Below are 128,409 nucleotides of genomic sequence, written 5' to 3'. Positions count from 1 at the left end.
GCCTGTCATTTAAACAGGAAAAAAATGAACTTCGCCGCTTCCACTTCCGAAGTTGTTATTTCGCAAAGTGAAGTTGTCACTCGTCAAACAATAGTAGAAATACTGTAACTTCATTCGAAAAAATTGAAGTTCATGTATCGCTTAACCGGAGTTGTTATTTAGCATACTGAAGTTGTCAGATGTTAAACAAAAGTGGAAATAGTGTCATTTCATAAAAAAAAGGTACTTCATATATTGCTTAATGGACTTGTTAATTGGCATATTGATGTTGTCATACGTTAAAGAAAAGTGGAAATAGCATCACTTGAACACAATTTCAATGATGTCAATAAAAATGTCATTTCACCATTACTAATTGTCATAACTGGGTAGCAGACAACAAGTTCACTACACATAATGATAACGCAGTAACATTATCTACAGTCAATGTCCTTCATGGCCCAAATTCTTTTTCTATAGGGACTTTCTCCTCCTTTTGGACGTTCGCCCCTTCTGTGGATGTGGAATAAGATTCAGCGCATCCTCACGGCATTCATTGTTATCATGGTTCACCAGCCACCACATCAGATCACGCCGAAAAGCTGCCACATCTCCCTGCAAAACAGATTCAACAACAAGTTAATCTTACTTTGCCCCTTTACCAGTCACAACAATTAAGCAAACCACATCACCTGGGTGTATTCTAGTGGAAGATTGGGTTCCCATCTGCTGAGCCATATTAGGACATGCACCCCACAGTCCCTCCTAGGAACAACACCACCATCACAGTTTAACAATTCGAGAATAAATATAGGAAATCAGCAAATTACATGTGCAGTGTATGTATACTCACAAATTACTCTGTTGAGGTACATCAGGCGCACAATTTCCAAATTTGGCATTTTCTCAGTCAAATCTGGCCTAACCATGCCAATAATGTCGTGGAACCTTTCTCTCTACACATATATCAGATATTCATCAACATCACTATAATTTCAGACAATAATAATACAATGTAATATGCCCAGGTGATTCTTACACATCCTGCTATGGCCATTTCCTGAGGGTCATAGGTGACTGCTTGCTTCTTCTTAGTTGTGGTCTTCTTAGACTGAACAGTTCCTCGCATGGAATCCAGGACATAGAACTTCATGGTGTTGGGTTCAAGGGCAAAGCAAAACCAGTGCTCACCAACAAGTGCAGGACCCATAACCAAGTCACAGTCACCTATGTTGTACCCGACAAATTGAGGAATTATTTGTCGTGCATGGTAGTTAGGGTCCCACCGAGCTGGGTCACGGATCATTAACTCCTAATAAAGAACACAAATTGATTTTGTCAGTTTACAATTAGTTTCTTTAGACGGTTATTTGCCTTAACAGTGTTGTTACTTTATATACTACACTTGTCATTTGCCTTTGAGGACTTGTAATTTTCATATACAAACTTATCATTTCACAAACTAATGAAGAAACCTCACCATGAAGTCCGCATAAAAAATATGCCTCCTTACACGCCCTCCCACAGCCTGTTGCTCATCCACCACGGCCTTACAAACTAATGACATGACCCTGTTACTAACTTTGTTATTTCCCCCAAGAGAATGCAGCAAGCGTTGGGTAATATCTTCATCATACATTTTAATCAAAGGACTGACAATGGTTGAAGTGAGTTAGCATATGGGTTATGTTAACAAGTGATAACAAAACCCCATCACAAAAGCTGAGTATCACAATACTTACTAGTCGCCTTCATCACCTTTCACACTTCGGCTGACAATGGTGAAGAAAATGTCTTTATCCTCTGCAGGCCTCTTCAACCTTGTTTGTGCCTTCAACTCCAACCAAGGAGACTTAATTTTGTTGAAGCGAACCCTGCTAGATCTCCTTACTTGTTGTGCCTGCACACCTTCAGCTGCTGTCAAAGGTTCCACCCTGATGGGGTTTGCCTCTCAACAGGGTCAACATATTTGAAATTGCTAGGGGGGATATAGTGACGGCTCTGTCACCTTCGCATCATCACCTTCAACATTAGATGACAGGTTTATGGGGGTAGTAGGCGTGGGTATGTCACCCTCCATTTCATCATTGTCCTTCTGTGCACTCTGTCCCTCATCCTTGTCCTGACTATCTTCATCATTCTCTCCATCATCCTTTTCCTTGCCTTCCTCCTCACTTGTCCCATCATCACTCCCCCTGTCACCTTTCTCCTTGTCCTCCTCCTCCTCCTCTCTTGTCTCATCATCACTCCCCTCGTCATCTTTCTCCTTCTCCTCACTACTCTCACCATCACTCCCTCCATCATTCTTTGCACAGCTTCACTAGTCTCACCAGCATGCTGTCTCTCCTCTTCATCGTCATCTTCAGACCCACTAACAATTGATGCGAGTGTCTCAGCAGGAGCCTTTCCTTTTCTCTTCCCATCTGCCTCTCTTGGAATGTGCACCTTCAACAGCTCCTCATCTACCATATTCATCAGCCTCTGATGGCTTTCTTCTATCCTCTTCATTAATCGTGCACGCAACTGCTTCAGCTCCTGCATGACAATGGCGTTTATCAATTTACTAGCAACATAATTATACCACATCATGATCTCACTATTGCAGATGACAAGCTCACTTTACCCAATGACAAGTTAAATATTATAAATAACAACTTCAGTATATGAAATTACAAGCTTACTACACTATAACAAATTACAACCTCTCCCTATTGCGAATAACAAGTTCATCAGTAGTATAAATAACAACTTTGGTATGTCAGATAACAACTTTACTATATCAAATGACTAGTTCAGTTTAGCCAATCACAACTAATAAATTATAATTAGCAACTTTGATACATCAAATAACAACTACATTGTAACAAATGACAGGTTCACTTGACCACATCACAACTCAGGCATAATCAATAACAACTTTATCAAATAACAACCCAAACCTGAACTTTACCGAATGACAAGTTCACATTACCCAATCACAACTTTGGTACCGTTTTTAACAGGTTAAGTTTATCAAGTAACAATGTCAACTATAACAAATGACAACTTCACTAAACCTAATCACAACCTAAGTTTTATATATACCAAGTCAATTTATCAAATGACAACGTAACTATCACAAACAAGAAGTTCACCAAGAATATCACTCTACCAAAGATATACATACCGGGTCCAGAGAATCAACATTTATCCTCTCGTCTTTGCCAGACACAACATCACTCCCTTTCTCACCATACAACAGCCCCCTAACGCTCTTCCTCTCAGTATTTGCCAATTCTTTGATCTTCTCATCTGTCCAGTATTGGATAGCACTGGTGGAGCCTCGCTGTGAACCTTGAATGAGGTTAAAATGCTCACAAAAAAAAAGCTGCAACACCACATATCATCACCAATTACATTGTTCATATTGCCAATAAAGTATTGCACAGTGAGAAACAAAATAGTCATACCAGAAGCAAGTATACGCAGCCACCAACAGTACTGCTCCCCTGCCCATCATTACCCTGTCTATACAGCTTCACAAAGTCAGCCATTTCTTTCCATAGGTCCTCCATAACATGTGTTGCCCAATCATACTTTCCAAAGTCATCCATCGTGGAACGCATGACTCTCACCAGCCGCTCACTCACTTCTGAGCTAGATGACGGACATAGAAAGGTACCCAGCGTGTATAGGACAAACAAGAATTCAAATATGTGATCTTCCTCCCCAGAAATAATGTCATCTAGTATTTTGCTGAATGGCACTCTCCGATACTGATTCTTCAAGTTCTTGTACATTTCATCATCCTCCGAAACTTCAATTTTAATCTTCTCCCCACCATGGCGTATTCCTAGGAGCTTGTCAACATGTTTTGCTCCTATTTCCTCAGTTTTCCCCCGTATTGTAAATTGATGTGTTGGTGGGTCATATGATCTTAGCATAGTCACAAGGAGATCGCGGGGAAGTCTCTTCAATCCAACCTTCAACAAGCTTCCAAATCCTATCCTCTCCACCCTATCCCTTAACTCATCATTATTATTCACAAAGTGCAGTAATTTCTTAAAACCTTTCAAGGACACTCGGGTTAAAAATGATGGTACATATTTCTTTTTCTTCTCCTCTTCAATCTTTTCTGGCCTTCTTTTCTTCGCCTCCTCTGTGTACCTCTTCCTCTCCTCATCAGACAAAGCTCTCCATGCCTTTGACACAGCGTCTCTTTTTTGTTTGCCTCTGATATCACTATCACCTAATGTTGCCAAATACTCCCTTCTGAATAGCAACCAGCCATTGTGTGCCGGCTTTGATCCGGAGGCTCCCTCAGATGCCATGTCCTTTTTCCTGCAAAATATTCAACATACAATAGTTCACTAACACAACTTATTAACTGACTAACAACAATTCTGTCAATACTCGTTCTGTCAATCAAACGCCTATGATAAACTTGTTATTCTCTCTACAAAAGTTGTCAATTCTTTAAGCTCAACTTGTTATTCCCACATACTTATCATAATTGTTATTTCTGATCATACACTAGTAGTTTAACTTGTCATTTGAAATGATAAACTTGTCTTATTGTCATACTCAGCTTTGTTATTCAAACAAGTCATTTCCTATTATCAAATTCTTACTTCCGCATACAAATCTTGTTATTCACTGTTATAACCTTGTTATTTCCCATTACCAACTTGTCAGTTTCGCATTGACATCTTCTGATTCCCAATTAATCAACTTGTCATTTCCTATTCTTAAATTATCATTTTCGTTACAGAACTTATCAAATCCCACCGTCCACCTTCTCATTTATAACAAAACACACTTAGTACCTCTTCAATTAAATTTACCCTTGACTATATCCTATGTCGTTATTTTCCCTACTATTATTGTCATCTACGAAACTGATATTGTCATTCCCTCCCCACATAAATACCATTCCCACAGGTTATTTAACAGAAAAAACCTATATTTTTCTGTTAAATAACATTCTTCATCACTCAATCAAAATTTGGGTACTTCTACTTTCCTACCCTAAACTCTTTTACTCTCACCAATCATTCGCACATTCTTGCAGCAACCAATCCAAACAAAATTAGCCAACAAACTTACTACAATCAATCGCCCAACGTAGCTGCTAACTCTGATCACCTAAAGCGATTGCTGCCGCACTATTCAACGATGCCTTCGACTTCTCTGAACCCTTCCACAATGCCGATAAACCACTGCTTTGTTCACCTTTGTCACAGCAAATATGCTCTTCACCGTCTCAACACTCCTCTCCACACTACTCTTACGGCAAAATGGCAGTACGCAGGTGCGCGAAAATGGAGACAATAGGGAGAATGTAGAGAACAGTGGGAAGTTGTCGATAGTGGGGGGGACTACGTGCCGCGGGTTCAGCAGGTTCAAATCACTGAGGGGCAATTTTGTCTTTTTACCAACATTTGCTATTTGCAATTTGAAACCGGGTCCCTCATGGTAATTTGGCATATTCAGGTGACCATAGAGTGATTTTGCTAATTCGAGGGTCTTTATTTGTGATTTCCCCTAAAAAAAATGTCAATCAAGTCATCTTCTTGCTTTTTTTTTTCTGTTCTATTATTTTCCAATGAAATCATCGAAAACAAATCAGCAGTTAGCTGTGATGCAGTGGATAAGATTGAAAAGTATTAAAATAAAAAGAAGTATCTCAGCCCCTTGACCAAAAGGCACAGCATAGAATGATAGAATAGAAGACAAGAAGAGATTATGGCGACCTCAAGAAATCTAAATCAAAATGATTAAAGCATTTGGGATGCTTTTATTATTATCAAGTAAGTAACCTGTGACGTTCATGGTGGTGGTCCTCTTGTATGGAATGTGATTAGTTGTCCCCCAAAATAATCAAAAGAATGTGATTGCATTTTAATATTTTATATTTCCATCTTCTATTAAAATGAGTCGTTTAAAAATAAATTTCGCAAAATGATATCAGGCCTATTTGGGATAGCATTTAAAAATATTTATAAGCACGTTTTATATTAACCGAGATAAAACTCTTTTCATATATTTACCTCATGTTCTCATGTTCTATAAGTTACGATTAAGAAATTATTTATAATCAAAGGTTACAAGAAACTATGGCCATTGCTCTTTTTTCGGAACTTGTAATTGTAATTTTGGCTATGAAACTATGAATTTGAATTTGGCCCATGTAAATTATGGAAACTTATTTTTGTTAATTATTTAAAATTTCTTGAATTTTAATGATGTTATATATTTTATTTTTTAAAAAACAAACAAAAAGTGCGCTAATTTTAATTTAATTTTGGTTTAGCTAGATTTAATTATTTTCTACCATTTTATTTCTATTTTTATTTTTCAAATTAGAGGAGTTTAAACATTTGATTTCTGCTCAAGTTGTACCTTTAGCAACTATGGCCAAAAGTGGCTCACTACTATAGGAATTCACGATTCTATTTGAGGTGCAGTGGAGAAAAAAATTAAATGTTATAAGCAACTAAGATATAACGATTTACAACACAAATTAGATAATTTGCAACACACATGTGAGAATTCACAACTCTATTTGAGATAGTGGAGAGAAAAATAAAATGTCAATGGTTATGAATTTCCGTATACTTTTTGAAAGTTGCCTAATTTATGTTGTGAATCATTTTATTTCAGTTTTTCATATGTAACTCTTGACATCTAATTTTTCTCTTCATTGACAAATCACTTAATTTGTATTGTAAATTGTCTTATTTTAGTTGTTCATGCATATTTGAACATTTATATTTGTTTCGTTATATATATTTTTCTTTCCATTATACAATTAAATTGATTGAGTGGTTTGGTGGTTACAATTTTTTAAGTATGTCAAGGGGTTATGAGTTCAAGCAATCCCTTTGGCTATCTTAGTTTTTTAATAAAAAAAAATCCTTCAACCATTAGACTGGTGATCAGCCATGTGAGGTCAGAGTTCCAACAACTAGTCATTAGAAATCCGATAAGATTGATTTATTTTTAATAAATAAAATTATACAAGTGTATAATTATATTTTTACTTATAACATTTAATTTTACTTTAGTCAAACGGGGTGAAATAATGTTTCAAAATGTTACGGGTTGTTTGAAATTAAATTGCTTAATTGAAACTCTCCCCAAAAAAATTGATTACCCAGCGAGACCTGCGAGTCGTGCAATTTGGTATTCTCTCACAACCAATTAACCAACGTCTCTGATCGGTATTCTCTCTCCTCTCTAAAGACCAGAAGCCTCAGCCTTACCAGCGCCCAGCTTTTCTTTTGGTCATTCCTCGTACTCCTCTTTTGCTGCTGCCGCTGCCGCTGTCTGCACGACTCGTCTGGCCCCCCTCTGAGGTAAAATCCCTCCTTTCTCCTTTTCTTTCCCTCTTTCATCTTCTACTTGCTGAAATATTCTTCCTGTTTGGACCCATTTCTCTTTTCAACCACCCCTTGAATTTTCCTTGGAGCTTATTGTTGCCAATTAAGTTCTCTGATGGAGACTTGCCGCTGTTTTCCTACTCTTTCTTTCTTAGTTTTGTGTTTGGTGAAATTTATCAATCGATTTCTTGTTTTCTTAATCTCTTCGTCTGGAATGCTTTGAAGTCTTTTCCTGTGTATCTCATGGTTCACGTGCAGTGGATTCTCTCAGTGTATAATTGGCTCTATGGGATGCAAAGGTTTTTAATTCTTGAAGAAGGATAATGAAAAGAGGGACTTTGAACACTTTTTAGGACCAAAGCTCGAGTTTTTGCGGGGTATTGGAAGATAGATGACAATGGATCGGGGTCTTTGGAATTTTACCGATGCCAGAAGGGAACAGAAACCGGAGAATCGATCTGTACCGATTCTCCAGCAGAATCAGGGTTTTGAAAAGGCTTTCTTTGCTCACAGAAGGGAATTTCATTTCCTGCAATCTGATCAATTACCAACCAATACACCTTCTTCCTCTACCGTGACCAACGACAACGAGGAGCAATCTCCGGAAGATTGTGATTTTTCTGATACTGTTTTGAGTTACATAAATCAGATCCTGATGGAAGAAGACATGGAAGATAAGACGTGCATGCTTCAAGATTCTTTGGATCTTCAAGCAGCTGAAAAATCATTCTATGAAGCACTGGGCGAAAAATATCCACCTTCACCTGCACAAAACCATCCAAGTCATATGATCAATGAAAATGATGGAGGCATGGGAAATAATTTCCCCAGAAATTACAGTGATTATCACAGTAATAACTATGGTAATTTCAACGGAACTTTCATTCGTCAGTCCTTGTCTCAAAGTCCTAGTGAGTTTCCCTTGCAACGTATCCGAGGTAATGGTATTTCTCAGCCATCTTACAGCTCTTCAAGCAGTGTTGTAAGCGGTGTGGAAGGGCCTGTGGATTCTCCAAGCAGTATACTTCAGGTTCCGGATCCGAACAGCGAGAGCCAATCGATTTCACAATTTAAAAAAGGTGTTGAGGAGGCTAGTAGGTTTCTTCCAAATGGAAACAAGCTGTTTGCTGATTTAGGTGTGTTTAATTTATCACCAGAAGAACCAAAAACAAGAACTCATGAGATATCAGCCAAGGTGGAGAAAGATGGAGGGGATGATATTCATGGTGGGTCAAAGGTAAGAAGGCAGCCGCACAGGGGAGAGGAAGATGATGAAGAAAAGAGTAGCAAGCAAGCAGCAGTTTATACAGAACCAACACTACGTTCTGTGATGTTTGATCTGGTGCTTCTTCATACTGATGGGGAAGGTAAGAACCATTACACTGCTCGTCGTGAAGCTTTGCAGAACAAGACCATGACGGCAGTGATGGCAAATGGTCAGGCAAAAACTCCAAAGTCTGGGAGGGGGCGTGGGAAGAAACAAAATGGGAGAAAAGCAGTGGTGGATTTGAGAACACTTCTGATTCTGTGTGCACAAGCTGTTGCAGCAGATGATCATAAGAATGCACAGGAGTTGCTAAAGCAGATCAGGCAGCACTCAAATCCTTTTGGGGACGGAAATCAAAGGTTGGCACATGTGTTTGCTGATGGGCTCGATGCACGCCTGGCCGGCACCGGTAGCCAGATTTATAAGGGACTCATCAGTAAGAAAAGGTCAGCCGCTGATCTACTGAAAGCCTATCATCTCTACCTTGCCGCATGCCCTTTTAGGAAGATATCTAATTTTTTGTCAAATGGCACAATAAGGACAGCTTGTGCGAGTTCACCGAGGGTCCATATTATAGATTTTGGTATTCTTTACGGTTTCCAGTGGCCAACTTCCATACAGAGACTGGTAATAAGCACAGGAGGGCGACCACCAAAAATTCGAATAACAGGAATAGAATTTCCACAACCCGGTTTTAGGCCAGCCGAGAGAATAGAAGAAACAGGAAGACGGTTAGCAGATTATGCAAAATCTTTCAATGTTCAATTTGAGTATGTTGCCATAGCAAAGAAATGGGAAACTATCAAGCTTGAGGAACTCAAGATTGATAGGGACGAGTTCCTGGTTGTTAACTGTTTATACAGAGCAAAGAACTTGCTAGATGAATCTGTGTCAGTGGAGAGTCCTAGGAATGCTTTCCTGAATCTGATAAGAAAGATCAATCCTGATATATTCATTCACGGCATCATCAACGGGGCCTTCAACGCGCCTTTCTTTGTCACCAGGTTTAGGGAAGCTTTGTTTCACTACTCATCACTGTTTGATATGCTGGAGACAATCGTGCCACGAGAGGACTGGGAGAGAATGCTGATCGAGAAGGAGATATTCGGGAGAGAAGCTTTGAACGTGATAGCGTGCGAGGGATGCGAGAGATCAGAGAGACCGGAGACATATAAGCAGTGGCAGGCTCGTATTCTGAGAGCAGGGTTTACACAGATTCCTTTTGCTCGAGATCTAGTGCGGAGGGCGATGGATAAAGTAAAGGGTAGCTACCACAAGGATTTTGTCATCGATGAAGACGGCAAGTGGGTGTTACAAGGTTGGAAGGGACGAATCATCTATGCACTTTCTTGTTGGAGGCCTTCCTGACAAATCCGGATAGATTTAGGTTGTCTGATGGTGTTCATGACTGAATAGGTTGCATCCATTTTGGTCGACAGTTGTGTCTGTTGAGTAAAGCATCAGTTACTGAGTAACCTTTTGACAAAATACGCTCGGTTCCACTGACGGTTACAACCTTTGGCCAAAATATGTGAAGAGAAGTTTGTAGTTAGAGTAGCTGATTCAATGAAGATGTTCGTTTGTAATTTTCATCTTTCGAAATCAAATGTAATTTTCTGATCAAAATCTTCTCTCAATTTCGGTCTCGTGCAGTTTGGCTGTGTTTAAGCTTGGTTGCCTTTGTACCAAAAAAATAATATAATATCTTTAATATAAGACCTAATTGACTAATTTGAGTAGATTGGAGATGTTACTTAATTTAGTTAATTTGTAAAACATCATAAACATCTTTTTTAATTCTTTTTTTAATTCTCTTAATTGATTATTATTGAGAAAATATCAATAATAAAGTTAATTTAAAAAATAAATTGATAAATATACGAATTATGTCTTATATATAAGATTAACATTAACTCTAATTAGGCCCTATATTAAGGCCAAGAAGAGTATTTATTATGCTTGGTTTGGTTGGAGGGAAAAAAACTGGAGAAAAATAAGAAGAGAATACTATGATTGAAACTTTCAAATATAATAAAAAAAATTATTAATTTAATAATTTTTTCTCTCAGTATTCTTTCCTCACAGATTGAGGTTGACATCGCGCTCTATTTTTATAGGTCTAGAATTCTTTTTTTTTTTTTTCAAACGAGTTTAGCTTATAACCAGGACTGATGAAAAGGGCTATCTTGTTATCGTTTCAACTTACTTACTATATTAAAAAAATGTCAATCAAATCATCTTTTTTTTTTTTGTTCTATTATTTTCCAATGAAATCATCGAAAACAAATTAGCAGTTAGCTGTGATGCAGTGGATAAGATTGAAAAGTATTAAAATAAAAAGAAGTATCTCAGCCCCTTGACCAAAAGGCACAGCATAGAATGATAGAACAGAAGACAAGAAGAGATTATGGCGACCTCAAGAAATCTAAATCAAAATGACTAAAGCATTCGGGATGCTTTTATTATTATCAAGTAAGTAACCTGTGACGTTCATGGTGGTGGTCCTCTTGTATGGAATGTGATTAGTTGTCCCCCAAAATAATCAAAAGAATGTGATTGCATTTTAATATTTTATATTTCCATCTTCTATTAAAATGAGTCGTTTAAAAATAAATTTCGCAAAATGATATCAGGTCTATTTGGGATAGCATTTAAAAATATTTATAAGCACGTTTTATATTAACCGAGATAAAACTCTTTTCATATATTTACCTCATGTTCTATAAGTTACGATTAAGAAATTATTTATAATCAAAGGTTACAAGAAACTATGGCCATTGCTCTTTTCTTCGAACTTGTAATTGTAATTTTGGCTATGAAACCATGAATTTGAATTTGGCCCATGTAAATTACGGAAACTTATTTTTGTTAATTATATAAAATTTCTTGAATTTTAATGATATTATATATTTTATTTTAAAAAAAAAACAAAAAGTGCGCTAATTTTAATTTAATTTTGGTTTAGCTAGATTTAATTATTCTCTACAATTTTATTTCCATTTTTATTTTTCACATTAGAGGAGTTTAAACATTTGATTTGCTCAAGTTGTACCTTAAGCAACTATGGCCAAAAGTGGCTCACTACATATTTTTGTAACCATATTTGTGGGTAATAATTCCCCAGTCATTTCTATTTTACTAGGTAATACAGATATATATTATAAAAAAAAACATTTTGTCACATTTTACTTCGATTGGCTAGGTTTATAATTCTACCAATAAAAATTATCTAATTTAATCATTTCTTGTTAAAAGGAGGGATGTATGGATAAAAGGGATACTGTTCAAGGAATAGGTTGGCGCAAAACTGCGTACGAAGGGAAAAATACATGAGTTTTGTGACAAATGCTAACAAAGTGTTGAATTGAGTTCATGATTAAGTATCACAAGTAATTAAAAGTTTATGATGCAAAGTTTGAATTAATTGATTAATCAGTAATCCATCCTACATTTCCATAACACGTTGATGAGTGTTCTTGCTTAAAAATCAAGCACTATGATTAGTGGGCAATTATTGACTATGGATTCCCTAAACTTCTAGAAACATGCCAATCTTTCCGGCTCTTATATTTGTCCGTCATTTCACTATTTTCAATTATTGGCCCTTTGAACTAATGAAGCACTCCCAATCATCCATATCAATTAATAAAAATAAAATTCGTAACAGACCATACTATTCATAATTGTAATACGGGTTAATATAATTTTTTGTCTTTAAAATTTGATTCCATTTTGATTTTAGTCCATAAAATTTTAAACTTGTAGTTTTTATCTTTAGAATTTAATCCGTCTTAAAATGTTAACCGGTGTAATGATGTTCAAATCTATTAAAATATCATAAATAATATTAAAGTAATGACGTAGACTTCTCAGAAGATACTTAGTTAGATCTTATGTGAATAATAGATGATGAAAAAAGAAGATATCCTCAAAACAAAGCTATTGAGCCCCCCATTTTTTTCTTCCTCCCTATTCGTTTCTAAAAATGTTCATTGTATTCTGTTATTCACTATATTAGTCACACAAAATCCAGTTAGACATCACCTGATGAGTTTATATTACCACTTTTAATATCACTGATAACACTTTAGCAAATTTTAATACAGTTGTACCTTCAAGGACTAGTAATATAAAACAAACTAGATTTTAAGGACTAAAATTATGGGTTCAAAACAACCATTCATAAAACAAAAATTATATTAGCCCAAATAAATAATAAGCGTTGTCTCTCAAATTCTATGCAAAATAGATAATATAGTCGACGTATATAATATGATTCAAGCATCAGTGCATCTTTGTTCCTTTCGTTCATAGAGGAAAAAAATCATGTCCCAAGAAGAAAAATCAAAACTTGAGAGCGTACAAACCAAATCATTTTGTTAAGGTTAAAACAATCTTTTAGCAGCGCGCGAATGATGAAGCAAACATATCTTGCTTGAGGTAGTTCTAGTGACAACAGAATCCATCACAAAGGAACTTTGAGAATAGGATGATATAGATTGAGGACATGGCAGATGAACTTGAAAATCAAAAGCGAGTGGTGATCTGAGAAAACAAAGCCTTGAAGTCCTTTGTGGGTGCACCTGTTCCCTCTGGTTTTGATGCCAAGTCAAATGCCTTGAATTTAGCCTCCTCAAACTTCAGTGCCTGTTCAACCAAATGAGACAACAAATCAATATCTGACGCAGCCATGACAGATTTTTTCCCCCCTTCAATAGATTCGATTTATTGAACAATATACACAAATCAGAAAGAAAACTGAAAAGAAAAGGTGACGCCTGTTTCATTTTGTTTTTGTTTGTGAAAAAAGTAGGTAAACACAATTGTCCAAAGACGTCTTAAAGCAAGACAATTTAAGTTCAAGCCCCTGCCCCATCATATAAAGAAGGTACCTTGTTCATGCTTTTGCGTGAGAAAACAGAAAATAAGAAGAAAGAAAAACTCCGTGTGCCTTTTGTTTCTAGTATTTTCAGTTGCTGAAAGTAGAAATAGATTTTGAAAAACATCACCAAAGAACTGTGTTCAGAATCAAGAACCAGATGCTCACAACTTTTCTTTCTTAGGGGAGTAGAGGAGTATGTATCTCATTATCTCACTGGTTTCCAAATAAAATATACCTGAATGCAGACTTCTGCAACATCAGCTCTAGGTATGGCTCTGGTATCTGTCTGAAGAAGCTCATCATCCTTCCCTGTGATTAGTTCTCGAAGACCACCTTCCTTATCTTGCAAGCCACCAGCTCTGATTGCAAATAGAATGTGAGAATAGATAAGTATGAAAGCAGAAACAATCTGACTATTATCTTGCAAGCCACCAGCTCTGATTGCAAATAGAATGTGAGAATAGATAAGTATGAAAGCAGAAACAACCTGACTAAAACAAAAACAAGACTTGGCAACCAGAAGATGAGGCATGAATGTGGCACGTATAAAACCAAATGAGAGGTTGAATGATGTTGCCAAACATCATATAAAGTTAAATACACACCTAGAAATATATTCCCACCAATTGCAAAAGCCTTATCCCTAAATTGTTCAGTCTTTTCAGATAGTAGCAGCACATTAAGCAACAACTTTAGTCATACTTCTTATTTTCATTTGTGCAAATAACCCTCGCATTTTTAAGCTAGAATTCAACCAACCTTCGACCTAAAAGGACAGTAAAGTGAAATACATACACAATTTCTTTTCAGTGTAGTTAGAATCTCACTTCGAATCGTGCAATTCGAGACAAAGTAGCCAACGAGAGATTCAAATCTCTCATTATATCTTTTTGTGGCCTAAATCATGCAATTCACACTGGAATCATATGATCCAGGAAATGTCGAGTCATGCCACAACCTGACACACAAAAACTTTTTTCATTTTTTCTGATTTTATTTTGGTTATTTTTAGAAGGTAATCTGCCATATAAATACTCCGTAATGCATTTATCACTTTCAGCTAATCAAATATTAATCAAAACCCAAATTTTTTATTCCCTAATTGATTTTGGAGACTATTTGCCATTGAAATTTGATATGTATGGGCTCTTTTGATTTTTTGGGAAGTGTATCTACAAACCCTAATTTCTTATGATTCATGATCGATTCAAAATCAGGAAAATAGGCTTTTCGATTCACAATTCGTATCCTGATCTTATAACTTGTTTCTTTTAGCTAACACATGCCAAAGAGATCAACTTTCCAATACAAAATGACACTTCCATTAAAAACGACAGAACCTAGAAGAACTGTTTGTTTCTGCATCAACAGAAAATTATGCACCTTATAATTGTGTATGGAATACCGGAATCAGCCAGATACTGCTCCGCCTTTCTCTTCCAAACCTGCATCAAATATAAACAAACGAACTATTTTTTAACACAAGGGAAACAAATATATTAATACATGGAAGAAAAGAAATGCAATATCTCAATAAACTTGGTTTTCTAAAATGAGGAGCACGCTTATTCATACAAAAGCAAGAGATGAATGCAACAAAAGGAGGTAATTTATTGAGTTAGAGAGAAGTTGGTACGCACCAGTATATTTCCATTACCCAATTTGTTCAAAGGATGATCTGGATTCGTGCCACCCATAGACCCAACCAACACAATCTGCTTCACTCCGGCAGCCTTAGCTGCTCAAATAGAAAATATAATTTCAACATCACAAGCATCAATGAGTTTGTAACTTTGTACTAGAATTCAAGTAAAGGAAGAAGATTTTCATACCAGCATCTATTTGATTTTTCTGCCCAATCCAGTCAACCTACTATGCAAAAATTTCGGTATAACATCAGCTGAGCCAGATAAACATCATTAACTACAATGCAACATAGGAACTATGTAACAGTACCTGTTCAGGGTACGCCCCATCATCAAAATAAAACTCAGGCCTTCCACCTTTGGTTGGATCAAAGCCTGGCTTCATTAGGGGAACAGCACTTGTGAGAATTATGAGAGCATCTATACCTTCGATTGCAGGAACAATACTTCCAACATCTCTTATATCTCCGATAAAAACATCATCTGCACCACCAATTTTCTGTTTACTTTCTTCTGTTCTAACTAGACCTCTGGCAACATGTTGGTCTGACCTCTCCTTTAATTTCCTATGGACTATTTGACCTGAAAAGTAACCAACGAAAGAACAGAAAGAATTATCAGTTGATGACCAAGGCCAATGCATATGAAATCTGAAAAACCAAATGACCATTTATCCTTATGGCTTACTCCGCTTGATCAGGGGCAGTGGTCTATCTGGACAATGGCACTAAAGTGAATATGGACTATAGCCACCCAAGAACCGGTACAAAGGCATTTGATTTTTCAATTCGTATGTGAGGCTCAGAAAGCATATCTAATATGAAAAAGATTCACTCCCTGAATTAAAGTAGAGTTTTCTAAGGAATTACCGAACTTAAAGTCATCCAATTCTAATCCACTTCAATCCGTTTTGAAGTGTACCTACTTCATTCAGTATACATATCAGAACGTTGAGCTTTATGCTTCTTTAGTAACACCATTTTTTTTTTTAATTATTAAGGCGCGAATATAAAAGTGCGTCTAAAAGTTAGAAGAAACAAACTATAGAATTCTATGCAATAAATCCCAAGTTCACAAGCTGAACAACCCGGCAACTACTAAATCCCGATTAAAAGGCATCAACTTTCCCCTAGCCCGATCCTCATGTTTCGCAAAACCTCACACAGCCACAGCGCATGAGTTTTAACCCGTACCCACCATCGAACCGTACATCCTACTAAAGCGTTATTTTCTGGTCCATTTCCAAAACTTAAACCAGTCAAAAGGCTCAATTAGAAGAGACCCATCAAAAGGAATGGAGGGAGGGTACCTGTTCTTCCACCAGCTCCAGTGACGAGGACAGTGCTCCGAGACGAATCCGCCATGGCTGCAACAACCGCACCGATTCCAACCCGCTTTCTCGACAATGACAGCGACGAAGATGATGGGCGAGTGATAAAAGTAACACAAAAAGGGGTCTTTGGAAGGCTCCTTAATGAGGAGGAAGAAATAGGTAGGTGTTGGAGAGACTGTGACATCGAACCGTATTTATGACAATGACCTGGACGAGGCGTGGCAGTGGAGACAAAAGGGACACGTGTACACATCCCCATTACGGTAGTTCGCTCAGGCGCATAATGCCATCGGTGAGAGTAGAATCCGGTGACTCGCACGCGGCACCCCCACTCTGTGCGACTCTGAGAGCGAAGGAGAGCCTGCTCCGAATACTTCCGATGCCTCCAACGTCGTAACTGTTAAGCTGGTCCTCGCTGTTACCGTTATTATATTATTATTACGTTTTCGTCTTCTCTTCCGTTTGTCCTCAGATTCTCTTATCCTTTAACCTTATCTGAATTTTTTGTTTGCTTTGTAGGCCGATGGTCTTAGCAATACAGAGGCCCACGATGGCAGAAGGCCCAAGTCATGTCAAACTAGAAGATTGTCCAAAGTGGGGATGATTTTGTCAATGTACATTTTTTTCTTGTGTCCAATGAATAATTATTTTCATAAAAAATAAAAATAAAGAAAGAAAACTAAAAGATATTAAAAAAAAAATCTTCATTGTGTCCAATCCTCCAGTGAATAAAATTCTTTTTATTTTCCTGCCAAGCCAAGCCAAATGAATTGACTTCGTATAACCTTTTTTTTTTTTATATTTTCCTGCCAACAACTTCTCATAGCTTTTCAGAATACATTGATTGCCCAATTTACAACCTTCAAACTATTAAAAACATAGATACCTTTAATAACAAGTAAGCCCAACGAGGCCCAAAAGTGTTATTTCCCCCCCTGTTTTATTCTGTTTCCCATTTTGTCAAGTTAGTTATGGACTGCGCATGTCCGATTCGGGCCCATATATCTGGGCCTGTGTTTAATGGCAGAAGGCCTAGGTAGTCATGTTTTAAAATTTGGAGTGACTGTGATAGATCTCTGAGGTTTTGCAGTTTTGCTCATAATTTGCACTTATAAAGTTATGTATGTAACTAATTAGAAATAAAACTAGAGGGAGGCCCCCTCCTTGCGTGCAGCAGACACAAATTAAAATAATGAATCCGTTTACATCATCATTGGCTTCTTCTTCCTCTTAAAAGAGATTATTGGTCAAATCCGTTATAAAATAATTATTTGGTAAAATAACAATCTTTCCTGAGATTTCTCATTTGTGTAGGCCTCGTCAGAAGTCACCAGTTTTAATGACTTATTCTCTTTCTTTGGCCAAAAAATTAAAAATAAAACGACTTTGTCAAAAGTCAAATTGCTTAGCTTCCAATTTGTAGTTTCTACGAAGATGAATGCAAATTTCTACCTAACTTGTCCTCATTGAATCAATCGTGGATCGATTAATTAATTACTCCTTCCAATCTTTTATGAACAAACACAACTTCGCTGAAATTGTTGTATTATTAACCTGGGGAAGACGTAACGAAATTAAAACAAGACCTTGACACGAATTGGTCATTGTTAAACTATATTTTATATAATGAGATTGATGAGTTCAAATTGCAGAGGAAAAGAAAAGAATCCAGGAGGTGATGGAGGGGAGAGAGTTTGGCAGAATGGAAATTGGCTTCTGCATGTGAATTAAATATTTAAAATAATGGGGGATGCATCAGAGAGACACTGATATTGTAAATTTAAATTAATTAGGTGAAGTAATGTGAAACTTCTTATGTTGTTTTTACTTGGTTTGAGTCAACAGCAACGCAGCTGGCTTCTCCCTCGTCTTAGCTGCACAATTAAACTGTGTGCGTGTTTATTTGGACTAATTCAGCTACAAGATTATATTTAGAGGCAGAGATATAAAGTGACCGTGACATCAGATATATATATATATATATACTTATCCGATCCTTAATATAAGACCTATTTAACTAATTTGATTAGATTAAGAAAATTAGGTAAGTTAGTTAATTATAAGAAATATAACATGTTTTTTCTTAAAACACCATAATTAGCTTTCTTAAAATCCCCTCCTCTCTTCTAGTTGATTATAGTTGAGAGAGTATCTATAAGGATAATTTAAAAAAATTGATAAATATGAGAAATAGATCTTATATTTAAGATTAAAATTAACTCAATAATCAGGTCATATATTAAGGACCGGAGGAGTATATATATATATATATATGGCAAATATTTAACTCATTGGTTAAACTCATTAGTTACCAGTTTCTTCTTTTCATCTAACTCTTAGGATTAATTAAGCAGCTAGGTAGGGCCTAATAATTAAATAAATTAAATGGCCACCACAGCTACTCCCATAATTTAAACCAGTAACGCGAACAGCGTGATAAATGTGGCGACATACTAAACTAGGGCAGGCCCAACACGTCAAATATGTTTCGCAAAAGCAATCACGCAAGTAATTAGTAATATAATTCCATTGAAACTATATCCTTATTTATATATATTTTATGACTTCCATTTAAATAGGCAACACATGTTGAAGACAGGCATAACACATTTCTTTGTCTATATATGCTCCTTCCAGCTCTGAGAGAGACGTGGCCCCATAAGCTCTGGTATTTAGTTGAGACGTACTTGAGAGAATTATTACTTTATGGTCATCAAATAATTTGAGAAATCTAATATTGAATCAATCCAAACTGCTTCATAATACTACCTCTTGATTTAAGAGATAATTAGGAAGTTAGACTTGGTTTTAAATATAAGATTTTAATTCACTTTGTCTTCTACTTTTTTTTTTTTAAAATATCCTTATTGATTGTAAAAAATTCCCACCAAAGAGTATTTGATAAACATTATTAAAGAAAATAGTTTAAAAAAGTCAACATACATTTGTGACTAGTAGCTAACTTAACTAATTTTTTTTTAATATTTTTAAATTATTTATCTAGCTTTTATACTAAGTACAGGAGGTAATATATATGTAAGCAGAATGGAAGGATAAAACCGTAACTGTACACATTACTTGGTTTTGTTAATTACTTTAAGGTACCTACGGGGTTTTTCCATAGAGTCGAAGAGGAGGAAAGGAAAAAGATTTATTGTGTAATACTCCTAGTTGTTATATTTTTATTTGATACTACTAGTATATATTCATCTCCTTCCCTCATCCCTTTGAAATAAAGATCAAGAACGCTATTTGACAGTTCACTTACTAATTTTCTGCTTTGATTTTCTTTCCTCTGCATCAGTCATGTTATAAACATTTTCTTTTCTTAAAAATAGAAAATAAGTTCCCATAAACCTAAATCACTTACATGAACTGATGAATGAAACAAAACTAAGGTCTAACGGCACGGTCAACTAAGAAACTCCTTAGAATATCATTTTCATGCTTTAAGAAACTTTCACATATTTATATTATCTCGTATTATCTAAACTCACATAAAGTAAGTTAAACCAAATACTCCTTAGGTATCATTTTCCTGTCTAAAACTAATAAGGAGAGGGTACTTAAACTGGCAATTCTAAACTCTATATATAAGTTATTATGGGCCCGTTTGAAACAGCTTATAAATAGCTTTTTAATATTGATTTATAGAATACGAGGCAAGTATGTGAGAAAAGTTTTGTCTTAACTTACGTAAAATGTGCTTATAGGGAATTTCTTATGCCCTCCCAAGCAGGCACTATATTGTCTTCCGGACATACTTTCTAATCACTCCTGCAAATTAAAACTTACCACCTTCTAATCAGAATGAAACTTCTGAAGATTAATTTCTTGTTAAAGAAAACTGGCAGAAATTACATTGATGATTCCATAGTCGTGACCTGTAACTCTATTTTAATATTTGGTTACAATTAATTAATGAGAAAAATCTGTTCTAAGTAGATTTTTGTTTGGCTTGATGAAAGGAGCACATTTCCACGTGATAATGGTTACATGTCACGTGATGAAGACAACATGGTGGTGGGGATTTTGTAGTGTGAGATTGCTTTCTGTCAAATCCATCGTTTTCTTTTTAGTTAATTCCATGGCTTATTATATTATATTCATCAATAATCAACAATTTTTGAGAGATTTCAATCCTCTCCCATTATTTTATTTTAGTTGCGTGACATAAGATGCAAAATTATTGTACTATTATTCATTATAAAAATTAATCTACGACTTTCTCTTTCATTCCATCATTGTTGCTTTCAGGAAACAAATTAATACCCATCCATTTCTTTTAACGGGAGTGTACTTTCATTTTTAAATATGTAAGACACATTTTATTTTTTTCTCAAATATTTATTATATTTTCCACTGATATTCTTACTAAGTATGACATTTCTCTTGTATTATCTTGCACATACAAGATAATTTTCCACTGATATTCTTACTAAGTATGACATGATTCTCTTGTATTATCTTGCACATACAAGAGGAGACAGATTTCTTGAGGATATTATTACTGCAAAAGAAGTATGTCCGCTCCCTGCTCAAAGATTTTGACTAAGTTAACCCACTTTTCTTAATGTTGGGAAAGTAAATATTTAATTGTAATAAGAAGAAATTGATCCGATACGAATCTATTGTGTATATTATTGATTGATTGCGTGATGATAAGAATGTTTCTTTATTAGTCTGGAGGATTCATAATCCTTTGTCAGAAATTTTTAAAGGAAGTGGATGCTATGTAATTCTTAGTTTGAACTCTACATATCTCGCAATGAATAATTTAGAGGCAAATATAATATGAAATGAACCATAGTAATTAATTAATTATTGATTTTAGTTATAAAGTAATAAACAATTTATTACTTTCGACTTTAATTAGGATGTTTTCGCGAGACAACTCAGTCGAAACGTTTTAAAGGTTTTGCAGCACACACAGTACACAGACTATAATTAAGCATATAATTGCTCGTTCTTTCTTATTTAACCTTTAGTTTTATAACTTTAATCACTTACAATTTTTTATCAGTAAATTTCATTTCAATTTAAAACAGTCTCTCTCTGTCTATACGTTTGATAATTTGTGTGTTGTCACTTGCAAGAAATGAGATATATTAAATCATCGATAGGACAAAATAAGCCAGTAAGGAGCGTACGGAACAAGCAAAGGAGTTGTCCATTTCTAGAACAAGGGGTCTGGCCACTTTGTTCAATTCTCCACCAGATTTTCATTCTTTATTTTTAATAATTTCTTTTAAAAGTCCATTGTTTTTATATTCACAACTGAGGCTGAAATTTTTTAAAATAAATTTCGATTTCAATTGCGGAATTTTCCATATCAACGTTTATCATTAGATACTCTGTACTTTCCTCTTCAAGAGTTCTTCATTTGCTTAGCCTATTAGTTTAATTACCATCCTGACAAAGGAAGGCCAGAAAGGAGCACTTTGCTTATTTTGGAATATTATTAATCAACTTATTATAATCTGAGCAAAGCATCTACATCATTTTCTACTGATTACTACGGCATAATTATCTGGGGAATCTCCAAGGGCTTCTTCTCCTTCTTTCTTCTGATGGTTGGATTTTCCCTTTTTTTTTTTTTTGGGTGGGTTTGATTTTAACATGATCAATGACTGAGAAAGAGATTTGATTGCACAGAAGAATGATTCTTAGGCAGTAACGGAAGTCTCCACAGCAAGCTTTCCAGGGTATGCAACTTCTGATTTTATATCAGCTTCCCATAGCTCAGGCACTGCCTCCCTAAGGTTATGAATGCTTTCTAACGCATAATCTGCTCCTTTTGCCCTCTGAGATGCACCGACCTGCATAAAATTCTCAATAATTTAGACCCTCAAAATAAGTAAATAATTATATAACACTTTGTCACAAATATCTTTCTCTGCATTATGTTCTGTCTCAGTCCCTACCTGTACGGTGTGAAGGCCCAGACGCTTTCCAGCTTGAATGTTCCGGACACTATCCTCAAAGAACAACTGCAAGTGAAAGGCACAGTGTTAGCAAACAGAAACCTTCAACTTTTTTTCCTTGTAAACGGTTATCAAAGCCTTTTTCTTTTCTTTTTTTTCTTTGGTTGGGTTCTTACAGTTCTTTGTGGGTTTAGATTTGCAATCTTGAGAGCCAATTCAATGGCATTTTCTGATGGTTTGCAGATGACTGGTGTCTTGGGCAACACTGAGGTGTCAGCATTGGGTTGAGCAAAGTGGCCTATAATGTCAAATATTTCAGATCCATTGTTGCTTGTTGTGGGACTTGTGTTGGTCTCAAACTCATCTTCATCTTCTGTAACATTATTCTTGTGGATGGGATTGAGGGTCTCAAAGCATATAATCCCTTCAAAGCAATCCTCTAATCCAAGTCTGCTCAGTGCCTTCGCTGCGTGGACCTTGTCCGCATTTGTGAATATCTGCATAATAAATGAAACAGAGAAATTTAGGACCGTCAGAACCATCCTATAAAACAACATTAACATAAGGAGTCCTCTTATAATTAGATCACGTTCAGAACTTTGGATGGTTGTTTGTAAAGTAGTAATTACCAGTTTCCTATATGGCAGGCTCAGCAGAAGGTTCCTCAGAACTGGGTCTGGTTTCAAGTTCTCATAAGGCAATCTTCCATGGACAAAACTGCAATAGCAGAATTCCAAAAATCAACATCACCCTTTCAAAATGTACAGACAAATTGTTGAAATGGACACAAACACACGATTTGAAGTGTTCATTCTAATCTAAATTGTCACTGGTGTTAAGTGCATGTGGGGGGAAAAAACTAAAAAAAGAGAAGAGGTCCTGTACCTGTGATATTCATCATAGTCGAAGTCATATCCAATTGCCTATATTGAGCACAAAACAGATCAAGCAAGGTGAGTCAAATTGCTGTGAATAAAAGAAACCATTTTGAGGAAGCGAAATGACGAGCAAAAATGAACCGTACCCTAAGACCAGCCATGGTTGTCCCATAGTTTCTGTACAGAAGGTTGGACAAGTCATCAATCTTGCTTCTGTCTATGCCAAGCTTCTCAACCATATAATCTACAACAATGGTAGAAATCAAACACGGGTCATGGAGGTGAAACAGGGAGAAGTGCTATATGGAAAAAGATTTCTTAGTTATTATAATCATACCTTTGATGTTCTTGAGGCAGGATTTTGCAAGACCAGTGCTAAGAGGATACAAAGTATCATCTAAATCTGCAACACGAAATCACAGTTATAGTCATGTCCAAAACAGTGAGAACTTCGTTCATTAATTCATGTTCTGTTTTAAGGGCTTTACCAAAAAGAAGGCAATCGTATTTCGGTCTCTGAGCCTGTCTGAAGTGACCCTCGTACTCCATTTCAGACAGAAGAGAACCTAAAAGAAACAGAACAATACAGCAGTGAATAATAAGTCCCCATGAAGAAAAAAAGCATGAAGCAGCTCAAATTTATATAGGAAACTCAGATTCCCTTTGTTTCTTAATCCTCATAACTTCATGGATTTTCGGATAAAAAAGAACAAAAGAACTAGTGCCGACTCGGATTAGCACCAAAAGAAGCAAAAGATATTCGAAGGCAGACAATGAAGACGACTGTTTAAATTAGATGTGATAAAGCTTCCTCAGTTTTCTGAGTGGACAATCCGTAGCAAGCGAAATAGATTGGTTAAAAACACTTCATAAAATTTTCAACAAAAAAAAAAAAAGACAAGAAGCCCATCATAAATTTGATCTGAAAAGAGTTCTTTACACATAGCCTTCCCCTTTCCAAAGTGCTTAAAAATTCAGAATTACAGAAAGGAAAAAAATTGAGGCTTTGCGGAAAGAACAAAAGCCAGATTCTAAAGAATTAAATGTACAAATGGACGAAAAAACAGGGGTCCATTTCAAAATGACAGAATAACTCAACAAAATTCCTGGTGAACCCCAAGAACTGACTAGAAAATCTGTAACTTTTTCGAAATGTCAGATGGTATCTGATACGGGTACTGGGATATATGCTCCGAGACATGAAGGTGAACCCAAGAACTGACTAGGAGCAGAAGATTGGAGAGAGGGACACAACGGTAATGAAGGAAGGAAGAGGCAGAAGGGGGAGGAACAAGGGAAGCACAAGGGGGCTTTATATAGAAGAGGGTTTGCTTCTGGGCAGAGGGCGTCCTTGTCTTTGATTGTGAAATTGGCATTATTTTATTCAATTACGTCCGGCGACCAATGAGGTTCACACCATTATTTTACTCTCAATTTAATTTGTCCAAGGAAGAGACTGCTATTTTTATTTGTCAAGTTTTTTGACTGCATTCGAGAATCAAAATCTGTTTTCACATCTTCAATTTTGGAACTCATGTCTCTTAGTGAAAAAATAAATAAATAAGTATTAGTAGTAATTAATTTTCATTTTTATCATTCAGCATTTAAAAAAAGTAGTACTCCTTCTTAAATATAAAACATATATATTTATAACCGGAAGAGTACTATAATATTTAGAGGTCAACAATATAGCAAAAATAGTCCAATATTAATGAGGCCAAAAAAAGTCCATTTTGAATAAGAAAATAGATCAAGGGTTGGAAACACGCAAGTATGTTTTCATAAGTTGGGATTTGAGAAAAGTATCCCCTTGCCCGCATATGCTTTATTCTGTCATTATTAAGTCATTATTTGTATTATGAAATGGTAAGAAGAAACAAAGCGAAGGAATGCAATGAATTAGGCAGGAACCAAGGGAGCTGCATACCCTTTTTGATCAACTCGTGGATCCTAGACTTAAGGGAGGTTTGGGTGACACCCAAACCATGTTTTGGAGATTAAGTCACCCAAACACCACCAAAACCATAGTTTTGGCTCAAAACCATGGTTTTGAAAAAAGCAAAAAAATTTTGCTTTTGGAGAAAAAAGGGAGAGTGTGAGAGCCTATAGGATATATATCTTGTTATTTTTTTTATAAACATATTTTTTATTAAACATATTTAATATTATATTTTATAAATATATATACATATTAATTATATTATATCTTATGTATTATAATTATGTTGGTAAAAAATATATTATTAACAATTTTATTCCTTCAAATTAAAATATATCATAAAATCTATTTTTTCTATAATTATCACATTAACTTATGTCTTTTTTTTAGTAATTTGTATATATAAAAAGTGCTTCTGATAACAACTATCCAAACACTCTCACTTCTCAGAATAATTTTTTTACAAAATCTATTCTTCACAGAATCTATTCTCCTCAGAATCTATTTTCCAGAATCACTTTTCCAAACCACGGTTTGGTTTCATCCAAACACACCCTTAAAACACATGTTCTTTTCTTTTAATCATTTTAGGTAACGTAAACAATGATAATACGCCCGCTAAGAATAATTCCATATTTTGAATATACGTATGTGTGTGTATATGTATCGTTGGATTTACGCGTATTTTCTTTTTAATTATGAAAACTTAAGCGTACTAAATCATGGCAGAAAAAAGAGGAGAAGTTACGCGTATTCGAAGAAAGTTAGCTGGTAGCGTCAAAATGATGAAGGCAAATGGAAGATGGAGTGCTCTAAATGTTCATTAAATTGCTATAAATTGGATAAGAAACAAGCAATATATATGGGGATGCGAAAATGCGTGTGCGTACGTTTGGATGTTTTGGAGAGCTCAAAAAACAAATGAATTTAGAAAAAATTACAATCAAATCTCATAAAAAGAAAAAAATTACAAAATAAATCTTATAAGTTGTTATTATACTTATTATTATAGCTATTCAGATTTTATTAGAATTTTTTAGTAATTTTTTTTTTGTGAAATTTGATTGTAATTCTCTCTCTCATAATTTTATTACTTGGCCACACGAATAATACTCTTCCGTAAGTAAATAAAATGTATATAAAAACTGATTAACTAATTCGAATAGTTTAAGAAAGTTTGTTATGTTAGTTACTTGTAATAAATAAGTGTTGTCTTTCTAAAATACCCTTACTACCATATGTATTACCTTAAATTACTATCTGATAAAATATTTAATATTCGCAATTACTATAAAGAATACATTAAAAAAAATAAATAAATATGAAAAATAAAATATATTGAGATTTTATATTATAATTAAATTAAAAATAAAACTAGTTTTTATTTAATACGGAAACTATTAATTTCAAGAGAAAATTGCAAATAAAGACCCCCTAATATATAAAATGGCAATTAGAGACCTTGAATTTGAGAAATTGCTCACAAGGACCCGGTTCCAATTTGCAATTATGAAATCATGACCAAATTACCAAAATACCTCTCTTTAAATTTTTTTTTAAAGAACACCACTGCCTCTCCGAAATCCGACCGTCGGCGCTGGAGCTCCGACACCTCGGCTGCCAGCCGCTGGAGCTCCGATGCCGGTGGCGGCCGGTTCCAGCCATTGCCGGCGGCCTTCCTTTGTTTTTTTTTTGTAACTGTTTTTTTTTAAATAGGGATTTGATCCCCTAACCTAATGTTTCCCAAAATTAGGAATGACCATCAACCAACAAATTTTTGCTAACATTATGATACAAAAAAAATATAAGTTAACTCATTTACTCTTGTTCCAGGTGATAACAACAATACATTTAGAAATAACAAGTTCTGATTGTAAAATAACGCGTCTGGAATGAAAATTTAACAATATGTTTTTTTTATAACAAACAAATTTTGTTGCAGGTGATAACAACAATAAATTTGAAAATAACAAGTTCTGATTATAAAATAACAAGTTGGGATTAAAATTTAACAACATGTTTTTTTATAATAACACATTTGTTTCAGGTGATAACAACAATACATTTGGAAATAACAAGTTCTGATTATAAAATAACTAGTTTGGAATTAAAATTAACAACACCTTTTTTTTATAACAACACATTTTATTCAAAGTGATAACAACAATACATTTGAAAATAACAGGTTCTGATTATAAAATGAAACTAGTTTTTATATTAAATACGGAAACTATTAATTTCAAACTGTTAATACGTGTCCTTTGTAAGTGTTTTTTCCCCCTTCTCGAAAAGACGTCATAATCTTGATCATCTCTTAAGTCTCAACTCATTTAAATTTTTTGTTTAAAAAAAAAAAGATGCTTTTATAAATATATATAAAAAGAGGGATGGTGTACCATCTCAACTTTTTGCCACGATATCTTTACCATAACACATGGTGTATATTCAATCTCCCTCTTTGATTGATTCCTTCCGCTTTTGTTTTTCTCCCTTCTTCATATGGAAGGAACCTCTGGGCGAGACAGTATGATGCCACGTGTGGTGTGAAGACGGAGGATAAGTCTTAGCCAATTAACCGCAGGACCACAAGTCCAACAATTATATATATCAATTAAATTACACTCACATCTTCATACATAAACGCTGACGATTCTTCAAACCTTCTTGACATGGTGGAGTCCCAATAATTCAAACCGCCCACTATTATCATAAAGAAAATAAATAAATCACAGAGCCACCTAAATGCATGCTAAATCATAAAATCTACATATTTTCCCTCATTTACTAATCTACTACCCCGGTTCTCGTTATAAGAGCTAGTTAGCTAATTTGAGGAGATTAAAAAAATAAGTTAAGTTAATATTTATAATCAATAGATGTTATTTTTTTAAAATATCCTTACTAATCATGTATTGGTTAGAACTATCATTATTAGAAGATTTTTAAAAAAAATATAAATATGAGAGACAAAATAAACTAAGGTCTTATATTTAGAAATAAAATAAAAATAAAATAAAATTATATATGAAAAACCGGATATAGTATTATGTACTTTGGATGTTGCAGTGTTTACAAATCAAGTTTTCGTGGAATATTGTAGGGTTTTTTTGGAAGTTGCTTTTGCCCAAAACACATATAATATTTTCTAAGAAAATAAAAAAATAATTAAAACTTGAAAGAAAAAGGGAAATTGTCTGAGTTGCGTGGGGGACACCTGTTGTTCCGAAAGGAACGAGCTTTGATGAGGAAAAAGTGCAATGATATTGTACGACACACAGCTGCATACAGCTCAACAGCATCGCCACCCTCTCACTCTCACTCCAAGTTACTGGCCCCGGTGAAATTCTCTTTCGCGGCGGTAAATGCCGTCCAAAATATCAACCCATTCCCCACCGTCCACAGATATTTTGGGAACATTTTGTTCACATTCACAATGAAACGATTGCGCGGAAATTAATTACTCCCTCCTATCTTATAAAACTCATTTTTTAATATATAAAATGAATCTTATATTAAAAACCGGATGTAAAAATATTTTCTTATAAATGAATCGTTCGACCTATATGTCAATCTTAGGCAAACTTTATTGGGGTGATATCAGTGAAATTGGAAAAATTAATGTTGACAAAAACAAAAAACTTACAGAAAAATGAGATATCTGGATTTCAATCCCACTTATGATATTAAATTATTAATGTTTGGCCAAGTAATTAAAAAAGAATACTTGTGTGGTACTGGGAAGGGTGATCTGGACGGTTCTAGATGTCAGGCCCGGGGGGGGGTGAGAGAAAGTGTACTTTTGATGAGGAAGAGGTTACAGACTTACAGCTAACAGGAAGTTCGCTTTTGATGTGTAAAAAAGGACAAAAGCTACGGCCTCCAAACCCCATGATTCATGATAACCCGCCCTTTTATTCCTCTTCTCAACTTTTCAGGATACCCTCCCCAAGACTTTTAAAAAATCTATTCTTCTGATTTTTAATATAAAATATATTGAATTAATTTAATTTGATTAAAAAAATTAGATAAAATAGTTAATTATAAAAAAATATATATATTTTTTCTAAAACATCATAATTATCTTTCTTAATATCTTCCTTTTCTATTTTATTTTATTATAGTTGAGAGGAATATTCATAAAAAAATTTATAAAAAAAATTAAAAAATATAATAAATAAATTTATATTTAAGAATAAATCAATTTAATAATTAAATTCTATATTAACGACTTAGATGCACGTGTTTGGATTTTTTATCCTTTTGGGATCTCGGCTGCCTCCTCCTTTTGCCCGTTGCCTCCACCACATGATCAACATTGTCCAAATATTTTTAGCCCCTTTGTTTATTAATTAATTAATTAATTAACCAGTCCTGTGCATCCAAAATATCAATCCCCTCCCAAGTCATGTGACTGCCTAACTCGCTATGAACCTTCTCGGCAACACACCAAAGCCTACGACCAGAAGCTCCTGTCGAGTTCATTTATGGCCTCTCCTTCATAAATGGTCACATAAAAATGATTATGTATTTTGGGTGGCAGTTGAGGGAAAAATAAATAATGTGAATAATTAGATTAGACGAAGGTGGAAGAATCGAATTGGCGAGAGATAAATGACGGAAATAATAATAATAATAATAATAATAATATGTGGGTAGTAGTAGTTTCATAATTTGGCTTTGGCTGTGATATTGAATGCGGATGCCCTCACCTAACAAGATGGCACCTTCACGTGAACATCCGTTTTTTAAAATAAGGGTGACCTTTATTATTTCACGACAGCTGTTTTCCTTTTTTCTTTTTTAAATTTTAACCCCTTTAAATATCTCCCTTTTCTCTTCCCTTCTTACCCTTTCTCTCCAATCTTCACTATTAATTACTATTATAAATTCCTTTTAACTAGTCTGTGGGATTAAACAAAGAAAATTAATTATTCGTAAAATTTTCATATTCAGATAATTTGGGACGTGCGTGCATTTTTTAAAAGAAAATTATTTCATAATTAAACTTTGGTGCGCATATGTGAAAATATCCTAATGAAAAAGGGTATTATGAAAAAAAATTCATATTAGGATAAAAAGAAATTAAACCTTGTATATTTACGGTTGAAGAACTAAATTTCTTCTTCTCTTCTTTTACTTTGACTTCTAATTAAGCCTATTCAATAATTTCATAATTACGTATTCCATCTTTAGTATTTCTAAAAATTAGAGTAATAATGCTCCTCCGATCCGTAATATAGGATCCAATTGCTTAGTTAATTTAGTTTTAAATATAAGATTATTTATCATATTTACCAATTTTTTCTAAATTACCCTATAGATACTCTCTCAACCATAATCAAATAGAAGAGGAAAATGAGATATTAAGAAAGATGATTATGGTATTTTAGAAAAAACATGTCATGTTTCTTATAATTAACTAACTAACCTAACCTTTTTAATCTAATCAAATTTGTTAAATAAGTCTATATTAAGACCGGAGGAGTACCTCTTAAGAAACAATTTTCAGTAATAATAATAAAGACATCAATTTAAAAGATACTCATTCGGTTCTAAATATAAGACCCAATTTGCAGTCTTATATTTAGGACCGGAGGAGTACATTAATTTTTTTTAATCTAATTCAGATAACAAAGATACGAAATAAAGAGATCCGATTACAAAATTATATATTTTCCCGACTGATATAAAAAATTACAAAATTATTCATATAGAACACAACATAATATTACCAAAAACTTACATGGTGAGGTACATATTGGATTTGAATTAATTTTAAATGATTGAACTTGGACCAAATCATCATCATGATACATATAACTATAATAAAGTAGGACAATTTGTGTCAAACATGAGATATTAATTACTCTTGCCAGTACAACCCCGTCAACAATAAACTAATACTTCGTGCAATATTAAGTTAATATTTTTAAGATTGCAAATGGAGTGCAGAATCCAAAGGCAATCATCGCCAAGCAACCAATCCCCACAATGCAGCTAACTACGCAGAACCAAGTAATCTTTAAATATACGAAATACAAAATTTAAAAATAATTAAAATAAAATAATCCAATGTATATCCCTTAAGACAGATTGAGCAGGGCATGTCATCATCCATGATTGCATAATTATCTCCCAACAATTTTAGATTAAGCCCTCAATTATTGAGCACATCGCCTATGATATCAATATATAGAATTCATAATATATTTTTATTTGGGATCTCTCTTCTCTTCCATTCCAAGATGGCTGGCTAGGCAGCCATAACAAAAGGAGATCAAGCTTCCATCTAGCTAGCCATATATATTGAATAATAAATTACTAGTTGGGTTACTTAATTGAGAATATTATTATATAGGAAATTGGGTGTATTAAAGTGATTTCTCAAAGCTGGTGGTTGCCTGGTGATTGGACCAAGTTGACAGGATGTGCATGGTGGTGTTCATTTTGGGAAATAATTAATTAAGGGACAGATGTGAGAGGGGGCGTCAATAATTAAGTGAAAATGAAAATGACAATTCTAAGGAACACCATCACACGTCTGCGTCTCTCATCTTATTTTATGTTCATAAGGAACAAATAATTGGAACCTAAGATTGCATCCTTGGCAAAAGCACAACACCCAGGGGATCAAAGAAGCTGCTAACTCAAATATTAATTCCAGCCAAAAGATCCTTCTTTCCCAGCTGGCTTTTTCTGCCTGCAAAGTTAATTCCATCTAATTAACACCCTTTTTCATCTTTGAAGAATATTTGTTGAAAGATTATGATATATTAAAACCAACAATAATAAATAATTTAGTCAATACTTTACATATGATAATAATTTTTATTCTTTGAAAATTATAAATTTTAGAGAGAGTTACAATGAGATTCCAAGAAAGAAAAAAATTATAAAATAAGTCTAAGAAGTTGTCATTTTTTATCCTATAACTTGTTACTATAGACTGTTTAAGTTGTTATTAGAATCTTTTGGTAATTATTTCTCTTTTTAAGACTTGATTGTAATTCTTCCTAAATTTTAAGCTATTTCAATATATATTTCTGTGTCACACCAGCCCTTAAGAGTACATTACCAAGAGAAGATGCAGGTTTTCAAACTCTTCTTTCTGCCAGTATGGTAGCTTTTTAACTTTTTCTGGAAAACAATATAATTATAAACTACTACTAATCCAGTGTGCTGTTTGTACATGTTTTAACTCGGATGAATAATCCAAATCTAGCTTCCAAGGTTTGAAAAAAAGATTGTGTCGAATTTTATTTTACATCAATCATTATCATATACTAGTTTATTTAGAGAAAAACAAACATGTATGTATATACTACGTCATACTCCTCTGGTCCTATTTATAGAGCAGAGAGAGAAAATATTTTTTGGTCCTATTTATAGGGTACTGAGAGAAATTTTTTATATGGATGTACAATTTTATCCCTCATTTATTATTGTGTTGACTTTGTTTACATGATGTATAATGTAGATTAAATAAGGATAAAGTTGAAAAGTCATTAAATTTTAAACGAGAGTTAATAAAGTTTAAGGTTTTTCTTAGTTTGTGTGAAATATACTAAAAGTGTCTTATAAACAGAACTAGAAGAGTATTTTTAACATGAGAGTTAGTTGGGAGTTATATTTGATTATAAACATATCCATTTCACCGGCTAAATTTATTATAATTGCTTCTCCAAAATATCCCTGTCGATAGTAAAAATTCTCACCATGTATGGGATAGTTTCAATATACCTGATTAAATATAATAGTTTGAGAAAGCCAACATGATCAATCATCTGACTCTGATACCCAGTATAAGAGGTAATAGCAAGGAATATTACAGATAAAGAAAAGCAATTATTGTGCTGCGGAATACAACTAAGCAGGGAGGCCTTGTATTTGTGAAAAGAGAGGAATTTGGGGTACGTAGTCACAGTGCTAGCTAAGCTGCACTTTGGCTGTCTCTCTTGAAAGCTCCATTTCAATCTCTCCCCTTCCCCACAATAATTCCGGCCACCTGGGTTGGCTCTGATCGCGACATCTTCCTTATTATATAATCGTCTGATTCTTAATTCATATACTGCAGTTAATTATGTGATTATATATATAAGTGACTATTATTGGAGCTCTTGAGCCACCAATAACAAGAGAGAGGGCAAAAAAAAGGGAGCTTGGCTTTCATCAGTAGGTGAAGTTCGGTTGACTGAGAGAAAGCTACAGCAACGAACAGTATACTCTACAAACCGTGGTCTGATGGAAAACATGCTGTCATTTTTTTTTAAATAATTCATCAGTCACAGGAAGATGTCGTACGTTTTTTCAGCATCTGGGAACTTGTTAGATTTCAATATGTTCCCACGTCACGCAGTTTCATTATTATTGTTAATTAGGGTTCTTCTTGTGTGCTCCTCGTCCACTTTTTGCTGCTGCAATGTTCAGACGAGACCACTCATGGAGAAGCTTTTCTTTCTTTGCATATTGTTTATTATGCAGTGTTTGAACTATTTTTAACCTTAAAAATTAAGCACATATTGGTTGAATTAATTATATGAAGACTTTAATATTTATTTATTTTCAGCCTAGTCGGCTTGTTAAACTTTTTATGGGCAAGGCAAAGAAAGAAAGTAAGAAACTTGGCTTGTCTTTCCCCGTTCAATAGGATACGCAAGAGTACGGAGCTAATAATGGGGTGAGGGGTCGTTTCAAATTAAATATTTCAAAAATTAATTCATCAGTTAATAAAGTGTTAACTATAATTATATATTTGATACTAAATTCCGAAACTTAATAATATTTTATTCGCGTTAATAAGAATTTAGATACTGCGTCATTTGACAGGGAAAAAAAACCTTCCCTCACGTTAAATTTGTAATAATAAAATTTTTAAACAGCAGTTCATAAAAAGCAACCAACTAAATTATATGTTTTTTGCGGAAATAGAGAAAATCCTTTAGAAATACATGATATATTCTTACATGCAGAAAATATTGGTATTTTGCAAGATTTTATACTAGAGTACTCAAATTCGAATCTTTTTCTAACTATCAAAGGTTTTAAACAAGAACTTTTCGCCTTTTTTTTCATGTGGAAAAATCATTTGGCAAACGAATAGCTTTTAGAGGTTGGAATTTGGAAAGTTATGAGTTATTACCTTCGGTCCTCAATATAAGAACTCTTTTGAATTTTACTTTGATCCTAAATATAAGACTATATTCTACTTGTCTCTCGTATTTATTCATGTTTTTTCAAAGTAATTATTGTAATAATATAGTTCCAGCCAATACACTTGATTAGTAAGAATATTTTAAGAAAAACAACACTTACTTATTACAAAAAAACTAACTTAACTAGTTTTCTAATCTACTCAAGTTAGTCAATTAATTTTGACATTAAAGACCTGAGGTAATATTTCAAGAGATACATGGGGAGGATGAAAGGGTAAATCTGGGGGTGAAGAGGTGGGTTAGGTCGATAAGAAGATATTGGGAGAAGAAATCAGGCCAATAATGGAGAGAACAAGGACAAGCAATGATCAGAGTGAAAGGAACTTTGATGTGTAAAATTATAATTATAAATAAACAAAAGTACGTTTTGTTTTATTATATTTAGAAAAAAAAATATATTAATAAAAAGGTATCATTTCAGATTGACGTAGAGAGCACTTTGAACCGTTCTCATAGCTTGAGAGTGCCGCAGCCAACCTAATCTAAAGTGACATTTTTTAAAAAAAAATTTATCTTCTTCTTCAGCATCATCTTCTTCTCTCCTTCTTCATCGTCATCTAGCTTCTTCTCAAAATTACTTCTCCTTTAATTCATGCCTCACACGTGCCTACCCACTTCCATTATTAATTAGGGCCTCTCAAATTATATTATCATTAATGCTTAATTATATGTTTATTACCCTTCCCCTCTTTCCATTTGTAACGCCAATCTCATATCCGTATTGGCCGTTTCCTTTCGCTGATTTTGGTTCTGTTTGATATTACCTCTGGTCCTAATTATGAGAATTAGTTGACTAATTTAAAAGATTAAAAAAATAAGTTAAGTTAGTTATTTGTAATGAATAGGTGTTATTTTTCCTAAAATATCCTTAAGAATCAAGTGTATTGACTAGAATTATCATTATTAGAAGGACTTTCTTAGAAAAAAATATATAAATATGAGAGACAAAGTAAACTAGGGTTTTATATTTAGAAAAGTAAATAAGGGTCTTATATTTAGAATAAAATAAAAGTCAAATGATGTTTTATATTAAAGATCAAAGGTGGTATTTGAGATCCAATTAATCAATTCTGCAAAACAACCGTACTATTATTAACCCAAAATCTATGGGTGCAAACTCAAAGAAGTTTATGGCTGCATGGGTAATTAAGCTCTAACTCAATTAATTAAGTTGTACATGGAATAAGTCAGATCTAAGTTGTTCACAACCATTAATTAAGTTCATCTGGACCAGTTCGTGAAAATGAATCTTGCCTTTGTACTATAATTGGTTTCTACTAAAATGTTGTACTTCTATATTAACTTTTCTGTACTCATTTCATTGTTTTTTTTTTAATTCTGACTAATAATTTTTCAAATTATTTAAATGTTTTCCCAACAACATTGAATTAAAAAGCTTTATATTCTGAAGGCCAAAAAAAAAAAATTATATACTTAGGTTTTGTCTGAATTAAATAGTTATAACCACTGGGGAAAAAATAAACTCGACTTCCGAGCAATTTATTAATGGGCACTTCAAAAATTCTAGAAGAATAAGACTGAGAATATATAACCTCTCATGAATAGAAATTAGTACTATCTTCTATCTTTAATATAATATTTAAATAATTAATTTTTAAAGATTAAATTAGTTATTTGTAATAAATAAATATTATTTTTCTTAAACTATCATGGTTAATCATGTGCATTGAAATAATTCTTACAATGACAATATATGAATAAAAGAGACAAAATAAATTAAAATATTATATTTAGAATAAAATTGAATTTTTAACTAATTTTTATATTAATAACAGTACTATGATTCATGAGGTTGTGTGCTCAATAACAGGCAAATTTGATAAACTAAAGATAAAAGGAGGAAATCATCAGCACACAAAGCTACTTATAACTCAAGTGGTAAAAATAAATGGATCGTGGGAAGAAATATTTAAGGATTTAAAATATAATAAAAATGGATATCTATAAGAATATTGATTATTAGAAAGGGGCAGTTTGATTAAAACGATATTTTTTAAACTTTATTAAAAATTTAACACAAATAATGCAGCAACTAAAGTATAGTTATGTGGTGTGTGTGTGTGTGTGTCTTTTGAAGTAATCAAATCATTAAAACGAGAATCTCCTGCAAATTAAAGTTGACGTAATCTAATCAAAATGGGCCCTTGGCAGCTCATGTATACAGTATACGCGCAGATATTGGAGGTGGTTCTCTGTCAAATTTTTAAAATACCTTTTTTATTATAAAATCTTAAATATATAAAATATTTTATAAAACTTTAACAGTATAACCCAATCATAAATTTAAAATATATGATTTATTTAAAATTCAAATTGCGCACCTTTTTTTTTCATATCTTTTTCTAGGCAGTTAAAAAAAAAGTGAGTTCGAGTATTCATGGCTTAAGTGGGACTTATAAAATTTTGTAGAGTAAATAATATTGATATTTTTGTTGTCCGCAATATTATAGAAATACTGATATATATTCCGTTGTCCCATATTTTATAAAGTTATTTATTTAAAATATTTTTAATTAAAAATAAGAGAGAGAAACATATATATCTTTGAATCATTAAAGAAAGAAAAAGAAATAAGAATAGCAGGTATACTGCAAAACAAAACAAAACAAAAAGAAAAAATATCTGGGATCATCGATCTCAGCTTGGGCGGCACAGGGACATGGATGTAATAGCAAGTTGAACAAAATTATAGTCCACAACTAATTGGAAGGCAATACCAATAGCATTAGGACACGTTGCATTCTGAGGGGACCAACTTTAATTTATAGGGTAAAATTATTGTTTATTATTTGCCGCCAAATATAATTAATGTCAATTTTAGTAATTGCCAGCCATTTAAAGTATATGCTAGATCTTTCCATTAGTCACTCCCTGCAACTCATGTTTATTGCTATTTCTTGACGTGTCATTCACTTTCTAGTTCCCACTATATAAATATATATATTTATATATATATATTTATGCATCATAGACTTTTAAACAGCTAAAAAATCCACCATGAAAAAAAAATTAAGCATAATTTGCTTTTTCAATATTAATATCAATATATATAGAGATTTATAACAAAATCGCATTATGCATATTAGTTATACTTATAATTTGGATCATACACAGAAAAATACGTTTAATTTTTAATTAAATAATAACACATTGGCCTTTGCCGATTTTTGTCTATTTTTTTTTATAGCTAGCAATGATGATGGGAATTTAGGAAGTGATATTGGCAAGCAAAAGGTTGGTTAATTTACTATACTTTAGCTGGGAGCTGCGCAAAATAGATTATATATACGTGTTGTGTGTGAATGCTTAGTATGAATTGCTTAATTCACAGAAAAATATTATAAAAACTATGTTTAAAAACTATTTGCACTTAAGAAAATGTTAAAAACAAATAACTAAAAAATTATAAAAACTATGTTAAAAATATTTGCACTTAAGAAAATTTAAAACAAATAACTAAAAACTGACTAGGAAGTACAAGAAATATGTAGAGAGAAACATAGGAATAACATAAACATAAGGGTAAAAATATCTTTTAATTCCAAAAAGTTGTTTTTGCATAAGTTATAAGTAAGTTTTAGATACTTTTGTAACCATGTTTAAAAAAAAAAAACAGTTTTCCCCCATAAGTTAGACTAGCTAAAAGCTGTTTTGTAAACTAAATTATCATACTTATAAACTACTTTTTGGTTGTTGGACTGCCCCACAATCAGGCACTAAATAAATATCTCCTTACTTCTCTGGTTCTATTTATAAGACATAGAGAGAATGTTTTTTTTTATCCTATTTATAAGTAATTTTATTAAATTTTTAGCATGAATTTACTATATTGTCCTTTATTTATTATAGTGTAAATAGTTTTTTGGAAAGTATATATATATTAAATAGGGATAAAGTTAAAAAGTTACTATATTTTATTGAAAAGCTAATGCAGTTTAAAATTTTTCTTAACCTGTGTAAAATATATTAAAAACGCCTTATAAATAGAATCAGAGGAGAGTGGGTGTATGAATTTCAGAAAAAGTCGGTAATTATAATTTTGATGAATTACGTTGTTGGAATGATGGAAGCATTATAAGTGATGGCGTCGATTATTGAAAGTTGGAAATTACGTAAACTTGGAGGAACTCAAACTCGCAATGATGGAAGATAGGAGCACCAATCAAATTTAGGCAGGTGGCACTGGTCATCATCTCTATCTCCAGCTATCATTGGAGCTTCCGAGTTAAATAATAATCTCAAGTTGGGACCGCCAAAAAGCCCACAAATGATTGATAGGTACTCTCACATTATTATTGATCTTGTTGCCTAGCTACTAGCTAGCTAGCCCCCCCTTATCCACCAGGAAGCCATTATTGTTGCTTGGAATCTCACTTTAGGAGGGAAAAAAAAAAAGAGTAGATTTGATGTACATATAAATGTAAATGTATCGAATTACTTACATATGTGCATGAACTTACCGTTAAATATACAGATATTGTTGGATGTTTACCTGGCAACTAATGAATTTCGACATCATTTGTCTTTCTCATGTGTGTTTCGGAGAGATCCAGAGTTAGACCAAGTGTGATTTACCGCTTCCATCCCTCGGATTCACATACCTATTCCTTGATGGAGTCATGTCAATATCCGAGAAAATATGTTGCAAACAAAAGGATGTGTAAAAGCAAGGGATATAAAAGATTCCTTGGTATAAGCTAGGGCGATGTACCCCAGAGTAAGAGCACAGTTCTTTGGCTAGCACGTAGCTATTGGCCAACAGGCCAAGTCTCGTTTGCTGTCATCCAGAAGCAATATCTTGTGTCCAAACAAAGCCTGAACATACAGATGCATGAACTTTCCATTATTTGATGTGAAGCTTCATAAATGGTGGAACCCAGCCATCCCCCACTTCTGCATATCTGAGATCATCATCAATATATATATAAACTCTAAGTAACTAGTGCTTAAGTCTCAGTAATTCAGATAATCAGTGATATCCTCCACTAATGAAGAAGACAAAGTTTGTTCAACTCTAGTGAAAATAGAAAGCTATCATCATTTGCTTTTGAAATTACCAAAGCCATACACACACATGTATGTATAGTCGTTTGCCCATATCCTGTACTCCAGCCATGCATGAAGCATCCCTGCCCACATTATAGGAGGCATATAATTAAGATTCTGCTTTGAATACGAGCAGATACTCTTCTAATTCTATTTATAAGATATTTTCAACATATTTCACATAGAATAAGAAAAATTTTAGAATATATATTAACTATTTATTAAAATATAATAACTTTTCAATTTTATCTTTATTTAATATATATACTTTAAAAAGAAAAATAACTATCTATGATATAATGATGAAGGATAAAATAGTATGTTTATGTTAAAAATTTAATGAAATGACTTATAAACAAGACAAGAAAAATCTCATCTCTCTACCTTATAGATAAGATCGGAAGAGTATTATTTGATGCTGAGATATTATTACCCACTCTTAACTTGGCTTCACACCCATCATTTTCAAGTTTTGACCCGACAACACTATACTAATATTCACCATAGCTTGTTATTAGCTGCAACATATGATGTCTATATGCTTCACTTTTATGCTTCACCATCCATCTTTCTTTTTTTATTTTATATTTCTGCAAGAATATATATATTGCCAGCTGGCTGAGGGATATGTATATATGCATCCATGCAGAGACCACTCGTTTGAAGGGCAAAGAGAGTTATAAATCTGTGAGGATTGTATATGCGAACCCTAATTACCACGCAGATGCCTTGTGGGTACCGTTCTTCCACTATCGTTCGGGTGGGAGACCAAAATTTAAACCAAAATTTAAATCAAACATTAATTAGGTGATGACAAATGAGGATGACGACGAGGATATAGATGGTGACAACGATATTAGTATTATCATCATCATAATTCTTATTATTTTAACACAAAATATTGTGGTTCACAATAATTTAACCGTACTGCATTCAGAAAAGTAGCAATCATTCATCCTACTTTTTATCTGATCGATCAATGCACCGTCCTTCATACTGCCCAAAAAACTTCACCGCCCCCTTAGCTTCTTGATAGTTATAATTTATCGATAGCGAAAATTTATAACTTATCGGTTAGTTATAGAGGGTCAAATGTACGTAAGTTTTCGCGAATTAGGGAAAAAAATTGCCGATTGAAATTAATTAGGATTAAAGTATTTAAGTACAACATTCTCTGTAGGTCTAATTATGTAACATGGGAAAAATTAAGGATGATGACGGAAGTGACAATGATGTTATTAATCATGAAGATGATAATTCTTATTATTAATAACAAAGTGTAGCTCGTGGCGGACAATTTAACAATACAAGTCAAATAGAAGTATGATGAATCTATTAATTTCATCCACTAAAATACTAGAAAAGTAGGCTTCATTGGATATTCCCATATTATATTCCACGCATTTTCACTCCCCCATCACCATCAATCTGGTATTTTGACAATCTGTGTGATATAATTATGCAGAAACTTCTCAATGAAGAACGGGAAAATGAGCATACATCTTCTGCAGGTTGAATAATTTGAAGCCACCCAGTTATAATGGAAGGAAGCCAAAGAATCCAATGATTATGTTATATAGTTTTATTATAATTTAATGTATTCATGTCTCACAGTACAGAAATGATTTATTTTACCAATTATTGTGTTTATTTTGGACCATAGATAATCTATTTCATTTAAATCCTTAACACTGAATTTTTATTTTAAAATATTCTATTATTTATCTTCATGTGCGCGTGCGTATTTCATATATATATACCTTCATTTTTTAATTAAACAACTGACACAAGTCCCAGAGAAATCTAAACTTATATATATATATATATATATATATATATATTTATAACAATACAAAAGCTCACATGACAAGACAAAATATGAACCATTACATACAATATTGTTTAATTATTGATGGAAATGGGTCTGACACTAGTAGTGGTAATAATAATTATATGCAAGAATTGAGTCTTGGAACCTATAACTAAACGTAATTACTTAGAAGCTAGAATTGAAGCCAATGGATGAGAGGAGGAGTAATTAGAAAGGCATGAAGAAGGGCAGCACAGATTTGAGGGATTACTACCAATACTAGGGTTCCGAATCATCCATGGCACCATGTCTTCAAGCAATCCTTGTGGGCCCATGTTTTCCGTGGGGGGTAAGATAATGTCCCCTTGAATGGCTTGTGGCCCATGTGAACTTGTTGGAATTCTTGGGCTTCTTCATAATCTTGGGCTCCTGAGTAGATAGGCCTCGACTTCTTGATGGTGGTGGATGGGCCTGATGATGTGATCGGCCCATTAAAATATTGGGTAAGCAAAGTAAGATGGAGGCCCTCATAGGTGACAATAACAGTGTCTGGCTCTTCACTGGATCTCTCTACTTGCTTTTTAGCACTACACCTTGGGTTTGTGCACCTATAGTAGCTCCTTTGTTGGGATTAAAAGAGAGGGGGAAATAAAAACACATGAATCCAAGTTAGCAATAATCAACGGAAACGAAAATTTGGATCATGTAAGTACTTAAGCACATTAACTTGCTTGGATAGGTAATTTATTGATTATGTAATTAATTATTTCATAAGATGATTGGTTGATAGGGCAATTAGCATTCACTCACCCAATAAAATTTCGAAAGGTGTTTTAAAGTAAATTCTCGAGGGTTAAAGTTACTAGTGAGAGGAGAAATTCTCAATTCTCAAACACATAAAATTAATTGATTGTACGTAAAAAGAAAAGATAAGATTGGAAATGAAAATATCAGAGTAAGAGTTAGTGTGGTGTCTATCCAAAAGAAAATAATTGAACATCGCTTAAGATAGTTTGGATATATGCAGAAGGCCATTGGAGGCCCCAGTGAGGAGAGTAGATCAAACAACATGGAATCCCATAAAAAGAGATAGAGGAAGACTGAGAAGAACACTCAATGAGATTATTAGATGAAACCTCCTAGTCAATAACATATCTAAGGATTGGGTTGTTGACAGAGCATGATGACGTTGTGTGATTCATATAGCTGACCCCACCTAGTGGGATAACACTTGTTGTTATTGTACGTAAAAAGAATAAAAATAAAATTAATTAACATAATTATTTTTTGTTGTGACATTAATTCTACTAGAGCAAAGAGCACTACGTACAATAATTTTTTTTTTTTTAGTTGCAGAGGAGAGGAGAGAAGCAAATAAATGGGATCACATGAGATTAATAGCATGTATTTCCGTAGTTTTCGTCCGTCTATGAAATTTGGACACCCAGTGGGATAACACTTGTTGTTATTGTACGTAAAAAGAATAACATAAAAATTAATTACATAATTATTTTTTGTTGTGACATAATTCTACTAGAGCAAAGAGCACTACGTACAATAATTTTTTTTTTTTTTAGTTGCAGAGGAGAGGAGAGAAGCAAATTAAATGGGATCACATGAGATTAATAGCATGTATTTCCGTATTTTCTAGTCCGTCTATGAAATTTTGGAAAAAGCAGATTAATTAGGAGTGGGTATCTTGAAAAGTGAGATGACTTAAGATGGCTATTTTTAATAGAAGTTTAATGACTTAGCTGCGTAGACCTAGGTGGCTACTTTGTGATTCACTCTTAACTCGATTTGTATAATATCTGTACCAAGAACCAAAACATATATAGGCTGTACTGTATTCATTAGTAAATATTCCAACATCACACATCACTGAACTATCCGATAAAGCTATAATATAATTAATGATAGTAATGACAAGAAGTTTCACAAATTTGTACAGTAAATTAAATGAGTGAGTGAAAAGAGAGGAAGAAGTCTATTCCTATCCATTAATTACTGAGTCATTTTTCTCGAAGATGCCTGCTTTCATTTCATAAGATCTAAATTTAATTCCGCAAACGAAGAGGAAGTAAAATTGACGTAATATGTTATGATGAACTGAATACTTGAGTATGGAAGAATTGATAATATGATACACGTACGAAGAAAGAGACCAGTTTGAATATAGTTATTACCTAGGATTTGGGCTGTTCTTAATAGATTTCTGCCCATACTTCCTCCACTTATATCCGTCATCTCGCTCAATCCATTTCCGTAGCACTTGATTTTCAGGGTATACTTATTCTCATTCCTGCTCAAATTCAGACCTTTTTCCAAAATGCAAACTGATCTGTAATGAATTGCACATCAATTATAATATGTATATGTATATGCACATACTACGAGAGCTCATATTACTCTTATTAAAGATGTCAAAAACGCATTCATATGTATAAACAATAAAAATCTGTGAATCAAAAGAGAAGACCGAGAAAACTGAGCAGTGAAAAATACAGTATATGTTAAAAAGGGTGTGTGTGTGTGTGTGTGTGTACCTGGGTGGTGATGCGAGTTGTTGGGAATACCCTCCTTGGTGGGAAGTCACTGATAAGGCATTCTCAATATCAGTAATGGTAGGTCCAGAATACATGTTGGAGAGGAACCTGTTAATAATCGCTTGCTCCTCACTTGATTTTCTGGTATAGTGATTCTGATCAGCTACTACTGCATCTTCTGTTACCCCAGGATCGGCAGACCCTTCCTCTAAAAGCTCTCTCACAAGGTCCTCTTCTTCCGACCAATCTGATGACCAGGCGGCAGTCCTTAAAGCTTCCTCCATAGATGACTACTCAGTTGTTTATGAAAGATGGAGAAGGAGGAGAAGAAGAAGATAAAAGGGTAACGAGGAATAGGAAAAAGTGAAGCAGATGAGGTGGTTGTGACGTATACGTGTTTGGCTCTCTTAACTTTAAAGCATAAGAGCAACTATGTGGTTTTGTTTTATATGCTTTTTTTCCCCCTTACTTTGACCTAATACTATGGATATTAATTAAGGTCCCTCACCACATAATTTAATGATACACAGCCCTGCCATGGTAATTATAATTTAGTAGTAGATTGTCACCAATGTATGTACAGATTGAGTTGTACATTTGGTGTTTGTATATAAAAAATGATGCTGTTTAAATTCCAAATTATATATTGGCACTTCATGTTTCATATACTCCCCTGATCCTAAATATAAGACTCTTATATATAAAGTTTATATTTAAAACCAGAGGAGTAGATCTCTGTCATAAAATGATCAACAACGTTAGAGTCTCCTTTCAGTAACCTTAAATACACTTTTGGTCTCTCTACTCATTTAGAAGTTTATTTGATTTTAATTCAGTCAACTTACGAAATAATACAATCATGAATTTCCTCTCATCTTTTTATGGTATAATAGAAACATTAAATTAAATCCCCTTGTTTAGACATTATGATGTGGATGTTGTGTTCGATATATCATGATTAATTAAGGAGGTCATATACAATTCAATCACAGCACAAGGTCTCGCTTATCCAATTTATAATTTTTGTAGCAGTTTGAGTTTAGTTTATAGTGCTTTGCCCAATAAACTGAACTAGCATCTTATGCCCATGCAACGTAATTAACTAAATACTCCGTACTATCGCAAAGAAATTTGGACTGATTTCAATCACAGAAACTAAATTAACGCATGCATTAACAATATTAGTCATATATATATATTTATAACCTGTGTGTTTTAATTGTGAATGCCTCTATTTTTTAACAAGCTGCTGGTGAATTTGATAGATGCACGTGTAAATTTAATATTGGCATTTTTTTTTTGGAAAGAGAATAACAAACAAGAAGCAAAAAAAAGAGAAGGTGGGCTTTCACAAAATTTGCTGATAGTACCAATTAATCTCCTCCCAATTCAGTGTTTCTTCTTAAATGTTATCTTGTCTTTGTTGTGTGTGTCATCGGATGCATCGAATCCAAAGCCGATTGACCTAACCCTTACCTATGACCCCATTTCAACCAAAGCAAGAGTCAACCCCTTTAAATAATTTTATTTATTTATATATTCAAATAATTATTCAAAATTTTTTGAATATATACTGGCCCCCACGCTACCATGTAAATCACGGGGTTTTGATGTGGGCAAGATATCATATATACCTGTGAATGAGTTGAATAAAAAGTGAAGCATGCAAATAATTATGCAGTGAAAGCTTTTTTGTTTTTGGGAAATATACATAAATTATTTATACTGTTTGTGTCACGGCTCGTTGACTTATTTCATCTCATCGTCTAGAGATTGCTTCAGAGAGAGGTAACTTGTTTTGTTGTTTCGCGGCTTTGACTTCTCAAATCCAACCAAAAATGTAGTACCCTCCAAACAGGGCCACAAACAAAAATAATTAATGCAAAATAAGAAAATTAAAAAAAAAAAACGAGAAATATGTCAAGGCTAAGAGTAAGTAGAGCTAGGGAGGTAGGACACTAATGGACAAAAGCGTTGACTGTCAGAGCGCGTAGTGTAAGCCAGAGCCTTGATAAAATAATTTTATTTGCATTTGAATTGTATTACCTCCCATCTTTAATGTAAGACTTAGTTAATTAATTTAAAGAGATCAAAGAAATTATTTAACATAATTATTTGTTATAAATAAATATTTTCTTTTCTAGAATACTCTTGCTAATTATGTATATTAACTAGAATTAGTATTTGATGAAACATTTAACATGTATAATCACTACAAAGATTACTTTGAAAAAAATAAATAAATATGAAAAACAAAGTAGATTAGGAGTCTTATATTTATGAAAAAATTAAAAGTCAAACAAGGTCTTATAATAAAGAACAGAAGTGGTATATGAGAAGAAATAAGAAAAAAAATCTTGTTCCCTATATTTTAATGGGTTTTAACTATACTTAATAAGGAATTGTCCCAAAGCCCCTTGAGGTCATCAGGAAAGCAATTCCCCTTTTTGTTTTAACTCTTTTTCACTTTTTGTGCCTTTTTGGTAAAAGGGGTGCAATTTCCTGGTCAAATATGAGTTGGAATGGGCCTAACTTATTGGGCCTGCAAACCATGAGCTGTGAGAGCAAGGATCACGCAATGAATATCAACTTCTTTTTTTTTTTGGGTAACAATATCAAGCTTTGAACATGAATGATATGATGATCTCAACCACCGGTCCGTTTGGTACGATGGAATGGGGGATCATGGAAATGGAATTGAAGGTGGAATTCAAATTTTAGCCTATTTGGTATGATAGATGTTAATTCCATATGGAGCCCAATTCCATCAAAAAGCCTCGAATTGGCTTCCACCACTTGACTTGTGGAATCCTGAAAAAGTCCACGGAATTTAGATTTTTGACATTTATGCGATTCTCATTTTTTCAGTCATCCTTCGACTCTAACCCCAACAGCAACCTTTCTGACCAAAAAAAAAAAAAACCCCAACAGCAACCTTGACCTCCATTACTGCCGGATAGATTGGAGAACGAGGGTGGTGTCATTACGACCATATGGTTCTTCAATCTTCATATTCGCCGGTGATGGTGCAAGCCAATGACGGTGACAGCGGCCCCCGTATTCGAAGCCACCACCTCCACCATTCTCCATTGTGCGTCACCCATATTCGTCTCACCCGTCATTGGTGGCAAACCACTTTCTTCTAGATCAAGCTTCCATCGGTCCTCCTTGTCCACTATCGCACCCTTTTTCTTCTCTTCCTCCAGATACTTGGATAGATTCATTAGGGGCTTCTGCATCTACCTTTCATTTTTCTAGTCTCCATAAAATCTAGTTTAGTGGATGATTTTCGTTCAGTGGCAACCACCGGTGATGAGCAATGGTTGAAGTTCTTGAAATGTCCGGTGATGCTCTGGTTGGACCCTCATAGATGTGAAATCTTGCTGAAAACTTTGAATAGTGCAGGTTGAGTGAGGCTGTGAAGAAGACGAAGGATTATAATTCTTTTTTTTTTTTTTTACTTTTTTGATTTAAGAGGGTATTTTGGTCTTTCTCTATAAAAATAAAATCTCATTTCCATAGCATACCAAACATGCCTTAAAATTACATTTTCATTTCCATTTCCATTTTCATATCCCTCTCCATATCAATTTCCATTTTCATTTCCATTAGGATCAATTCCAGTGTACTATAAGGCATTCAGATCTTTATGGCCATTGAATTGATCAAGATAGCAATTCAAAAAGTAGCAGTGTAACCATAATTAAATCAGAATTAATCTAATCTTTATTTAAAATAGGACAATCTAATTAATATATGCACAAATATTTATATATAACTTTGAAAAGAGTAATATCTAAATAAGATGTTAATTTAAGAGTAAATGAAAGATTTATGTATAGAACACATATATTTGATGAATTACTATTTTTTATCTCAAAATGACATTTCAGGCTCAACAATATGAGAAAAATAAATTATAAAATTCAACCCAGTTATCCTATCCAAAACTGTTGGTTCACTAATTCATGGCTTTCAATGGTAAAACCACAACTTCAAGTTTAATTTTCATCATATAAATCTAAGTTTCTAGAATTTGTTTACTTCATGAATTCCCATTATTTGAAGCTAAGATCACATTAATGTCCACGCATCCATCTTCCATTCCCATAGCACAGATATCATCATGAGCACTGACAATGACTACAAACATATTTGGAGCTGCTCTCTTTCTTCAACTCAAATCCTCCATTTATTTATTTGATTTTAAGTTGCATAAACCTTATCTTTGTTAGGTCAGCAAATTAATTAATGCCATTAATTGGGAATATAATTCTTAATTACTTGAAACTCATCAAAGCATATAAGAGTCTCTTTCTTGATGTGAAGAATAAGGTTGGGCATCACCCTCCTCCACACTCTCGATCAATCACCTTTGTTCCTCCCAAACATAATCAACCACCTTCACCAACTTAACTGATTCTATTTTCATTCTCTTTTATTTCCCTTTGAATCCCCAAATTTTTTTCCAACCACTTAATTTTACCTCGTTACGTTTAAATTCCACTATTCTTCCATCTTATTTAATGTTTTATTTCCCCCAAATTATCATATATATAATCATCAACATGGAAGAATCCATGACTGGCTAGTAACTTAGAATTTATGAGCATCATAATTTGCCAACGACATCCTAAAAAATTGTCACCGTACCATTCACAGCTAATCAATGATCCCTGTGTGTTTGGATCTTAATGAACATAGATATGCCTTGTTTTTTTGTCCTCTTATGATGATTAAGTACTGATTAACTTCTGTCTATCTGTCTATCTATCTATCTGTTCATGTTGCTTACTTTCAAAGACATAATAACGCAAATTATTCAAAAGAGGGATGTTAAGAATCCTAGGATTAGGAATCAAGGAAATGTGAGATGGGATATATACCTTTTAATAAGCAATAAAATAATAAGAAAAATACTGACTTCTTGCAATCTATGACCAAACGAAAATTACAAAAGGCAAGTAACGAAACCAATAAGGCGCTGATAGAAAATTGTAATGTAAAAGCTCTCACTTAGTAAGCCGTTGGGATCGGAGTTGGTAAAGACTTAAAAGAGATATACAACTATATGTCTCACTCTCTCGCTTCAACTTTGACTTATATTTACAGAGTAATCCAAAATTAAATGTGAAGCACACCATATATCTATATAAAAGAGAGTTATCCCAAAAAAAAAAAAAAGAACACAGCAAAAGAACCAGGAAAACAAAGAAAATGGTTTAAGTGAGGAAGCATTCCTATCTAACCTGGCATATTCTTTAGGAGGTGATATTTGATTAATTAACATGCCACTTGCCAAGATTTGCTCTTGTACATTATTCAGAATGTGAGGTTTGGCTTGTAAATAATGATGATTGAGATTAATGCTATATGGTTAGATTTTATGTAATCAATCTTAAGACAATGAAAGAACTTACAAGGGCAAGCTTAACTGATTGATTATGGATGTTTGAGATTAACCACTGAAATAACGCTGAAAAGAAAGATACATTTACATGCTGGCCATGCCACTCTATGTTACTATCTAAGCTAATTCTTGAGCTTCTGTGATTTCGGAGGTGACGTTTGATTAACAATACTTATCAAGATTTTCCCTTTACATATCATATTCTGAGTACGAGGTTTACATGTTGTCATGATAATTGATGAGAAAAATGCTATAGATGTTAATCTATCTCGTCAGAAGACAATGAAATAACATGTTTACAGATTAAAAAATGATTGCTTATATAGTACTGAAGCTGAAAAAATAAAAATAAATAATAATGCAACAAATTAAATGCTCTTATGATCGATACACGCGCACAATGTTGTGCTGCTTCCCAGCCATAAACTTCTCCTGGGTCTTAGTTTTTTTTCCTGATTGGGTCCTCGCAATTAAGAATACATGGGCACAGAACAATCTATGGGATCATATAGGAGAAAAACTTTAATTAATTATGTTATAGGTGCTCCTAACCAATTAAGTCCATTCAATTCTAGCTAGTGTAAATATGATATTATATTGTATTGAAACATGGACTAGACTGGTGACTTGGTGAATCGGTCACTTGGTAGGTTTGACGGGTAATCAATTGAACATGAAAATAAGCGATAAGGGATCAATCTGGTTGACGCACGATTAACCCGCGAGCAACCTGGGGGGTTGACTGAGTCAACTGAATTGGATTTTATTTTTTTCTTGCTAAGCCTAAAAGGCTGAAATAATATTATTTTGAGTTAAAAAAATAAAAATAAAAATAGCAGCATATCTTTGTCCTCCAGTAACTTTGTTTTATTAGATCATTTGTGGTTTTGCAACAATGTTTCATTTATTATGGATTAATGTATTTTTTATTTAAATATTATTTTTCAGGGTTATATATAAATATTTTATATATTTTAATTAAATCATATTATTATTTTTATCTTAGAAGATTTGATTATTAACTCTTAACCCATTGCTTCAGCTGGTTTTAACTCTGGTTTTCAATACCTTGAAATGTAACAATTTAATTTGTCAGATCCAATGCAAAGTTAAATTAATCATGAATTATGGATGAAATTTAGCTTTTAATGACAAATTAGTTTGCGTGGTGCATTCCTCCTAGACAAATAGGTTGTGTTTGGCATCAAATCTAGTCATTTCAAGTCTCATTACAATAAAATTCATTAATTAGTGTATTCCAATGAGATCTCTCCGGATTGAAAAAAGTAAAATCTGAAAAATTGTAGAGTCCAATAGGATTCTATTGTTTGGAACAAATATTTAAACAATAAATGTCAACTGAACTTGCAAATATTTATAATAGCAGCACCTTATATATTAAAATATTTATTTATTTATTACGCTTCACAAAGGCTCAAAAGTCAAAGCATTCAAGAGCTATAGACTCTTTAGGGAAATCGATGACGAAAAATAAAGCTCACCATCTTTACTGTCGCACTCTATATATGTGTGTGTTTGTGTGTGTAGATTTTTTGTTAGAAGCTGCCGCACTTTATATGGTTTTACATATTATGCTAATATACAAGTAATCTATAATTATGAGGCTAAAATAGTCATTTCCTTTCAACCAATTCCTTATTAAGCTTTGAATTCCGTCTCAATTATATTCTAAACAACACAAATTAGAAAGAAATAATGGCAACCCAATTTGCAAAGAATCCGAGCACAAGCTGCACAAGTAAGAATAATGTTGAACTAAAAATGAAAAATCATTTAGAGTTTTGGACAATAATATATACACACCAAAACTAAAACTGAAACAATATACTCGTCCGGTCCTAAATATAAGACCTTTATACACACTAGTATAATGGTCTTATATTTAGAACCGGACGAGTAATTGATTAATCAGTAGTATATGTGTATATACGCGTTTATGTTATATGTGGAATAAACTCAAAGTATAAAGCAATGAACCACGCAACGTGGGGGTTGAACTGGTAATATAATGCTGAAAACAACATAAAGAGAGAAGCTTCAACATATATTAGTTGGTGAAGTGGGTGTCCTCATTTGGATCCAGTCAATTCAAGAAGGGTCCTGTATATCTCCTGTGCATGTGTCTTCCCACATGGGTTTTAAGTTTCAAGGAACAGATAAAAACAACTCAACTTTGAACTAATTGACTCCTTAACAACAAAAGCCCATAAAGTTGGTGCCCTTGACTATATGTTAATTTCACATATATAAGTAAGCGATGCTTAATTATAGACTACATTTGTCTAATTAATAAGCAAAAGAAAGGGTCTCTCTGATAGACTCAATTCCATTTGTAGATGAAACAGAGGTAAATTATAATGAGAAATTACTTAATTCGCACTCTAAAGTTCAACTGGACCAACAGCTATAATCAGACCCGACTTTTTGAGATAGATGACCACCACAAAATGGACCAGCATAGTGCCTACTTCCACAAATATTAAATTTTAATTCCTCCCACATATAGCCTATAATATCTATGGTTTCAACATAAAGCCCTCTATATATTAAGCAATCTGTTCCCAAACACAAACACACACACACAGCAGAAACAATGGCTGTCTCTCTCTTTCATTCTTCACTCATCTCCTCCATGAGAACTTCATTGCTGCTTGGTCTGTGGGTTATGTTTCTGTTTCCTGAGCTTGCAGCAAGCGTGACAAGGCACTATAAGTTCAATGTACCACATTTTTGCACGTATCTTCAGAAAATTTTCCATGTTATTATGTATATTTCACTTGTATTTTTTGTTTCGTGATCAGCTATATATCTCATGCTATTCCATTTTGGTTTTGCAAGATCGAGTATCTGAACGTGACGAGACTGTGTCACACAAGGAGCCTTTTGAGTGTGAACGGGAAATTCCCAGGACCTCGCTTAGTCGCAAGGGAAGGTGATAGGGTTGTCATTAAGGTGGTTAACCATGTTTCTAACAATGTATCTATTCATTGGTACGTAATTTCCATTTCAAAGCCAGCTTCTTCTCTGATCTCGTGGCCAAGATTCTTCAAGTATATTGGAAACCATATTGAGATTTTATGTGATGGAAATTTGCAGGCACGGTATTCGTCAGCTGACGAGTGGTTGGTTCGACGGGCCATCATACGTAACGCAGTGTCCGATTCAAACGAACCAGTCATTCACTTACAACTTCACCATCACAGGACAGAGAGGAACCTTACTGTGGCATGCTCACATTTCATGGCTGAGAGCAACCATTTACGGACCCATCATCATCCTCCCAAAGCGCAATGACTCTTACCCATTTCCCAAACCTCACAAGGAAATCCCTATTCTCTTTGGTACGTGAACCGAAAGACCATCATTCTGTGCATAATCTACGTTTCTAGCTGGTGGCTTGCTTCTAAGTGTTCGTATATATGGTAACGTCACTTGCAGGAGAATGGTTTAACACAGACCCAGAAGCTATCATAAGTCAGGCGTTGCAAACTGGAGCGGGACCCAATGTTTCAGATGCTTACACCATTAACGGCCTTCCGGGCCCTTTGTATAACTGTTCTTCTAAAGGTACTAAAGGAGGCCTTTCACGATTCTTCAAACATATATATAAAAGTAAAGGCGTGTTTGCTTGCTGAAAAAATGACTTTTATAAATAATTTGGATTCTTTTTTTCTTCGAAAGAATAATTGGGATTTATTTTGAAATTAGAGAGAATTAAAAATATAGACTACATATACAGTAAATTAAATTTTTACATCATCACTACTTGACCGTATTTTTAAAGTTAATCTCAAAATTTATACTACTCAGGTCCTAAATATAAGACCTATTTTATAATGTAATTTGTATTGCAAAATGGATCTTATATTTAGTAACCGAAGAGTATCATACTGCTTTTCTTTTTTCTTTTGCCATTATATTATACTCCACTTATCTCTTATTTGGTAGACCTGTTTAGTGTTTAGGATTTACTAATTAGTGTGGTTCTGATCATAAATAAACTCGTCACTTAATTTGTAGATACATATAAGCTAAAGGTGAAGCCGGGCAAGACTTATCTGCTTCGGCTGATCAACGCTGCACTCAACGACGAGCTCTTCTTCAGCATAGCCAATCACACACTGACCGTCGTTGAAGCCGACGCTTCCTACGTCAAACCATTTAACGCCACCACTCTCTTCATATCCCCAGGCCAAACCATGAACGTTCTCCTTAAGACCAAACCCTTCTTCCCCAACGCCACCTTCCTCATGAAGGCGCAGCCTTACTTCACCGGCCGCGGAAGCATCGACAACTCCACCGTCGCCGGCATCCTCCAATACAAAAACCCGTCGCAGCCCGTCAAGAATCTCACCGTCCTAAAGCCAACCCTCCCACCCATAAATGACACGAGCATTGTAGCCAACTTCTCGGCAAAATTCAAGAGCTTGGCCAATGCTAAATACCCTGCCAATGTGCCCCAAAAAGTGGACAAGAGCTTCTTTTTCGCGGTTGGGCTAGGGACGAACCCTTGTCCCAAAAACATGACATGTCAGGGACCAAGTAACACGACCAAATTTGCAGCCTCAGTAAACAACATATCTTTCGCACTTCCGTCGGTTGCTATTCTACAGTCCTACTACCTTGGACGGTCTAATGGGGTATACAAGACAGATTTTCCAGCGAAACCTTTGAACCCTTTCAATTACACAGGAACGCCTCCGAATAACACTAATGTAGGCAACGACACGAAACTGGTGGTCTTGAAGTTTAATACGAGTGTTGAGATAATATTGCAAGACACTAACATCCTTGGAGCTGAGAGCCACCCTCTGCATCTTCACGGGTACAACTTCTTCATTGTTGGTCAAGGTTTTGGGAACTATGACCCTAACAAAGACCCTGCAAACTACAATCTGGTGGACCCAGTGGAGAGAAATACGGCTAGTGTTCCATCCGGTGGTTGGATCGCCATCCGTTTCTTCGCAGACAACCCAGGTACCATGAAATATTTTCGTAATTACCTTACTTGGCTCACAAAATTGAACATAAGTGAAGAGTACAGATAATCATATAAAAAAATGTAGACAAGTTAATTAAATGCAGATCTGAAGCGAGTTTGTTAAATATATATACAGCTAACGATTTTGTAAAATTTATTGAATCAAGCAGCCAAAAAACATGTTCTATTAATGATGCAGACTAGTGCTATTGGCAAAGCTAGCAAGTGATCCTGTTTATCATGAAACTGTCTAGGAAAGTTTTTTTAATATTTTTTTAGGCAGATTTTATAATAAAAAGAAAGAAATAAGAAGTTACACTGAAATGTACACTTAATATAAACAACTTGGATTGTTTGTTGAGTTTGTATTATAGAGTAATGAGTATTTTATTGGATATCTTCATTAGAAAATAAATTAATAATATTAAAAAGTTAAACTTTACTAATCATTGTTTTCTGTATCGATGAAGACTTTCACAGTTTCACTATTGCTTCATACACCGAATACTGCTCATAACCCCACCATTTGTCTAGCTGTCTTGGTCATGTAAACTAGTCCATACTCCTTATCAACCTCCTTTCTTTGTATAATCAGAAAGGGAGAAACTTATTCTCTTTATATAGTCGGATCGCAGAAGTTATTTCATTCATTGTTCCCTTGCATTGGTGAGTACTTTCTTTTTTTTTAAAAAAAAAAACGTAGTGGAGTACTTATGTGTCCATATTTATTTATCTCCGTTCATTAATATAATACATAAAGTTATGAATACTAGTTTGTCACTTTTTTCCGTTTCTATTTGTTTTTTATGACATATATAGTTGGTCACTTTAATACTGCGGAAGTAAAGAGATCATGTGTCTAAGGTGCATGCGGGTAACACAGTAAGAGACAAAGATATTTTCAGCAGAAATCATAATGACTGTCTTCAATAACGTGTTACAATCAACATATAAGCAGATAGAACGACATTATCACGAAGTCCTAAACCAGAAAGAGCATTGTGTATCTTACATTGTTGCTGAGGCTTACTTTCTCATTTGAGAAGGACGTACTTAATTAATCCTTAAGAAATATATAAAGACGTCAGACATACCTGAGGTGTCTTGGAACAACAACGTTGCTAATTAATGTTACCCTGAATTGTGACAAACAGGGGTATGGTTCATGCACTGTCACCTAGACGTTCACACAAGCTGGGGCTTAAGGATGGCATGGTTGGTTCAGGATGGAGCAGAACCGAACCAGAAGTTGCAACCACCACCTTCTGATCTTCCACAATGTTGACTTTGATTGAATATATATGACCATGTGGGTCCGCAAAACGACACTGGACTCTTGCTTCTCTTCCTGAGTCATTTTGCCATTCTGAGTTCAATAATAATGCGAGAATCGTCGTGAAATTCTTTCATTTGATGTGTTCAAGGAAAAAGTCGTGGTGGTGACGTCATTGGGTTTTGTTTAGGGGATTTTCAAACTGCATGTTCTAACGTTGTTGTCATGTTGAGTTGGTAAATTGGTTGATGACATGAGCTGTTCAACAATAACAGTCAGAGAGGGGTTTGCCTTTTCATTCGTTATTCATCAATAGCTTTGTTACTTCTTTGACATGCTCTCTCACTTCCTAATTTGCTTCTATTTAAAGTCAAAGTATTCTATCTATTTATGTCCTATGTTAACAAGCTTTAACATGATTATTTCTTAAACTTGGATAAAAAACTTCATTACAAAATTGACCTTTGTGCCCGGGAGTTACAAACCAATCGTATGAGATGCCTCATTAAAGAAATACCATCAGAGCTGCCAAGACATTTCAATGCATAAATACACTTTCTCCAAAACAATGCACAATAACACTAAATTTATTTATAAATTTATTCATATTTTATCTCCTACATGTTGACGTGATGTCCTTGTGGAGTGTTACTCAGACTTTCACATGAACAACGTCTAAGACTTGAATCTCTAAAGTCTAAACCTGCATAACCGTTGCTCATTTGGGGCCATCTCAAAATTAGTTCACTGTTGCTCATCGCAGTTATGGGCCTTGTGGCCCATATCCTGTTGACTGTTGAGACGATGGTATATTAGTTAAGAAAATAAACAATAAACATTGATTCAAATTGAACTCCTTTACATTTTATAAAAAGAACCATTCCCATTTAAAACAAAAAGTTTGCCCCTTTGAAAAAGCAGAAGCAATTCCAACCGCAGAATCCGTGATCAATAACCCGAGATATTTTCGTCAGTCATGGCTCAGATTTTAGCTTAACGGGTTCCAGCTGCAAGCGAGGCTTGCCCCCAACTTAGTTCTGTGGTCCTGAGGCTAAAAGAAGCAAAAGAAAAAGATAACAGAACAAAGGAAATTTAGAAGCCATGTGAAAGTGCAGAAAATGAGTAATATACAAAAGTGACGACGCAGAACAAAACTGCAACATCATTCAAGAAAGCAGTGGATAAGCCAGTAAGAAGTGGAAAGGAATAAAACAACGGAGGGATATTACCATTTGAAGATGTTATCAGCGTAGTTAGTATAACTTAGTTATGTCAATCAAAACATTATATACAACAGGCGCATTTAACATTAAATATATACATTATTCATCTGCTCCACTACAACAGTCTCTGCTGCTACAGCATAAGCATGGAAAAGTACTCCTCAAATTCCTGATCAATCGTTGGTGGCCTCGTACTTGATTGCGCCTCTGCAAAAAAATTACATCGTATTGCATTATGAACTCAAAAATTTGACTTGTTCGCTTGAAATGCATAGTTTCTTGGTATTTTTAAACACAATCCCTCACATGTAAGTCTAGGTTATCATTTAATTATGAAAACTAAGGGCGGATAGAATCAAAGTCCATTTCAACTTGTAAGCTTGAGTCATTAAGGGGAGATTCATAAATAGATTTTATGATGACATAAACTAGGGATTACCGAGCAGAACTACTGCATCAATCACGCGCATAAAAGCGAATTTTGACATGGGATCATGAGAATATTAATATGATCCAACTATTCTGTATACCTTGGTTTACTTCCCATCTTCCAGAGGAAAGGACGTACACGTTAGGATTCACCCCACTTGAATAGAGAAGATCTTCAAATCCCTTATCCATAGACTCCTCACAGTTGTCTTTAGCATGCTCTGAGTATAAATCATCCTTAAGCTTTTCGCATCCCACAATCTGCTCCTCAAGATTCTGCAAAGCTTGTATATCAGCCTCATGATACGATTGATTATATTCTCTGTCAGTAAATATGTCCTCCTCACTAGATATTGTCTTCTCAATACTTGTTACATCCTTAACATTATAGCCGTTCCAATTGACAAAAGAATTAGAAGGCCTGCCATATAGGAATGTCTTCGCACTATCTGCTTCAAGTCTAACTTCCTCATATACAGACATGGAAGCATCAGAATCTTCAGCGAAACTATTGCTGTCTTCAGCAGATACAGGGGATGGCCTATCATCATGTACCAAAGCACCTGGTTTGCCATTTACAGGAAGGTCATGCATTCTCTCTGACCTTAAATTTTCATCCAATATTGAAGCCTCTTCAGAAGGGAAACTACGAACCCAGCATTTATGCTTTGGTCTGAGCATATCCAATTGATCAATCTGTAACTTTCTTTTCTTATTCCATTCGACAATGTGGGTCATGCGAACATCATCCATTTGGAATCTGAATAAATGTGGGTTAAATGTTAGAAGCAAATGGCAAGTCATCAAGAGGCATTTCAAGCATACAAATAACAGCCTGGAAACGATAGCCTCAATATTTGAGAATTGAAACATGATGCATGGTTTATCAAACTTTTAGCTTAGTTTGATCCTTGAACTATTTACTTATCTTTTACATGAATTCTTGAGCTTGGACTATGCTCAAAGCACCTAGCGCAAGCAAATAATATTTAGTTTCGTAGCACCTCATATTCACCCAATTGGCTCTAACTGTGAATGATCTATAAAGGAAATATTGCATACATTTCACTGTTAAATCTTGTCCGAGTTAGCTCAGGTCAAGATTCTTCCGTTTAGAAATTTGATTTATGTAACAAGGGATATCTTTTCACAAATACGGTGAGCAAAAACTACAAAATGCAGCAAAACAGGATAGACATCCGCAAAGCTGTTGCAAAGCTGCTTTCTCTAAATCTGAAGAGAATCCGATGACCGATTTGTACTACTCTGCTGAAATTATCACCGACCTTTAGCTGTGGCAATTACTCAATCATAAGTCATTATCACTCCATTCTTAAGAGCTCGGTTGAGTCTTTTAGCTTTAATATTACGGTTATAGATCTTTGTCTTTTAGCCTTTTAGAATAAGGAAACTCTCCTAAGAGATTAAGGCAAAGATAAGTCTTATACCTGTTTTGTCATACTTAAGTACTTACTCAGAGTGCTTTAATGCCCCCCTCCCCAAAACACACACAGAAAGTTAACTCCTAGGTACTGAATCCGTTCCTCCACTGTTTAATTCTGAAGTCCTCCCTCAAATCGTCATTTGTGGGAAAATCAGTATGACAACAAGTCGTAAGAAAGAATAACTCAAAGTGAAAGGAACCATTGTGGACCCGAATTTGCTTTTCTCATGATAAATTGGATAGCATCGAGCTCCAACTTTTCAAAAAGACTTGTTCCCATTTTAGCCAGAAAAATCTCCTTTCTTTTCATATCAGCAGGACAAAAAACCCCCAACACAATAAAGGGCATCAGAACCCATAAATATCTTACAACATCTGAAATTTACAATTGTGAGGGAATAATTGAAATTAAAGAAAGAAACAATATCTAGCAGTAACTTTCAAAGAGTTGTTCCTATTCCAGTTAGAAAACCCAATTTTCCCCCCCCCCCTTTTTTACCTTCTGCACAAGATAAACGCAGCAGCAGAATAAAGCGCATTTGTTCGTACAAATATCCAACAATATATGAAATTTACTTCGTCTTTTTTACATAAATAATTGAACTTCTTCAGAACAGGGACATGTATGCTTGCAGTTATATCCTGCATCTTCAATCACTCACACATCCTATCATCTAAATCACATCCTACATGTATAACTTCTTTATACTTCACAGAAAGGAAAGTCGAAGCAAATCCATCCAAGTTGATTATGCAACCAAATTTAAAATCTTCACTTCGAGCTAAATCTCAATAGTTCACTACCAAAATGGATCTCAGAAACAGTAGCATCAAATCTAAGAGGAACTATGGAAAAAGAAAAAGGAGAAATAAACAGTGATCGAGCAGCGCAAGAACCAGAAGAGAAAATTATATAGTATTCAATAACCAATAAGTCAAACCTGTTTGCTTGAGATGACTTCTGATTTTCAGCTTCCATCTCAATCCAGAAGGAAGAAGAAGAGTCTCAGAACTCAGATAGAGAGAGAGAGAGAGAGTGAGTGATGATCACCCCATGCCGAAAGCTCGAAACTTTATAAAGCCAAATGCAATGCCATGGATATCCCAGAATATAATATCCTTATATCCACACCCTTCTATTTTGAAAAAATTATACGTCCTACAGAGCACAATTAATATAAAAAAAACCCTCGAAATTGCGAAATGATTCTGAAGTCTCCAGGGACCTGTGTGTAATTAATTCTAATTATGAAATTACGTAGTTACCCCTGTTAATTTGAACCTATTTACAACCTCAACAGTGGTTGTTAACAACCCGAGAAAAGGTGGTTAACAACCTCAACAACGCCCCTGGCATTCTACAGAATGAGTTATCATGAGCACTGCCGAGGTTGTCAATCACGTTTTCTCGGATTGTTAACAACCACTGTTGAGATTGTAAACGAATTGCTGCAATAAAATTAGAACGTATTTACAACCTCAACAGTGGCTGTTAACAACTCGAGAAGAGGTGGTTAACAACCTCAACAACGCTCCTAGCATTTCACAGAGTGAGTTGTCATGAACACTGCCGAAGTTGTCAATCACGTCTTCTCGGGTTGTTAACAGCCACTATTGAGATTGTAAACGAATTGCTGCAATAAAATTAACAGGGATGAGTAGGTAATTTCATAATTAGAATTAATTACACACATGTCCCTGGGACTTCAGAATCATTTCGCGATTTTAAGGGACCTTTGTAATATTATTTATGCTTTATGGGACTTGAGTGTAATTTTTCCATCTATTTTTTTCCCCCTCGTCTCGTGGGCGTCGCTTTTAATTTTTATCTTAGCCGTGCTCTGACGGCAAGGTGTTGAGTTTGGCCTATTCTGGAGCGTGCAGTGCACGTGAACAGTCGCTCTCGCCTCCAAGCGGCATCTTCCACGTGGCAACTCAATGGTACGTGACCACACCATGAGTATACGTGGCATGTTTAAGGCGCGTGAGATGACAATCTTGGTATTTTCTATCTAATCCCCGCCGTTTGGCGCGAGACAATTTGTCCAAGGATCCTCTTCCTTCTTCACACTAAGGTTGGGCATTTGGATTTGCTCAACGGTATTAGTATTACTCCTCCGGTCCTTATTATAAGACTTAATTTGACTTTTTATTTGGTTCTAATTATAAGACCCAATCCATTTTCTCTCTTATATTTATGTACTTTTTTCCAAGATAATCCTTCTAATAATGATAGTTATAGCCAATATACTTAATTAGCAAGGATATTTTAGGAATGACAACACTTATTTATTATAAATAACCAACTTAACTTACTTCCTTAATCTCCTCAAATAAGTCAATTGGGTCTTATAATTAGGACCGGAGGAGTATCATTTACTAAAATTAGCTTCGATGATTTATATTTAGAATGTTAGATTCGATTCGTTCCCTTTGTCCTCTCCCTCTCCATATAGGCATATACTAGTATTTCCTTATATTTCAGCTCTCTCCACGTCTTGGTAAATGATTTCATCGTATCAATTTCACTTCTCCCAACCACTCCTTGTCTATAAAATTGGTCTTCCGCTTATTTTTGCTTTAAAAAACTCCCGTACAACAAGGGGAGATATTTCTAGTTTTATTACAAACCTCAAGATCTCCAAACGGTCACATGATCTTGATAGCAGAAAGCTTTTGCTACGCACTAAGTTCTGTGGCAAGATACTTTCATCATGACCTTTTTCTTGGATCCAACCTCTTAACATTTTGAGCTTGCCCCATTACAATTGGAAAACTCAACGGAGTCACACAACTGAGCCAAGTCAAACCACGAAGAATGGCAAATTAAAAGTCTCCCATCAAATATTTAATACTGTTATGTACATTTACAAGACTCGAATTTGAAACATCTTATCATTTCAATTGAATCAAGCATTTAGTGGCAAAAACATCATAACCTCACTTAAATGTCAGACGCACTACATCCAACCCACATATGGCCCAACGAGGAAGGGTGAAGGCAATTGAGTGCTTGAAACATACTACCCACAATGACCCCTCTACCCAATCCTTTATTTTAGTACAAGTACTGCCCTTAGGCCGGGTGTGACAATCGAGGATCCTAAAATTAATGTGTGAACTTATAATATGCTAATAGCAATACTATCTCCAATCCTTAATATAAGATTTAGTTAACTAATTTAAAGAAATTAAAAAATTAGTTAAGTTAATTACTTGTAATAAATAGAAATTATTGTTATCTTTCCTATAATATCATCGCTATTCATATATATATAAATTAAAACTACCATTTGATAGAACATTTAACACATGAGCAACTACTACAAGGGCTATTTAAAAAAATAAATAAATAAAAGAAACAAAGTAGATTGGGATATCACATTTATAAATAAATTGTAAGTCAAACTAATTCTTATATTAAGGATCGAGCTAATATTTAACAATAATAAGCAAGTATGCATGTCTAATGTCCATGTATCTATTTGTGTGTATGAATTGAGATCCTCTCATAATCCTCTTTTTTGCTTTTCTTCTTATAATTTGCCCTCTATCCTTAGATCGAAAAAGTGAATAGCTTAAATGTAATATCTTATAATTAATATTTTATTGTAAAACTATTAAAATATAAATAAATTTAAACTGTATAATATGATCAGTTCACACCCGTAGTATTAAAAATGTAATCTATAAAATATTTTAATAATATTTTTGTAAAATATTATATCTAAATCATTCATTTTTTTTATTATTTACAGGTGCAAAAGGGATTATGAGAAAGAAAAGGAGAAAGAGGATTCTAAGAGGATCATGATCCCCATTTTTATGGGGATAGTTGTTTAGTTTTACTTTAGGTGTTGATTTAATTCGGCTCATAACTGCTCTTAGGTTTAAAAAACAGGATCAAGCCAAAAATATCAACGTATGCTAGAAGCTAATGAAAGCTATTTTGATATGAAAAAACAAACTAGTCAAATTGATCAAATTAGTTTCCTTACATTTTCTTTTGATTTTGATAAGTAGATCGCTTTTATCTTATGATTTTAAGCGTGCATGTGTGCTTTTCAACTGCCATCCTCACTTGTATATATGAAATTTGATAGAGCGCGTTATATGAATACTCCGTCATTTTTTTGGGTGAAAAATGAACTCATTTTTCAAAAGTGGCACGTGATATAGTATTCCTCCGGTCCTTATTATAAGACCCAATTTGACTTTTTATTTGGTCCTAATTATAAGACCCCAATCCATTTTGTCTCTTATATTTATACATTTTTTCCAAGATAATCCTTCTAATAATGATAGTTTTAACCAATATACTTAATTAGCAAGGATATTTTAGGAATAACAACACTTATTTATTATAAATAACCATCTTAACTTACTTCCTTAATCTCCTCAAATAAGTCAATTGGGTCTTATAATTAGGACCGGAGGAGTACAAAATAATACACCGTACCGCAAGAACAACTATACAAGAAGGAGAATGACGGAAGATATACTACCAGTCAAAAGGAATCGAAACGTGAGATAGTTTAATTTGTCTTCCAGGCTCTCATCTTCGTTGTTCTGCGAAGGCACTAGCAAATTAAATAGTCCCTTGTTTCCAGCTTCCCAAAGTTTCCAACAGAGTACATTAAACCAAAAGTAACTATCTTAGGTTGGCTTCTGCATATTACATCACACAAAAACCCACTTTATGCGGGAGACATGCATAACCTTGAAAACAACCTACAATTCACATATGATGACATGACCCCAGTTATACTAGACTTGATTACCGCGTAGAATTACAGTACACCAATCTAAATTAAAGCAACAATGAAGCTTAAGCACACCGGCCAGGATACATAAAAGAAAAGGAAGATATGACTACTTCAAGTGCTAAAACCTCTTGCTCACGTGTGCTAAAAATACATTCTTTCCTTAGTAGGTTGGGTAGGTTTGGTTAAACCATTTGTAACCATCTTCTTCAGAGACTTTCATAGCCTCCTCGTTCTATACCTAACGGCCATGATAACGGGAAACTGAGTCAATGCAAAGAGGGCCACGGGGAAGAACGTGACGCTGTAAATCAAACTCGAACTCCATTTGTTGTCCTCCATCCTAAGGGTCAGCAAAATGGTTGACCCAAAAGCCAGCATCGTCGTCATCAAGGAAATGAACAACAACGCGAAGCCCATTGTAAGTTTTCTCGGGAGGGACTTATAGAACTCCTGCATCTGAAAGGGCGAAGTGAGAATCGACAGGAACAACATCACTGAGACTAAAGAACTCGCGAGGCCCACGACGTCCATGATAGTGAAGAAGACGAAGAGGGGAGAGTTGAGGAGGATGGGGATGCCCTTGTCGTCGGTGCCGCCTGGGACAGTGTAGGCTGCCGCAAAAACCTCAGTGGCAACGAGGACGGCCACGGCGGAGCATGACTCAGCTGTCTTCTTGATCCACCTTTGGGCTTCTTTGTGCATTTTTAAATGTTCCAACTCAAAAAGCTCTCTTGCCGTTAGGTTATCGTCATTGCAATACAAGGAGAAAGGGCGAGGAACTATCTTCTTCACTCGCTGCATATACATTCACAATAATAGTTAGTAGTTTTCTGAATGAACGCGTAATATAATGTCACAAAGGAGAGTTAATTACTTCGAACCAACGTAGTTCATCCTGAAGCTGGAACACAACACCAGATTGGGTTCCTCCATCGTAATAGTCCATTCTGGCAACATGGTGCAGGAGAGTACGACGTTTGCTGCTCATTTGAGAACCCAAGCGGTTCAACGCTCCATATTTCTTGAGAAGCTTATAGATGTTCTTGCGACGATGCTTGACAGCGACGTGCAGTATGTTCTGTTCATCGTGACTGATGTGGAAAATGGAATATGGATGAAGGTCGATGATTCTCTTCACAATTTCAACTGTGCCGGTGCTTGCTGCCAGAAGCAATGGGGTATAGTTCTTAGAACGAATGGGTTTCTCTAGGGAGCTGATCTTCCGTGGTTTGGCTTTCTTCTCTGTTGCAGCCACGTTGGAGGGCCGAATCACCGGCAACACAACTTCTTTTTGTCGTTTTGCCGGATTTTTTCCAATCCATAAGTAGTCTATTCCCACTAAGAAGTCTGCAAGCTTCTCTACTAACATGTGCTGCTTCTTTCTTTTCCGAATGTCATCTATAATGTCCCATTCTGCACAAATATATTCAAACATATGTAAGTTTATGTAGCTTGATAATGTATCTGTGCAGTAGTTCTGATTCTCACCTTCGGCCAATGATTCCCAAATAGCATAGTTGATCCTTGAAAAAACTGCAATTTAGCAGCATTCAATCTGATGATCAGCACTACACACACACACGCACAGAGACACATATAAAAACTGCGGAAACCACCAGTTTTTGTTCGCAAGTACTACGTACCTGATGACTTGGATTTCTTTACATTCTCTTTTCCGCTTTCTAAATCTTGACTCCGTCTAAGAAACTTATCGTCGCCGTCGTCATAACAGCTTCCATCGTATCCTTCGTTCGGAAGATCTGTCACCCATTATATGATCAATCAGAAGAAAGAAATGTTGAAACTTGAAGAGTAAGAGCAATTAAACGCGAAGAAAAATGAGAAACAGGGGGATTAAAATAAAAATTTAGAAGAATGCATGTAATAACAGAGTCGGAGAGAATTACATGCGTAAATATGCCTCTCCAGAAATCCCATCTGGGAATAATCATAGCTCCTGAAGACACAGGGCATTCCAGCGAGCAGTTGAAGACAGGTCAATCCCTTTTCAGTTTTTGCAACGGCCACTTCCTCAATGCCTTTCACTCTCGATAACCACAGAGCGACCTCTGAACCGTCAAGTTAAATTTCAACAACAGGGGATGAGGAATTAAAGGATAAGAAAACTGAACTTGAAGAAGCAACAGAAATGTTTTTGTATAACTCATATAAGAGTACGCTTGGTTCGTGGTAGGACTTGTTGATCTTCTTTTATATTTGTTAAAAAATGAAAGAATAAGGATAGAAAGAGTAGAGATATACCAAAATGCTGGCCAATGATAGCAGTATGAAGAATGGAAGTGGGGTGCGGGACAGTGTCCTCTTCACTTGTTTGCCGCCGGTAAAAATGGCGTCTGATATCTACAATAAATCGGGCCATGTGCTTGAGCATGTTGAGCTTGCCGTACTTGGCAGCCCTGTAGAGCGGCGTTTCGCCGAGATCGTTGGGGAGCTCCAACAAATTCTCCTCCACCGGCAGCCTCAGCCTCCTCTGCTCCTCATAGTTGAGTACAGTGTCCACCATCTCCAAGTTCTTACAGTGTATCACCTGGTGAAGAAGAGTGTTCTCGTGAACATTGCCAGTCCTCAGTGCTCCCCGGCGATCAGAGTCATGTGGAAGCATATCGAGCAGTTGGCAGATGAGGTTAGTATCGTTGGATTGAGCGGCAACGTGAATGGCGGTGTTCCCGGACGGATCGAAAGTCTGCGTGAGAGCTATGGGATCATCGCGGAAAAAGTCTATGAAGGAATGCCAGTCTCCGCGTAAAACAGCTTCATGAGGTTGTTTCATTTTCGGCTCAATTTTTGGGATTGTGCTCACGTTCTTGTTCATCTCCTTTCCCTGGCTCCCCATTTCTCTTACTCACAATTTGCTCATTACCCACCTCTCTATCACTTTCTTGTTGGGATGTTATCATAGTCATACACACACATATATAGGGTGTCTTTGGGATAGCGGTGACAGAAGTAGCTTTTTTTCAATCTGACTTTTATAGAAGTCAGATTGAGTAAAAGTCAGATATGGTAATGTGATTTATGTTTGGATTGAGTTTTGGAAAAAAGTCAGTTTGAGAAGTTGAAACTTGTTTGGATAATAAATGTAAAAGTAAGTTTGAATATAAAATGACTGAAAATGATATAAACTTTATTAAACAATATATATTTATTTAATATATTTATAATTTGATAATTGTTAGAGAAAAATTAAAATTAAAATTATAAAAATATTTATTTTTTAAAGAATAAATAATTTATTTTAAAAAATGATTTATTATTCAAAAAATAATTTTTTAATATTAAAAACTAATTAGCTGGATTGAAAAAAAAAAAAGAACTCACATAATGTATTCTCTCCACCCCTCACTCATGGGCCCCACGAAGGGTGTAGTGGAGAAGCTGCACGAAGACGGAAAAGCTGAAAGCGGAGAAGCTGAAGGCAGCAGCTTATGAAAAAAAAAGTCCATTTCCGCATAAGTCCATTTAGCTTCACGGTGGATCCAAACGTTTCTTTTAAACAAGAAGTCACTTTTTTCAGTTTTTACCAGTGGAGAAATCAGTTTGAGGGCTTTCACCGTGATCCCAAACACACTCATAATCCTTCGGGTCCATTGGTGTCAACTTTCCCAAAGCCATATCTTCATTTCATTTTTCATTTTGGTTGTTACTCTTGTCACTCCCATTCTCTCTCTCTCTCTGAGTTTAATAAATAAATAATTTACAAAAATTTAAAAAATAATTTGTTAGTTATTTATAAAAAAAAATCCCTCATTTTAATGATTTATATTAAACAATGCCCTTATAATATTTTATGCATTACTGTGTGCAATTAATGCAGATATTTTGAAAAAAAATTAACAAATATGAAAGAGCAAATTAATTATGGATGCGTTTACACATGCGCATCCATTTTCAAAATGCCAGCTCACGTACATCCATTTTCGCTGAGCCTAGTAAACGGTGACTTGCTTTATTCACTGGAGTCCTCTTGCCGTTGCATGTTTTCTCACCGACCGACGAAATCAATAAGGCTGAGCATATGAAACTATGAAAGCCAAAGAATTGTTATTAGTGTGACACCAGATGCAGGGCGACCGTGTCTACCAGCCTTCCCTTCTCTGTTTTTTGGCCAAAACAACCAGCCGTCCCCTTTTTATTTTTTGGCCAAAACAACCAGCCGTCCCCTTTTTTTTTTTCCCCCCTCCAAAACAACCAGCCTTCCCTCTTATTTTTTGGCCAAAAAACCACCCTTCCCTTGAAAAACAACATTCACTGCATAATGCTTGGTGGCCACGCCGAGCCTCCACCTATATACTTCTTCCGGTCTTTTATATAAGATTTTGTTTAATTTTTATTTGGTCCAAAATATAAGATCCCAATCTATTTTATCTCTCGTATTTATGTATTTTTTTCTAAGGTAATCCTTCTAATAATGGTAGTTCTAATCAATATACTTGATTAGTAAGAATATTTTAGGAAAGACAACATCTATTTATTAATAAATAACTAACTTAACTTATTTTCTTTCTCTTCAAATTAATCAACTATTTTTTATATTTAGAACGAGAGATAGTAGTGCTGGCTGGTAGAGACCCGCAAGCATGGGAGCTTCGAGCTTCTAATATGGACTGAGCTTCACGTTCTCCCATCTAGGGATTATTTGATCTTTACATACTAAATACTACCTCTGATCCTAATTATAAGACCCAGGTGACTAATTTGAGGAGATAAAGAAGTAAGTTAAGTTAGTTTTGTAACAAATAAGTGTTATCATTTCTAAAATATCCTTGCTAATTAAGTGTGTTGGTTAGAACTATCATTATTAGAAGGACTATCTTGGGAAAAAATACATAAATATGAGAGACAAAATAGATTGGGGTCTTATAATTAGGACCAAACTAAAAGTCAAATGGGGTCTTATATTAAGGACCGGAGATAGTACTTATTACGATTTTTGTTAAATTTTAAATAAATATTTGTTAAAATAAATTTAAAAAATAAATATATTAGCCCTATATATATTTTCAATATGTCCTATAATAAATGAGAAAAATTGAAAAAAGAATATTTGATGAAATATGATAAGAAAACCTTTTATGATAGATAAGAGAGAATAAATAATTGGGAGTCAAATTTAAACCAAAAAAAAAATAAATGTTGAGAACAATACTGAATTGAAGGGGTTTATAGATAATGCATTCAAAGTCTTTCATTCAAATTTAAAACAATTATAAATATAAATTAGAAAAATATTGAAAAATTAAAAATACAAATCATAAGTAGAGTGCATACTTTGAAAAGGTTTTTTCAAAGCAGCTTTTGAAAGAGCCCAAACTCATTTGTCGGCGATTTCAGCTTCACGAGTCCTATGGACAGGAACTAACGGTTGTCAGAGATCCATTATCAACACCCTGTCCCGTGTTGTTTAATTTTGTTTCGTTTAATTTAAATAAAGAATATATACCTTTATATTTTAATTTCATAAAAATTACATAAAATCTAAGGAAACTGAAAATTTCATTATGAGAAGGATCTAAACTAAAGTGCCGGTACTATATTTGTATAAAATTGCAACGTATTGATATTTTATATGTGAAAAAATTTGGTCAAAGGCCATTCTTATCTGAAAGTATTTTTGAAGGAATTATAGATATCCATAATTTTTTGGGCTTAAGATTGCTCTGAAAGTGTTTTTTTTTTTTAAAAAAAAAGGAGGAACGTCACCCTTTTCTATGACATGAATCATTTCTTTTTGGGCCAGGACATAAATCATTGAAAAATTATGTAGTAGTTAATACTCAATTAATGCAACATTAGTCATTTTTAACACCTTCAATAATATATATTTAACCAAATTAGTCCCTCTGTTCCTTATTATAAGAGACGAATAACTAAATTACGCTGATAAAAAAATATTTAAAATTAGTTAAGAACAATCAATGTGTAAAAAGTATAATTTTTTTCCAAAAAGACCCTCATTAATAACGAGAGAGAGCATGAAAGAGAATAATGGTAAATTATTCAAGAAAGAGAAGTGGGGGGAGAAGAGAGAGAGTGTGAGTTGGATACAATAAATATGGGTAAAATAGAAAATCAACACAAAAAATAGAGATAACTTTTAAGTGTTTCTTATATATAGGAACATGTCATAAGCATCAAGTGTCTCTTTTATAAAGGAATGGAGGGAGTATATTATAAAATGGGTATTATATTTAGAACTGGAGGAGTATTAATGACAACAGTAGTCATTTTTAAACACCTCCGATAATATATATTAAACCAAAATTTTTTTTTGAATACACATAACTACTTCCCAAATACTTTCAAGGCCAAAACGACCCTTACCCAATATTTATTTTGATCATCATTCTCATCAGTTTAATGGCGACATTTTCTCAGTTTTTCCTGAAATTTATTATTTATGTTTATAATATACAAAATCCGTTCTTATATATATATATATATATATCAATTAGAGTGATGCGTTAAACTTATTATAATATTTTTTATAATAAATATAATACTGATTTTATAATATAATTTAAATTATAAAATGAGTTTTATATGTAAGCTAAAAGGAATATTATACATTGTAAATACATGAGAAACTGATCCAGCAACTTAAAAGAGGTTACAAGTGAGTCCGCAGCTTGAGACAACATAATTCACCACCTGGCTGCAATGAAGTGGTTGTTGAGTGATGAACTCTCAAGTCAATGATCAGTCAACATAATTCTCCACCTACGAGGGCCTGAGCGCACCTTAGTGAAGACGCACGTACGTTTTCTTACTATGTATTTTGCTGATTCTATTTATAAAACCAAAAAAAATATTTTTTAATTTTATTTGTAGAATACTGAGAATTTTTTTTTATAGGATATATAATTTTACCCTTCATGTATAATTATATTGACTTTGTTTACGTAAAATATAATATATATTAAAGAAGAATAAGTTACAATCTTGTGAATTTTAAATGAGAATTAATAAAATTTCAGGTATTTTTTTATTCATGTCAAACATGTTAAAAGTAACTTATAAATAAAACTAGAAGAATGATTCTCATGTGAGGGAAGAGAGCTGGGAAGACTCCTAACTTTTCGCATCCAAAATATACTGCTTTTTCAATTTCCTAAAAAACGGCTAATGGGCTTATACATAATTCAGAAAGGTGAAACCGGTTCTTAATTGGATTCAACTACTAAGCCCGAAGTGTTTTGGGAAGCATGAACAATGCTGGGTTCTTCGAATGCTAATAGCTCGCTGTTGTGATACTTCTCTAATTTTTAATATAAGACTTATTAATTAATTTGATTAAATTAAAAAAACCGGATAATTTAGTTTAGTTAATGATAAGAAATATGACATGTTTTTTCTAAAACATTACAATTATCTTTCTTAATACCCTACCCCCTCTCCTACTTGATTATAATTGAGAAGTATCAATATGAATAATTAGAAAAAATTGATAAATATGAGTACTAAGTCTTACATTCAAAACCAAAGTACATTTAGCAAATAGATCTTATATTAAAAACCAAAGAAGTAGTAGTTTATGCCAATGCTAAAAAAAATTTTTGAAAAAAAAAAAATCAATCACTATTGAGTCAATGCTTTAATAAGTAATACTTAAAGGGTTTTGGGTTAGGTTAAAAACACTTTTCTGCGAATCGCGAAACTCTTTCACATATTTACTCCTTATATCGTAAAGGTACTTTTAAAATTATGGTTTTGTTTTTACCAAAATACTCTCTTAATGGGTTTAGATTACTTTAGATTGAGTTGAGCAGGACCACAAAGGCGCCTTACTTCAATTAGAAAATTTAAAAGGATCATTTTTTTTTAGGTATAAGGTTTGAGGTATTATTGGTTCTAAATATGGATATCTCTTCTAATAATTCAAATATTGTTTTCTTAATATGAGTGAGTAGTTCTTTCAGCTAAAACTTTTTAACTAAACATTTAAAATGGTTGCATTGTAGGACTCAAAACTTAGGATTTTGGGTTAAACCGATACAATACAATCAGGACTTTTGGTTGAGCTGATACAGTACAATCAATTGATGCAAGCATTTGCTAGTTTTTGATGTGTTACCCTTAAAACCAGAGGAGGAGAAAGGAGCTAACAAATGTCAAAATATATTAATACCCATATGTCCGTAGAACGTGCACAGGCCTGTCTTTGTTGACTGGGGGAGTAGAAAGCCAAGGTAACCGAACGACCAACCTACAGTGAGAGTTTGTTGATTTGTTATATTCTATTTATAAAACTTTGTTTATAAATTATGAACGAGATCTTGTAATTAGAACCGGAAGTAGCATATAATATCTTCACTTCTTCTCTCTCTGTTTTTTTTTTTGGCCAGCTCTGTTTCTTCTCATTAACTACAAATAATTTGCATACCACAAGTACAAACAAGTCAAACTCAATGCCAATTTGTATACCAACAAAAAACTCAGTATCAATTTTATTTCACTCAGCTACTAAACTAACTACTGTATTCAATTTCAATTTTCAATCCCATCTTCAAAGTGGGTCGCAAATTTAATAAGCTAAGAAAAAATACCCAATGAATCCGTCGTCCACATCAAATGCCGTCTGCCAAATTCTGACCACTCACCCACTGCTTCAGTCCAATCCCATAATTGCCCCCCGCCTGAAAGTGGGACCACCCATGAGCCATTCCTCCAAATGCGACCAAAGAAGGACCGCCTATTTTGGGCCCACACTGGGCCTATTTTCCCAAACCAAGCCTCTGTCCCGCTGAGCTACAACTTACATGGGCCAATCCAATCCTCGACTTCTCTAGATCAAACTCCATCCACAGATTCTGCTGTTGCTGATGACCAATGATGAATGCCTCTACCCCCAGAAGATCCGAATTCCCGAACGTGAAGCAGTACACCGAATCACCGCCCATTACTTGATCGGGAACCCGATATAACAGCTGCTTATCCGAAATCATCATTTCCGCCCCATCAAAAACCAAACTCACGGTCGGCAACCCGGGTAATTTGGTTTGGTTCATCGGGACCCGGTAGCAGAGATCCATCGCTATCTGGAATGTGAAATTCGGGTCATATGTTGTTGCATGTTTTCTCACCGACCGAGGAAATCAATAAGGCTGAGCATATGAAACTATGAAAGCCAAAGAATTGTTATTAGTGTGACACCAGATGCAGGGCGACCGTGTCTACCAGCCTTCCCTTCTCTGTTTTCTGGCCAAAACAACCAGCCGTCCCCTTTTTATTTTTGGCCAAAACAACCAGCCGTCCCCTTTTTTTTCCCCCCTCCAAAACAACCAGCCTTCCCTCTTATTTTTTTGGCCAAAAAACCACCCTTCCCTTGAAAAACAACATTCACTGCATAATGCTTGGTGGCCACGTGGAGCCTCCACCTGTATACTTCTTCCGGTCTTTAATATAAGATTTTGTTTAATTTTTATTTTGGCTCAAGATATAAAATCCCAATCTATTTTGTCTCTCGTATTTATGTATTTCTTTCTAAGGTAATCCTTCTAATAATAGTAGTTCTAGTCAATACATTTGATTAGTAATAATATTTTAGGAAAGACAACATCTATTTATTAATAAATAACTAACTTAACTTATTTTCTTAATATCTTCAAATTAATCAACTAGTTTTTATATTTAGAACCAGAGATAGTAGCTACTGGCTAGAGACTGCAAGCATGGGAGCTTCGAGCTTCTAATATGGACTGAGCTTCACGTTCTCACCATCTAGGGATTATTTGATCTTTACATACTAAATATTACCTCCGGTTCTAATTATAAGACCCAGTTGACTAATTTGAGGAGATTAAGGAAGTAAGTTAAGTTAGTTATTTGTAACAAATAAGTGTTATCATTCCTAAAATATCCTTGCTAATTAAGTGTGTTGGTTAGAACTATCATTATTAGAAGGACTATCTTGGGAAAAAATGCATAAATATGAGAGACAAAATGGATTGGGGTCTTATAATTAGGACCAAACTAAAAGTCAAACGGGGTCTTATATTAAGGACCGGAGGTAGTACTTATTACGATTTTTGTTATAAATTTTAAATAAATATTGTTAAAATAAATTTAAAAAATAAATATATTAGAAATATATATTTTTTAAATATGTCCTTATAATAAATGAGAAAAAATTGAAAAAAAGAATATTTGATGAAATATGATAAGAAAAATTATGATAAATAAGAGAGAATAAATAATTGGGAGTAAAATTTTTTTAAAAAAAAATTAAATGTGAGAAAAATACTGAATTGAAGGGTTTATAGAATGCATAACGTCCATTCTCAAATTTAAAACTTATAAATGGAATTAGAAAAAATATTGAAAAAGATTAAAAATAAAAATCATAAGTAGAGTGCATACTTTGAAAAGGTTTTTTCAAAGCAGCTTTTGAAAGAGCCCAAACTCAATTTGTCGGCGATTTCAGCTTCACGAGTCCTCTGGACAGGAACTAACGGTTGTCAGAGATCCGTTATCACACCCTGTCCCGTGTTTAATTTTGTTTCGTTTAATTTAAATAAAGAATATATACCTTTATATTTTAATTTCATAAAAATTACATAAAATCTAAGGAAAACTGAAAATTTCATTATGAGAAGGATCTAAACTAAAGTGCCGGTACTATATTTGTATAAAATTTGCAACGTATTGATATTTTATATGTGAAAAAATTTGGTCAAAGGCCATTCTTATCTGAAAGTATTTTTGAAGGAATTATAGATATCCATAATTTTTTGGGCTTAAGATTGCTCTGAAAGTGTTTTTTTTTTTTTTTTAAAAAAGAGGAGGAACGTCACCCTTTTCTATGAATAAATAATTTCTTTTGGGCCAGGACATAAATCATTGAAAAAATTAATGTGGTAGTTAATACTCAATTAATGCCAACATTAGTCATTTTAACACCTTCAATAATACTCCCTCCGTTACTTATTATAAGAGACGAATAACCGAATTACGTTGATCAAAAAAATAGTTAAAATTAGTTAAGAACAATGAATGTGTAAAAAGTATAATTTTTTTCTCAAAAATACCCTCATTAATAAGGAGAGAGAGCATGAGAGAGAACAATAGTAAATTCTTAAAAGAAAGAGAATGGGAAGGAGAGAGAGTGTGAGTTGGAGACAATAAATATGGGTAAAATAGGAAATCAACACAAAAAAGTAGAGACAACTTTTAAGTGTCTCTTATATTTAGGAACATGCTATAAGCATCAAATGTCTCTTATAATAAAGAACGAAGGGAGTATATATTTAACCAAATTACTCCCTCTGTTCCTTATTATAAGAGACGAATAACTAAATTACGCTGATAAAAAAACAGTTAAAATTAGTTAAGAACAATAATGTGTAAAAAGTATAATTTTTTTCCAAAAAGACCCTCATTAATAAAGAGAGAGAGCATGAAAGAGAATAATGGTAAATTATTCAAAGAAAGAGAAGTGGGAGGAGAGAGAGAGTGTGAGTTGGAGACAATAAATACGGGTAAAATAGAAAATCAACACAAAAAAATAGAGAGCTTTTAAATGTCTCTTATATATAGGAACATGCCATAAATATCAAATGTCTCTTATAATAAGGAACGGAGGGAGGGAATATATTATAAAATAGGTATTATATTTAGAACTGGAGGAGTATTAATGACAACATTAGTCATTTTTAACACGTCCGATAATATATATTTAACCAAAAAATTTTTTTGAATACACATAACTACTTCCCAAATACTTTCAAGGCCAAAACGACCCTTAACCCAATATTTATTTTGATCATCATTCTCATCAGTTTTAATGGCGACATTTTCTCAGTTTTTCCTGAAATTTATTATTTATGTTTATAATATACAAAATCCGTTCTTATATATATATATATATATATATCAATTAGAGTGATGCGTTTAAACTTATTATTAATATTTTTTATACTAAATATAAGACCTATTTTATAATATAATTTAAATTATAAAATGAGTTTTATATGTAAGCTAAAAGGAATATTATACATTGTAAATACATGAGAACTGATCCAGCAACTTAAAAGAGGTTACAAGTGAGTCCGCAGCTTGAGACAACATAATTCACCACCTGGCTGCAATGAAGTGGTGTTGAGTGATGAACCGTCAAGTCAATGATCAGTCAACATAATTCTCCACCTACGAGGGCCTGAGCGCACCTTAGTGAAGACGCACGTACGTTTTCTTACTATGTATTTTGCTTATTCTATTTATAAAACCAAAAAAAAATATTTTTTAATTTTATTTATAGAATACTGAGAAAATTTTTTTATATGGATATATAATTTTACCCTATAATTATATTGACTTTGTTTACGTAAAATATAATATATATTGAATAAGAATAAAGTTACAATCTTATTGAATTTTAAATGAGAATTAATAAACTTTCAGGTATTTTTTTATTCATGTTAAACATGTTAAAAGCAACTTATAAATAAAACTAAAAGAGTAACTCTCATGCGAGGGAAGAGAGCTGGGAAGACTCCTAACTTTTCGCATCCAAAATATACTGCTTTTTCAATTTCCTAAAAAACGGCTAATGGGCTTATGCATAATTTCAGGAAGGTGAAACCGGTTCTTAATTGGATTCAACTACTAAGCCCGAAGTGTTTTGGAGAAGCATGAACAATGCTGGGGTTCTTCGAATGCTAATAGCTCGCTGTTTGTGATACTTCTCTAATTTTTAATATAAGACTTATTTAATTAATTTGATTAAATTAAAAAACCGGATAACTTAGTTTAGTTAATGATAAGAAATATGACATGTTTTTTCTAAAATATCACAATTATCTTTCTTAATACCCTACCCCCTCTCCTACTTGATTATAATTGAGAAGTATCAATATGAATAATTTAGAAAAAAAATTGATAAATATGAGTACTAAGTCTTACATTCAAAACCAAAGTACATTTAGCAAATAGATCTTATATTAAAAACCAAAGAAGTATTAGTTTATGCTGGTGCTAAAAAAATTTTTGAAAAAAAAAATCAATCACTATTGAGTCCATTATGCTTTAATAAGTAATACTTAAAGGGTGTTTGGGTTAGGTTAAAAACACTTTTCTGCGAATCGCGACAAATTCTTCCACATATTTACTCCGTATATCATAAAAGTACTTTTAAAATTATGGTTTTGTTTTTACCCAAACACCCTCTTAATGAGTTTAGATTACTCTAGATTGAGTTGAGTAGGACCACAAAAGGCGCCTTACTTCAATTAGAAAATTTAAAAGGATCATTTTTTTTTAGGTATAAGTGTTCTCTTACTGAAAGCAATCTAGTTTGAGGTATTATTGGTTTTAAATATAGATATCTCTTCTAATAATTCAAATATTGTTTTCTTAATATGAGTGAGTAGTTTTTTCTGCTAAAACTTTTTAACTAAACATTTAAAATGGTTGCATTGTAGGACTCAAAACTTGGGATTTTGGGTTAAACCGATACAACACAATCAGGACTTTTGGTTGAGCTGATACAGTACAATCAATTGATGCAAGCATTTGCTAGTTTTTGATGTGTTACCCTTAAAACCAGAGGAGGAGAAAAGAGCTAACAAATGTCAAAATATATTAATACCCATATGTCCGTAGAACGTGCACAGGCCTGTCTTTGTTGACTGGGGGAGTAGAAAGCCAAGTTAACCGAACGACCAACCTACAGTGAGAGTTTGTTGATTTGTTATATTCTATTTATAAAACTTTGTTTATAAATTATGAACGAGGTCTTGTAATTAGAACCCGAGGTAACATATAATATCTTCACTGTTTTCTCTCTCTCTGTTTTTTTTGGCCAGCTCTGTTTCTTCTCATAACTACAAATAATTTGCATACCACAAGTACAAACAAGTCAATTCAATGCCAATTTGTATACCAACAAAAAATCAGTATCATTTATTTCACTCAGCTACTAAACTAACTACTGTATTCAATTTCAATTTTCAATCCCATCTTCAAAGTGGGTCGCAAATTTAATACGCTGAGAAAAAATACCCAAAGAATCCGCCGTCCACATCAAATGCCGTCTGCCAAATTCTGACCACTCACCCACTGCTTCAGTCCAATCCCATAATTGCCCCCTGCCTGAAAGTGGGACCACCCATGAGCCATTCCTCCAAATGCGACCAAAGAAGGACCGCCTATTTTGGGCCCACACTGGGCCTATTTTCCCAAACCAAGCCTCTGTCCCGCTGAGCTACAACTTACATGGGCCAATCCAATCCTCGACTTCTCTAGATCAAACTCCATCCACAGATTCTGCTGTTGCTGATGACCAATGATGAATGCCTCTACCCCAGAAGATCCGAATTCCCGAACGTGAAGCAGTACACCGAATCACCGCCCATTACTTGATCGGGAACCCGATATAACAGCTGCTTATCCGAAATCATCATTTCCGCCCCATCAAAAACCAAACTCACGGTCGGCAACCCGGGTAATTTGGTTTGGTTCATCGGGACCCGGTAGCAGAGATCCATCGCTATCTGGAATGTGAAATTCGGGTCATCCACGACCCGCAATGTGTTGTTTGTTTGGTTTAAGAACTCGCTCCGCAGCGCGGTATAAGCCGGACCCAAAAGGAATGTGAACTGGGTGCCTGAGTCAACCATGGTTTGACCTGCCCCGGTGTGGTCAGGAATGAAAACAGTATCTGGTATTTGCAGGAGCTTACCCGACACTTTGATTCCTCGGAGCCGAACCGTGTAAGCTGCCCGATCGAAGTATGGTAACGGGGTGGACATTTGAACCAAGGGGGTGTAATTTAGCGGGGCGAGCCACGAGAAATTGGTGTCCCCGAATAGTAGCACTCCTGAGGAATCCGAATCTGATATGCAGTAAGAAAATTTCGGGAATTTTAACTGCGAAACGAACGAGAGCGACCCGCGGTTCATACCCAATAACCCGGTTGTGTTAGATTCTCTATCCGAGTTGCCGCTGTCGTAGCTCGAATTCATGCACCCGAATACAACACCCGGGTCATTGGCTGTACCGACCCGGAAAGTGTCCGAAGCGAGGTTGCCTTCCGTCGAGGAGGAGTCGGCGTAGGAGAGAGTAGCGTGGCAGAGATGGTTGGAATCGCAGGAAGCTGGGATGGGGAAGTCTCGGGTCTGAGTTGTGCAGGTGGGTGAGGAGCAAGAAATGGGTATGTACGAAGAAGAACGGGTCGGGTCAAACGCGGTGGGTGAAGTTCTGTTACAACGTAGCCATGAGAGCTCACTCCCAGTGTCAATGACCATGGAGACATTCTGCGGAGGAGAACCCGCCGAAAGAGAAACTGAGAGACTAACGTTATGGTGAAAACGAAGCTTATCAGGGGGTCTTGGGAGGTACCCAGAAGGAATCACCTGGGTTTTGAGCGACAGAAGAAGCATTTGAGTCTCAGAAAAACAGAGATTGACATGAACTAAAACGAGCAAAACGAGAGATTTGAGACATGGGTCTGGGAAAAACGCAAAGAGAAACTGGAGTTTCATTGTGTTGTTGTAAATAAATGTCAACAGAACGAGTTTGGTTTGGGTGGATGGGGAATTAATAATGGATTATTATTGAGGATATATAGGATGGGGTTAAGGACTTAGGGTTTTGCAGTGAGAAGTGGAGTAAAAGAGATTTGGAGTAATGATGCAGAAAGTGCATGATATTTTGGGGACAAAGATAAGAATCTGAAGGAAATGGGAATTCCTTGCTGTCTGAGCTAAGAAACTGATCCCCCCCCCCCCCTCTCCTCTCTATCTCTGCATGATGATGATAAGATCTGAAAACACTGAGATGCGATCTACCAATGTCTAATGAGGGTACTATGCCATTACCTCAAACAGTCGCTGTACTTGGTACTGTACCTAACAAGCATAACTTCTTTTATTTGCTGTGTATGTAAGAAGGTATTTCTGTTCGGAGTGCTTGATTATCGCTAAAAATACTTTTTAAAAATATTTTTTTATATCAAGATAAATTTTTTCACATATTTTGTTTTTGTATATGTAAAATTATTTTTAAAATCATAATTTGATTTTTATCCAAATACTCCCTTAGACTTTTATGGGGTGTTTGGAAGTACCCAAAAGTGCTTTTTAAAAACACTTTTCAACAAAACGAGGCAAATTCCTCCCCATATTTACTTTGTACACCGTAAAAATACTTTTAAAATCATGATTTTGATTCCATCCAAACACTTCCTAATCTTGTTTACGGGGTAATTTGTTTTTAAAATACATGTAGATGGATCAAGTTAATCGTACCTAACATGTGTAAAACAACTTAATTCACAAGCTATAGGAATTGAAGCATTCGGTTGATAATTATGAACTTATGTGGAGGGCTATGCAACAAGTTATCAGCTGTAATTAATGATTAATTACTTACGCTCCAAATCTCACCTCATTGATGAATTAGATATATAAAATCCTAAATAATCTGTTTGTACGACTTTTGAAACTACATATAATATAAGAGAAAAGCCAATATCATTGTGGCATAATGACATTAAAGCTTCTTCTAACCAAGGAGTTATAAGTTCGATCCTGTTTATAATCTTAAATTGTTGCTAATTGCCTTTATAATTAAAAAAAGAAAGAAAGAAAGAAAGAAAGAACTGAGTATAAGAGAAGATTGAATTTGAACAGAAAGCTAGATATCTGGAATTAAGAAACTCGCTTGTTGTCTTCTTGAATAATATAATACTCCTCCGGTCCTTAATATAGGACCCAATTCTTGAGTTGGTTTTGGTCCTAAATATAAGACCCATTTCCTATATTATCAATTTTTTTAAATTACCCCTATGAATACTCTCTCAACCATGATCAAATAGAAGAGGGAGAGGGGATATTAGAAAGATGATATGGTGTTTTAGGAAAAATGTGTCACTTTTATTATACTTAACTAACTTACCTAACTTCCTTAATCTAATCAAATTAGTTAAATGGGTCTTATATTAAGGACCGGAGGAGTAATAGTTTTCAGATACAAGTGGGTTACGTGGTTAATTATATAACGTAGCGTAATTTGCAGATGAAGGCGAGGGAATAATAGGAAGAGAGCATATAATGATGACAGACTTGGGATAAAAGCATGGCTTTGGCTTTGTGAGCAGCTTTTGTTAGTTGTACATCTCACCAAGTTTGCACTTTTTCACTAATTAAAAGGCAAAGCACGTGATGCTTTTCTTAATCGGATGAAGCAGTTAATCCATATTCTCTTCTTAAATTATATGAATATAAGAAACCTACGCCTCAAGATGTAAATTAGCTGGTAAGATCGTTATTTATTAGGTGAGTTAACATTGCCTTTATTTATACATATGACATGGACATTTCAAAACTCTTGTATTGATTATGATTACCAAAACTACCTAGCTTTGGTTGTGTTTGGTAGGGAGGAGAAGAGGGAGTGGATTGGAAGAGAAAATCATACATAATTCAATTACACACAATGTTTATCATATTTATGATATTTTTTTTGCCATCATATGTCATATTTATGATATTAATTAAATGAAGTTACATATTATTATTGAATAAAAACGTGAAGGTTATTTTTCGTCTCTATATTTTGATTCGTATATTTAATATTCTATATATAACAAAGCATATATAAGTTTTGACTTTTTATATATTTTCCTCTCACATGGATATAATTGAAAAATTCACTTATTCCAAGTATTATGCATACATAGGCAACAAAGCATGATATTTTTGCACATAACTCTGTAATTTAAAATACAAAAATGTGTCCATGAGAGTAAATATATTATCATGCGAATAATAAGACTAGATATAAGAAATTTTCTAATATTCATACTACCTCCGATCCTAAATATAAGAACTAATTGACTAATTTGAGTAAATTAAGAAAATAAATTAAGTTAGTTGTTTGTAATAAATAGATATTGTCTTTTCTAAAATATCTTTGTTAATCAAATTTGTTGTCTAGAATTACTATTATTAGAAGGGCTATCTTGAAAAAACATTGATAAATATGAGAGACAAAATGGATTAGGGTATTATATTTAAAACCAAAATAAAAGTCAAACGAGATCTTATATTAATGATCGGAGATAGTATCTAACTTGAACTATGACGCGTTATATACTTGATATGTAACAATGCAATCTTCAAAAAAAACTTGAAGACTGAAGTGTGCAGTGTAATTTAAAGAAGTATTCTTTCGGTCCTAAATATAAAACCCTTATACACACTAAATATAAGAGTAGTGTGTATAAGGATTTTATTTAGGATCAAAAGAATAACACGATACGATGATTGTTACATTTATATACCTAATTATTTGTTTAACGCAAAATGATTACTTCAATACCATGCTGGTATTACAGACAGTTGGGCGACATTTGAGGCCGACAATATGCAGTATAAAAAAACAACATATATAGAAGCCAGCTACCTGGTATCCAATTTAAAATAATGTTGGTGACTCAAGTACTAAAAGAGACCAACTTGAATAACATTAAACCTGGAACGAATAACCACTTGTTTCCGGAGTTAATTAATACTCCTCCGGTCCTTATTATAAGACCCTATTTGACTTTTTATTTGGTCCTAATTATAAGACCTCAATCCATTTTGTCTTTTATATTTATGCATTTTTTTCCAAGATAATCCTTCTAATAATGATAGTTTTAGCCAATATACTTAATTAGCAAGGATATTTTAAGAATGACAACACTTATTTATTATAAATAACCAACTTAACTTACTTCCTTAATTTCCTCAAATAAGTCAATTGGGTCTTATAATTAGGATCGAAGGAGTACGAAGTTAGAGGGACAACAGGTGGGCGTGCATGCATGTGTTAAATGGAAAAGTCAAAAGCCTAGGGAAGAAGGCAGTGAATGATTAAATAGAAGGACACGTGGAGCCTTATATATGCTGCACATGCTGTGTTGTGTTTGCTTATGGACACTCCTTCGTGGATGGACCCGTCTCTTGTTGAACTGTATTCCAAAACTTGCTCTTTCCTCATCTGCTACTTTCAGTAACATAATTCAGCTTTTCAATGCAAAGAGCATCATAATTTCTTACCTCTCATACTATATTTTCAATATGTGAAATACACTTTTCACTATGATTTCTAAATGAAAATGAGTTAAGAATGTTTAAGAAAACAACTATTGTTGTAATTGCTGCATTTGAGCCAACAAAAAAGGTGACACAGAGCATCTCAACTTTTAAGAAAACAACAATCATAAGCCAAATTACTTTCACAAATTCAATGCAGTGGCAAAAGTGGTACTCTTATATGGAGAACAACAGTTTAACTTTTACCTGCACTTTTCAGGGAGACTTGAAGAGGCGAAGACCGTTTTCCAAGGCTGCCTTCCCCTAAACTACAACTGATTCTTTATTTACTATAATCGCTTTCAGTGAACATGGGGGGAAAAAATATTGACAAGTCATGATGTCGATGGAGTTTGAATGCGTGTTATTTTATATCCAAAGTGTTAGGTGAGCCGACACATTTGCCAAAGCCTAGTAAAAGGCTAGAGTCAAACCAATTAGATCTAGCACTCACTAATAATCTAAAAACTATAACAATCGAGAATTAATTGATTTATTATACAAGTCAACAATTCTCTAAGATTAGTAAGTGCACAAGGGATTGAGCCTTGCATTTTAGTAATGCTAATGTGCATTTGATTCCCTTTCTTTTCTTTCCCCTCTCTTGCTATTGTTTTCTGTCTAATCTGTGCAATGTTTGGAAACACTAAAGTTTGTGTGGAAGAGAATTGATAGCGTGCGAAAGCATTACATATGATATTGGCAGGAACCACACATAAAGCTTAACAAGCTCATGCTTCCTCACAAAGATCAGAAGGAAAAACTTCTGACCTAACAACCTTTTATATCAGTTTAGCTTCTGAAAACAGAATTAGATGTTAGAGAAGGTGGTCAGCATGAAGTAAACAAAATGGCTTTATGTGCTTTCACTTCAAAATATTTAAGCTAAAGTCTGGACTTATCCAAAGAAATCGAGGGACTTGAATATTTACCCCTCTTAACATTGTTCTGCTAGAAGCTTGTGCCCCTTTGAACTAGCTGGAATTGTAGTTGCAGACAGCATATAGCTAGCAAAGTAAACAGTCAAATCCTTAGAAATTTTCTTTCTGCCTGACCAACAAAATGAGTTTCTAACAGTTAGCATTAGAACAACAGGCTCGACGCTATCTTTAGTTTTCCTTTGATATTTATACTATGCTCAAGGTGCCTCCAAGTTTTGTCCATAAATCATTATTTTAGAAATTTTATCTGCCTATGTCAATTAAGATTTTAAATCCTAAGTATTCCCCAAAAGGAACAAATTAAATCATTGGATCCACTCCCTTGGAAATTCTTAACCTTCTACTCAGACAGAGTTACTGGGAACAAAACTATTACATTCATCAGGAATTTTACGAGTACATAGGCCTCAAATGCAAAGAAGTATATAAAACAATATCCTTCTTTAACTTCTATTCATACCAAAACAGAGAAAGTCGAGAACAACAATCACATTCCTCAGGCACAAGACATTGTTACAAAACAGATAAGCATCAGGTGCGAACAAGTATTCGAAAAAAAAACTTTAATCCAAGACAGCAAGAGTTGAAAAAAGAACTATTATATTCATCAGGGATTGTTACAAACAGAAAAGCTTCAAGTGCCAGAAAGAAAAAAGTTTAGAGAAGCTTGCATAACTACACGAGCAAGAGGTTTTCTCTATTTGTCAATTTGGTTAAGTTTTCCAAGACCATTGCAGCGTGCACAAACGATTTGAGCTTGGTCCTTTCTTGCCGCATTTGCTCTCAAAGTCGCCCCTGCCTTCCGAACAAACCCTGCTCCGTCACATTCAGGGCATCTGAAAATATCACACCAACAGTCACTAGATAATCTTCCACTTGTTTTGTGCATATATATATATATATATATGTATATTGTAAACCTAGCAAGAACCCCGTTGATGTCTGAATCAAAATGCAAGAAACTTGAATAAGGAAATGGGAATTACGTGTCCTTGCGAGAGAAGAAGATGGGAAAGGCAGTTCCAACGAGGGCCACACCGATAGCGCCTGCGATGAGGTAGGTGGTGCTATCGGAAGAGAGATCTCCGACGGCAGCAACCACCGTGGAAGGTGTGTTCCGTTTGTTCTTAGTGGGAATCACACTCCATGATGTGCCCTTTGAGCCTGAAAATAGTGAAAGAGAAGAAGAACCTGATGATGCAGGCGCTGAAAGTGAAGTGGATGAACAAGTTCTGGGAAGTAGCGTCTGAAACGGTGATAGTGATGCCATGAATTGGGAAGGAGGAAGCTGATACCCGACTCACCAATTTGGCAGATCGCCGTAACGTTTTTATAGGATATGACAGAAAATGGTCGTGGATAAGGCCACGTCAGAACACAAGATTCTTCACGTATTTTGGATAAGGCAACCTGTACCCCTACTCACTTATCAAACTCGCATAAATCAACCAAGGCGTCTTTGCTTCATTTTAAGTCAACCATTGTTGACCAATCAATTTAATTTATATTGAAAATCAGCTGGAATAATCTTAAATAAGTCAGATTAGTTAATTAATTAAAAAAAATCAAAATATTTTCACTAGAGTAATGATTCGTTGAGTCAATGTTCCAAATTCGAATCAAAAACAGAAAACGACCATTTTGTTTGGCTAGGTAAGGATAGTGGCGTTAGGAAAAACTAGTATCAAGTGCGTAGAGTTATTTTCTATTTTATCAGATTCTTGATGTTTTTACTAGTCTATCAGTAAACCCTTCTGTTTAAAAAGAAGGTTAATATGGAGTAAAATGCCGTTGAGGATACTGACATGGTGGACGAGTGTATCAAACGTGGCAACCGTTTCTCTTTCACTCGAGAAGACCGACAATCCATTTCTTGAACTTGGAAAGAAAACTGAATCTCTTTTTAATTTCACATTTAAATGAACATAAGATAATGGGTTGCCATGTTTGATATATTTGTCCACCATGTCAACTGCGTTTAACTCCATACTCCATCCGTTTTTTATTATAAGTTTTAATTTCTTAAATGGATTTGTTTCTTTTTATAAAATCTTTTTTGAGTTTATCTGAACATTTAATACATTATTACCTATTTTACCCATAATTTAATGTATTTAATACATTATTTTTCTTTATTTATCTAACTGTTACTCTTTCATATTTACCTATTTATATATAGAGATATATTTGGAAAAAAATTACATTTACTACATATTATTTTTTAACTAATTTTAACTATTTTCTTAAATCATGTAATTTAGTTAAAAAAATCTTATAATAAAAAACGAAAAGAGTACTAACTTTCTTTTTTTTTTAAACAGCAGAATTAACAGACAGAACGGTTGATCAAACATCTGATTTAAAAAAAAAAAAAAAAGATAACTCTAGGGACTTGACTCAAAATGGGACAAAAACATAAGGACCTCCCTGCTAGTTTTCCCAATGTATTAAACATAATCAACCTGGTGTCATTTTTTTCCCTAGCTACTGGACGTCAAATTTAAAATTATAAGAACTAGTTGACTGATTTAAAAATATTAAAAAAATAAATTAAGTTAGTTATTTGTAATATATAGGTGTTGTCTTCCCTAAAATATCCTTACTAATCAAATGTGTTGGCTAAAATTACTCTTATTAGAAGGACTACTTTGAAAAAGATATATAAATATGAAAGACAAAATAAATTAGAATCTTATATTTAGGATCAAAATAAAAATTAAACAAGATCTTATATTAAGAACCAAATATAGTAATTGGATAAAGATCCACACAACACTCGTATCTTTTTCATAATACATCTAACACTCAATCTTATTTTTTTTAGTGCCTCTGACACAACACCCTAATCTTATTTTTAGTGCATTTAACACCCTAAAGATTATGATGCTGAATGCAATTAAAAAAAATAACATCAAAATGTTACATGTACCGAGAAAATAAAATCCAGCAAGCACCTCCACCTAATATAATTCAAACCTGCTCTGAACGTGTCCTGATTGTTGCTTCTCAAACGTTATACCATGATGGTAAAATCATGGCTCAATTTATTGATAAGTTCGAAAAGGTGCGCTACTCATTCTATCGAAAGCAAATTTTCATTACAAGTACATTAAATTTGATTGGAATGATCCATTAGACGCTTCACAATTGCTACGAGAAAATCACAAACAAAATTTAAAATTAAAAAAAATACAATGGAGCTAATTAGGCCCATAATATTAAAATTATATAACCTGCCTCCTGTCTTGCCACAACCAGAGAACAAGACCTTCCCAAGCCAGCTCCTATCCTAATAATTTGGTAGCACTTCTCAATTCATTAGGTATGAATTATGATGTCGCAACAAAATTAGATGGTATGTAAGCCTTATACTCAACTTTCTATCCTATCAGCTAACTGAAAAAGGCTAAACAAACATAATTACCATCAACATTAACAAAGACTTCTAATTCGTATCCTGTCAGCCATCAGACAGACTCACAAAAGCTACCACAACTAGATGTAACTAGATACAAACCTGGTGAATTGCCGTCTAAAAACTAATTGAACCATTCGTGGCCTGCAAATAATTGAGCCGTGGACATTTATTATTGCCGCAAACCCCTGAACAATAGTGATACTAGGTATTTTCAAAGAAGCCAGATAGTATGTCGGAAGCTATACAATAAATCAGCCGTCATTAAAAACCTTGCATGGTCAGTCACATATTCCACCAACCAATATGCAGTTTCCCTCATAGATACTGCACTGTCCACTCAAAAGCAAATATTTTCCCGAGATCATGAATAAACTTGAGCTCTTGAGCCATCGTGATCTTAAAATTTAGCAACACAAAGCGATAGGATAGAACGATATTCCTTGTACATGAGAAAGGATACCAATAAATGAATTCTGTCAGTGTGTCACCCACTTAAAAGACAGAGAAATATAGTCAAATTGCAAAACAGGGGAGCAAGTTTATGGTCTCAAATTTCTGATGTCATCACTTAGTTCCTTTAAATAATGAATTGATTATATCCTATATTTCTATTTACAATTATCTGCTTCGAAAATAAGGTAGCATTACCCACGAACTGCAGATATTGCAATGTATTATTTATAAAATGTGATTATATGTCGACTCAAACAGGATAACAGGTATGCAATTTCCGAAGGACGCAGGTAATGCTGACCAGGGGAATCAAAACTATAAGTAGCCCATTAACAGCCTTCAATTTCAAAGAAAAATGATAAAATATTGCATGAGTTAAACCATCAATGGGAACATGCTACAACAATAACCTACGCATGAGTCAAAAATAAAACACGACTGTTTCCTGTTTAACACTCTAATGATGAAGAAATTTCCAAATATAAGCCATCAGGCAAGGAATTGAAGACCCAAAATCAACAACAAGGGCATCCTAACTCTGAATGCATTCAACAATATCATTAATGTATCAGAATCTGCCAAAATAAGCAATGGAAAGCACAGTACCAGGCAGAGATCTGTGCCCCTTATAGCCTACTCCTTCATAGATGGTGCTACTTAAAAATGCAATTTTCTCATTCAGTAGTGTTATGAGGGTATGAGTGTGTAAAGGACGAAAAGCTTTTATCTACGTATACCAATCACAAGGATAAAGAAGTTAGAAAGAGACTGATACTGGAAAAGTAAAGCAAAAAATATGGAATACCAAGTTGCATCAAACTAGAAAAAGCATATGGTCATGACAAGGAGATAGGATGCTTGCCAATGAAAGGAAGATGCCAAAAGGAGGGTTTAAAAATTATGGTAAACAATGAATGACTAAATATATAGTTATTGGAATATACAATTATCACACAAGCTAACTGCTAAAGTATACACTTCATAAAAAATAGTAAATGTTAGAGATGAAGTATGATCACAAGACAAACAGATAACATGAGGCAGCCCCGAAATACTCATCAGAAACATGTTAGTCATATGTATCGTGTAAAATTTATTCTTTTAATCAGCTATTGCTATAATTGATTCACAATTTCAATATCTGTTAAAAGATAAATTGCTTGAGACTCATTGGATTTTTATGCAAAAGTGACATAAATCAAACAACTCAGTGTCTTGAAACACCCCCCCCCCAAAAAAAAAAGACCGAAAAGAAACAATTTTCTCTCTGAAACCATTTACTTTCAGTCTGACCCAGCCTGATGGAAATTAGGCCTCACACAGCTTGTCTGGACAGAATAAAACTCTAGCAATTAGCAGCAATGGGGGGGATCAGCTTAAAATAAATTCAGAACTTGAATTTCAGCACCTTCAATTGTATTATCTGAAAAATGATCACACGAAATGCAAAAACTAAGATGTCACTGTGGATGCAACGTGATCCATAATGATTCCGAAATAAAGGCGGCAAGGCAGCCAAATTTGGCAAAGGCATGCAACTGGCTGAAGGCACCCACCCTGATCATCAACAAACAAGGGTCCCTTGTGGTGCCTTACTTCAGCAACTTAGGCTCCCCTTAAACTTCACTAGCACTTCAAATTCCATAATTCTAAGGCCCACCTTAACTGCACAACTTCATCCATTCTAACAAAATCTTACCACGTACAAATTCCAAAATTCTATCCTTCCCCCATTTTAATGCAGTAACTCCAGACTCCAGAGCTGTTTATCATATATGAGTCATAAAATTTAAAGGCGCATCCTCAATTCATTGTGAGTCATACAATTTGAAGTTACCTCCTCACTGAACAGAGGAAACTATGGAGTTATGGTCACAAATGATACAATATAAAATAAAAATTTAATTATATTTCTGAGGGGAAAGAAGAAGAAAACAGAATATGAAGTTTGACCATATGTATTATCCATAGACCAGGCCTAGTTGCGCCTTCTTGAGAATCTAGATAATATTGTATTAGATCGAGTTCTTCGGCTCACATTTGAATCAGTTCTGGAAGAACGAGAGAAGGAAGTCCTAAGCCACCCGAAGTGTGAGAAGAAGTTCCGGAAAGCACTACCTAATCCCCGAGTCTCCCTTGATCTCCTCACACTCGCTTCCCAAGATATCCTCCGTGGAACACCCACACTATTGAATCCACCATCCATTTCTGTATATACAACAGGAAGTTCACGTTCGGCAGCTCTTCTTCCACCCGTGAACCTTCCTACAGCAAAACCGCCACCAGGTAGTCTCCATATAGTTAATCCCACAGTATGATCATCCCTTCCACCGTCAGATACGGGAGAGTTTCTGCCACTACTACTCCCACGCATCTCAGTAGGTAACTCATGGCGACAAACTGGACATGAATTACGAATTGAAAGCCATGGAAGGATACAATCGGAATGGTAAATGTGCTTACAAGGCATTTCACGAGCATCCGAGTCAAGCTCGAAGGGTTCCTTACAAACTGCACAATGTGATTCCGCCGAAACATGTGTGGCAACAATCTTGACTATGGGCATCGATTCAATTGCAGATTTTGATGCTGGAGTTTGATGTAAACGTCCGATTCCCGTGACTTCTAAATGAGTCAACTGGTCAAGAAGGTGGTCAAATCCAGCACCCATTAAGAACTCAGTGACGCTTGCAGGAAGTGGCCGAAGACCCGAACCTGTACCTTCATTGTAATAAAGCTCAAAGTTCCCTCTTTCAATACCAACCCCTTCATTTCCACCGCCACCGCCATCGGCGGGTCCACTGAGGACAATAACTGGGTTAAAAGGGGATCGATCGCCTGCGTTCCTCGGGCCACGGCGGATTCTAGGGCTAGCTCCTTGCTCGGAGCTAGACTCGTCGTCGACGTACACTGATGGCGACGGGAATCGATGGAAAGGAGAGTGAGTACGAGTCCTGAATTCTTCTATAAAGCCAGACCCACAATCAGGGCAAAGCAAGGTTTCTTCAGCCCCAATTCGAACCCTAACAGACTGATTGCATCTGTAGCACCAATAGGATGATCCCACTGAAGCCATGATAAACCAGATCGAGCAAGAACTTCGCTAACCCTCACTGAGCAACAATCAACACCAAAAAAAAAAAAATCCCAAATCTATTCTCTTCACCTTTAATACAAATATTGAATAAAAAACCCTAATTTTTCCCAGAAAAAACCTCAAAATTTTGTAATCGAACGCAGATTCCAAACCAAATGCTTTGAAGCGTGAAAACGAACAAAGCGAAAATGGAAAGGGGGAGAAGAATAAATAAAGGATGCTATCCTGACTTGAAAGGAAAGCGCGTTGTTCGTGGATTGAAGCTTTTGAAGAATTTAACTTTCAAAAATGAACTTAATTAATTAATGTTAGACGGAGTTTATTTAATTCAATTATTGGCACAGAAATCAGCGTGAGTGCAGCACAAAGAAAGTCGTCCTTTTCGTTCTCGTAATTACCAAAATGCCTCATGCGGAGGGATAAAAAGCCAAAAAATTTTGAAGCACTATCCCTTTAATTATTTTCTCTCTTTTTCCCCTTTACTTCAAAATGAAAAAAAAATAAAAAATAAACTTGATTAATCAACAAGGTCAGACGCTGGGGGTCACAATACGAGTCAATTCACGAGTTAGTCCGTGACAAGTTAAACCCATATAGGTAGTGCACCAAATAAATTATATCTGTATTTTTTAAAATTTTTTAGATAGGATATAATATATAATAATATAATTATAGTAATTAAAAATTTTAAATAAGTAAAATAAATGTGGATTAGACACCCTATAGGTTTTGGACCGAGCGATATAAATTGAAAAGACTCGCTTACTAACAAATTAACCTTTAGCTAACCTTAACTTGCCATTTTGGTGGATTGATAGGTTAAACCCATGAGTCCAATCCACATTATCAGTTTTATTTGGTGCAACAATTTTCAATTAATTCAATTAGTTTTTTTTATCTTTTATTTTTTTTGCCAACAGTTTCTTTTTGTCAATTATAGTAAGTTTTATCAATCTGATAAATAAAACACACGGACAGGTTCTAATATATTTAAAAATTAATTAGAAACAAAGTTCATAATCTTAGAACCTCCATAAAAATGTTTTCAATTAGCTATATTAGGCACTAATCTTCGATTTTTGGGAATAACTGCAAGGCCAAATTGTCATTTAAAAATATATACATGACCAAATGAGCTAATATGATGTCCTAATTCCTTGATTTTTCCCTCCTTTACAAGATAGGAATCTTGTAAGAGAATATATTATATTCCAGATCACATGGGCCCAAAAAAGGGATAGTATTATATTGACGGTGGAGGTGTTAGCGATTTTCAAATTACTAGGAAATCAATTAATCAAAGCTAAAATATATATCTTTTTTTTTTTTTTGTTTGGGGTAATGTTTACTATGAAGATGAGGGTGGAGTTAGTTGGTTGGGCCACTAGAGAAAAGTACACAAACATATTTGGTCGAAAAAAGGAAATATGGACAAGAGATAGGAAAAGGCGCAAAATTTTTCTAAATAGAATTTCCACCATTAGCCAATCCCTTTAATACCTGCTCTCTAATTTAAGCAAGAAAAATTTTTCTGTCATAGGAACTTGATATGATGTAGTACTTATTTGGATTACTTAGGTGCTTCTAAACATGTTTTACAAAAATTAAAACAAAACTCTTTTCACGTTCCTCTATAAATTACGATTAAAAAAAAAGAAATTCAAAGTAAAAGAAGTGAAATTGACAGGAAACATAAGCCTCAAGAAAACATTTATATGTGAAGAGAAGAACTAGTTACATGGGCTGCTATTATATTGTCTGTTTAATGTGGGATGATATCACCACACCACATGTGCTTGTGTCTACAAACGAATAGATAATATACAATACACTCTACAAAAAGTTCATGTTAGATAGAGATACATGATATTCATACATAGACATCCACGCACAATTAAAGGAGGTTCTCCTCAAAACACCATCAACGCTGGAAGACAGCCTTACAAGGCAGTGACTGGACAAATAGTTCTCCTCAAATTCACGTAACACATGTAGAGAAATGTACCTATTTATAATTTTATTTGATTGGGTCAAGATCAAGTATTGTGGTGCACTGGTGTCTATTGGCTTTTCCAAAGACGTCTCTATCTCTATCATTAATCCTTATCTACGACAGCCCAATTCCGGATTCAACCGAAAACACATTCTAAAACCTGGCCCAAAGCACTATTTTTTGACTGTTTTCTACAACGTTGTATTTACAAGCTGGGCTAACATGTTTATTGGGCCATGTGTTGTGAGGCCCACAACCTCCAAGTTTCTGGCTTTCAGCGCCTCCGTCTTCGGTTCGTACCTTTCCTCCGTCCACCATTCTCTTGAATACTGGAGAAGGTTCGTGAATCAGTTGCCAATTTGCTGCTATATATCTGAATTTCACACGGGTTTTGAAACTTATTCATTCCTTTCTAGATTTCAAGTATCGTTGCTTGCTTCTGATCAAGGTATTTGGCGATTTTCTTTTACAATTAACCTAGACATGGCCAAAGACGGACCCAACTGGGAAGGGTTGCTCAAATGGAGTCTCGCTCATTCTGATGGAACTCGACCTACTGGCAATTTAAGGTGTGTATTTTATTTCTCTGATTATGGATTCCGGTCAATATGATTGTGAAAGTTTCTTTTTTTATTTAGTTCTCATTGTAAAAAATGCATACTTTGATAGAGAACTTTTTTTCTTAAAGTCAATATTTGTTCTTGAATTTGAATTTAAATACGAATGAGGGGTCTGATGCATTTTGCTTTGTTTGTCATTAGTGAGGAGGACCGAAGATGGTTTATGGAAGCGATGCAAGCGCAGACTGTTGATGTCATAAAACGTATGAAAGAGATTACTCTTGTTATGAAAACTCCAGAGCAAGAATTGGAGGCTCAAGGAGTTACCCCTGCTGAAATTGAAGGTATCCGACATTCATACTAGCCCAAAAACAACGTCTGGAAACGATTTTTTTTTTTGGTTTCTTTTGGTGTTTGGATTGCTTTAGTTACTTATCATTAATCTCATACTGAGACTTCTCCGGTCGACAGATATGCTGGATGAGTTGCAAGAACATGTGGAATCCATAGACATGGCAAATGGTAATGGTTTTTTTGTCCCTCCTGCTTCTTGTATTTCTTCGAAGGAATGTAAATATTGTTCATATGCAGAATACTTGCACATGTTGGCTTTTGGAAGTTGCCAATAGAAGGTCCTTATATTGAAACTGATTTTTAGCAGCCTCTGTGCATTATCCACTGCATGCCGAAGAAGCTCGACACTTGATTTTATGTCATGTTCATATTGTATAACCAATTAACAAATTAAGATTATTTTTTATGTCATGTTCATAATGTATAACCAAATAAGAAATAAAGTTCATTACTTTTGGCTTTGCTGGTCAAAATATTGTGTAATGTATCATGGTAAACATTTTTTTTAATGGGTGATCAACTGTTAATTTTTGTACCTTCCCCTTGAAAGTTTAATTCATTCTTCTTACGACCTTATGTTACCATGCGATGATATTAGTGGCTGACAAAGATTTCATGGATTGTGCCCTCGTTGGTCCAAAAATATGTTTGTTTTTTCCTTTTATCTTGGTGAGTCAGATTACTCTGTGTCTATTGGGCCAAAAAAAAAAAAAAAAAGATTATTTTTTGCCTATGTTTTCTCTTGTTTTTGACGAAGGAAAGAATCAAAGAAATTGCAGCAACAGATTCTAGTCATTGGATATATATTTTTATCTGTCTGAAACAGTGTGCCTGAACCGTTTCCTCTTCTTTATTTATCTGTGTCCCAGATCTTGACTCTATTGGTGGTTTGGTTCCTCTTCTTGGCTACCTTAAGAACCCTCATGCAAATATTCGAGCAAAGGCTGCAGATGTTGTGACCACAATAGTCCAGAATAACCCACAAAGTCAGGAGCGGGTTATGAAAGCAAATGGTTTTGAACCTCTTATTGCTAATTTGAGTTCAGATCCTGATGTTAAGGTTCGAACTAAGGCACTTGGTGCAATATCTTGTAAGTATGCTTAGTGGTTTTGTGGCAGCGCTATCATGTTCCCAAGTTTGGATTTTTTTTTTTTTTTTTGACTTGTTTCGCTCTGGGAATGACTTTTCAGCATTGATTCATCACAACAAAAAAGGAATCACTGCATTTCGGCTTGCAAATGGTTATGCGTCCTTAAAAGAAGCCTTATCCTCTGAAAATGTGAGGTTTCAAAGGTAATTAGGGGATGTTTAACATCAGCAAATACTGATCTGTACAATATGAAGCTGATATTTTCTGTTTATGGATCTGAAAGTTGATTTCATGTTTTGTCCATATTGTATTATCTATACCCGCCAATCCTTGTTGACTATGGACTCTAATCTTGTCCTGCCATCTCTCAGGAAAGCTCTGAACTTGATCCATTACCTGTTGCATGAGAATAGTTCAGACCGCAGCATACTGCAAGAACTAGGATTTCCTCGTCTGATGATACACCTTGCCTCCAGCGAAGATGCAGATGTCAGAGAAGCTGCTCTTCGAGGCCTTCTTGAGCTGGCTCGCAATGAGAAAGACGGTGCCCCTAGCATACTAGGGGAAGATGATGATAAAATGAAGCAACTTCTTCAAGAACGGATAAATGGTATTGGTTCAATGTCAGCCGAGGACCTTGGGGCAGCCAGGGAAGAAAGGCATCTTGTGGACTCTCTGTGGCGTACGTGCTTTAACGAGCCATCTTCACTTGGAGAGAAAGGTCTTCTTGTTCTTCCCGGAGAAGATGCACCCCCACCAGATGTTGCTAGCCAACATTTTGAGCCTCCTCTTAGGGCCTGGGCTGCAAATCCAAATTTGACTAAAGACTCTGGTAGTGAGAAGAGTAAGGCCCCTTTGCTTTTAGGGCCAGGACCTTCACCTACTCCCCCCAATGATCGAGACAGCTCAAGTAGAGGACCGGACGCCAATGCCCAGAGAGATCCTCCTCAATAAAAATGTTAACTCGTTTTGTCAGTTTTTGTGTTTCTGGCTCGCTGTGTGGGTACTCTTACACTATCCTACAGTGAACATGTAATCTTTCTTTCCTTCATTCCGTAGGTTGGTTTTTCTTCGAATTTTCTAGAATGATTGCGCGATGTATCTCTAATATTTGCCTTCCATTAATACGTATAGTTTTAAGCTTCACGGGAAGGAATTTGCTTGAAGTCTTGATTTTGAGTTGTAAACGCATAGCCCCGATAAATTAACCTGGGAAAATGTGATGCGTATTAAAATCTTTGATATATCAATTTATTATGGCCAATTTCGAAGATTTTTTTTTTAATCCCCTGGTTGTGATGAATGACTTGCTTTTGATCAGACTGTTTAGATAAATCAGACGCGTTTGACAAATGTTGACATGGACATGAGACTATTTTGGGTCATTGATTACAGTAACTAGATGCAAACATGAAAAGCAAAAGCGCCTGTGTTTTTGCAGGTGGCTACAGTCTCTGATTTTCCTGCCTTTTAGGCCATCTTTCGCATACAATGTATACAGTGAGCGGCCGAATATGGTCCTAAATCCTAATAATTAAATAAAATTAAGCGTAGTGCATGGCAGTTCTGGTGGGAACCGAAGCAACAATTTCAAGGTACTAATTCTTTGTTCAATTTCGTTAAACAATTTCGTTAATATTATGCCATCCTCCATATACTCCTACTGTGTAATCCCCTTTAATGTTTTGTCCATTTTGAGAATATTGTTCCTGCTTGCGTTTTCAGATGCATGTTTGTTGTAAAACCTTCTCTTTCTTGTACGGAAAACTTGGCCAACAGATAGAATGATAAAATTACTGATAAAATAAAAAAGTAGAGGACAATCCTTCACTAATGATATGGACAATTTTCTAGATCTATGACAGAAGCTCTAACTTCATTCTTGCAAGAAATTCTTGCAACTATCTATATTAGGTTTGGGGAGGACAGAACGTGATCACATAGCGGGAAGCCCTACATCTATTGAGACTACTAGAGTCATCATATGCATAGCTATAAGCCTTAGGACATATGGCCTTGAAGAGGAGAGCATATATGGTAGGCTTGCAAGTCTTTGGATCTGCATAATTCCCCGTGCAGCAATACTTAGCTGATTGCATAGCCACGCAAGCACTCTTACACCCCACAACCTTACCATTTTTCTTCACTTCCAAAGCTGATGGACAGCAAATGTTCAAGTCCGCCTCACAAGAAGCCACCCCACACCCAACCCCACCGCCCACAGGCTTCATGGACACAGGCAGGTTGAACCCATCCACCAAGCTCACATCATAAAAGTGCAATGGAGAAGAAGATGATCCCAGTGTCATTTCGACCACCGTAGCCGGCGGCATCCCTCCCTTCCCACCGCAGTCAATTTTCCCAAAGCAATCGCCGGTGACACACGAGCCTTTTCCATTGCTGTCAAAGCTGCAATCCTGCCTTCCCCAGATTCTTCCTGACCATTTCTCTGGTACGTCAAATACTACTTCCTCGCCAATCCCAAGATGAAAACCTCCATCTTTTGGAGTTGGTTGCCCTGCACTGCCTTGTATTCCTGGCCACACATTGTCTACACAATTGTTCACTAGAATCAGTTGAGCCCCATCTGCAGTAGCCAAGAAGAAACACGTTTAGACTCAAGTTATACCACAGGGGAATGAAAGACTTATTTTTTGTCATGATATTGTCATGATTTATCAACTTAGCAATAATTTTTGCACAATCCGAATCTTCTATTTTAATAGAAATTAATTAATGCATTCACATTTGGAAAGACGCAGAGAAAAAAGGACATGATGGATGCAAAAACTGAGATATAGCCCCCTTACTCACATTCTTCTATTTTTGAATCCATAAATATATAAATACAAAGGATTCAATTTGGTTTCTATTACCTTGCCAGCTAAAAACCTGACTTTATATCAATCTAGTATCTCAAAAGAGGGAAATTCAAATTCAAAGTTATATGGTACTAAAATAATATGGAAAGATCTATCTAGCTATTTGAATTATGGAATTGACAATGACATTAATCAGTACTAAAGACATGAAAGAACAATAAAAGTTGGAGAGAATGCAGTAATAGCAGTAGTTGCAGAATTACCAACAACGAAGAAAAGGACAATCAAATAGAAGAGAGGCAATAATAGAAGGGAGCAAGTTATTGCCATCGTTATGTTAGTTGAGAAGGTGATGCTGCCTATATAGGTGGTGGCAAGTACTGTCTATCTTAAAACACAGAACGGTTTTGTGACTTCCTCTTATGCCTTCCGTCACTGTCATTGAGCTTTTTCACTTTATTTTTTTCTCCGCTTGCTGCAACTTTCTCTTTCAAGATAAGGAATATATGCATTGCTTCCTTCTGGAGGCTTCTCTTTTACATAATTGGTTAATTGAACCTTTAGAATATAATATACTTCTGCTAATTAAAACACCATCAAGCTTTTCTTTTACTTACGAAACTTTAGAAAGATAAGGGAATATTAAAAATGCCATGTGATTTGTACGTACTTTGATTATATTAGGCAATGTCTAAAGTATATATGAATCGATTAAAACTTGACGAATTTGAACAGTGTGATCTGGAGTTCGAATAACTATGAAGCTTTAGGTTAAATACAATATTTTAAATTTACTCTATTAGTTTCAATTTGGTCTATTTCTCCCAGCTTTGCGTAGGACTTAGATTTCAATTCAATGCAAATCTGAGTATTTATAATATCAATAGCTTGCATCAGATCATCCCTCGTTATTTATTATGTATATGCTATTTTTTTTTATTTCTTGGTGCCAAATGATATTTAAGCATTTGAAATTTGATGAATATACAATGATAAGTTAAAGAGCAATGTGTGCTTGCATTCCTAAGCACGAAGGAATATTTGTACGACGAGATTATATATGTCCTATGTTTTGATATGTTTGAGGCTTGTGGCATAAGATTTCCATTTATTCTTGGACTTCATGTGTTTGTGGCTCGTAAAGTCGGATTACAAGTGTAAAGAAGAAAAAGGTGAAATCTGCTTAGTAACCATAGGAATCATGTTTGCATAGAATAATCATAGCTGATAGCACAGATCTAACAGTTTTGTTAAGGAATAAGAATAGCAATGAGATTAAAGTATGGAAAAAAAAAGATGAAAAGTCTTTATTTATAAATTTTATTGGTACGAAAGGACCTGAATTTAACATTGCTAATTGGTGTCTTTTGTGTATAAAATATTACAAAGCACCGTTATTTTTATGTATAAAATATATATCTCAAGCTCTAATTATAAGATCTTGTTTATAGTCTATAAAGAAGGTCTTATAATTAAGACAGGAGGTAATATTAAATTATTCTAGTTACACAAACTTTCCACCAATTTCTTTTTTTTTTTTTGTGTGTGATCCCAATATTTGACCCCAATAGCCAACTAATTTGGTTTCAGATCTTGCAAAGGCCCATATAGGGCGTGATCCTTCCAAGCCAACACCTCCATTCCTAAAATATTGTTTTTTTTTTGGCTAAGCACATATATCCTTGAAAGCAATTCTATCCTTTTAAGCCAACATTTCAATTCATACCTTGATTTATCACATTATAAAAAACTAGTCCATTTTATTAGACCAAACTCTGGTTGGCCTAAAATATGCACGTGTAAGACACACAGACAGGCTCAAATATCACAAGATCAAAACGAAGAGGGATTTAGATCCCAATATTACTTAAAGGGTATACTTGCAAAGAGCCAATGGCCCATCACTTGAGAACACCAAACTGGGCTCACATTGGGCCATTACCATAGCATTGGGCCTATACCTTGTTGGGAGCTGTTATGTTTCCCTTTGAGCATATATAAAAAAATGAAGTTGCGTTACCAAAAAAAAAAATGAAGTTGTAATCAATAGGAGTTAAATCTAGCAGAACGGGTTAGTCTTGTATAACATGATAGACCAAGGTTAGAATTTCCTACTGAAAGAAATACTCATATTTAGTGCCTGATAATGCTTCAAATAGGATTGTCTCCAATAAAAAGATATGTATACTTATAAAAAAAAATGAAGTTGTACCTGGGCTTTGAAGTATTCCCAAAGAAAAGAAACTAAGGATAGAATCAACTCAGAATTATTTCGCAAATTGAAATCAAACACACACTTGATGACTTGAACAATCATGGTATAGCTAATTAAGTACTCCTCTGGTTCTTAATATAAGACCCATTTAACTAATTTGATTAGATTAAGGAAGTTAGGTAAGTTAGTTAATTATGATAAATGTGATGCGTTTTTCCTAAAACACCATAATCATCTTTCTTAATACCCCATCTCCCTCTTCTACTTAATTATAATTGAGGGAGTATCCATAAGGGTAATTTAGAGAAAATTGATAAATATGAAAAATGGGTCTTATATTTAGGACAAAAACCAACTCAATAATTGGGTCCTATATTAAGAACCGGAGGAGTAAAACACTTTTTGTTTTTGGTAAAAAGATGGGCTTAGCCGAATTGCATTAAACTAAAGACAACTGGGGATGAATTCTCATGCAATCATAAAGCAGCAAATTCCGTAAATGACACGGACAACGGACATCTAAAAGAGCACAAGAGGAAGGACCTTCCTTAGCCAAGGCATCAACAAGAATATTTTCTTGTCTTGAAATATAATTAAGAAGCCCCCAGTTGAACTCCGTAAAGTGTCTAATCTGCAAGGAAATTAGACTGCCATTAAGTGAAGCTTCCTTTTTGAGCAGCATATCAACAAGTGCCTTAAAATCTGACTCAAGAATGACTTTTCTGAACCCAAAATCCCAAGCCATTTTGAGTCCCTTGTAAATAATAGCCCATTCCTCTGCTTCAAGCATATCACAGAAACCAAGAGGTTGAGTAAAACCAGCAATCCAGACCCCTTTACAATCTCTAATAACTCCACAACCGGTGCACTGTTTCAATTATTAAAGGTAATTAAAACTGTGGACCCCATGAGTGATTGAAGAACCAAACGAGCCCATTTCATGCGAAAATTAAGAGGGTGTTTGGATACCCTAATAATCACTTTTCAGAAGCACTTTTTCGCAAATCGAGACAAACTCCTCCACATATTTACTTCGTACATTATAAAAACACTTTTAAAATCATAGTTTTGATCTTACCCAAACACCTCTTAAGTGTTCGTAGAGATTAACGGATGACGACACACAAATCAAAGTTTCCAATTCACACTCCCTCTAATATTTAAATGTATAAGTTAGGCTGTCTTGGCTTTGGGAGTACAAATCATGCTCAATAAAATCTTTATTGTATCTTGATTTTTGAAATTGGTGGTGAGAAATTAAGCATAAAGGAATGAAACTGTTTCTTACACCTTGAAGATATTATGCATAAATTTCTTTTTCTTCTGCTAATCAAATTAGAAACCAGAGTCGTCCACCATTTTTCTATATAACGCTATATGCAGAAATAAAATCAATTGCTTGATGCTGAATTGCTGATATTATCGACTCCTTGCGTTAAGACTTTAACCTGATTGGAAGATTAAGGAAATTTTTACTCCCGTCAAGAAAGAAAAACCAAAAAAGGGATTCCCATTTGATCGAAGATTTCCCTTTTCAGTCATATATCCTCATAAACATGGTCACTTGGGCCCATGGCCACATGCGTGCTTAAATGAGAACAAATGAAGCGTGAGAAGCTGGATATATTAATGAAGACTGATCGGTGATGTGCCAGAGAGAAAATCACATCAGATTCCCACATAAGTAATTTTATAGGAGAAAGTCCCAATAGAATTATTTGAAATTACTCTGCAAGATCGAGAGACTAGTTAAAAAAAAAAATATTAACAAAAAAGCCTTACTAAAATATTATATTGAGAAGGAGAATCTTGGATCAAACACGCCTTACTCTTTCTTTCCCATTTCTTTCATGTGATAAATTCTTCTGGTTAGATTAAAGTTTTAACTTAACAAGATGACATTATGCACTAATATCTAGTTTCATGAAGTAATATAGTTTACTAATATCTTGTTTCATGAAGTAACATAGTTTTAATGGTTATTCAAACTAATTTTTCCATTGAAAAAATCTGTTATGTAAAGTTTTCTTGAATTAGCATTTCTTTACGCTAAGTGCTAATTACTAGGCATTTCTTTTATTTTATAACCTCTGAAAGGTGCCTTAGCCTCTAAATAACTTACTTATTATAGTAATAGCTTAATTTAGAAGCATGTGACTTTTCCAACTACAATCCATGCATATCCAAGTCGCCTTCCTGACAAAACTTTCCGTGCCCACTAGACACTGATTAATATGCAGTAGTTTTTTGTTATTATATCATTACGATGTGTGTGGGTGTGCGTGAACTTATTCTGTTATTTTTTCCCCCTCAAATATAGATGAACTCGTTCTTTAATTTCAAGCGTCAGCACCATAGCTCAATCATAAATACATGCGCATATTTTATATATATATATATATATTTATTTATTTATATATCATTTTATATATTTTTTATTTAGTACATAAGTTGATTGATCTCCCTGTGTGCGCGCGCGCGCGCGTGAGGCTATGCATATATATGTATATATATGTGTGTCATGGGAACCAGGCAGCAAAACAAAGTGCATTGGTTCAAGCTCTTTCACTCCCATCCCATGTCTTTTGCAAACGTAGCAATTCCCATTGCTCTCCTTTTCGCCTTTCTCTACCTTCGATATGGAGTCTTCTTCTTCCTTCCAAAACAAAAAAAACTTGATCACAGACCACCACCCCCACCGCCGGGTCCTTGCCCATTGCCCCTCATCGGAAACCTCCACATTTTGGGTGTCCTTCCTCATCGCACCCTTCAATCTTTGGCCAAAACATATGGCCCCATCATGTCCCTCAAATTGGGACAAGTCCCAGCCATTGTGATCTCTTCGTCTCAGGCTGCTGAACTTATCTTCAAGACAAATGACATCATTTTCGCTACTCGTCCAAAGACTCAAGCTTATGATTACCTCTCTTATGGCTTCAAAGGCACTGCGTTTGCTGAGTATGGCCCATACTGGCGCCATGTCAAGAAGCTGTGCACTGTGCAGCTTCTGAGTGCCCCAAAAATGGAGATGTTTGCCCCGTTGAGGAGGAAAGAGCTTTGTTCAGTGGTGAAATCGCTCCAGAAAGCCTCGTCATCGAGACAGATTGTGAATCTTAGCGAAGTTTTGCACAACCTTACGGAGAATATGGTGTTTAAGATGACATTCGGTCCTAATACTAATAAGGATAATGCCTTTAATTACAAGGAGATTGTTCAAGAGGGAATGATCCTTGCCGGTGCTTTTAACCTAGCAGATTATGTGCCTTGGTTACGACCTTTTGATCTTCAGGTTCGTTTGAATATGATATAGTATCAAGTTGATAACCATAGAACTGCTCACTAGTCTTTAATTTGCTCAACACAAAGCTTTTCAGTTTATAAATAATAAATAATATATCAATAGTTTCATTCTCTAATAATTAACTAGCCGTGAGATGAGACTTGTTATTGTTATCGTTTAATCATTTAGCTATAATTAGATTCATCTTCAAATGTTATTGTTATCGTTTAATCATTTAGCTATAATTAGATTCATCTTCAAATCTTTTGTGTATGTGTAATAAATATCATAAATTTTACTCTTAGTAGTCAATTAGGCACACAATTCAGATAAGATGTTTTAATTCTAAGTTTCTTGCCAGGGATTACGAAGACGATTAAAGAAATGCAGGGAAGCAACTGACGAACTGTTGGAGAAGATAATAAAGGAGCGTGAGGAAGCACAAAAGATAGCCAAGGAGAACTGCCAAAGTTTCATAGACATACTTCTCTCTCTGATGAACCAACCCATAGGTTTGCATGATGACCAAGAAGTTGTCGTTGATCGGACTATGGTGAAGGCTATAATAATAGATATGTTTGCTGCAGCATTGGAGGCTTCTGCTGTTGTGGCTGAGTGGGCTTTAGCAGAACTCATAAAGAATCCAAGGGTGATGAAGAAGCTCCAAGATGAGATTCAAAATGTTGTGGGGATGAACAGAATGGTGGAGGAGATAGACTTGTTGAAGTTGAGTTACTTGGATTTAACAGTGAAGGAGACCTTAAGATTGCATCCCGCTGGATCTCTGATTCCTCGTGAGGCAAGGGAAGACATCATAATTAATGGTTATTACATCGAAAAAAAGACAATGGTTCTGGTGAATACATGGGGCCTAGGTCGAGACCCTAAGCTATGGTCAGATAACGCAATGACATTTTATCCGGAGAGATTCCTAAATAACGAGATGGATGTTCGAGGACATCACTTCCAACTCATACCATTTGGTTCAGGTCGAAGACGATGTCCTGGTATGCGAATGGGTCTGACCATAATTAAACTTGTTGTGGCTCAGTTGGTTCATTGCTTTGACTGGGAGCTTCCTTATGGCATTAGCCCTGAAGAGTTGGATATGAATGAGAAATTTGGGCTCACAATACCAAGAGCCAAGCACTTGCTAGCAATACCAATTTGTCGCTTATACGCTTAGTGAAGTTCCTAATGAAAGTTAATGTAACTTCTTTAATGTTTTGAATTATACTTTTGTAAGAAGTATCCGTGGGTTTTATGTCAAAAAGTTCCTTTTGTTTACTAAATTTCTGTCAGTTTTCATTTGCCTTTGTGCAACCCTCTATTATGTGAGTCAGTCACATATTGGAAGTAGTTCAGATTTTCATAATATTCTAACCAATCCTTGTTTTAAGCACTTGATAAATAAAAAGGCAAAATGATAGAAAAACACATGTTGAATTTTAAAAAGACAAACAAGTCATACTAACTACTCTTGTAACAGTTTTAACTATATTTTTAATGGTTTTTACTACTAAAAAATTGTTAAAATCACTTATTTATTATTTTGAAATTAACAGATATTTTTGTCATTTTTTCTAATAACATTTTTACAAAAATTAATAAATTTAGTTAAATAAAATTAATTAATTATGGCAAAATATCAAAATTATCTTTAAAAAAATTACTACCTCCGGTCCTTAATATAACATATTATTTGACTTTTATTTTGGTCCTAAATATAAGACCCCAATTCAATTTATCTCTCATATTTATACATTTTTTCCTAAGATAATCATTCTAACAATGGTAGTTCTAGCCAATACACTTGATTAGTAAGATATTTTAGAAAAGACAACATATATTTATTACAAATAACTAACTTAACTTCTTTCTTAATCTCTTCAAATTAGTCAACTAGCTATTATAATTAGGACTGGATGTAGTACTATTAAGAGGAGTTGTGGTAATGTATGACTTTGTGAGGTGTCTGTCATCAAGTCACAAGTTTAGCAGTTGGATATGGTATTCAATAATCAATGCTATGAATGGTGTGTGACCCCATCTGTTATCTATTAATAAGCATAAACCTCACTTATTCAATAGTATAGGAAAAAATTTTATTGTCAAATATCATTTTATTATTGGTTGCAGATGTATTTTAGCCTGGATGTATGTCAAAGTTAACTGCATCTTCAGTATCTTCCATTGGGAACAATTAAATTTTTTATCATTACAAAAGTGAATGAGAGAGCATTTAGAGAGACCAAATGAACATTTATAAGTAAGATTGAACCTGAAATTAACTCTTATTTATAAAAAAAAAACCATGCTATTAAGCCACTGACTCATTAAGTTTCCTTTCCCAACTCAAACTAAAAGAATATTCACATAAAAATAAAAACAAGTTGCAATGTAGTAATATGTATTAATTTGATGCCTTAGCCTAGCAATAATAAGAACTAAATATATATGACCGGAAGGTCCGATGGTGCTTAGTAGAAGGGCTGTCGCTCAATAGATCAAAGTTATTCTTTCCAACTAAAAACTCACATTGACAGGAAGGTTTGGCACCTTGATGTCGGATCTTCATCATCTGAGGCTGTAATATGTTCCAAGGGTTGGGTTGTTGGCCCAATGTAAGTAGTATGATTTTGAAAACACTTTCAACCATCCACTTGATGGGCAACACTTCAAACGTAGTAATAACCAATGCTTGTGCAAGTCGTTGAGTGTTGTCGAATAGGCACACACACATGTATTTTCACATCAAACATTAAACATTAATGAGCACGTGAATAATAAGACCTCGAAGTGGCGGTACTATTCTTCATATGCATGTGAGGGACCTTTGTTGTTAGACAAGGAGTAGGATGATTTTATTATACTGATGTTACTACTTGAATATTTTTCATATAATTTTCATAGGCCTTTTAATATTAGGCCGAAAAATTAAAACTTTTAATAATACTTCTTTGTTGGGCCATAAATTCTAATAAGAAAAAATAATTTTCTCAATCCTTTAAGTTTTAATTAAGTTATAACCTAATTCTGTTAGTATATTGTGTACTGGCTCACTAGAATTAACTAAGTACTGTTAGGATAACTTGAGTTACAACTAAGTCAGCAGTCAATGCAAATAGATTGACAGTTGGACATATAAAGCTGAACAAGAATTATACTGCAGATTGATTCAATACATTGAACAAAATGGGAATTATTTTACTTTCATTACCATTCAACTATTCCTGATTAAAAATCAGTTCTTAATTTTTTTTCCTATTTAATAAATTAATGATGATTATATAACTCGGTATGATAACTAATAGTTTATTCAATGTGAACAAGGATTGACAGCTGGCTATATAAAACTGGCTACATAAAACTAAACAAAGATTGTACTTCATTGATTCAACACATTGAATAAAGTCAGAAATATTTCACTTTCATAGCTTGATTTCATAATTGTACAAATTTCTTAACGATAAGTTGGTACAGCTTAATTGTTCTTGAATTTTTAACTTAATTAAAACTCTATTTCTATTTTTTATTTAATAAATTAATCATTGTCATATATAATTTAATCCCTCAACTATTACCTGGGGTGACAACGATAATTTATTAAATGTGAAAATATCAGGAATAGAGTTTAAAAGTTTGAAAAAATAAAATATTAAATTTTTATTTTTAATGAATATTCCACCAGATGTATTTAATAGTTGTTGTGACAATACAATTGAGCTTATAAAATATTCGTCAAAAAGCGTTTTGTTGGTGTGTGTGCATTAAAGTGGTACTTGGGGTGTCGGCATATAATCTAAAACATTCTAAAACAAAACGATATTGAAAAATGAGATTTAAAATGGGTTATGAGAAAAGACTAGACTTTTCATGATTAATTAATATCTTCCTATAAAAGGATGTATATGGACACTCGGAAAATTATTACTAAAAAAATAATGTAGTAGTAAATTTTTGGGAAAATTTCAGTTGAGGACTACTATAGCCAATTAATTTCTAAAAGCCCCCAAAACAATTTGAAATGGCACCTTAGGACTGAAGGAGCGAAGTGAAATAAATTTAAGAAAGGAAAAGACGTTGCTCCTCAAAACTATGACCCTGATATTAGGTTAAGCTCTTCCCCATCTCACTCTCTTAAAGCTGCCAATGCCTCAGGCCCTTCCCTCTCTTACTCTCTAAGAAATCCCTTGCATGCGCTGAAAGAGATCCTTTGCTTTCATTGCTATTTTGGTAAGGGAAGTGTTCGCCGTCACCACCATTCTTGTGAGGAGAGCCTTTGCCATCTATGTTGTTTTGGTACTAAGAGCCTTTGCTATCACCATAACCTTTTCACTACCTTTCAACTCAAAAATTTCAGCATACAATATTGCAAAATCCTTTTCTACTTCTTATATTGTAGACTTTATCAGTCTGATTTGGGCTGTCGTGGTGTTCTGAACCAGTGAGGAATTTTTTTACCACTAAGATTTGAGATAGAATTATTCAGTGGGTTGAGTTCAGATTCACACAATTGAATGTTGAGAGTAAGTCTTTCAATTCCTATCATGGATTGTATTGTGAATTTGAAAATTTCATTGGTCTAAGGAATGGTGGTTTGGTGTTGTGAAAACTCATATTTCTATTGTAAATTCACAAATTCCTATTGTAAATGTATACTTTGTTTGATTATTGAAAATTAATTGAAATTAATGTTTGAATGATGTGTAGCAACTATTATATATGGTTAGCAATAGTTGAAAACAATTATTTGCATCTTCCATGTGAAGGCAAATTTGTGAAGACCTTAGAAGACAAAATGATATATGAAATGCTGCATTAAAATTGGTTGGCACCTATGTAAATGCAAAACAAAGTAATCCGCTTGCAAATAGATGTATTTATGTTGTTAATGGGAGAAAGAGTCTGACCATAATTAAACTTGTTGTGGCTCAGTGGGTTCATTGCTCTAACTTGGAGCTTCCTTATGGGATTAGCCCTGAAGAGTTCAATATGAATGAGAAATTTGGACTCACAATGGCAAGAGCCAAGCACTTGCTAGCAATTCCAACTACTCGTCGCATATATGCCTAGCTAGGAAAGTATATAATGAACAACATTAATGCAACTTCTTAAATCATCTCAATTATGCTTTACTTTTACACGCATATATATAGTGAGATTGTGAGAATTATCAATTGGTGTTATATACTAAAAGTTCATTGTTTACCATTTCTGGCAACTTCATTTTCTAAGTAAATAATTTTCGTGTAACTTTCTGTTATACAACTCAAATTTTGGGAGCAAGATATGGATGCAATTAAAGATACATTTTGATCCCCCAAAAAAAAAAAAAGATTACATTCCCATATAACCTAGGGAAGCAACACCCATGCTACCCTTAAAAACGAGTTTCATAGAATTACATTGGGGTAAATGCAAAATAACCATACCATGCACGATGAACATTCTAATAATATGTTCAATATATGCATGGTCCAGAAATTTATTAGTTTGATACCGCTACCTTCTTTTTTGGACCTGAATCTCACTACTTAGTTTAAATAATGAAATAAAGCTGAGAGATATAAAATATAAATTTTGTCTAAAAACAATTTTTTAATGAAAAAATTAGTAATAAATCAGCACACAGCGGATGATGTGTTGCACTCACGGATCATACTTGCACTTATACAAATCAGGTCCTTTTGGCCAATTAAAATTTCAAACAGGGATTTTTTACCAATTTTTCCTTTTTTAATTCTATTTTGCTTTCAATTTCATTATAAAATGCTGACCAACCCTTTAAACTAATCTAGAGGCTAGAGCTACAAAATAGCGAGTATATTTAACAACAAAGAATTTTATTTCTAACTTCTGCATGGTTTATCTATGTGATAAAATCATAAACTATATTATTTTTGGGGCAAACATGCACCCAGCATCCTAAAATATTTGATTGTACAATTTTACTTTTTGTTTTATACACAGGTACAATTTTGCCTTTAATATATTAAAAATGGAGCACTACCACTTCTAAATTGACGCAAGTTTAACGTCCACAGCTCGTCCCAGCCACATTATCCTCCATGCCCCTCTTAAGCTCGTTCCAGGCACATTTTCCATTGAAGGAAAGAAGAAATATTCCCAGATGGAATTTTGCTGAGGCTAATCGGTCATCGTATGATGATGCTTGTCCACTTGAGGTTGGTTTTTTAAGACTCAGCGGTCAAACACAGGAAACGGACTTCTGTTACCCATTTTTAACATGTTGAGGGCGAAATTGCAACATCAATATTTTAGGGTACTGCTAAACGCACCTTTAAAAATAATTTATGGTGTTGGATGTACTTTTATTTTTATTTTTATCCAAGAAGTTCTCATCTAATGATAACTTTTAGCCACAAATTAAACGAATTACGGGTGAATATAATTTTTAAGATTGATGATGTGAAACCAACCCAATCACCGGTGTGCAGTAAATATCGTTGATGGGGATTGCCCTTTTCAGTCAAAACCAGAATCCGTCTCTCCTAAATCAGTACAATCTACGGCATTATTCATTTTTAGTACGTTCTTACCACAAGGCCTAGCTACCTATATTGTTTGATCTTGTTTCTATGAAATACTTACTTAACTTTTATAGGTGGGGGATGTAATTCGATTATTTGATGTCAAGCTCAAATTAATAAGGATGATTCTGACTACACTTTGAACGAGCACCATATATCATAACAGGAAGTCAGAAAACCATAAATAGTGGGACAGTTTTTATTGAGGAAAATGACCCAAAAAAAAAAAACCCATTGAATTGCACAACATGTCAATATTATTATAAGAATAGTTAAAATCTTTACAAGAATATTATTATAAGGACTAAATGTATACTTTAAAAAAAAAGTAAAATGAATTGAGATGTTATGTTTATAATTAAATTTTATTTTCTAACTAATTCTTATATTAAAATTATCAAAGCACGCTAAAAAAATTTGGGGGGGGGGGTTGTCAGTTAAGTGTACAAATTGAAATGGGGCACAATTTCTGCGTGCACAATATTAATATGCCACATGGTCATCACATTTATAACCTCAACTATACTGATTCAATTTATTAGCGTTGCCTGTCTCTTCCATAAGTCCATCGTCAAATAATTAGTTGTGCGGCCCTATCGATCAACAGTTGGGGATTGAACCTCAGATCAGCCACAAAGGGCAAGTCTTGTGCCCTTAAACTCGATGATCATTCGCAATCTCCTTCCCTTTCTGTACATTATTCGAGCCCCACTTCCGCCTGGCTCCGTCGTATTGCTCCGTGCAACCAAACAATCAATATCAACTTATTAATAACAGTAGTACCAATCAATGCCAAAATTAACTACATGCCTGCAAAATTGGCTAAAACAATACGTACCTCTGAATTAGTTTTCCCTTATTAAATGTGAGTAAGGATCGACAGCTAGCTATATAAAGATGAACAAGAAACGTACTCATTGAATACTCAATACATTTAATAAAGGATAAATTATATAAAACCTACTTAAATTACAGATCAATTGCATAAGACTTTCCTTACATTTTAAAGTTTAAATTTCACTTACTGACTTCTTTCTTTCTTTTTCAACACAAACCCCTTATCGTTATCTTTTTAATGGAAATTGTCATACATGTAACACCTTATATGGCATATCCTGGCTACATGGCATTTGATAATTTTATATATTCTTTTGGTCCTTAATGTAATCCTAATTAACTAATTTGAATAGATTAAAGGTGTTAGTTAAATTAGTTAATATGATTATATTTTTTTCTTAAACATTCTAATTATCTTTCTTAATTCTTTTTCCTCCCTCTTACTTGATTATTGTTAAAGAAATGTCAAAAGAGTTAATTTAAAAAAAATTAATAAATAAATATGTAAAATAAATCTTACATATAAAATTAACGTTAACTTTCACGTTAGGCTCTATATTAAGGACACGAGGAGTACTAATTATATATCTTTCGCATAAGGATTAATCTGTTATTTTACCATTAATTAAAATAAACCCTCATTCTCCTGATGTCTCGTCGGTCGCGCCGTCTTCAAACTCTTCGGCCTCAGAACATCAAAACTGATACGCGAATGGACAAACTCTTCCTGTATTGAGCAACATCCAATTCCAATTAACGCATGTAACGGAGACGATAAATATGACCGGAGCAATAATTGTAATTAAGCTAAGCTATACTTTATTCCAGAAGCCTCCATATAGTCAATAACTTAACTGATGTGTAAATGGAGAAAATTTTTTTCAACCGCTACTTTTTAAATCCCAAATGAAAAGAGGCGTAAAGAAATTTAATTTAAGCAAGACAACGAATGATATGTGCAAGCAAATTTAAGTCCAGTCATGAGTTTTGGCTACTTCAATGTAAATGTCTGTGCCATTATCTGATATTGAAGGTTTTTCCTCTTCAAAATCCATGTTAAATGGCTCGTAGTCAGTTGAATTGTGATCTAGAGTAGGAAATAGGCTCAATTTTCTTCAAGTGGACAATAATGGGGTTGAGAAGGAGGGTTTATTTTGATGATAAAATCACGATTTAATCCTTGTGTGCAAAATAATAATTAGTATAAAATCATCAAATGTCACGTAAGATGCCACATGACGTGCCACATATCTTCTAGTAATTTGACGTGACAATTTCCGTTAAAAAGATAATAGTAAAAAAATAAAAGATTAGGAAAATTATTAAACTTTAAAATATTAGAAAGGTTATATGCAACTGACTCATAGTTAATGGAGCTTTTATATAATTTAGCATTTAATAAAATTAAAAATATTTCACTTCCATAATTTTTGACCCCATAGTTGTACAAATCTTTTAATTGTAACACAGCACAATTCAGGGTCTATTTGGATTGGCGGTAAAAAAAATAATTTATTCTTAATATGACTTTTTTAAAAAATTAGATTGAATAAAAATTAGATTAGATAATGTGATTTATATTTAGATTAGCTTTTATAAAAAATTAGTTTGTAAAGTAGAAAAGTTATTTAAATTATAATTGGATAAGTAAATTTAGTTTATCGAATGATCAAAATAGGTATGACTTTTATTAAATAATAAAAATAATTAAAAATATGAATTTAGAAAATATAATAATTTTAGATTATTATAATAGGAAAATGTTATATTTAAATTAGAAATCATAGTAATATGAAATTTTTGAATCAAATAATATTACATAATTAATTAGATAATATAATCTGCACATTTATGTAAATATAAAATAAAATTAAAATTAAAAATTAAAAATATTATAAAAACTATGTTAAAAATTATTTTTACTTAAGATAATATTAAAATAAATAGTTAAAAACTAACTAGGAAGCAAGAAAAACATAAACATATGAGCAAAAATGTTTTTTGATTCCAAAACTATTTTTGCATAAGTTATAAATAAGTTTTAGATACTTTTATAATCATACTTAAAAAGCAGCTTTTGGCCCATAAGTTAGATGGGCCAAAAGTGAAATCAAACACAATCAAAATTATTTAATGTAACTTTTAGTCGATGAGTAGATTATAAATCACTTTATAAGCTCAACCAAACAGACACTTAATTGTTCTTGAATTTTTTAACTTGATTGAAACTCAGTTTCTGATCTTTTCCTATTTAGTAAATTAATCATTGTTATACATAATTCAATCCCTCAACGTAACTATTACTCAGTATGACAATGACTAATAATTTAATAAATGGGAAAAAAATTATGAGCTAAGTTTTAATGAGGTTAAAAATTCAAAAACTGAGTGATACTAAATCATAGTTAAAAGATTCAGTTATCACTTATAACTGAATTAAAAGTTGAAGGAATAAAAGATTAATTTTCTCATCTTAATCTTAATCAAGATTCCACGAAATGTATTTCATAGTAGTTCTGATAATTGAGCTTACAAGGTGTACACATATTTATTCATCCAGAGATGCATGCTTTTTTTGGTAGCAAAAAAGAAGTAGAACGCTGCTATTTGAAGAGGTAGTAATTAAAAGTAGATTATTTTGGTGTTTCTCTTGGTGATATATATATATATATATATATATATTAATGTAATATAGAATTAGCCGATGGTGGGTGGCTTGGCAACATTGAGGGATTCATCAACGTAGAGACGAACACGTTGGGCGTTGAAATCCATAGTCACAAAAGAATCAGGTGGCACCACTTGGATCACTGCTCTTTCCATCTCTTCCTTTATCTTCTTCTCTGCTTCTTCTGCTGTTACTCCCACCAGCTCTGGCCAACTTGTTTTGGTTGCCCTATTTTCCCCCAATACTTTATTGTAATTCCCTGTAGTTTCATATATCTTACATATACATATCACTGTTTGATATCCTTGAATTACCTTCAGATTTGTGCCGGTAATAAATTATTGTTTACATACATAATTCAAGAGATTTTGATTATAATATCAAGAGCGCAAATTTTCAATTCTTTTCAAAGAACACCGTACCCAAATATTTTGATATTTTTAAAATTCATTAACAGAAATTACAATTAGAGCTTAATTTATATATATATATAACAATACTCCTCTGGTCCTTAATATAAGACCCATTTAACTAATTTGATTAAATTAAGGAAGTTAGGTAAGTTAGTTAATTATAAGAAATGTGACACGCTTTTCTTAAAATACCATAATTATCTTTCTTAATAGCCCCTCTCTCTCTTCTACTTGATTATAGTTGAGAAAGTATCCATATAGGTAATTTAAAAAAAATGATAAATATGAAAAATGGGTATTATATTTAGGACCAAAATCAACTCAACAATTGGGTCCTATATTAAGGACCGGAGGAGTAGAATCTTTACGGATTAATCTAACAATATATGCATATATAAATTGAGCCATAGTATACGTTATACTACTTCTGGTCCTAATTATAAGAGCTAATTGACTAATTTGAGGAGATTAAGAAAATAAGTTAAGTTAGCTATTTGTAATAAATATGTGTTATCTTTCCTAAAATATTCTCATTAGTCAAGTGTATTGGCTAAATTCCCATTATTAGAAGGACTACCTTGGAAAAAATTACATAAATATGAGAAACAAAGTGGATTGGAATCTTATATCTAGGATCAAACAAAAGTCAAACGAGGTCTTATATTAAGACATGAGGTAATATCAAATAAAAATAAGAAGAATAATGATTAAATAAAATAAATGAAGAGGGGAAACCAAATAGTTACTTGGCAAGGGCTGATCAGGCAGCTCTGGAGGAGGCTTAACTCCTTGATTCTCCTCTGCCATACCAAACACTTGTTAATGATGACGATGATCTGAAGATTATCTTTCAGGCAGCTGTTTGTGTGTGAATCTGATATGTGGTTGAATGCCATTTGGCATATGCATATATGCATGGGATTCGACGGTGTTCCCTAAGCTAATTAAATGAGAGTCCTATTTAAAATTCATAAATTCTGTTGTTTTTTCCATGGTATATATATACTACTACTGCGGCTCTATGAAGGCCAATAATTTAGACTGGGCTGTGAGATGAAAGGCATTATTAATTCATTCACTTGTTATCGTGCTTGAATTACACTGTTTTTCATACAGTGGTGAATATATTTTGAAAAAAAAAATGCTTCCAAATAGAATTTCTTAGTTAATTAATAGTGTGTGGTTTGTAAATTAGATATAGGGAGATGGAGCTCATTTTCAAAGGATTAGCCTATTGTGTGCGAAAATTTCCTGAATTTATAAGCCCCTTCTCCCATATGGGTTATCCAATATGGAACTCATAGTTTGAGAGAGGAAGAAGAAGAGTATTTAATGAAAGACATTTAAGAAAACATCAGATTATTTTAAAAATAGCAACAGAGTGATTAAATAATATGATGTGAAGAAGGAAGAGTATTGCTATACTGTAGAATATTTTCTTTGAATCCATCGCGGAAGACCTGGCATTTTATTTCCGTTTTACTTAGGGGATGAAGACATAGGCCTTGACTGGTTTTATAAGATGGGCATATTCTTACTAATCCACAGCAGCGAACGCATTCAATCATTGCTTTATCCAATTAATTAAAAAAGAAGAAGGAAGAATTACAATCAGATTTTAAGGAAAAGATTTAATCATCTTAAAATCTATTAACAAGTAAAGAGTAAACAATAATAAATTTAAGAATAGAGAATGACAACAAGTTCTGATTGATCACTTGTCATCAAGATTTTTTGTTAATTAATTTTTTTTTTTCTGGGGCTTTCCTGGTAATTGTCCCGACAAAATATCACTTTGATATTTTTTTACCTTAATATACTAAACGTAAATCGAAAAGATCAAATTTCAGATATTAAATTTCAGTCTAAGGCTGAACTACAGTAAATTAAAATTCATGGATAGAATGATAGTCAAGTCAAAATTATAAAAATTTAACTGATGAATTTCTCATTTTCTTCATTAACGGATGAAGATTAGAGACACGTCAAATATCTGTTATTGACAAACACCTCCCCCCCCCCCAAAAAAACAAATCTTCGTCTTCTTTTCTGCATTTTGAAGAAGTTTGAGAGGAGAAAAAAAAAAAAAAACTTGAATTAAGCCCCAGTGAAACTCGGAATTCTGTAAAAGTTTACGTCGGGTCTGACCATATCCAACATATAAAAACAAAATTTGCCTTCACATGTTGAAATGACGCATTCCAAATCTATAAAAACAAACTAAAATTATGTGCTTTCAAGGACTAAAAGATTTACTAAAATCATTTTCTTTCGGCTACTTGTAATAAAAATACATAACACCACCTATACATAAGGTTCCATTTGATGATTTGACACACTAAGTACAACTGCGACGTTATAGATGCAATCCAAAAGAATTACGTATGTCCCGTTTTGTCAAGTTAACTGGCAATGCCGTGACACAAGCTCTTGGCAAAAGTATCCCGCACCACCCATTTTAACAGTTTTTATTGTTCACCAATATAGTATCCGTGCCAAAAGCCTCCTCTTTTAACCTGATGCCGTAGAGACAAAATATGACACGGATGAATTGGCTCATAACGAGAAGTTGTATCCCACTAAGTGAGGTTGGGTGTAGAATCTGACCAGTATGAAGACCTAACTAGAGGATGGATTGACTTATATAATCCGGCTAATCCGAACATCGATAATAGGGACCTTGGAAGATGAATCTGAGATTTCTAAAGCCTCTGCCAGAGACAACCTCCGATTCTTCCAAATCGCCTCTGCCCAGCTCTTCATCTTCTCTCCTTGAACTTTTCTGTTCTCTTGGACACTGAGTACATCACCATATCCACCTGCAACATTGGGTTCTAGTCAATAAACAACTTCAGCTTCAATATTAGCAGTCATGAGGGTAGCCTTGAACGCCCTTCAGAGTGTCCAAGCACCCTATTTCCATTTACTTTCAAGTAAAGTCTGAGGATGCCCCTAAATCCGAAATGTAATATCAAGAAGAGGGGAAAAAAAAAAAACTAACCTTAAATGAGACCGCTACTTCGTTAAGAATTTATAATAAATCATAGTTGGAAATATGCAGGTGTGCCTCATAAGATGATTAAGAAGTATTAACACTATAAAAGCATAATCATATTCTCTCCAATAAAATGTTTCCTACACTTTAACTCATAAAACTCGTAATGATATTTTAACAGTGCGATTCATTTTGAAACCCCTGTAAATGCACAGACACAGTCTAGTTATTAGCTACATCAGCATCCATAATAAACATGTCATCAATATTCAATATGCAAAGTAAAATCTATATGAAGTCATACTATTTATAAGCCATTAACAATGTGGCACATTTTAGATTCCATGTGAAGTATAGGGCCCATAATATGGTTATCTTTATATCAGCATCCATGCCTGTTAGCATGACATTAAACATGAAAAGAGAAAAAAGAATCACAAAACTACCATTCATAATACAACTTAAAACCCAAGCTGAAACACGAGCACACAAAGATGTATACCTCTGTGTGCATGTGAAAGAGACAGTATTTGAAGGGGTGCTACAAGATGCAAGAGTACTTGTTAACATGCAAAGCTAACATTGAACACCATCATTTATTTGACTAGAACTAGAGGGTAGCCCATCATTTTGCACCAAGCCCAAGATGGGTTGCAATATTCATGGCTTATAAACAAACAATATGACTTCTAACACATTTTATACTTTATACTGGTATATTGATTCTTCTTCACTTTGGTAACACTAGTTACACTATAATGAATCAAAGGGTCCATCTTACCTCTTGCAAGGGCCACTATATCTCCTCGATCCATAGAAGTCACAGCACCTACCCAGATAAAGCTCATTTTCAAATATATACATCATAAATGCATGTGTCTCGTGTGTGAGAGTGTGGGCACCAAACTAACCCATCAACATTACCTTCAGTCTCCAACGGTGGAGCCTTCAACAATTCTATAGCCCTTCTGTACAGCCCCTGTCAAAGGTTTCAAGTCTAATTACACCATAAATTACGAGCACAGCAGTTGGTAAGCTAACTAAGAAAAGATCTGCTAAAGTCCTCAAGGACGACTCCTTTACTTGTCAGACTATAAGACTCGCCTCAGCAGAAATTTGGTTTAAACTAAACCAGATTGAAGGTCACTCAATTTTTCAGTGACAAGACAAACTCTATATAAGCTAGCACATTGGGAGTAAAAGAAGACGGATTGATAATAGAAACTAAAACAGATGAAACCAACTCTGTAATAAAACTAAAGCAGACTGAAGCACCTCTGCCGAGGCAAGAGGGCTGTGCATGTGTCAAAAGAATGGCTCAATTAAAACTTTCCAATTTCTTAAATCTCAAAAGTGAACAAGAACTTGGCTTTTGGAGGGCTCTTACCTCTTGAATCAAAAGAGAACTTGAACGCTCAAGCACTGCCTTCCGCCTAAACATGAGAGCTATGCAACTCAAGACAACCCCAATCTTGGGATGATGAGAGCCTACATTTATTCATCACAAAAGATTAGCAATAAACTTTACCGGTAACAGTCTTTCAAATAATTGCTATATAAAATTTGTACACCAAGGTTAGATGGTTTTTAGCCCCATCAAAGGGATGTAGAAAGAGACCAAAAAAGAGTGTCAAAAAAGTTATCAAACAGGATCTCTTGGTGAATGATATATCTCAAGAGTTGACTGTTGATAAAACACAGTAACATCATGTGATTAATGTGCCCAAGCTCATTTAGTGGAATAAGGCTTGTTATTGTTGTTGTAATTGGATACAACAATTTAAAGGACAGATAACTAACCAAAAGATTCCTCTGCCTTTGTCAATGCCGTTGTCAATAACTCCTCTGCATCACCAAAGTTACTGAAATTTAGATAGCAAGTATTAGTAATATCCCCAAAAAGTTATAAGACTAAGAAAATTGTAGCAGAAGAAAAGTATTATTGAACTTACCCCATATGTGATTCAAGCTGCCCCAAAGCACACATGGCCCCCAACATTAAACCCTCTGAGTTCATATTACCAGCTGCTAAGAGAAAAGGGTTCCCAAAATCTTTATTCTCTGAACCTCCATCTATGACCTTTTGATAAACCTCCTTTGCCAAAGAAAAGTTCTGTTTGGCATGTACAAATTCCCCATATGACAGAGCGACACTGCCTATATTTTCAAATATCAATTTGGGACGGATAAATGTCTGACATAGTGTCTGATAAAACGAAAAGTACCATTGCATAGTCTGACATCAGGAGGACCTTGAAAGAATGCTTCAGCTGCACCAGACGCACAAGGTCTACTTAGATATTAAAGGATGAGTGGGATAAATAATCAAACGGATAATAACAAGAATTTAGAAGTACCTGACTCAAGATTGCCATTGACAAGTTCAACAAACCCTTTTACTGATTTTGCACGAGTAGTTAGAGTCTCAAAATCTTTGCCATCACACCCTGCTTCATGTTTCGCCATGAGCTCTAAACATTTATCTGCGAGCACTGATGATTTATCATCCTATAGGGGAGAATTTTCTTCAAATAAATATGAGTATTACTGGGAGAAATAAGTAGATATTTTGCAATGTGTTAGCAACCAACCTGGCCCAGCTCTAAATGCAGACCTACCAGAGCTTCGAAGGCAGCAACTACAACAAGAAAGCCCAAGAGTACCGTTAAATTATGGGAACTTCTTATAAAGATATCAAATTGGAAAAGCAGATGCGCTATTATTATGAATGTAAATTCACCTCTCACTCCCAGGAAAGAACTGGTCAATTGTTGAACACTACGGAGCTTCTCGATTGCATCATCAGAATCACCTCTAAGAAAATTAAACAAGATAAACTTTCACAAGCTTAACAATCTATCAAACAGAAATTATGCGCCAACATGGGGTTTGTAATGTCGGGAAGGAAGGAAAAAGTCACCTTTCAGACAACAAGGTAGACATAGCTAGTACACCATTCCTCTTGAGTTTTCATCCGAGGGATCTTTCCTTTCACATGAGAGAGTCGAAAGGCACTGTTCCAACACCAGCAGGCCTTGTGCATACGATTCAGCTACATCGACACGAATCACGCCAGAACAGGAAAAAAAAAAAAAATGTAAACCACAAAACTCAACTCAAAGTGGGTAATTGGAAAACGAAGTTGGAAGAGCTTAGAAAACCATATACCTGTTTTCTGAGACCTCGCATGAGACAGAGCATAGTTGATCATCTGAATAGTAACGGGGTTTGCCAAAGAACCATCCGAACCATTGTGGAATAGCCTAAATCGTGGTGCGGATGAGACAAGATAAGGCTTGCTATATGAAATGAAGGCTAAATTGGAAGTTCGAGCAATAGCAGATGAAGCTCTTGACAACTTAGCAGCCAGGCGAATCATCATTGCTTCAGTTCAGTGTTGTTGCTAGTCAAGACCTCAAGAAACCCTATGGAAGGGACAGAGGGTAATTCAAAATGCTCAATAGAGTTCGGATTCAAGAGTGTGAATAGAAAACGCTGTTCGTTGAGGATATCGACGATAATAGAACCCGGTACTCGACTGATGAGTGAGGAGCTTGATCTCGTTGATCAATATACAGTCGAGCTCGCACCTCGCAGGAAGTGGCAATGAGATTGTCTTTTTTTTTGGGATAGTAAGTGATTAAAGAATCTGTTGGGAGTCTCCCAAATTGCTTAGCCCAATGGGCTTCCAGTAATATCAGCCCAACCCACAAAAGAAATGGACTAAATAAGGGTGGGTTGGATTTTAGTTTTCTAGGTTTAAATTGGGGAAAATCAGTCATCATCATAAGAAATTATCTGGTGAACATCAATCCTTGCAACGGCAACAATTAGTTATTGTACCATTACAACTTTTTCCAAGCATAGTGGAGCCAGACCTATTCTCCAGTGGCATATGGCTCCGATATATTTTTTGCTCCTCCAAGACCTTATCTTCATATGTTCAACAAATATGTGGGCAGTTTATTTTTATTAAGTACAAGTATTTTCTTATTGAAAGCAATCTTATTTGATGTATTGTTGGGTACTGAATATAAGCACATCTCCACAGAGATTCAAAACTTGGTTTACCATGCGTTGTGAGGGATTAACTCCTACTAGACCTAACTTCTGGTTAAATATATGGGCAGTTTATTTCGAAATTCATGGAATTAAGGTACAGAGACTTATCTTCTCACTATGATGTCTCATGATAACTTATCTTCTCGATGTTTGCAATTATAATGCTTAAAAAAAGAGTGGTGGATTATACTTGTCGGGGGAATTCATGTGGAATCACCCAAATAATAGTGCATATTCACCCATAAAAAGGCATAGAGAGGAATGCTCAAAAGTATACTCAGTTTCGTATTAGGAACCTATACTCCCATCAGAATCGTGATTTTAATGATTACTAACATGAAACCAAATTGAAGCCAAATTGCGTGCCAAACAAAAATAAAGGGTTATATATATAGGATGACGCTATATCTCTCTTTTTGGAAAACTGAGTTCAAAAAATGGTTGTAAACTGGAGTATCTGGCAACAGAGATTGTTTATCGTCCTACTTATTATGGACTGCCTATAATTTCACTGTGGGTTTGGAATTCAAAGGAGCTAATTACCTAAAGGCAATCCGTGATGAACTTTTAGATTGGGATATTGGGTTATATGATAGGACGATCGATGACAAAAATATGCTGTGTTCTTTTTCTTAAAAAAATGGCTCAGCCCCTCATCGATGGCCAGCAGCCACCGCTAGTGCTGGCCACCGGTGTGGTGGCTACCAGTAGAGTTTTTTGTCACAGTTTTTTTTTATATGAGAGAATATTGGTTCAAAGTGACATGAGTGGGATTTGATCCCATAACCCCTTGGCTATTTGGACTAACAAAAAAAAAAAGATGACCATTGGGTCATAAAAAACTTCTTAACCTTATAATGCAAACAAAAATATAAGTTCACTCTTTTATTATGACTCCAACCTATGACAACAATTTACTTGAGGATGACAAGTCTTAATTGAGAAATAACAAGTCTAAATTTGATATTAACAAAGCAACTTTTTTCTAATACATAACAAGAAGTAACATGTACATTAATTAAAAATAACCATAATTTATTTGAAAATGACATGTCTTTACTAGAAATGACAAGTCTAAATTTGAAATTAACAATGTGTCTTTTTCTAATACATAACAAGAGATAACATATACACTAATTAAAATGACTATAATTTATTTGAAAATGACACGTCTTTATTGCAAAATGACAAGTCTAAATTTGGTATTAACAAAGTAGCTTTTTCTGATACATAATAAGAAATAACATGTATATTTCTAAATAAATTGTTGTCATTTTCCACTAAAGACATGTTATTTTCTAGTAAAGACATATCATTTTCAAATAAATTATGATCATTTTTAATTAATGTACATGCTATTTCTTGTTATGCATCAGAAAAAGACACATTGTTAATCTCAAATTTAGATTTGTCATTTTTCAGTAAAGACGTGTTCATTTTCAAATAAATTATGGTAATTTTTAATTAATGTACATGCTACTTCTTGTTATGTATCAGGAAAAGTTGCTTTATTAATATCAAATTTAGATTTATTATTTCTCAATTAAGACTTGTCATCCTTATGTAAATTGTTGTTACGGGCTGGAGTCACAATAAAAAAGTCAACTTATATTTTTGTTTGCATTATAAAATTAAGAAGTCTTTGATGGCCCAATGATTATTTTTCTTTTTGTTGGCCCAAGTGGCCAAGGGATTGTATGATCAAATCCCACCACTGCTACTTTGAACCAATGTTTTCCCATACCCAAAAAAAATGTGACAAAAAACTGCACCGGCAACCATCACACCGGTGACCGTGATAAGGAGAATTAATCTATTGAACATCAATGCCTATAACAACTAGTCCTCGTACAATTAGAACTTTTTCCAATCATAGTGAAGCCAGACCTATTCTCCAGTGGCATATGGCTCCGATATATATTTTGCTCCTTCAAGGCCTTATCTTCATATGTTCAACAAATATATGGGCAGTTTATTTCGAAATTCATGAAATAAAGTTACGGAGACTTGTCTGCTCACTATGATGTCTCATGATAACTTATGTTCTCGATGTTTACAATTATAATGCTTAAAAAAAGAGTGGTGGATTATACTTGTCGGGAGAATTCATGTTGAATCACCCAAATAATAGTGCATATTCACCCATAAAAAGGCATAGGGAGAAATGCTCAAAAGTATACTCAGTTTCGTATTAGGAACCTATACTTCCATCAGAATCATGATTTTAATGATTAATAACGTGAAACCAAATTGCGTGCCAAACAAAAATAAAGGGTTATATATATATAGGATGACGCTATATCTCTCTTTTTGGAAAACTAAGCTCAAAAAAATGGTTGTAAACTGGAGTATCTGTCAACAGAGCTTGTTTATCGTCCTACTTATTATGGACTGCCTATAATTTCATTGTGGGTTTAGAATTCAAAGGAGCTAATTACCTAAAGGCAATCCGTGATGAACTTTTAGATTAGGATATAGGGTTATATGATAAGGACGATCGATGATTAGCATTTGGAAACTGGCACTTGCGAAATGTAGCAATATTTTTTTTATTTTGAAGAACATTTTCTTTGAAATTTAAAGTAGAATCAACAAGGGAAAAAAAAAACTCTTTAAGAAATTAGATGTGTCTGGACCTCGAAAGGGTCTAAAGAATTGTTTCGAAGCCATCATTGGCTTAACCTCTATATATATATATATATATATATATGTATGTATGTATGTATATGTATATGTATATTCGTACAGCTTATGGCTTTCGAATTAAGTGAGGAACAAGGATGTGTAATTATTGGTTCGTCAACGCCCAGAAAACACAGAGCGCAGATGAATGCGTCACAGTCACTATGTATTATTCTTCCCATCATTAGTATAAGACTTTATTAACTAATTTGAATAGATTAAGAATGTTAATTAAATTAGTTAATATGATATTTTTTTTCTTAAAACACCCTAAATATCTTTTTAATTCTTTTTTCCTTTCTCTTATTTGATTATTGTCAATAAATATTTATAAGGTTAATTTAAAAAAAACTGATAAACATGTGAATTAAGATTTATATATAAGATCAACATCAACTTTCTAATTAGAGTTTATATTACTGATTGGACGAGTGCTATCGAGATTTCAGATCAAAACCAGACATTGTCTCTCTCATGATCTTTCAGAAGACCTATATATTACCAGGTTGTGCCCCGACAAGTTAATTTCGTCACGATTGCGCAGGGGTCGGTCGTTCATCGTTGTGGGACTGTATGTGAGAAAGCAACCTTATACGCGTTAATTAGTTATACACGCCTATATATGCATGTCCTTATAGTTGTTCGTTGATTAACCACAACAATTAATTAATTTGTAACCTCTCTCTTCATTTGGCTAGCTCACCAATTTCTTTCTTAAGAAAATAGAAACAGTTATCTTTTTTAAATGTGTTATAAATTGAATTTTATCCCTGCAAATACCCTCGACTTAATGTTAATGTTTAAATTTCTATCTTGTATTTAATTATTTTTAATTACTATCTTCAATTTAATGTGAAAGGTATTTAGTGTTTCATAGAAATTTTTTTTTTGTATATTTATAATTTAAACCAAAACAAGCCTCAAGACTATATATGGGTGGGAGTAATTAGCAAATTCTTAAATTCAAAGTTATTTTTATTTTTTTTTCAAATGAAATGTTATTTTATGTGCGTTATTATAACCTCTTTTTTTTTTTTAACGTAAGCTATGACAACATGCTGGATCCAACATTATTAACTTTTTATGCAAAAAGCACACCAATATATCCAAAATTGTTCTCACCACCTCCACAATTCATACTATGGTTTTCTTCATGAAATCTCGCTTTGACCCCCTCGTATGAATATCAGACACATTAGTCAATTTCTTTTTTCGGCCGAAACACATTAGTCAATGAGTAGTTTCTCGTAAAACTGTCTAACCTAACTTGATTCCTTACAAGTACAGTGTTTTCAATTGAACGAATTATAAAATTGTCTACTTCATTCAATTCTTTATGAATAATTTTTTATATTATCTCCTCTCCGAAAATAAATCATTATCAATAACATTTTTTCATACCAAACTAAGAATAACCTATCCGTGAAAGATCCGTATTAATAACAGCTTTACTTATTCAAGGCAATTAAAATTAGGTCCATCTAACTAATAAAATTTTTAATTTAGGACTTTTCAAAGATTTTTTTTTTTTGAGTTAAAAGGTAAGACACTAAGACATCCACAATTTTTTTATTATACTACCAAGTAATACTCGCTTTTTTATTACTTAAGCTGGTTCCTGTAAAGTAATATTTACTTCTATTCTTGATATAAAGGCTAGCTAACTAATTTGAAAATATTACAGAAATTAGTTATGTTAGGTACTTATAATAAATTGGTATTATTTTTTTAAAAATATCTTTATTAATCATACACATTAAGATAAAATTCTTTAACATGTGTAACCACTGTTCGGACTATTTTGAGGAAAAAATAAATAAATATAGAGATAAAATCAATTGAGATTTATATTTAGAATCAAATTGAATATCTAATTAGCTTTTATTTAAAAACCAAAGGTATATTCACTTTTTTTTTAATATAAATTGTATATCCATTAATCACAAAAAAGCAAAATCAAGGTTGAGTAGAAAAAGGGATCTTCTTTCATCATCATCCATATCTCATCAAGACAGATGGGATATGATGATCAAAGATGCAATAATTCTCTTGCACCCTATGTGATAACTTGGCAAGATGATTAGTCACAGAATTATTGTCTCTATGAGTGTAATAGACAATCACCTGCCAATCTTTACACAAAAGTAATCTAGTTTCATCAACAAGATCCTTTAAAAGATGTGTAGGATCACAGTCCCTATGCAAATAATTAATAACATCAATACAATCAGAGTAGACAAAAACATTCTTATAGTTTCTGTATCAGCACAGATTAAGACCATGAATAATTGCTATAAGTTCCGCGGTAGCCAGAGACACCGTGGTAATCTTGCAGTTAAAATCACATATCCTCCTATCGTTTTTATCTCTAGGCACACCTTCACATCCACTCTTTCCTCTTTCAATCAGAGCCGTCCACTTCTAGTCTTATTGCATTATTTGGAATGAGCACCCTCACTTCTTCTCTATTTGGGCTGTGTTTTGGGTGACACCCCAAACCATGGTTTGGGGAATAAATCACCCAAACACCCACTCAAAAACCAAAATCATGGTTTTGGAAAAAACAATTTTTTACTTTTGAAGAAAAAAGGAAGAGTGTGAGAACCTGTAGGATATGTATCTTGTTTTTTTTTTATAAACATATTTAATCTTATATTATAATATTATACATATTAATTAATTATTATTATATTATCTTATCTATTATTAAAGTATGTTAATAAAAAATATATTATAACAATTTTATTCCTTCAAATTAAATATATCATAAAATCTTTTTTTTCTGTAATTATCATATTACTTATGTCTTTTTTTTTTTGTAATTTGTACATATAAAAAAGTGCTTCTGATAACAACTATCCAAACACTCTCACTTCTCAAATCACTTTTTCATAAAATCTATTATTTCCAAAATCTATTCTTCCCAGAATTTATTCTCCAGAATCACTTTTCCAAACCATAGTTTTTTCATCCAAACACGCCCTTGGACAGTATTGTACCAGTTGCTTCTTCTCAGAAGCTCTTGGTCTGCAACTACTCTGAAGAGGCTGATGGGTAAGCTTGTTTTCTACTCCAAAAAGGTAGTACTCACTTTCACTTTCAATCAATCCAAGCACACTACATTTTTTTTTTTTACATTTTGAAGAAACTTTTGTATCCATTACTCTACCAGGAAGCCGTATGCCAGCTTTGTGCCAACATTTCAAATCTTATCAACTAAGATGCTACAAAAAATCAAGTTGGATTGAGGGGGAAAATAATTAATTTTGTAAGTAATGCAATCTCAAGGGAAAAAAGACCCTAATTTTAATCCATTGAGGTCACCTCTGACGACGTCGTTTTTCATACTTAAATAACAACTCAATCCCACCAACACCTCCACGATGGCCGCCTCCGCCTTATCCAAATCTGAGTAATGCAAAGTCTGCAACAACAGCGTCGTCGGCTTCCCGTCGTACCTCTGCTTCTCCATACTCCTCTCCGCCTGCCACCTTGTCGTATCACGCGCCACCGGCGTCAGCCACTCCATTATCTCCTCCACCGCCTCCCGCCATCCCTCCGCCGGGGACCGTCCGTCCCCTCCCTCCTCCCACTCCTCCCCCTTCAACCACTGTCCCCTCATCTTCTTCCTCACCTTCTCCTTTAGTCTCTCCGGCAGCATTTCGTACAGCGCCTCACGCTCGCTCTCTCCTATACTCCCTGGCGAGTGTAGGCAACGCTCCGCGAACATAATCACGCTCGCGTATCTGAACGATAGCCCCGCCCCTCCAACCGTCGACGGCGACGCCATCTTCAATACTCTGTTGCTTTTCGCGATTTCGTCATCTTCATCGGGGACGAATCGAATCGGTCCCGATTTGTTTGTCTTCGAGATGGGACCCGACTTGGAAACACGATTGGTCAGGCAGCAATTGGTTTGGTATAATTCTCGGTGTTCAAGGAGGCAATAGCAGTCGCCGAAATTTTGGTCATTCGTTGGAAGACCCGAAATGTAGGGTTCGAAAACGGAACAAATTCGGGCATAGATGATGAAGACGATCCGAACCATGAGTCTTACAGCCTTGTCGAATGTTTGATTCCATAGCGACAGCTCCTTGTAACGCCTCACCTGCTTTCTCTGAAATGCAATTTGATCGCACAAAGTTTGTATGTTCACTTGATGTCTGTAACCAAAGTTTTTACAACCCAATGCTTTCCAGTGTTGCACTTTCTTCTCCGAAGCTTCCATATCGGCGAGACACACCATTGCGTCGTGAAGTTTCGCGGTGGCCAAGACCAACTTCTCCATCTTCTCAACGCTCTTCAGTACACTTCGGCTGCCGAATTGGAGCTTTCTAGTGTTGATCATTCCGGCTTTTAGATCGGCGTAGACAAGATGGAACTGGTTGAGTCCAGGATCAGAGCATTTCCGGCCCAACTGTGAGACAGTGGCTGCGGCGACGTCGAGCTCCTCGAGGCGTTCGGCGCAGGCCAGGTTGAGGAGGAAGCATTCTTGCTTGGAGTTCAAGTAGACGACCCCTTTAGAGTTGATAGTGTGGTTGCAGAGCTTTTGAAACCTCAGCATCGGTAAGGGAGTTATAGAGTGAGACGAGGCGGCGCATGGTGTTGGCCGTATCAAAAGCAAGTATCTCAAGGGTGGCCGCCGGTGGCCTGTGGTGGAAGAAATAGTAGCGCTCAACCACCATGATTGTAACTTCAACTGACACTAACCACTTCTAAGGATCTACTGGCATATATAAATGAGATCTTTCTCAAGAGAAGTAGTAACCTAACAAGTGACAAGCTTTTTTAATTAATTTTGTAGTTTGTTTGCTTTGTGAGAGCATATGGAAGAGAGGGTTCTAGGGTTTATAAATGAAGGGCGGTGGAGAGTAGAGAGTTACATATATATATATGGCATATGAATGGATAGGAAGCTGAAGATTCCAGGGGAAAGAACGCGTTTGGACAGGGGAGATTCAAAGGGATATCAACCAAGTGATTAAACAATTATGAAAAGATAGAAACCAACAATGTAGACAGTGGGTGTGTATAGGAATAATACCATAGAATTTCTTTGTCCTTATATTATATCCGTTTGCTCCAACCTTTGACCATCTGTGCTTTCGGTTTTCTCTTTTCACAGGGACTTCGTAGGAGCGGGCCAGGAAAGGCAGAGGAAAGTGTGGGCGCTGTATTTTTTTCTAATTTGTCGGAGAGCAGCAGCATATATCATAATCATAAATATATAATTAAACTGCACCCTCATTAATCCTAGTTATCTCTGCAAAAACCCAAAAAAAGAACGAAAAGAAAAATTAATTTACTGGAATGTACGTAGGTCGTCACGTTTTTAAAAAATTAGAGCTCAACCGTATTTCGGGAATGATATGTGTTTAACATCAAATATTTTTTCATGTGGCTTTAATGATGCAAATTGATTTTCATTGCTAAGAGATAATCCAAATTAATTTTAAAATATTATATAATCGACAACAATATACTGTAAA

The 128,409-nt window shown here is 34.4% G+C and overlaps 12 protein-coding genes and 3 pseudogenes across 18 annotated transcripts; 4 read left to right on the top strand and 11 right to left on the bottom strand.

Annotated features, from left to right (window-relative positions):
- Window positions 1-2,063: 2,063 nt before the first annotated feature.
- LOC114730188 (scarecrow-like protein 9) lies at window positions 2,064-10,279 on the top strand. 2 transcript variants are annotated; one of them, XM_028917221.1, is made up of 3 exons: window positions 2,064-2,076; window positions 5,896-5,897; window positions 7,657-10,279. In XM_028917221.1, the coding sequence occupies exon 3, from the start codon at window positions 7,732-7,734 to the stop codon at window positions 9,973-9,975; it is 2,244 nt and encodes a 747-aa protein (XP_028773054.1). In that variant the 5' UTR covers window positions 2,064-2,076; window positions 5,896-5,897; window positions 7,657-7,731; the 3' UTR covers window positions 9,976-10,279. The 2 variants fall into 2 exon arrangements, with proteins under 2 accessions (XP_028773054.1, XP_028773055.1); XM_028917222.1 differs by lacking the exons at window positions 2,064-2,076; window positions 5,896-5,897 and adding an exon at window positions 7,251-7,316 and having other exon boundaries at window positions 7,599-10,279.
- A 2,539-nt stretch (window positions 10,280-12,818) lies between these two features.
- LOC114730189 (uncharacterized protein At5g02240) lies at window positions 12,819-16,866 on the bottom strand. Its single transcript, XM_028917223.1, has 7 exons — window positions 16,445-16,866; window positions 15,446-15,717; window positions 15,322-15,358; window positions 15,130-15,227; window positions 14,873-14,934; window positions 13,725-13,848; window positions 12,819-13,254 (listed from the first exon to the last, which is right to left on the bottom strand). The coding sequence occupies exons 1-7, from the start codon at window positions 16,725-16,727 to the stop codon at window positions 13,135-13,137; spliced, it is 996 nt and encodes a 331-aa protein (XP_028773056.1). The 5' UTR covers window positions 16,728-16,866; the 3' UTR covers window positions 12,819-13,134.
- Window positions 16,867-21,893: 5,027 nt separating this feature from the next.
- On the bottom strand, window positions 21,894-23,897 carry LOC114730183 (uncharacterized). The gene is made up of 8 exons (XM_028917218.1): window positions 23,759-23,897; window positions 23,608-23,673; window positions 23,417-23,514; window positions 23,278-23,315; window positions 23,022-23,109; window positions 22,569-22,889; window positions 22,393-22,458; window positions 21,894-22,287 (listed from the first exon to the last, which is right to left on the bottom strand). Exons 1-8 carry the CDS (start codon window positions 23,817-23,819, stop codon window positions 22,135-22,137), a joined length of 891 nt encoding a protein of 296 aa, XP_028773051.1. The 5' UTR covers window positions 23,820-23,897; the 3' UTR covers window positions 21,894-22,134.
- Window positions 23,898-41,286: 17,389 nt separating this feature from the next.
- On the bottom strand, window positions 41,287-44,180 carry LOC114730187 (probable WRKY transcription factor 49; annotated as a pseudogene).
- Window positions 44,181-51,844: 7,664 nt separating this feature from the next.
- On the top strand, window positions 51,845-55,914 carry LOC114730147 (laccase-2). Its single transcript, XM_028917172.1, has 6 exons — window positions 51,845-51,994; window positions 52,114-52,265; window positions 52,372-52,616; window positions 52,714-52,842; window positions 53,296-54,252; window positions 55,411-55,914. The coding sequence occupies exons 1-6, from the start codon at window positions 51,869-51,871 to the stop codon at window positions 55,539-55,541; spliced, it is 1,740 nt and encodes a 579-aa protein (XP_028773005.1). The 5' UTR covers window positions 51,845-51,868; the 3' UTR covers window positions 55,542-55,914.
- Window positions 55,915-56,732: 818 nt separating this feature from the next.
- On the bottom strand, window positions 56,733-67,085 carry LOC114730152 (protein FAR-RED-ELONGATED HYPOCOTYL 1-LIKE). Of its 3 annotated transcripts, none has more exons than XM_028917182.1 (3): window positions 67,062-67,085; window positions 57,283-57,930; window positions 56,733-56,959 (listed from the first exon to the last, which is right to left on the bottom strand). In XM_028917182.1, exons 1-3 carry the CDS (start codon window positions 67,069-67,071, stop codon window positions 56,886-56,888), a joined length of 732 nt encoding a protein of 243 aa, XP_028773015.1. In that variant the 5' UTR covers window positions 67,072-67,085; the 3' UTR covers window positions 56,733-56,885. The 3 variants fall into 3 exon arrangements, with proteins under 3 accessions (XP_028773015.1, XP_028773014.1, XP_028773013.1); XM_028917181.1 differs by lacking the exon at window positions 67,062-67,085 and adding an exon at window positions 59,567-59,725 and having other exon boundaries at window positions 57,283-57,941; XM_028917180.1 differs by lacking the exon at window positions 67,062-67,085 and having other exon boundaries at window positions 57,283-58,094.
- A 4,451-nt stretch (window positions 67,086-71,536) lies between these two features.
- Window positions 71,537-79,121, bottom strand: LOC114730182 (aspartic proteinase PCS1-like). Of its 3 annotated transcripts, none has more exons than XM_028917217.1 (3): window positions 77,776-79,121; window positions 71,956-72,336; window positions 71,537-71,615 (listed from the first exon to the last, which is right to left on the bottom strand). In XM_028917217.1, the coding sequence occupies exons 1-2, from the start codon at window positions 78,886-78,888 to the stop codon at window positions 72,124-72,126; spliced, it is 1,326 nt and encodes a 441-aa protein (XP_028773050.1). In that variant the 5' UTR covers window positions 78,889-79,121; the 3' UTR covers window positions 71,537-71,615; window positions 71,956-72,123. The 3 variants fall into 3 exon arrangements, with proteins under 3 accessions (XP_028773050.1, XP_028773048.1, XP_028773049.1); XM_028917215.1 differs by having other exon boundaries at window positions 71,956-72,454; window positions 77,906-79,121; XM_028917216.1 differs by lacking the exon at window positions 71,537-71,615 and having other exon boundaries at window positions 71,928-72,454; window positions 77,906-79,121.
- Window positions 79,122-83,850: 4,729 nt separating this feature from the next.
- LOC114730190 (uncharacterized) lies at window positions 83,851-84,719 on the bottom strand. The gene is made up of 2 exons (XM_028917224.1): window positions 84,413-84,719; window positions 83,851-84,262 (listed from the first exon to the last, which is right to left on the bottom strand). The coding sequence occupies exons 1-2, from the start codon at window positions 84,694-84,696 to the stop codon at window positions 84,124-84,126; spliced, it is 423 nt and encodes a 140-aa protein (XP_028773057.1). The 5' UTR covers window positions 84,697-84,719; the 3' UTR covers window positions 83,851-84,123.
- A 3,930-nt stretch (window positions 84,720-88,649) lies between these two features.
- Window positions 88,650-90,469, bottom strand: LOC114730163 (E3 ubiquitin-protein ligase RDUF1-like). The gene has a single exon (XM_028917195.1). The coding sequence runs from the start codon at window positions 90,371-90,373 to the stop codon at window positions 89,276-89,278; it is 1,098 nt and encodes a 365-aa protein (XP_028773028.1). The 5' UTR covers window positions 90,374-90,469; the 3' UTR covers window positions 88,650-89,275.
- Window positions 90,470-92,705: 2,236 nt separating this feature from the next.
- Window positions 92,706-95,610, top strand: LOC114730162 (uncharacterized). 2 transcript variants are annotated; one of them, XM_028917194.1, is made up of 7 exons: window positions 92,706-92,725; window positions 92,812-92,956; window positions 93,149-93,291; window positions 93,419-93,469; window positions 94,171-94,392; window positions 94,493-94,595; window positions 94,764-95,610. In XM_028917194.1, exons 2-7 carry the CDS (start codon window positions 92,871-92,873, stop codon window positions 95,344-95,346), a joined length of 1,188 nt encoding a protein of 395 aa, XP_028773027.1. In that variant the 5' UTR covers window positions 92,706-92,725; window positions 92,812-92,870; the 3' UTR covers window positions 95,347-95,610. The 2 variants fall into 2 exon arrangements, with proteins under 2 accessions (XP_028773027.1, XP_028773026.1); XM_028917193.1 differs by lacking the exon at window positions 92,706-92,725 and having other exon boundaries at window positions 92,785-92,956.
- Window positions 95,611-96,302: 692 nt separating this feature from the next.
- LOC114730173 (thaumatin-like protein) lies at window positions 96,303-100,174 on the bottom strand. The gene is made up of 2 exons (XM_028917207.1): window positions 99,973-100,174; window positions 96,303-96,979 (listed from the first exon to the last, which is right to left on the bottom strand). Exons 1-2 carry the CDS (start codon window positions 100,172-100,174, stop codon window positions 96,303-96,305), a joined length of 879 nt encoding a protein of 292 aa, XP_028773040.1.
- Window positions 100,175-101,950: 1,776 nt separating this feature from the next.
- LOC114730172 (cytochrome P450 CYP736A12-like) lies at window positions 101,951-103,996 on the top strand. Its single transcript, XM_028917206.1, has 2 exons — window positions 101,951-102,718; window positions 103,071-103,996. Exons 1-2 carry the CDS (start codon window positions 101,951-101,953, stop codon window positions 103,893-103,895), a joined length of 1,593 nt encoding a protein of 530 aa, XP_028773039.1. The 3' UTR covers window positions 103,896-103,996.
- An 8,800-nt stretch (window positions 103,997-112,796) lies between these two features.
- LOC114730150 (subtilisin inhibitor CLSI-I-like) lies at window positions 112,797-113,988 on the bottom strand. Its single transcript, XM_028917177.1, has 2 exons — window positions 113,928-113,988; window positions 112,797-113,027 (listed from the first exon to the last, which is right to left on the bottom strand). The coding sequence occupies exons 1-2, from the start codon at window positions 113,986-113,988 to the stop codon at window positions 112,798-112,800; spliced, it is 291 nt and encodes a 96-aa protein (XP_028773010.1). The 3' UTR covers window position 112,797.
- A 1,330-nt stretch (window positions 113,989-115,318) lies between these two features.
- Window positions 115,319-119,613, bottom strand: LOC114730154 (uncharacterized; annotated as a pseudogene).
- A 6,590-nt stretch (window positions 119,614-126,203) lies between these two features.
- Window positions 126,204-127,698, bottom strand: LOC114730159 (uncharacterized; annotated as a pseudogene).
- Between the last annotated feature and the right edge of the window lie 711 nt (window positions 127,699-128,409).

This window comes from Neltuma alba, unplaced genomic scaffold (assembly GCF_004799145.2).
Source record: "Neltuma alba isolate B1F8T4 unplaced genomic scaffold, ASM479914v2 tig00012714_pilon, whole genome shotgun sequence".
NCBI lineage: Eukaryota > Viridiplantae > Streptophyta > Magnoliopsida > Fabales > Fabaceae > Neltuma > Neltuma alba.
The sequence above is the reverse complement of the archived record's forward strand: the minus strand, read 5'-3'. Positions and strand labels throughout refer to the sequence as shown.

Coding starts and splice junctions, on each gene's coding strand:
- LOC114730163 (XM_028917195.1), bottom strand. CDS start 90,373: ATGGCTTCAGTGGGATCATCCTATTGGTGCTACAGATGCAATCAGTCT.
- LOC114730147 (XM_028917172.1), top strand. CDS start 51,869: ATGGCTGTCTCTCTCTTTCATTCTTCACTCATCTCCTCCATGAGAACT. Junction 51,995..52,113: donor CAAGGCACTATAAGTTCAAT/GTACCACATTTT, acceptor TGGTTTTGCAAG/ATCGAGTATCTGAACGTGAC. Junction 52,843..53,295: donor GTATAACTGTTCTTCTAAAG/GTACTAAAGGAG, acceptor CTTAATTTGTAG/ATACATATAAGCTAAAGGTG.
- LOC114730152 (XM_028917180.1), bottom strand. CDS start 58,054: ATGTTTCAATTCTCAAATATTGAGGCTATCGTTTCCAGGCTGTTATTT. Junction 56,960..57,282: donor AAGATGGGAAGTAAACCAAG/GTATACAGAATA, acceptor ATTTTTTTGCAG/AGGCGCAATCAAGTACGAGG.
- LOC114730188 (XM_028917221.1), top strand. CDS start 7,732: ATGACAATGGATCGGGGTCTTTGGAATTTTACCGATGCCAGAAGGGAA.
- LOC114730189 (XM_028917223.1), bottom strand. CDS start 16,727: ATGGGGATGTGTACACGTGTCCCTTTTGTCTCCACTGCCACGCCTCGT. Junction 15,359..15,445: donor ATGGGGCGTACCCTGAACAG/GTACTGTTACAT, acceptor TTTGCATAGTAG/GTTGACTGGATTGGGCAGAA. Junction 13,849..14,872: donor ATTCCATACACAATTATAAG/GTGCATAATTTT, acceptor ATTTGCAATCAG/AGCTGGTGGCTTGCAAGATA.
- LOC114730182 (XM_028917217.1), bottom strand. CDS start 78,888: ATGAAACTCCAGTTTCTCTTTGCGTTTTTCCCAGACCCATGTCTCAAA. Junction 72,337..77,775: donor ATAAGCAGCTGTTATATCGG/GTTCCCGATCAA, acceptor TCGGATAAGCAG/CTGTTATATCGGGTTCCCGA.
- LOC114730190 (XM_028917224.1), bottom strand. CDS start 84,696: ATGGCATCACTATCACCGTTTCAGACGCTACTTCCCAGAACTTGTTCA. Junction 84,263..84,412: donor TTCTTCTCTCGCAAGGACAC/GTAATTCCCATT, acceptor TGATATTTTCAG/ATGCCCTGAATGTGACGGAG.
- LOC114730150 (XM_028917177.1), bottom strand. CDS start 113,988: ATGGCAGAGGAGAATCAAGGAGTTAAGCCTCCTCCAGAGCTGCCTGAT. Junction 113,028..113,927: donor GCCTGATCAGCCCTTGCCAA/GTAACTATTTGG, acceptor ATGAAACTACAG/GGAATTACAATAAAGTATTG.
- LOC114730183 (XM_028917218.1), bottom strand. CDS start 23,819: ATGGAGTACGAGGGTCACTTCAGACAGGCTCAGAGACCGAAATACGAT. Junction 23,515..23,607: donor CTGCCTCAAGAACATCAAAG/GTATGATTATAA, acceptor CCATTGTTGTAG/ATTATATGGTTGAGAAGCTT. Junction 23,110..23,277: donor GACTATGATGAATATCACAG/GTACAGGACCTC, acceptor CTGCTATTGCAG/TTTTGTCCATGGAAGATTGC.
- LOC114730173 (XM_028917207.1), bottom strand. CDS start 100,174: ATGGCTTGGGATTTTGGGTTCAGAAAAGTCATTCTTGAGTCAGATTTT. Junction 96,980..99,972: donor TGATGCCTTGGCTAAGGAAG/GTCCTTCCTCTT, acceptor TGGCTACTGCAG/ATGGGGCTCAACTGATTCTA.
- LOC114730162 (XM_028917194.1), top strand. CDS start 92,871: ATGGCCAAAGACGGACCCAACTGGGAAGGGTTGCTCAAATGGAGTCTC. Junction 92,957..93,148: donor CGACCTACTGGCAATTTAAG/GTGTGTATTTTA, acceptor GTTTGTCATTAG/TGAGGAGGACCGAAGATGGT. Junction 93,470..94,170: donor ATCCATAGACATGGCAAATG/GTAATGGTTTTT, acceptor TCTGTGTCCCAG/ATCTTGACTCTATTGGTGGT.
- LOC114730172 (XM_028917206.1), top strand. CDS start 101,951: ATGGGAACCAGGCAGCAAAACAAAGTGCATTGGTTCAAGCTCTTTCAC. Junction 102,719..103,070: donor TACGACCTTTTGATCTTCAG/GTTCGTTTGAAT, acceptor GTTTCTTGCCAG/GGATTACGAAGACGATTAAA.